General features: G+C 31.4%; 2 protein-coding genes and 1 long non-coding RNA gene across 4 annotated transcripts; all 3 read right to left on the bottom strand.

Moving 5' to 3' along the window:
- Positions 1-6,732: 6,732 nt before the first annotated feature.
- smid (nuclear valosin-containing protein-like smid) lies at positions 6,733-62,590 on the bottom strand. 2 transcript variants are annotated; one of them, XM_076457991.1, is made up of 20 exons: positions 62,350-62,590; positions 57,089-57,212; positions 45,030-45,145; positions 42,194-42,403; positions 38,216-38,300; positions 36,993-37,057; positions 35,079-35,213; positions 32,255-32,474; positions 31,687-31,831; positions 28,283-28,420; positions 24,695-24,891; positions 22,943-23,022; positions 21,015-21,137; positions 18,805-18,909; positions 13,765-13,827; positions 13,033-13,155; positions 11,671-11,877; positions 8,827-8,903; positions 7,278-7,452; positions 6,733-7,063 (listed from the first exon to the last, which is right to left on the bottom strand). In XM_076457991.1, the coding sequence occupies exons 1-20, from the start codon at positions 62,494-62,496 to the stop codon at positions 6,851-6,853; spliced, it is 2,748 nt and encodes a 915-aa protein (XP_076314106.1). In that variant the 5' UTR covers positions 62,497-62,590; the 3' UTR covers positions 6,733-6,850. The 2 variants fall into 2 exon arrangements, with proteins under 2 accessions (XP_076314106.1, XP_076314096.1); XM_076457981.1 differs by having other exon boundaries at positions 38,216-38,303; positions 62,350-62,589.
- Positions 62,591-69,251: 6,661 nt separating this feature from the next.
- On the bottom strand, positions 69,252-88,697 carry LOC143226679 (RNA transcription, translation and transport factor protein). The gene is made up of 8 exons (XM_076457969.1): positions 88,539-88,697; positions 85,382-85,506; positions 80,664-80,763; positions 80,253-80,348; positions 73,945-74,033; positions 72,344-72,409; positions 72,015-72,063; positions 69,252-69,545 (listed from the first exon to the last, which is right to left on the bottom strand). Exons 1-8 carry the CDS (start codon positions 88,597-88,599, stop codon positions 69,391-69,393), a joined length of 741 nt encoding a protein of 246 aa, XP_076314084.1. The 5' UTR covers positions 88,600-88,697; the 3' UTR covers positions 69,252-69,390.
- Positions 88,698-96,948: 8,251 nt separating this feature from the next.
- On the bottom strand, positions 96,949-101,281 carry LOC143226674 (uncharacterized). The gene is made up of 3 exons (XR_013014706.1): positions 101,032-101,281; positions 97,702-97,724; positions 96,949-97,307 (listed from the first exon to the last, which is right to left on the bottom strand). It is a non-coding gene; the product is annotated as an uncharacterized LOC143226674 (long non-coding RNA).
- Between the last annotated feature and the right edge of the window lie 4,252 nt (positions 101,282-105,533).

Genomic DNA, 105,533 nt, shown 5'->3' with positions numbered 1-105,533 from the left:
CACAATTCAAGACCGACGCAGATGTCAGCGTTAACCTGAAAGAGGGCCCTTGTCAGGGCCGGCAATAACAGTTATGGCTGCCACCGTTGAAGAGTTTTCTTCTGTCAAAAAGGGGCGTTATTGTCGAGATATATCAAAAACAGAGCTTCAATATTCTCTTTCTGCAATAAAAATAAAGAACACGGCAATAATAAAATCATGAACAAAAGTTAGATTAATTGAGTTGTTTTATGTACTAACACTAACCAAAATATTAAAAATTCACATCACGTAATGTAGATACATGACATATATAATACTTGCTAAACCTTTGATCCTAACTTAATCAATGTGATCTCCAATCTATAGATTTCGTAGTAATGAACAATATTTTTTAATAACTCGCTATAAGCTCTTCATAGGTTTTTGAAGGAACTAAGATCAGAGGACTATGAAGACTAGGGTAAATGTTGAAAGTCTGTTTTACGTTCACGCAGTCAGCTAATTATGAAAGGTTATAGCTGTTTTGCTGGTGGCTTTATTTTACGGAAGTGGTCATCTTGGCTTGAATATTGCGGTTGCATCTTGTCAAGTAGAGACGTCAAATATTCAAAGGCAGAGAAATAGTCATTTAAGAGAAAAAGAGAAGTTATCCTGTGCCATATAAATGGGTACCACAATACCGCTTCCTTTACAAAAGTGTGTATACGACTTCTTTAGGTTGTCTTCACATTCTAACCCTACTATCACTATAGAATAATGTGAAAAGTGATTAATTTGACAATTTTACATATTTCTCTCCAGTCTTTGAGATATTTGTTGTTCCTAACAGAAATCAGAAATTAACATAAGGAAGAATACTAACCAATGTTAATTCCGTATATCTCCCTACGTATTGTTATGAAGAAAATGAATATTCCTCGGCTGTCATTAAAATTCTTCACCAATTCAGTCACAACTAAACATCTGTTAGCCAAAAAATCATCAATATGTATTTTCCAAGTTTGTAGCTCTTTCTTCTGACCACACTTTCCGTTACTAGGTGAACTTTGCTGATCTGACAATCATGCAATGTCTTTTGATTTTCATATAAGTTCGACTGTTTTTTACAATGGAAGCACTTGCAGTTGAGCTCCAACAATAACACCTGGTGCAAAGCTTGATAAATATTTCGCCTTTCTCATTACAGCAACAACTAATGCTTATACAATATATCACATGTATTTCCAGACCCTGGCGGTGGGTGGTGATGACTAGCTGCCTTCCCTCTAGTCTTACACTGCTAAATTAGGGACGGCTAGCACAGATAGCCCTCAAGTAGCTTTGTGCGAAATTCCAAAACAAACAAACAAACAAATTTCCAGACCCACGATGTTTTTATTTTTCTAACATGTATGCATCTACATGGTATAAACAAGAAATGAAGCCCAGTTATTTTGTAAGTATAAGTTTTTAATATTTCAGCCAGTAAATGTGGTGAGCATAACAGAGATAGTGCGCCTTTTTGGTTCATTACATAAAAGCAAAATAATAATGAATTGATCTCCACAAATAAAATCTAATGCACTTTCTCAGTTATATCACAATTAATATGCATTTCTGCTTAACAGTAACTTAAGGGAGATAATCCACATTTAGCATACTTTATACACTAATCTTTATAGAAACTTAAACTACGTCAGTAGAAAGTAGAGTGTTTATAATAACTATCAGTCTTAATTGTTAATTATCATTTCACGTTTACTTTCTAAAGACAGCTCAATCTTTGATTCATTTCCCATTTTTAAAGGTTACAGTGCGTTGAAAATTTAAAATAATGGAGGATATTAAGATTGTTCGTTTTTAATTTCGTACAAAGCTATTCGAGGGCTATCTGCGCTAGCTGTCCCTAATTTAGCAGTGTAAGACAAGAGGGAAGGCAGCTAGTCATCACCACCTACCGCCAACTCTTGAGCTACTATTTTACCAACAAATAGTCAGATTGATCGTTACATTATAACACCCCCACGGCTGAAAGGGCGAGCATGTTTGGTGCAATCGGGATTCGAACCCGCGACCCTCAGCTTACGAATTGAACGTCTTAACCCACCTGGCCATGGCAAAAAACATGGCAAAGGCTAAAAAGTTGATAGAGTTTGAATGTGGTAGAAGTGTCGAGCTGCAAAAGCAAGGTCTCTCTCAACGTGCCATCGCTGGTGAGATTGGGCGTAATAAAACTGCTGTTGCAAATTCCTTAAAAGACCCTGAGGGATACGGAACGAGAATTTCAAGTAGTCAGCCTAAGAAAATTTCGTCGACGTTGAGCAGGAGGATTCGATGGGTTGCCCAGCAAGACACCAGCCGATCGTCGAACCAGATTAAGGCCCTTACGGACGCAGAATGCAGCTCAAAAACAATAAGACGGCATCCATGAGAGAAAGGCTTTAAAATCCGTAAATTCCTCTTACAATTTCAAACACATCAATCAGATACCTTCTAACTCTTTTTCTTAAATAGAAAAAAAAATTTAAGGATCTTAATATCTTTTTATGACAACACTCCATCCAAGGTACCATTTTAGTAACCTTCCTTCGCACCATTTTCAAAATTTAATGTCTTTCCAAGGTGAGTTGCCCAGAACTGAACACAATACTCCAAATGTGGCTTAACCAATGACCTATACAATGAAATTATAATCTCTTAAAACTTGTATTTAATATTTCTGTATATACAAGCTAAAACCTATTTGCCCTACCACTAGCAAGAGCGCCCTGTTTGGATGGCTTAAGAGACTTATCAACCATGACACCAGTATTCTTTTTTTTCATGACAATGTTTAGGTTATTCCATTCCAAATAATACTAAATTCAAATGATGATAACTCACAGCCCCAGCATGGCCATGTGGTAAAGGCACTCGACTCGTAATCCGAGGGTCGCGGGTTTGAATCCCCGTCACACCAAACATCCTCGCCCTTTCAGCCGTGGGGGTGTTATAATGTTACGGACAATTCCACTATTCCTTGGTAGAAGAGTGGCCCAAAAGTTGGCGATGAATGGTGAAGACTAGTTGCCTTCCTTCTAATTTTACACTGCTAAATTAGGGACGGCTAGCACAGATACCCCTCGAGTAACTTTGCACGAAATTCAAAACAAAGAAAACCATGATAACTCGCATGCAATTTCTCGCAATTATCATAGATAAAAGCCATCAGCCATTTATTTTCACCACTCACTTCATGATCTAAATCCTTTTGTAAAACAGCAACATCTTCACAGCCAGCAACATTTAAGACCTTAATGTCATCAGTAAATTTAAGTAATTTATTGAACATTCCTTCATTTATTTCGTTAATGTAAATCAAAATATAAATGGTCCCAAGACTGATACCTGAAGTACACCACTTACAACATTAATCCAGTTTGACTGACGTTTATAACAACACTCTGCTTTCTTCCATCAAGCCACTTTTCTTTCCAGTTAGTTAACTTATCCTGACACTGGTTGAGACAAGTTTATTTACAAGCCTTTTATGTGTCACCTTGTCAAATGCTTACTGAAAATTCAGGTACACCAAACTTAACATCATTAAGATATACAGCAACATTTTCAAGTCATGTCAAAAAATTTGTAAGGCATAGTTTTAATGTTGATAATCCGATAAAACTATAAACTTTTTAAAATGACTTCGCAAAGTATTCTTTATCAGAATTTCCAATACTTTTCTCACAACTGATGTAAGACTAATAGGTGTATAGTTACTGTGACATCTTCTATTATCTCTCTTGAGAAGAGGACTGGCATTATTTAATTTCCAATCTGTCAGTACTCGTCCACTATTAAAGGACTTACAAATAAAATTGTAGCAAATGGCTCAAATGTCCAGTCCTTGACCTCCTTTAAACCACCCAGGGAAATGTCATCCGACCCAGAAGCCTTATCATTCTTTAAATTTCCCAGTTGTAAAATATTTTAACAAACTTGAAACTTGTGCAATGTTATTATCAGTATCACCAGGTTACAGAATAAAATATGACAGATATGCTTGCCACTTTCAGCTATTGGGGTATTGGAATGTCGTGATCAATCCCACTATTCGTTGGTAAAATATAGCTTAAAAATTGGCGGTGTGTGGTGTTGATTAACAGCATTACCTCTATCTATTACGAAGTTCAAAAACAAACAACAAACATGATAGGTAAACTACAATGAATAAGAGCACAGACATGTTTATTTTTTATACAATTATACTAAATTTGTGAAAATATTTTAATACCTTTAAAGATCTTTTATATTGTGTTTACTCATATGTACGGTCCGGCACGGTCAAGTGTGTTTAGGCGTTCGACTTATACTCCGAGGGTCGCAGGTTCGAATCCCGGTCGCACCAAAACACGCTCGCCCTCCAACCGTGGAGGCGTTATAATGTTACTGTCAATCCAACTATTTGTTGGTAAAAAGAGTATCCCAAGAGTTGGCGGTGGGTGGTGATGACTAGTTGCCTTCTCTCTAGTCTTACACCACTAAATTAGGGACGGCTAGGGCAGATAGCCCTCGAGTAGCTTTGCGCGAAATTTAAAAACAATAAAAAAGCAATCCTCATATTTAACTAAGTACACTATTTCCGAAGATGAAAATAGCTTATTTCTATTCATATTTCCGCATAGTGAACCTTTCTATGATGTTTTATTTCGAATTTTGTTTTCATAATTCGTATTTTCTACTTTGATAATCTATATATTCTATTTTTTATACTTTTATGCAATGTATAAAAATGTGAATTTCATTTAAGAATGGTATAAAACAATGTAAAGAGCCATGTTCAAGGTATAGAAAAAAGCAGTTTGATAAAATACTAAAATTTGATGTATTATGCGCAGAGAAAATCTTGTACTACGTCAATGTCTTCAACATCAGTAACTTCAATGTCAGAGCCCCTTATAACCAGGTAGTTATTGGTGCTCCTCTCACAACCTGAAGGTTGCAAGCTCGAATCGCTTTCTCACCAAATATACCCGCTCCTTCAGATATGGGGGTGTTATAATGTGAAGTAAATCCAACTAAAATGAGTAGCCCAAGAGTTGGTGTTGGGTGATGATGACTAGTTGCCTTCCCTCTACTATTTCGCTGCTAAATTATGGGCGTTAGAGTAGGTACGTCTTCTGTAGCTTTGTGCGAAATTGAAAATAAACCAAACCCCTAATTTCAAAACATTCTACGGAAGTACATACAGTCAGAACTTTTAATGTCACAGCACTCTTTGGCAATACCTTTAATCATTTTACCAAATAAAATAAAATTCATTTCGGAATTTATTTTTCACTAGCAATCAACAAATGTTTCCAAAGAGGACGTCTTTACTCTCGTACATTGTGAATCATACATGGATATTTATATATGTGAGCGGTTAAAACCACCAGAAACTTATCCTACATTTAGAAATCAAATGAGAAACATATACAATTAACAAAATTTATCACTTAGAATTTCCATGGCTAATGTAGGTAGAGAATTATGTGGCAGTGTCTGTGAGACCTACTATTTTTTTCGCTAAATGTTTCAACAGTGATTCAAAAACAGATATGATGGTTTATAGGTTTCAGAATTATGGTACTTGGGTAGATAAAATTCGAGAATGCTATTTTCGTAAGATTTTAAATTTTGTTCTTGTTGGCTCTAAAATCCAAATATGTGTATGTAATAATGCCATCTCGTCAATATTTTTAGCCTCATATGAATGACCATTATATAAATTTATAACCATCCAATAACCTTTCTCGATCACAAGTCAAATCAATGTGAACATTCCCCATTAACAACGTGCCATCAGAAAATCAGACACTGAGAAAAGCAACACCAAATGTCTGACAAAAAACAAGAAAAAACTACATAATACACTAACATGACCCATTAGAAAATGTGAAAATAAGAATTGATCGCATTTCACTTTCTATAATAAGCAGAAAATACCATAATTATTGCAATTAATAAATATAATTACTGTTGAACTCCCATATATAATTTTCTTGGGAAATCGTCACCTATTTTTTGTCTGTTTTTCACTATGAGTAATTTAATATTGAAAGACATAAAATTAGTCTATACGTTATAATGAATGTCCCATGAGTTACTTCTAGAAGGCTAATCAATGTAATAAGATACACGCTATTGCATGACAAAAGCAATTGTTTCTAGAATTCTAAACATTTAATAGCAACCTCTGTTATGCCTACTACGTTCAGTTTTTGATTAAATAAATTAACAAACGTGTTAGAGAAAACATTAAACGTAAAGAGAATAAGTTCTTCATGTGTATTCATTTATTGACAGATATGATAAACTATAAGAAATAGTTTTAAATATGGTAAAACTTATCAGTAAATAGATGTTAACAAAACAAATTCATGAAAAGAGTGATATCCTCATTGAGCTTCGAAAAGAATCATAATCTGTAAGAACAAGGTAAAAAAATAATATACACTCACAATTATCATTCATTTTAAATGTTTGTAAAACCCTATAAGGATGATGGAGAAAAAATACTCATCACAAGAAAGATAGAGTATTCTTGGCTCAATTTTATCTATATTGACCGAGATGTTCATATGAACTTCACAATTATATCCATATTGACCGAGATGTTCATACGAACTTCACAATTAACAATAATAAAAAAAGAATAACAAAAGAACTTGTGAGGCAACCAGCGTGGTCTTATTAAATGTTTGTGTATGTGAAAAATATGCGACTTGAAATAAAACACAAACAAAAACATTAGGAATCAAAATGATTTAATAATACACAAAAAAATTCTCAACAAGGAATTAGAACTTTGTAAAAATAATAATAATCTTTATTATTTGCTTTACATCAGAAGCATAACTACAGCATATTAATTAACTAATAAAGATGGTGTAGGTGTCTTTTCTTCATCACTCTTAAGAGAAAATGAACCTTCTAAACTTGGCACATTGTCGACTTTAGCTGTTTTCAAGTTTTCTGTTGGTGGCTGACTAATTGAGGCTGATTTCTCTCCTTGGGAAACATCTTGTGAAGTTACTTTCATTAAAGTTGTTTGTCTGATCTTATCATATACTCTCTGATCCTAATCACAGAAATGTTTTAACAAATTACTTTTTTTTCTCAAAATGTAGAACTACAGTAATATTAATTAATTATAATATACTGTTAAGAAGAAAACTAATGAGATTCTCTTTAATTGATGTAGACCTTATAACACCAAATTTTATTTTTTCTTCTCAGGAACAGAACTTATTTAGTGGAACAGTAACAATAACAATGTATCTCATGTGGCTCACCTTCAAAGACACTGAAGCTTTTACTTTCAGAAACCCAGTTTGAAAATGTTTGTTAAAAACCTTTATTTCTTCTTGGCCCTTCTCGGCTTCTTCATTCTTTAATGAGAAACTTGACAATGATTCTTTTAAAGCAGCTACTGATGCTTCCCTTACTAAAGCTGCTAGATCTGCACCTCTGTATAAATTATATAAAGGCTTTATTCTTATCTTAATTATTTACAAACAGAATAAAAATATTCTGCAAAAGATTTATTACAATTGTTAGTGATTAACCAAAAAGAATCTCAGAAAAATAATTAGTATATTTTATAACCAAACACTTCATAAATTAGTTTTTGCTTCAGTGCACAACTGTACAATGGGCTATCTGCATTCATTTTTATAAATGCACAAATACTTGATGACAAGAAATCCACTTGAAATATAAATATATCTCAGAATGGCTGGTATTGGTATTAACACTTTTATTGATAAGGAGAGAATAACGTTTTGGCTTTCCTAGGTCACATTCTATTATGTTTAACCTGAAGATGACTTATGAAGGCCGAAACGTTGTTCCCTCCTTATCAATAAAAGTGTTAATACCCATACCTGCTGTTCTAAGATACAAATGCACAAATACTTTCTCATTAAAAACAGAAAATATTGAATGTGAATATATGATAGCTAAACTGTATCATTTTCTAAATTAAGATTCTAACAAATGGACTGGTCATCAATGAATTTTACCACAGACAGGTAAAATTAAATTGCACACTCAATATTGAAGAAATTAATAACAATCAAATTATACATGAACAAACATAACAACTGTGAATACTGCTAATTACACAGATCTGCAATGGTTTTGTTGTATTAAAAGTTTTACATGTTGTACAGTAAATTGTACATTGTGAATCAAAAAATAATATCCATTTTTCTCCATCACATACAGATTTGTCACAAAAGATCACATACTTTTGCCTAACTGAATTATTTTCATTGATATTGTGTCACATTCTATTATGCTTAATATGTGAACAAACACTGGCTATAAATTTCTCTAGATCAATTGTGATGTGAAAGTATTTTTGATCACTCTAGAACTCATGAGAAACACACCACTAGTATATAACCAGTTAACAGGCCACATGATGTGTAATTTCTAGATAGTATCTGTTTGTGTATGCATTTTGACATTATTTTTTTGTTTTAAATATTACTTATTTGTCACTATGGAACAAGAAGTTATGTGAATAATCCAAACATACTGTGTTATATTTGTGGAAAACAAAATAATAATTTGATCTAAGTTTTTTTTTTCTTCCTGAATTATACAAAATCCTTATGTGATAGAAAAAAGGAATATTATTTTCAAAATATGTGTAACTAAATTATGGAAAATCATTATAAAACAAAACACCTTTTATGAAGTTTAAACTCACAGGCCCATGTTATTAACATACCCAACAGTGAACTTTGCAAATTTATCCTGAAAAATGACTTGATACGTATATTTCATGACTAAAATATTTTCATTTATGTTTAGGGTAAAAAAAAAAGAGCTTACGTGAATCCTTCACACCGAGAATCATTTCCAATAGCTTTCAAATCAACATCGCTAGAAAGGCAAGGTTTTCTACCATTCTGTAACATGTAGAAATAAACTCTATAATCATATGAATAAAACTCTACATGTAACTATAAAAGTATAATTACACATTCATAGATGTAAACAAAGATGAATTAGTTTCTGTGCTACTGACATAAATGCATCTGCATGTTCATCATTACACATGCTTACTTTATGCCTAAGTAATATTACGTATAATATATTTGTACCTGCTTTGTGTTTTCACATAAAATAGCAGTGTTAATGTTAATAATAATTTGCTGTTACACCTGTAATTATAAGTTCATTTCAATCCTGTTTGTAACAGGGACCATCAAGATATACATTTGTAACAAAATAACCATAAGTGTAAAAAAAAACATGCAACTGGAACTTTTCCATTGAATGATCTCAAAGTTATTTAATTCTTAAATGCCTAGATGTGTCTAATGGATACATAACCATCAGATTGTTTCATTGAACTACAACAAAAACTACAAGAAAAAATAGTTTGAAACTTCAGAAAAACTTTCTACAGATAATATTCCTTAAGAAAATAAAATATTTTTTTCATGTAATACTTTTATTAATTCATAGCTTTGAAAATTTAAAAATATTTCATTGTAATATCTTTTATTTAAAAAAAAGCTTTTCTACATTTTTCTAAAACTGTTTATGAAGGTTTTATTTTTTAAAACTAAACTTCATCTTGTTTTGATAAGAAAACATGAAATTTCACTTTATTTATCATCACTTTCATACAACGGGTGTGACATTTATTCCATATCAAAATCTTTTTATGTTAATCAGAAAATTTCACTTAATATAAGTAATAAATTTTAAGCATGTTTTATATTCATTTATAAATCCAATCAACTTGAAAATTTTATTTATTACATTTTCTGTATAAAATGAAACAAATAAAACTTATTTATTAAGTAAATTTCATCCCTGAAGTATTTCTTTGTTTTAAATGTCTGGTAAAACAATACAAGTTTATTTTCTATGGTTTTCTAATTAACTGGTATAATTTTACACTTGTGATGTAATGCACCAATCTCGAGCATGACAACATATAATGTATGTATGTGTGTGTATGTATTTTTTTGTTTTTTGAGGGTAAAGAATAGACTTTTTATACTCTCATTAGTTGTTTGTATATAATTTTTCACTTACAGTGTGTAGAAAAGCTTAGTATAAGCTATAGTTTTATTTAAGCCTAAAGTTGCATGCATATGATATTAGAGTTTGCAGGAAATATTTATGCCTGGTTTGGTGGTCTGGTCTAAGATTATATTACTTGGAAAAAACAGCACAGTTTTACAGTGAATCTGATAAACTAACCAAAACAGATGATCTACTGTAAATGGTCAAGTGGACATTCAAAAGTATAAAACCTTAAAATCAAAGTATTACTGTACAAAGCTAAAGTTTTATACATTAGTTGATGATAAATTTCATAAATGTAAAGCCATAATTTCTCTTAGTTAATTTAAACTGCATAACCTATGTACAAGGTAAAAAAGCAAATGGCTTTGCTCGGTGGTTCTGTAACACAAATAAGTAAAAAAATTAAACACTAAACATATCAATCAAACTGCATTACAGGAATATAAACAAATATTTCATTATAATGCTCTCAGTTATACAAAACCATTGTTTTCAAAAACAGCAGTACAAGTATCTTTCAGAAATTGTTTAATAAAATTTTTTTTTCAATCATTTGGAATAATGTTGAAAGATCTTAACTACAAAAATTGTTATTACTAATTACAAAGATTTCATTTTACACTATTCTTCAATTACCTAATAAGTGTTTAATTTTAATTCATTTATAAGTCCCACATGATAATTTTTAAATTTAACTTTCCATTCCAAATTTATTCCAAAAATACAGATGCCATATTTCTGACAGCCACAAATGGAGAGACGATCAATGACAACCCCTTACTCTACCACCTGCTGACATAGTGCAGCATGACATGACTATAGAGATATACTGGCATCTACACAAAAACTATTACACAATATTACAAACTTTTTTAAACTGTCATTGTTTTCATTCATACAAAGTATACAAAACATGCAGCCTGAATATTTAAGCTTTCTAACAGTAGAGTAAACAATTAACTACATTTGAGAAACAAATTAGTTGAAATTACGTGTGTTTTATTAATGTTAATATTTTTTCTTCTCTATTAAATTTAAGCTCAAATCCAGGAGAATTCAGCAGAAATTTTGAACCTAGACAGGAGTTGAATATTGAAGTTGAAATCCAGGAGATTTCCAGAAGATACGACAACACAATAAAAAAAAATTAGTAGTACAAACTAAAGTTAAAAAAGACAGAACAATGAATTCCTCTTTTATGTGAATATAGAATAAAAGATTGCAAATATATTATTTGAATATTTATATAAATACATTTAATCATTAATTTTGAATGCAAATGGAAGGGTATGTTTGAAGTAAAGTTTAATATATATTTGAGACAGTTAATAGACATTTTGAATGCAAGCAAAAATGCATCTGAGGTATGAAAAAATATCATCTGAAAATGGGTTGCTGTGAAAAAAGGAAGAGATCAATAATATAATATTTTTAACCATTTTGTAGTTCACTGCTTTTACACACACACATTAGTAAAATGAAGTTCAAACAATGAAAATCTGTTTAAGTCCTTTACTAAACTCTATTTTTTCAGGGTTTTGAAAACTCCAATATTCAAAGTATCAGCAGGAAGCAAACACAGTTTGTCTCTAACATAAAACTGTATATTGTTATTGAAAAATATGGGTACACCTTTGTTATAGTCCTTAAAATGTCCACACGATCTTCAGGTGTTGGCAGTCCCACAAATAATAACTTATCCAAACGTCCAGGACGTAGCATTGCACGATCAATAATATCTGGCCTATTAGTTGCTCCCATAACAAAAACTTGTTTTCTGGCCTCCAGCCCATCCATCTCTGTTAACAGCTGGTTTACTACCCGAGCACTAGATCCACTCTGAAAGATATACAAATCACATTAAAAAATTAAATGATTGACTTTATATGTAATTACTTTCATTACTTTTATTCCAAAATACTAAGAAAGTTAATTGGCTATTCATTAAATTTTAGGAAATTATTATTTTTTTTACTTTATTCATTTTTGGAGCTCAAAAGCCAAAATATCTACTTTCATGTTTGATACCAATAATAACAATTGCTTTACTTTAAAACTACCATGAAATAAGCATAAAACTTATTTTAAAACTTTTCTTGTGAATTGTCAATAAAAAAGTGGAAAAAGTACAGCCTGGAATGTTGTAGTAAATGTCGACTGGTTATAACATCAAGGGATTTGGACTCTGTAAAAGCACCTAAAGTGTCACAAAGTTTGATTTATCTTTTCTCTGTAATAATGATTACAGTTGGATATGAATAGAAAATATCATTCTATTAAACCATCTGAGATAGGATCCTCTCAGTCATAAAGACAGTTTAAGTATGTGCCTGATAGTGGAACATTTTTTCTTTGAGAATCTTGAGATTAACAGTAAATGCAACTGGCCATGACAAATGAAATGTTCTGCTTTAGGATGAAACCTTCCAATCTAGCCCTGTCAGTGAGTAATTAACTTCTAGGTGTGTTCTCAAAATTTGTCAATCATTCACTAAAAATGAAATTTAAAATTTGACTATTTTTAGTACTTTTCCAACATCAAAATCTACTAACTGCACTTTTGATCAGTGATGTATGCAAGTGCTGTACTAAGGCAGGAAGTTTAAGATCATGTAAGTATTCTGATTGTCACACCAAATGGCTACAAGTATCAAGTTGGATAAATCAGATGATAGTTAACAAAGTGTTAGAGTAATGAAAGGTTAACTGAGTGTAACTGACATACAGTAGGGTAAAATTGTTCTCTAGTTAAAGAATAATATTTCAATGTAATTAATGTCAAATGAATAACTTTTTAGAGCAACTATGCTGTTGGTTAGAGATGTTTCATAATTGAGAGAGGGAAATTCTCAACTACAGTATTACTCTGTTAATCAGTTGTTTTAGGATTGGTTCAACCAGTGCAAGAAACAATGTCAGGATACAGAATCTCACAAACATAAAACACATAGGCAGCTTAGATGACAGAACAGCACACATTTATTAATACAATACCTCTGCTGAGTCTGTACGCCTTGGACACAATGCATCGAGTTCATCAAAAAATATCACACAAGGAACAGAATTTCGAGCTCGCTGAAAACACTGTCGAACTGCTCGTTCACTTTCCCCTACATACTGAATATTAACAAAGCATAGAGTCAGTCAAGCTGCTCATTTTGTGCAAATTTTAAATATTTTTTAAACAAATACATCTGAACACACTTAATATTTAACCTTTTCTTTAATTTGATAATAAAGAAAGAGAACAAAATAATTACTATAAATAAAAACTAATACTAGTAACGTAGATCACTGTCCATTGTTCTTCACTAATGATTACTCTTTATTCAAATTCAAATTGTTTCCTTCAAAACAAAACTCATATTTCTGTAAATCAGAATAAAATACTATCCCATTATTCAATTGACCTAATTTCAGAACAAAGCCATAAAATATTCTTGATGTGCAAAGACAGCTCAGTGCATAACTTTGTGCTTAACAACAAACAAACCAAAAATGTTATAAAAGAAGAAATTTCAACAGAAATTTTTTATTCATTTAACTGTCATTAATAAAACTTTTATAAAATTAAAATCATATTCTGAATAATAATTTTGTATTACTTGATCATTAACGTTTCAAATATGCATTTTACATACAAATATTTTGTTTTTACGAACATATTTTATTAAATTCCAGCTATGTAAACTAATGTCTTACCTGTTCTTTTAAATAAACACATACCATGTTAAGTAGTTCAGGTCCTTTCACTGAGATGAAATTTATCCCTGATTCGTTTGCAATAGCCTATGTGCATACAAAATAAATATCAATTCCAAATCCTACTCAACAGAATACATACTTTCTTCAATTAACCATTTGTTAGTTAATTGTTGTTATTTTGTTACCTTGTAAGGTATGATCAAGTGAAAATACCTGTTATAAAATAAACATATGTTATAATAAATTTTACAGTGAAATAAAACTTGAGAGAATATACAACAAAAGCATGCTAAAATCACAATTGTTTATATTATTAATAAACTGTAGAAATTCATAATTATACACCCAGATAAATTCTAAACAATTTTGCAAAATGAAAATTATGATTTATTATAACTTATGACTCTGTTAGTATATTTTTACAGGCAGTTCCTATTAAACCTGTAATGTCATCTTTGTTACAGGAGTCATAGCAAACAATGTCATTTTCTCTTTGTTAACCCATTGACTGCTTATTTGTTGTATGGAGCATGGTCCACCTCCATGTAAAGCAGCCACAACAAGAGGGTTAACACTACTTGAAATATACTTAAAACAGACATATTACATACATTAATAGCAAATAATCACAAATAAATTACATCTTTAGTCTGTTAATTAAAAAAAAACTTTACAACTATATGTTCTCTGACTGAGGATATATTTTATGATAAATAATAAGAAAAGTGTTCCTGTAATTCTAAATAATAGGAGAGTATTAACCCTTTCACAATGGGTCATTTCAGTTGTTGACTTGCATTCAAAATTTTACTGAACTAATATTTTATGAATTTATGTCAGTAAGTTTGAAATCAAACTATAGATTAAAATTGAAATAGTATGTATAAGTTAATTTCTTAATTTAAAGGTAAATATTAAAAGAACACACCTAAATACAGTTTTTAGTGAGTCGTGGTATGTTAAATGCAGCACTGTTTGAAATTAAATGCTTGTGATATCAAAATACTAAGTCTATAGTTTCATACAAATTAGTAATATTATCAAGCTAGAATATAAAAAAAGAACCTCGTATCTTTTCATTTGGCTGAGATATGGCTTATGTGCTAAACCAAACATAGTGGCCCTGTCCCATTCACGCTTTTCCATTTTTGAAAATGGACCCTTATATACATTTCAGTATATGACATGTGAATAACCAATCAACAGCTTAGAATTTCCCCCTTGTGGTTTTCTCAGACATTTTAATCTGTGAAAAGACTACCATATTCTTTCAAATTAAGTTTTAAAGAAGGTAGGTTGTGTCTTTAGTCTGCTTAAGGTTTCATATTTTAAAAATCTAAATACATTTGGAGTTCTATGGTAGCAGTGTAGTTATTTATGATTTTCTGGTTATTGAAATGTATATATAAAAATCTAAAAATAATTTTGTTTAACAACCTCCATGTGCAAAATTTTAAAAGGCTATGCAACTTATGGCCAGTAGCAACTGAGTTCAAAGGTTGTAGCTAGAAGAGATGTACATTTGCTTGACTACTTGATTTATTGTTCTAACATTTTAAGAAATCTAAGTTTAACAATTTATTTCTAAATAGTAATAATCTATATACATATATAACATATGACAATTGAAATGTGACTATATATTACAAAATGCTAGTCCTTTAAAACACAGTCAAGATAGGGAAGACTGAAGATCAGTTTTATTTTACTGGATACATAACATGAGTGCACATGCATCAAGTCAATGCAAGTTTGGTAATGTTAGGCATGACTGGAAGGTCAAAATAATAAAACATATATAAATATATAGCATTATGAGACTTAAGCTACTTAGACTGAACATTTGAATTTTATTGTTATGATATGTAATCATTTTAGCACAAGAAAGCATAATTTATATTTACTTACTAATTTTTTTCATGATAGTTACAAGATTGATCAAGTGACAGACCCCATATAGTTGTAATACAGAAAATAACAAAATATACAATATTACAGAAAACAAACATTTGAAATTTGTTTAGGAGGTTTTAAAGATTAAGCAAGTAATATCAAATGTCTTTGGGACGAAGAATAGCTTTTAATCATAAAATGAAATCACTTTGTACTCAGACTAGTAACAAAATAGACTATTTTCACAAAGAAATATTAAGTAAAACATTTAATTCAAAAAATCTTATTTTTTGTGTACAAAGTACTTGTAATATTCACTAAAAGTCTACCAAATGTTGTGAAGATACACATGTTATATCAAAACTTAAAATGCAAATACTTAATATGTGAAAATATGTAGATGAACCCATGTATATTATACTGAGCACACTCTGAAAGGGTTAAGTTAGTTTGCTATGAAAATCTGACTATATATTTTTCACACTGGCAACAAACAAATAAATCTATTTTTTAAGTTTTCTTTTTTTTTCAGATAATTACTTAATTGTTCTCGTTAAAAAAACCTTTTCATAAACATTATGGCATAAAATTCTTAGAACAAAGAAAGAAAATATTATATAAATAACTATTAAAAATAATAATAAACTACTATTAAGTAAAAGACTTGAAACTTAATAATTCTATGAAACAAAAACAGATATTTTAAAACTAAAGTAACTTTTATTCATGACAAGAAACCCACTTGAACTAAAAATGTATCTCAGAATGGCTAGTATGGGTATTAACACTATTGATAAGGAGAGAACAACGTTTTGACCTTCCTAGTTCATTTTTAGGTTAAGAAAGAGAGAGTTTGCAACTGACCGTTGCTGGACACATGTCTAAGGGACAAGAGTATAAACAGGTACTGGATTGTAGGAGGCATTATAGTTAGATGTTAGGTTATTAATTAGTATATCAATAAAGGTGTTCCTTTATATTAGTTTAATTTTGGTTTTAGTTGTTATATAAGTAGGGCTTCTTTGATTTTGCATTTGTTCATACTTGTTTCTCTACTTAGTATCTTGTAATCTTCTATGGTTATATTGTGTTTATTTGATTTGCAGTGTTCAAAAATGTGTGGTGTTTTTTTGTGTTCTTTGAATCTAGCTTCCATTTTTCTGCTTGTTTCTCCAATATAGAAATCATAGCAGTGTTGCATTGTATTTTATAAATTATGTTGGTGTTGTGTTTGTCAGTGTAGTTTTTATGCAGTATGGACTTTAGTTTTGTACCTGGTTTTTGAATAAATTTGGTGTTTACTGGAATGTTGTGTTTTGTTACAAGATTTTTCCAAATGTTGGTTATTTTTTTGCTGATGTCGGGAACATATGATATGCAGCAGTATAAGGATTTGGTAGTTTGTTGTATGTTGGGATTTACTGATGTTGGTCTCGGTGTGTGCAGATTATTTTATCCATAGTTTGTTTTGAGGAAATTTGTTGATGTTGATGACGTGTTGCTTTCATTGGGTGAACATAGTTTTGTGGCTGTGTTTATTTGATTTCTTAATATTTTGAGTTTGTTTTGTTTCATGTGCTGAGACCCAGGGAATGTATAATCCAGTATGGGTGATTTTTCTGTGAATTTCTGTTTTGAATTGTGTATTAGTTCTAGCAATCTTGAGGTTAAGAAATGCTGTTGGGTTAGTTTTTTTTTTCACAGGTGAACTTAATGTTGGGGTGTATCTCGTTAACGTGAATGAAAAAAACTAAGTGTGTGTTCTGTAGATGTGAATCCAGCAATTGTATCAACAACATATCTGTACCAGGGTGTAAGGTTGAACTGATCACTTGAAATTCAATCTGTGTCATAAAAATGTTGGCTAGAACTGGTGGTATGGGATTCCCCATACTTAAGCATTTATTTGAAGGTAATTATAGTTATTGAAAATAAAGTTAGTTTTGGTGGTAGTGAATTCTATAAGGGTTGCTAATTGGTTGCTGTGGATGTATGTATCAATGGGTAGGGGTCTTGGATATAAAGTTCTAAAGCCATCTTGCAGGCTTCAGTTGTTGGGACTTCTGTGATAGGGAGATTACATCAAAACTGACCATTAAGGCTTTATGATTTAATTCATTAAGAATATATTTAAAGTTAAATGAGTATTTGAAAAGAAGCCGGCTGATGTTACATATTTAGAAAATGCCCACGTTATGTATTTACTTACGTTGTAGTTTAATGATTCATTGGTCGACATTATTGGTTGTAGTGGATAATAGAATTTATGAGGCTTGGGTGTGCCATATAGTTGTGGTGTGTGTGTGTCAGTTTTTTGTAGGTAGGAATAAATGTTTTCTGAGATATGTTGGCTTTTTTCACTTGTAGTAGTATTTTGTTTAATTGATTTTCATGCATTTATTAGTTTAAATTTGCTTGTATCTGATAAGATGTTCACTTTTTTAGTGCATTTGTGTTCATTATAACTATAGCATTGCCTTTATCTGCATTTAGAATTTTTATGTTGTTGTCTTATTTTCAGTGGTTTATAGAATTAATATCTTTTGTATGAGGTTGTTTTTTGTTTTATTTTCTGTGAAGCTATGTTGATAGTTTTGTGTGAAAATTCTTTGAAATGGTTGTCTAAGACACTGTTTTGAGGTGTTTGAGTAAAAATAAATGTTTTCAGTTCTACCTGGAAAGATAGATTATTGGTTGTTGGTAGAACTGTTGTCAAAGTTGTCTTCTTTCTGGTGGTTGTTTCCTGTTGTTTTGTTGGTGTTTTAATAGTTTGTATGCTAGTGTTATTTCCTTTTAACAAAGTTTGTATTAATGTTATTTTATTTTAATGAAGTTTGTGTGTTAGTGTTAATTTCTTTTAATAAACTACATGTGTTAATCCCTTTAATAATGTTTGTGTATTGGTGTTAATTCCTTTAATAAAGTTAGTGTATACCCAAAAAACAAAGTATATAAATTTGGGATTTTTAAGTCAAACAGTCTTACTCCAACTGCTTAAATATTCAGATGAATCCCTCTTCATAGCTTTATTTCTTCAAAATAAATAAATCCATCATAATGTTGCTATAGCATTTACTAAACCTATTTAATCCATGAGAACGTACAACACATTTAAGCCTGTTCTAAATACAGCTTACACAAAAATCAAGACTAAAACTATAAGCAAACCTTTGCCAGTAATGTCTTTCCACATCCAGGTGGTCCACAGAGCAGTATTCCTGTTGAGTTTGTTAGTCCTAATGATTCAAATTTTTCTCTGTGTCTAATTGGAGCCTAAAATATGCATAAAACTGCATTAGTAAAAAAAAAAGACAAAACGTTCTAATTAATATACAAGTGAATATCTTTTAATAAGAGAACCTGACATTTTTAGTTGTCATCATGTATCTCAGTAAATTAAATATTTGTTGAAATTCTACTTGATTAATGTTTTCTTCTAATATTTTATTCAAGTTTACTTGAATAATCAATTCTTCAGTATGTCTTTTTTATTAAAAAACCTTTTTAAGTATTTACTATGAATAATGAAATACATTTACAGTTAAAAATTAAATGTTTTCTAGTTATTATTTCTTGTGAAAGTCCCTTTGGACTAAGACCCAAGACAGTACTGTACAATTTACTGTTACATAAAGAGTGCTAAATATATTATAGTTTAAAGTTTCGTCATTCTGAAACTTATCAAAGTTTAAACTGTTTAATCAAGAAATAAATATTGTCTGCATTAATTATTTTTACATATAAGCCTTAAAAACTATAAATAAATAACATTGGATTTCTAAAGATATGCACTGTATTTTAGACACTACAATATTTTGATTACTTCAGACTATATACAAACAAAAATCTGACATAATAAACATTTTTGTTTGAGCACAAAGCTAAATAATGAACTATATACATAATATGTCCACTGCAGGGTATTGATCCCACAATTTTAGTCCTATATCTATATTTACCATGGAGCCATTAAGGGGCTATATGATAAACATAATAATGAACTCTAATCAAATCTAGTTTTCTTGAAATCTAGCTACATTTTCCATATTTATATATGTATTTGAACATTTCCAGAGGAATCTTAATATGTAAGGTAAATAAATATTTTCTCACAATAAAAGGTTATGTACCCCTTGATAAAAAGATTTTTCAAATCATAAAATTATAGATGAGAGATGATTATCCAGATATATGTTTAAGATTTAAAATATTTTCTATGATATTTTACAAATTTAAATCTTTCTTTTAATATTACTTCATTTTATTGAGGTTTAAAAAGCTAGCATAGAAAGGTTAAAATGATTTGGCATTTTGGTGAAGAGTTATTCTGTACAAGTTTTGAGATTTTCTATTCTAAACAAACAAACAAAACAAAATTAGAATACTAAATTTCTTATTACCTTAACCACAAAAGATAGTGCATGACCAAAGGAAAGACTACTACTAAATTATAAAATGAATGAAACTAATAAAATACATCAAGTTTTAGAATTGGCATGACAAGAGTTTTTTGTTTTTTTGCATGCACTTTTTGTCTCACAAATAATTTTGTAATTATAAAGTTAAGGTACCAATATCAGCAACTTTCCTGTTAAAATGGATCTAATGAAATGTAGTGAAACAAGTTTATCCTATGTAAGTGAAAACAGCTCAAAAACCTTTTTATAACCCCAGGAGAGTGATGTATAGAGATGATGTTAGCCAGGGAAATTACCCATCATGGATCCCTTCTCGTACAACACACTCCCTGGTTCTTAAAACTGTGGTACCACTTCTTGATTAAATTCTTCACTGGCATATATTTTCCATATGTTCTTTTATATAGTATTTGCAATAAAATAGAAGATTTCATCTCTGCTGGTCACAGAATGTCTATATAATGTGTTTATATCTACTATGGCAGAAAAACAGCATGCATGTGCCTTCACTCACTCTACGCCACAAGTCTACAGCTCTTATTGTTTTGTGGTTTCAGTTTGTAATACATCACATAACTTTAGACATCCTTTATACAGAGGCAGCACCAACCTTACCCTGGTGAAAGATCTGCATAGAAAATAAAAAATGAGGGGGCTGCATTCTATATCTTTTGGGTGGACATACTTTAGTATTTGGGAATAGAAACAACCTTTTTGCTGATTGTCAGAGCTTCAAGAGATGCTAAGACACATTTACTTTGTATAATTTCAGCCTAAAATCCCTTTATTAATTAAATGAAGAAACAAACAGTATAATGAAGTTGTATACAATGAATAGCAATGCTCAATATGCCATAAAAGTTTGTTTTGAGTTCATTTTACATCCACTAACTCAATAAATATGTGAACATCTGTCTTATTTAAAGGTAAAACCTTAAAAGTTTTTGTTGTTAAACTTACTAATATTGCCAACTGTAATTCCTCTCTCACATCTTGAAGGGCTCCAATGTCATCCCACGTAACATCTGGTACAGTAGCAAATCCTTCTCGCTTTGCCGACGGTTGAACTACTGTTACAGCTTCCTAAGTATAAGTGTGTATAAATTATTACTATGAAACTCTGGATTTGTTAAGTTAATTTATATATGTAATGAAGTTTAGATTTAGCAAAAACAAATATTTCTCTTTTTTGTGACTTTTGTTTGTAGGTGTTAGTTATACTACGAATAAATGTTCATCAGACATAATTTAAACAAAATGAAACCTCATAATAAATCAAAGTGTAAACTTCTTTTTTTTTTTTTCATATAATTATAATAGAGCAAAAACAATGTTTCTTTACACAAAAACAACAACGGATACCAAGCTGTTGTTGTTTTGTGTTCATGGATAACAAATAATTATTTTAGTGATTTTTAAGCTTGGGGGAAAATTAAAAAGAATACTTACTGTATAGGCATTCTATACTTTCCATTACTACAATTTACCCAGTTCAAAACTAAGCGTCTTGTGTATACATATATAAACCCTCCGTATATTTTTACCATAAATAATTGATAAATATGACTCAATTTTATATGCAAAAACGGCTCGTTTGGGTTGAGAAAATATTTTACATAGAAGAGCGAACAACGTTTCGACCTTCTTCGGTCATCTTCAGGTTCACAAATATGACTCAAGCTAGTATAGAGGTTAGAGCATCACATCTTATAATAAAAGTACTTTAAATGAAACTAACTATTTCAGATATATCTCATCTTATACTAACAACTGACAAAGAATCAGTTATAATAATACAATATAAAATGTTATCAGTATATATGACAACAGTAAGTTTCTTTAGTTTTCAGTGCTAAGTAAAAATAAGAATTAGATACAGTGCAAAAAGATTGCCATTAATGGTTTTGTTTTACAGGAACAATTGGATTAATGTTGAAATTAAATACAGGCTCATTCTGCTATTGCTGTTAACACTTAGCTCAGGCATAGAGTTACTTAGACTTGGCTGACAATGTGGAAACATTTCCAACATAAAAAAGGCACTTTTAATGAAAAACATGTTAGTTTATATTTATACATGTATATATAAATTGAAGGTTAAGACTGATAGATGGTGTACTCCCACTACAATGTGGGTCCAACTTCTTCAGTCACCTCCAAAACCTAGGATACATTTTGCAATCCCACATTGCAGCTTGTACCTTAGGATCCCTTTTTTAAAAAATGTGCAGCATATTTTAAAAAATGATTTTTTAATTAAAAGATTTCATGTCATCTCCAAAACCTAGGATACATTTTATTATCCCACATTGTAGCTTGTACCCTAGTATCCATTTTTTTAAAATGTGCAGCATATTTTAAAAAATCATTATTTTTAATTAAAAAAATTCATGTTAATGTATTTTGGTTTATGGCTTGAATATTTTATGATTACAACAGATATATATATATTTAACCTTATGTGCTCTTGTATCAAGTGACAAAACAATTTTACACACTTACCTGTAATCTGCAATACTAATTTCTTATATTATCAAATTACTTGTCAATTAGTACTAATTTGTGTTTTAGAAAAATTACTTCCCAGGTTATTACCATAAGGCTAGGATCTAACATGCAAGCAAACATATATTTGCTGAAGGCAATTATAAAGGTTCTAACTGTGAAAATCCAATTATCATATGTAGCTCTTCTTATAAAAACATATTTGAAAACTGCCTAGTTGACACTATATACCTTTATTATCATTGTGGTACTAGTTTCTTAAGATGAAAATACACTTTTTTAATAATATAATTTTTCTATCTAGTAAAAAATAATATATCCTAGAAATATTTGTGGCTGTTTTATGAAAAAGTTAACTAAATTAACATAAAAATACAAATTACCTGAAAATCAATCATCTCTATATAAAGTTCCTGAAGTTGCTCTGTTGATAATGGAGGCTGATCTTGAAGCCATTTCAATGCTTAAACAGAAAATGTTAGGATTAATTTATAGACAAAGTAGCTATCATAACTAAAGATACAATTTGTATTTATGCTTAGGAAAACATTCTAAACTGTATAATACATCCTTAATATACTATTATAGTTAAGTACAAGAATTCAACATAATAAAGAAACTGTCTACATTCAGTGTCTAAAAGCTGAGCTGAATATCCTTTATTTCAGAACTCAAATCCTTTATGGGCAAATATTTAGTTAGTTTAATTATATTAACTTTGTAAATTAAATATAAATATATGCATAATGTTTTCTGATTGACAGACTAAAATATTTAAACTAAATGTGATTTCAAAGACCAAATATTCATTCTCAGTTGTGGTTACAAAATGCTGGTAATGCATGACCTTTTACAGCAAATCAGATAAAAAAAAGCAATGTATATGAAACATTAGTAATTTATTTTAAAAAATAAACATTAATTTTTCCCACATTTGTTTTTGATTTTTGAGAAAAACACAAGTCTTTATACTTGTTTAAGTACAAGAGCATAATTATGATACAAATATACGTACAAGAATATATGCTTGTGAGTTATGGCAATCATCTAGACATACATCTTGTGAGTTATTACAAACATCTAGACAGGCATTTTGTGAATTATGACAATAATCTATACAGACATCCTATGAGTTATAACAATCATCTAGACAAGCATCTAGTGAGTTATGACAATCATCTATACAGGCATCTTGCAATTTATAACAATCATCCAGACAGGCATCTTATGAGTTATAACAATCATCTATACAAACATCTTGTGAGTTATAACAATCATCTAGACAGGCATCTTGTGAATTATTACAAATATCTGAACAGGTATATTGTGAGTTATTACAAACATCTAGACAGACATCTTGCGAGTTATGACACATCTTTACAAATGTGCATGTACATTCATGACACTCATCTATACATGCACATTCTGAATAAGATACATACACACAAACATACTTGTGTCTTATGACACTCATCTATAAGGGCATATTCTGAGTTAAGATACGTCTATACAAACATACTTGTGTGCTATGACACTCACCTATGAAGGCATATTCTGAGTTAAGATACATCTATACAAACATACTTGTGTGCTATGACACTCACCTATGAAGGCATATTTTGAGTTATGACAATCATCTATACAGGGATATTCTGAGTTATGAGACTTATCTATTCAGATATGTTTGTGAGTTATGAAACATTTATATAGCCATACTAACATTATAACATACTTTTATAAAATAATAAATTACTATACAGATTAATACAAGCATACTTGTATGATATTATATACATGCCCTATAATAAATATTAAGTTACAGATAATGTAACTTATCATCTTTACTTACAAGTAAAAAGACATGTCTCTAAGACATGTGGCCAGTAATGGTTAGATGCAAACTCTCTTTGTTAACCTAAGATGGTTAAAACATTGTTCTCTACTTTATTTTAGTAAAAGTTTTAATACCCATACCAGCCACCTTTAGAATACAGATGTATGTAAACATTATCAAGTAAGCAACTGAGTATATGCAGTTGCTGGCCAGCTACATTTTTGCTTGTTATGGAATAAAACTCTTCAGTAATACCATCAACGTCTTTAGAAGGAAGTGATTACAAATAAAATACATATACCTTCTTCAAGCTTTCTTCTGGAAAAACAATTTGGTGGAGAGATATCTAACTTTGGGCTGAGTTGTTTATCCAAAATGGTCTGTACCATGGTTTTTTCATTAGAAAGATGTTCTTCAGACAACATAGCCTCAAGTTCCTGAACACTGGATTTAGTTTTCATCCCCAACTGAGCAGGTTTTTGTAAGGCACTGAATACTCTGTAAAGAATCAAAAAGTTTGAATATCAACATAAAAAGCCCACAAGGATACCCAGATAATGATCTAATATAGAGTGGTAATAGAGGTTTACCTGTCACTCATAATTAAGACCAATTAATTATAATCTATTGTAATTCTTGATGAAGGTTTTTAGAAACTCTTTTGGTAAATTCTCCCACACCGTTTCAGAATGGAAAAACAACAAAACCAAAACAATTCCATTCAATTTCAGGAAAACTATGCTTCATTCAATTATTTTAATTGGTAATCAAGATACTAATTAGTGTACAATTCCACTTTGGTAAACTAGTATTTCATAAGAAAGCTTTATCTCCTGTGTGAGAGACTTAATTAAAAGCCAAGCATTCACAAAATATCAGCATACATTTGAAATATTTTATTTCCAAAATAAATTTTATCATACATGATTCAATTTCACAGGTTATAAATTCCTTATACATATTGATATTTTGTTATTTATTCATACAGACTGACTTATTTCTCTTGTTATTCATTAGTTACATATTTACAGATTTTGCAAGGTGACAGAAATATTCGAGTTAAATAATTACTTGATCATAAACATTTTCATTTTTTGTCTAATACATTGAAAATCTATCCTCTATTTTTTAATAAAACATAAAACCTTATGCACAAAACAACCACTCAACAATAGTTATCAGATTAGATTCATAAAGAAGTTGTAAAGAGTTATACAGCAATTTTGACACCATTTTATACTTGATTATCCATACTTTTTTTCTTTTTCTCAGATGTTCTCAAAATAATTGTGTCATTACAATTCTAGACTTTAAATTACATGTTTTAGAGAAACTGTTGCTCAAAAATTTATCTCGGTTACAAAAGTTCAGGTGTTCCATAATACCTGGGGTTCAAATCCTAGGTTGACTAGTTTAAGCCTAGCCTTGCTTCTTTTACTTTAGCTGTTAAAACAGAATTACAATCTATTTGTAATCTGATTAACTGTATTTGATTAGTGATTAGAACCATAACATATATAAAAACACATAAAATACACATTAAGATTTCTTAAACATTTCAATCAACTTCAGTTGTCATTTCTTTTTTTGTAGTGAACAGAGGGAGTCTTTTAACTACATATGAATGTTGAGGTTGTGTTGGGGTGTAGCCCAGTTATGCACTGGTAACCAAATAAGACATGGCTTTTATGATTATGACTGTGACGACTTTTATAATTTTTCATAATAACGTGTTTAAACAACTGTAAAAAGATTTTAAATTATAACAAGGAATTTAAATATACTGAAAATTTTATTTCAATTAAACAATGGATTAATTTGTGTGATACACTAATATGTCTCAAATATCCACTGTTACTGTTATCCAAAAATACAGTTTACAAAAACATTCATTCATTGCTTATTATTAAGATATGAACTTACTAATGGTAAGTGCTGTTGCAGGTAAATTTATTTTGGAAACATTTTTGAAAATACTGTCATAAAAGTATACACATAAACAATATGGTGTGTTACATGCTGATTTACTGATTTTGATTCCACAACAGACTTAGAAGGTTTCATATATAGTTCACACAATTTCAGTATAGTGATGTAAAAAATGCTTTTTTGGTTCACTTCCCAAAGATTTTTGGGCATTCCCAAAATTTCAGACCTTTATTCAAAGTCATAAACATACAATGTCAAGGTAACCATTGAGTAATAAGGTCAACAGGAGAATAACTGATATACGAAAAACATTGTGTAACTCTTCAAAACAAAAATTACTGATAAATTATTTTTAAATAATTATTATAGTTATTTTCATTATTAATTTCATAAATGTAAGCATAGTTACAAATTGAAAACTCACTAAAACTGAATATTTGTTCTGCTTTTCAACTGCCATGTTTTACTTCAAACAGTTCGTTTTCATTTTGACATATTTCAAGTAAACCAATATCATAATACACCAAGTTCCTTCTATAACAACTAAGCTAAGGACTGTTTCAATAATGCACTTATCTTTGTAAGATCAAAATAAGTTATTTAATGGAACCAGCCTATCTCTAAATAGTAATTTGTTAAGAACTTCTAGTCTCAGTCTGCAGTAAAATGATCTTTCATGACTAAATTTCAGAAAGTCAAAACTAAGCCTTATTTAGTGCTTATATTCGATTTAGGCAGAGATCTGTATATTGTTTAAGTTATATTTTAGTATAACAGTTACCTTCATAATTCCTGACAAGCAACAGTAAAGAAACAGATTGATACACACATAAACACAACAATGTTTATACATAAAATGCACACACTAACAAGCTATATATATGCCAAAATTAACCTGTGTGAGATTTTTTGGTGCTGATGAAAATGATTTTTTTTGTCACCTGTGTCCTATAAACATTATTGAATCATATTAAATTCATTGACTTTTCCTGGGCTGGGTATTCAAAGTATAAATTTCCCTGGCTTTTCCTGGTTTCTTTAACCTTTTGACCAATGACAACAATGAAACTACTTCTTTGTTACTATTATAGCAACACTATGAGCTCATATTATTTTCTATTTTACTAAACCTATTAATAATTCTAATTTCCCAAAATTAATTTCTCTGCTACTTCTTTTCCAATATAATTGTCTTTAATAACTCTTTAAACCCAAGTGGGCATTGCCAGAGTCTGGACGAATATCTGGATTTATCTGTGAGAAAGTGATAACATCTGATAACATTTACATCTCTTTCATTAAAATCTAATCCAAACTATGCTATTATCTACATTTTTTAAACAGACAAGACATTTTTTTAAGGTATGGTGATAACCATCAGGGCATCATGAAAATAATTATGGCAAGAGATGCAAACAGTTACATGTTTAAAGAGTTAAAACTATTGGATCAATAAGCTTTGATTTAAATTCATTATCCATATGGTACAGATATATAAAATAATTTTTTCAATAACACATATCTAAGACAGATATTTTAAAACAAGTATCTATACAATAATGGTCAGCTTACAATTTAAAATTACATTATAACTGTGCATATACATTGTCTCCAATTCTTTTTACAATCAAATCAGCAATTTATTTATACAGAATAAAATAAAACAAACAACAAATTCAAATACATAAACTTGTGAAACCAGTAAACATAAGGGAAGAAAACATTTGCCTCACTATTACAATAGCATTTATTTGTGTGTGTGAATATTTAATTGAGTTTAGTCTATCCTATTTTTGTCTGTTTACATTCCACTACAATGTGTACTTGTGTCACTATACAGGGATGATACAAGTACCATCCCTGCCAATTCTTTTTTCGAAAAGTTTTTCCTTACATATATATACTATATCAGAACAGGTTTCTTATTGAATAGTTAATGATGGAGAGGTAACTAAATTACCTGTTAATGGCACAAATTGCTGCTTCTCGTGTCAAAGCCATCAAGTCAGCTCCAACACATCCTGGTGTCATTTTAGCCAACAAGTTGAAATCAACAGAAGAATGAAGTTTCAAGTTTCTGCATAAGACTTTAAGTATTCTGAAAGTAAAAAGTTACCATGACATCTAAATTAAAAAGTTCATACATAAAATATGTGTATGGATAAAAGAAAAATTAAATATAAAAAGTGCAGATTTCCTAATTAGAGCACTGTCTATACAGTTTAAGATTTTGTGAACAAAAGTCATTATTTTCCTATACTGAAAATAGATTTCTGATAGGTACCTACCCCTCTCATGTGTAACTCTTTTCGTTCAGTGTTTCCCGCTATATGCAAAAATATTTTAGCATAGCACAAGCACTCAACTCTTATGTACACCTCATGATCAACGTGATTCAACTGTGTTTCACATGTTAACCATCATGCAACAACCTCCATCATTGGGTATGTGGGAGTTCAAGACTTGAAGCATGTGAAAAACATTTTGCATATAGAGTGTAGCACTGAACGAGAACAGCTATACATATGTTATTATTTTGAAGTTAAGCACAAATCTACACAATGGACTATCTGTATCCTGCCCAGGACAGGTATCAAAACCTGAATTCTAGCTTTATAAATCTGCAGACATACAGCTGTGACACTGGGGGGAAATGCACCATCTTGGAAAACAGTTTCTTTTCAAGAATAAAAAAAGAGAGAGAGACTAAGAGAGATGGATGAAATTATTTCTAACTAAATATTAAAATCTACTAAATACAGTTTGTTTGAGTCAATCATAACATGTATTAAATTTGTTAAATTAAAACTCAGAACCCTTTAATGGACGAATAATGACAATTACCAGAAAAACGATCCCACTTCAAAATTTCTACCACATGAGGATATAATATATTTGCATTAGTTGAGTGAACAATTCATCTACAATTCTTAAAGAAAATTACAATATATTATTTTATATGTACAAGTGAGATTGTGGGTGGGCACTGTGAAATATGAGTAAACATATTTTAATCTCAAAAGTTAATAAGAGTTGGATTTTTGTTGAGTAATTAACCAAGTGTTAAGTATTTTATTACATATTTAAATATGGTTTCCTTTTCAGTGTACTTTTAAAATTTCAGAATCATTTATTAACCAAGAAGGTCACTACTATTGGATACAATTATCCTCTTAGTTAAGGAGGTACTTTGAGAAATTAGTATATAAAGGTTAAATGCTGGAGAGGGTGAAGATCAGCTGAATAAGATTTACATAATAGATTTAGGCACTCCGATAGTATTCTATGTTCTGGTGAAGCTTCTTTACAAAAAAAGAAACAAGAAACACATATACTAATATTCTTTACCACTTCTTTAGTTCTTCAGGGAACACTTGTATGTATTTTCATAAATAAGATAATGAATGTGAAAAAAAGTAAAGACTTAAATAACATAAACTCATAGTTTATAGAAAGTTAATATTCGGTCATCAAGAAATTAATGTCATGTTTTGGAACAATTTCATCAACTAGCTCCAAAACAATTTACATCACTTATAATAGTTAAATGAACTGCTTAAACATCACGTTAGTGTAGCTTCTGTAGTGCTTAAAGTTTAGTACACTCTTATCCCTTATAGTGATGGCACATGATAAGACATACATTCAGTATGTAGTTCTGTGTGAATACAAGGGAAACAATGCCTCTGTAGCCACAACGAATATCAAAGAAGTTTATGGAAATGTTTTGAACATTTGTAAGTGTCTATGATGGTTCAGCAAATTTTGTTTTGAAAATGTGTATCTCTCATGAAATGATATGTAAACATCTAAGAAATATGGGAAAACATCAAAAGACAGTGTTTGGGTGCCTCATGAACTCTCCGGTGATCACTATTTCCAATGCACAAATGTTGCTTTGACTCTACTGGCATACAATGAGTGTGAACAACATTTTGAACAAAACTGTCACCGTGATGAAAAATGGATTTTCTATGTCTCAGTAACAGCTCAGTCCGAGACAAAAACAATTTCCGACCCCAAAACGTGGACTACATCTGCAGAAAGTGATGCATTGCATTTGGTGGGACATCAAAGGAGTAATTTACTTTGAATTCCTCAATCCACAGCAAACTGTCAATGTCAAGATCTACAGTCAGCAACTAAAACATTTAAATAATTTCATCATAAATGTGCTTCACTCATCAATCGGAAGGGTGTTCTTCTCCACAACAATGCTCATTCACACTTGGTATGTTCAATGCAACAAAAGATTATGGAGTTGAGTTAAGAAGCTCTCCCCCACCCACCAGATATGGCACCATCAGATTACCATCTTTTTTGTTTCCTGCAATACCATCTTAATGGAAAAACATATACAAAATGTGGAAAGTGTTAAAGAGAACATCGATGTGTTTTTGCTTCAAAGCTAAGTGATTTCTTTAATCAGGTCATTAACAACCAAATTGTAAGACAGAAAAGCATCATTGATAAGAATGGAGACTATTTCATTTAATAAACGTTTTGTTTTAATATACAAGTTATTCAGTTTTTTCATCTAAAAAGCAACATTTTCTTGATGATCTAACATTCAAATAAAGCTACTTTTTTAGTTATTCAATTAAATCTATCTTACAATCATGCATCCAAAATATTAAAGCATCTTTAAACTTATTACTAAACTGATTATAACACTAAAGCTCTCTCAGCTTGGATACTGTGTATTATGATATTCTCTCAAAATAAATTACTATTTATAACCAGAAATTCATATTAGTTCAGAATATGTTGATGGTTATTAAAAAGCTATAAATCTGAATTAGCCTTCTAGCTGGTACCTTTTCCTGGATATTATTATTTTAAGATAAATTACCATAAAAGACATTTTTCAGCATAAAGTCAACAGAGGTGCTCCATTTTCTGTATTGTGATGAATCTTGTCAAAATGTTAACGTGTAAATTTTTGGAATGCAATAAAACATTAGATGCAGGATGGTTATGATAACCAACAAAAACTTACTTGTTTTTATATCTGTATATTTTTCTTAACCAATAAATAACTACTAGTAATTTAAAGCTGTTTAATTCAAAACAATGTTTTTATCTTATGCAAAAAATGTGAATATGAAATTTTGTATGTCGTTTTTAATTTGCTTCGCTTTATTAGTATTGCAATAACTTTGTAGTAGAAATTTACTTATCCAAAAGAGTAACAGAATTTATAATTGCTAATTTTGGCTTAACTTTCAGGAAACAGAAAAAAAAAATCAAACCAATGTAAGAAACTGTAATTATGGAGTTTGAACAAGTAACGATGATTTCAAGTATCAATTATACAATATAGGAAACTTCAAATAAGGAAAACTGTAAAAAGGACCTAACTACCTGCTTCTTGCAGCCTCATCAGGAATACCCATACAAATTTCTCGATCAAATCTCCCAGCACGACGTAATGCAGGATCAAGGGAATCAGGACGGTTTGTAGCACCAATTACCAAAACTTGTATTGTGGTATCTTTCTGGTTAAGCTCTTTAGTATACAAATAAATATATATCCTGATTATACTGTAATACTACAAACATTTTAGTAGCAAAAGTACAAATATCAGAAAAAACAGTTTACCACAACTCAGGCATGTGGTTTTCAAGACTGTTAACGATTCTTTGACTTCAAGTAATATGAAAATATCTTAACATTTGTAATATCATAAACAAACAAATTACAAATTGAAACAAAATACATATAACACTGTGAACAATTGAAGAATAAAGTGCAAAAAACTAAAATTAACACTAAAAACAATTCAGTAACCTACCAAATATTACAAAACTAAATATAACGCACAAATATTTACCATAGTAGAGTAAAATCAATATCAAAAATCTTTTTTTTAATATGTGACTTCAACCTAGCAACTTCATAACAACATAAGTACACTTAAAGTATGTTTACCATCCATGCATGTCAGAAGTTGTGCTACTATCCTCTTTTCCATCTCTTTCTGGGCATTTTCCCTCTTTGGAGTGACAGAATCAATTTCATCAATGAAAAGAATACAAGGAGCACAGTTTACTGCTTTTTCAAACAGATCTCGAATTGTTTCCTCTGATTCACCTGAAACCCCTGACACTATCTCTGTTGCAGCTATCTTTATGAAAGGAAGACCCAGCTCCTGAAAAATTAATGTTATTTTAGAAACTGTAAAAACAAACCAAAACATCTATCCAGACAAAAGAAGGTATTTGTATATATAATTAATCCAGTCAACAGCATCTACCCTTTCATGGACGATGGGTATTGAATGCACACCTGCATATCAAATTTTAAAATCTATGTAAAATATTAAAGTAAGTGTATTTTAACAATTTTTACCACAATTATTTTATAATTGATATTTTTGTCATCTCATAACATTTAGTATGACTTGCAAGGCATAATGAAAAATCTTCAAACCCTGATTTCTGCAAAGAACAGAAGAGCCTCAACTATGAGGTCATCCCTTAAGTAATTTCCGATTTTAGGTTCAGAAAAAGAGAAATGATTTCAAATGCTTTTAATGTTATAATAATGTGTGTTCCATTATTATTAATTACTTCCTGCCAATGATTCACAAGTTTCTAAATGCCATTTCTATTAAATTATTGGGGTTTGAAGGAAAAGAATGTAGATAAGGCAGTTTTGGCACCTTCTTGTGTTCTAAGCTCTTTTCCCATCGAGATAGTTATGAAACTTCAGAATAGATGATAATCAGATGGGGCAAGGCCTGGAAACTAAGGAGTATGTGGAATATTTCCCAGTCTAGCTCTTCAGTCTTTGCAGATGTGATCCTTGCTGTATGGGGCCATGTATTATCCTGGTGTAACATTGCACCTTTATGATTAATCAAAGCAGGCCTCTTTTCTTTCAGTGCAATATTCAAGTGCTTTAACTGTTCAAAACAGAAGTTTTATGCAATCATTACATTGAGTGGCAGCAACTCAAAGTGTATCACACCAACAATATTCCACCAAATGCTTAACAATACTTTCCTAGGGTGGAGGTCCATTTTGGGCTGTACTTTAGCCAGTCTACCTGTACTAAGCCATTGTTTTTGGCACTTAACATTTTTATAAAATATCCATTTTTATCTTCAATCACTAACCTTTCCAAAAAAGGTAAATTACGTTCACAAGAGTGCAGAGAAGTGCAAATGTCCACTCTTGCTCTAAGGTTGGCTTCTATTAAATCATGGGGGACCCATTTTCCAAGTTTTGACACCTTTCGAAGCTGTTGCAGATGATGGTGAACTGTTGAATGGGTTGAATTAAGCTTCTGTGCTAGTTCTTCAACTGTAACAGCACAACCATTATCAAGTGCAACAAGCAGCAAGTCATCATTAAACTCAACAGGACAACCTGAATGTGGCACATTACTTAAGCTGTAGTCACTTGATCTGAACTCCTGAAACCACCTTCGACATTTTCTTTCATTGAGAGACTCTACACCATAAACACCTAAATGTTTTATGTAGTTTCTGCTACACTATTGCCTTTTTTAAACTCACAAAGCATCATATGCCTAATGTGCTTCTCAGACACATCCATCTTCATAAGGGTTTATTTGATTACAGTTGGATTAGTTTCTTTTATTTGTCTGAACATTTTTATACAAGTCCCACTACATATTTTAGTCATTAAAGCCTTCTACAATGACAGAAATAATGATGCACTTTCTGTATTAAATTTTCACACATTACTTATGGGAAGACCTGATATAAACGATATACTTATCAATGTTTTTAGTTTTTCTGCATATCTCAAAAGATAGAATTGCATTTTTTAATAAACAGTCATCCCTTGAGAATAAAATTTAAGGTTTTTTGCTTCTCACATGATATTTTCTTCTCTTTCTCTAATTTCATTAGAACAGCCTCTAGTTTCAAAGCTTTTATGACCTCAGATAGTATGATGTGAACAAGTTTAAAAATACCCACTTGCAAAGTTGAAATACCATTAGATAGATCAAAATATAAACACAAAAATACAGTTTAAAAAAGTGATAGAAAAGTAATTAGATGTAGTTCCTACAAAGAATAACAAAGGAATCTGGTCACAAGTCTAGAAGACATAGGACAAACTAAATATCTGAGAATTTGTTTACAGTTTTTTTTTAATGTTCTTTTTATTATTGAAAATGTTTTGGTGTTAAAATGTTTTGCTCATAACCTGTGGAAATTTTCTTCTGTGGCACAGCGTTATTCAGTTTAGAGAATGTATAACAAAACATCCTGAACATTTAAATTCATTCTTACTGAATATTATTGTTAAGGTTCTTGTATTTAAACAATGTATATTAATAAACAAACTTATAATTTATTGAAAAGAAAATATATTTATGATGTATAGATTTATTTCAGCAACAAATATTATTGGCAAAAATATTGTTATTTAGTATGACCTGACTATACTTTGAGAGGTCAAGTCTTAGGTCACCAATAAAACTGTTAGTGTCTACACTTAATAGGAAGAAAGTCAAGGAATGTCAATAACCCACACACTTTAGAAAGGGTTAAAATAAAAATAATTTAAAAATAAGTTATAACCTAGAAGTATACTGAATGTAACATTATCAGAATAGATTTACTGGCTACAATATATCATAAACAACAATTGATATTCTATTAAATAATTTTAAATATTATCATATATCTTAAAGCAACTTATAGTAATTACATGAATGAAAGAAATTACAAACTGAAACTTTGGCAGTGGAACAACCAAGAGTTTTCAATACCTACCCCTGCAATGGCATGGCCTAGCAGGGTTTTCCCACATCCTGGAGGTCCATGAAGAAGAAACCCTCTTGGAGGAATAACACCTAATTGCTCATACACCTCTGGATGTTTCATGTGTACTAGAAGTTGACAGATGTCCTATGCCATATTGAATTTAAAAAGGTTAACTTATATAAACAAACAGAGTTTAGTTAAATAATAACAAATAAAACTGGCTGTCTAGAACCATACGAAATTACAATGCTCCACATTAGTTGTGAAATAATGATTATGTTATGTAATATAGTGCTATCCATGATATTATTCAAGAAATTTGGAAAGGGTAGAGTCATAACAAGTATGAAGTTATTTCATTAATTTAAACCAATACTTAAGTCTGTGTTTACAAATTAGAACCTTTATCATAATGTATAATTGCAACAGATTGTATTTTTTTAAATGAATACTATAACATATAAAGAAAAGTATCATAACTTTTAGAATACAAAGGGGAAAAGAGAGTACACATTATCATAGTTCACAAAGATATCCATAAAATTGTTTAACATACCTGAACTGTGATATAAAATTTAAAATGTATCAAAATAAAATAAGTGTAATTGATAAAGTAGTGCTCAAAAATGATTGAGATTGTAAGTGGTAAATTTTAACAGGGAAAAAAATCTAACTGAAAACAAAAGATATTTAAATTTTCTACATTTGATTTAACCTGAACTTTAAGAACAAGTTGATTATCTTTCTAAAAAGTAAATAAATTAAGAAATGAACATGAAGTTAGAGTAGATGTTTTCTAAAGTAGCAGTTACACTCTTAAATTAAATGTTAAAATACTGAGTATTATACACATTTTGAGCATTCAAGTGAAGAAACTACCAGTGAAAAGTATTTTAATTCTAAAGATTTCTCTACAGCTTCATATTGATCACTGTTGCCATGACTTGAAATAATTTTAAAAAACTTACTCAACCCTTTATAATTTAATTTACTAGCAAGTCATTTTACTTGAGAAAAGTAACAGGAGACTTCAGAAAAGTTAACTTAACACTGTATTTACTTTTATTGTTCAGTTTTGTGGCACAATGCTAAACAAAAAAATACATACAGGATAAGCTTTCATACCCTAGTCAGTCAGGGGAAATCCACATGGTTTCTTCTAAATAGGATATCCTACTATACTACATTCATCAAGACACAATATACTAAAATATGAAAAATACACCTGATGCATTTTGGCTTAATTTTCAAGTTAGCTTTCACAAAAGCAGTTATTATTATAATTTTTACACAATATTGGAAAGGAATATAACAATAGCATTATCAGAGTGCCTTGGGTTTATTACATATATTACTGTCAGTATTTTCAAAAGCTCACAGCTGATAGAGCATTTTGAAGAAATTAGCAGATTTCCTGAAACAAAAACACTGAAATTACATATACAATGTTTTTATTTATATTTTACTAACCACAATGAACCCATATTTATATCTGAAAAATATGTAATACTGATGCTATTAACATATTCTTGTAAATTATTGTTTAAAAACTAAAAATAAATAAATATGAAGCCCAATCTGCCATCAAATATTTATTTTTAGTATCTACAGCACTGAATTATTGATAAACTACATAAGAATCCATGATAAGGAAAAAATCCACTTGTAGAGAAAATTGTACAATTTTCAAAACGCTCCTCACCCTAGTGCTTTCTCTACCCATACCAGCCGTTTTTAAATATATAAACTACATAAGTTTTCTAACCAGCATGATCTTAAATCTCTCTGAATTCCTTTTATATAGATGCTTTCTAACATACAATATTAAAATAAGTACATAGAGAGATTTTTACTTAAATTACAATTTTTACCAACTTCATTAAGCCCTATTCACTGTTGTCCAAAAAAAGAAATTCTCCTTACATGCAGTGTTTTCTCTGCACCACCTATATCTGCAAATTTAACAGATGACTCTAAAAAGGGGATGTCTGAAAATAGATAAAAAATATCAATGTAAAAATTACAAGTAAATAAATATTTTCAAATATATATGGGAAACTGTTGAAAAGTTATACAATTCTACATTCTACATCATTAAATCAAAAGTCAGAAGTTCTCTCATTTCCAATCAGAAAAGCAAAGTAAGTGCATAGGATTAATTTTTGTGATTACATTCTTAACTATCAAACAATTTTGTTTTCTGTAATATGGTATCTATTAAAAATATGTTTTTACACAAACAAATATCATTGAATTAACTTTAATGACTGTGTAATTTTTTATTTTATGTTTTATTGACAAAGCTCATTTATTGGAATGGTATTCAGTTTTAAAAGTATTACTTTGTACTTCAAATGCTTCTAAATTAAAATTAGATCTTGATATGTTAAACTTCTAAACTTATGTATTATTTTGGATAATAAATACTGCTGTTAATATCACTATATAAGAATAAAATACTTACAATACTACATATAAAACAAAATAAATCATTTGATTGTATTTCTTAACGAGTTTGTGAAATTTCAAAATAATAGTTTTATCATCTTGTATTTCAGTTATGTTTTATGTTTGCATTAACGTAAAACACAAATACACATTCATTTTCTCAAAATGTTTTATTTTTTGTGAAAAAATTTCATTCCTAAGTAAAGTTAGTATATCACCAACTAAAGATTACATTACACTAATAAAATTAAGATTTAACACTGCAAACAACCATAGACACCTCACAAAGAATGTGACTAAAATATAATTGGCCAAAACAAATAGCTAGCATAAATAAATCCTAACAGTATATTTATTTGCTATATCAATAAAAGATGCAAACCTTTTAAAAGGGTTTATCTTAGTCATTAAGTAATAGCATTTGAAAAAATGCCAAATACTAAATTAAAATCTTCAATGAGAAATCATAGGTATAAAAATAGCTGTTGTACATTAATGTTATTTAAAAATTTGTAAGAAATTACTTATGACTAAGCATTATGTAAAAATTATCATCTTTCTGCTACATAACAGCAAAAACACATAATTTTTAGAACGTATTTATCATTTAGGAAGCCACAAATATCTTCAAAAAATTATTCCCTAATTTGTGTCACATTTCTTTTCCCTTATGACTGTACTTTCAAAACATTTTTTACCTTTTTTCTTGCCATCTTTTCTCTTCTCTGATGAAGTTTTCATGATAGATAAGTTATTTTCAGTCTTCAGTTTAGTTTGATTAGATTGCTTGAAAAAATATGTAATACTCTCTTGTTAAAATTTAAAAGGGTTGACAGTGAATCACAATCACTATAATGTATCAGAAAAAAAACAAACTAAAATGCTTATCAATCAGTAATGTTACTTTTGTACCAGCAGAGACTTGCAAAACACTTGCAGTCAAATCAATATCTTTATGGCAACAGCAGTTCTTTAAGTACAGGATTTCTAGAAAATACAAAATAAATCCAATTGCAGATACCAAAATCTAGAGGTCCATTTGTCTTAACCCTTGCATTAGTTAAACCCTTAAATACAGCCTACTTTCAATATAAGAGAAAAATTAACACTGTAACTTGTACATGTTTTTTGGGTTCAGTTTAGTTTGAACTAAATTTTACTGTACTTCATACTATCAATAAATAAACCTATAATGCTATCAAAAAATGTTAGACCTTTTTAAAACTTTGACAAGCTATTAATATGTTGTTGTAAATGATATCTACCAGAGTATATTTACATCTGGTCTTTTGTTTATTTCCATTGAAACAAAATGCACATGTAGATAGTAAGTTGCACATGCTTTTCTAAAAACAGACAAAACTCAGTATTGTTATAATAGATGACAGGAATACAGACTGATGAGAAAGAATTATATATGACTATATTTAGATAAGAGTTTTGAGTCTTCTGGCAAGTATTTAACTTGTCTGAAGAGTAAAGGTTAACTTAAAAACTGTGATAATAAGTCTAGAAAAAACACTAAGAGTATTTTATACAGAAATTTCATATTTATAAAACATTTTTACTATCTAATTTAAGACTTACTTTCAAATATTAAATTTAACTCTTTGCTCTTTGTGGTACAGAAGCATTGACACTGATGTATTGGAAATGTAAAAGAATCATTAAAATGGTTTTCAGATGCTTTCTCAAATTCTGAGTTTCTGGCTAATGTAGAAAGCTAAGGATTGTAGTATTCAGATTTTTGAGCATTACATATGTTTGAAACATAACTCCTATTCATTTTCAAACAAAATTTATATACCCTTTCTTATCCTTTTTTTAATTATTACAAAATGAAATGATCTACCATTAACTTGGATTTGTTTTTGAAATATCACTAGATGATTTAACTGAAAAAAGAAAAGTTTACTTAAAATAATATTGATAAAAATAGATGTATAAATGATTTACTGGTGGTTCAAAAAGACAAAATGTCTTTCAGTCAGCTAGCCAGTATTCAAACTTGTCTTTTTTATCAAAATTCTGAATGCCATGGAATTTGTAGTTGTAATAAACTGAGTGAAAAGTGTGAACTGGAGTCTAAAAAATGCTGACTAACACATTGAGAGCAATATTTGCAACTTTACACATCTTCACTGATTTCTTTTTGCCACTTAAATTAACTGTATATAACTGCATATGAAGTTCACAGACATGATGAGACTTAACAATACAACAATATAAAAAACCAATGAAAAATGAAAAAAGGGTCAAGATCTGAAAATTTTGTGCTTGGTTTTCCTTTCTTTTTATGCTTACCATTGTATTTATCTGATGTGTCCATTATGGATTAACATAATGTATAGGGACAACAAGGAGTCCATTGGTCCATCTTGGTTGTTACATTCTCTAAGCTAAACATATTATTTGCAACAAGATTATTATGATATATTTGTTTTAATATTGATGTTTGTATATTTATAAATACATCCTCAGAAATGCATGTAACATACTTTTAAATATGTATTATGAAATTCTTGCCTATTCACTTAATTTGTATAAAATTCTCAAATGTGAGAATCAAAAATATGTTTTAAGAAAATACCAGCAGTATTGTTGCCTTAGCTGAAATTTCTAGACACTCTCAAGCTTATAAAAGGAAACCAACGCAATGAGAAGAGATAGTTTTATATCTGAGAGCTATAACTGTGATAAACATTACTAATTTGAAAAGTACAGATAATTGACCAGGAATGTTCATAGATTTCAAACATTACAAACTGTATAATTTCAGCAGAAAAACCTCATGTGTGAAGAGATAGCTAGCTATCCATTTCATGTACTTGAAAGTACTTCATTCATCATGAACCATTAATAAAATATTTGGTTCCAGTCCAGATAGAAAATTCAGTATTGTTAATAAGTTTGCAAAACTTCTGTATATAAATCATTATCTGTAATAACCATTATCATATATTGCATTGTTATTTGTATTTTAAAATATATTTATGTTTAGAAAGAGAGCTGTGTGTATCTTGTTCAAAAATATCATACATCTGATACATAAACATTAATTCAGTTCTTCTGAAATCCAAATTCAAACTTCAGACTATTTGAAATATTTGTAAACATTAAATATATTGTTAACATGTAAATAGTAACAATGTGTTATAATGAACTTTTATTTTAATAAAAGTTTTTGTAAATATATTGTAAATGTCACACATTTAAGTACAACATTTATTTTAGGTGGACTGAAACATCTGATAGTTTTCCAATACTGCATGTAATAATCTATCCTGAGTAATAAAATAATAATTTAAACTTGATGTAAATAACTATGTTTGCTGATTTTTAAGTTTCTGTAAAACTAAGTAAAGTATGGTATATATATATATATGTAGAGGTCCACTATAAAATATGTAATATATGAATAGATAAAGATTATAATTACAGAATAACTGAATACATCTAGTGATCTGTAAAAGTGAATATTATGTAGAGTTCCTTATTGAATTTATAATGATTATAGTAATAGATGTTTAATATGTATAATAATATAAAACATATACTGAATGGATTAATTCTTCACCAAAAACTTAATAATCAGTTTCAGGTTATTTGAAATCATAATATATAACATAATAAATTGGAGACTCATCTGAAATAAATTATAATATGTATTATAATACATAAATTTTTAAAACGTTTTTAAAGCTAGCCCTTATCATTCATATACACTGAAGTTATAACCACATAAGACTTGTTTTCAATATTTCTATAAGTATAACCTAAATTCTTATTTGCCTTACCACTAGCAATTGCACACTGCTTGGACGGCTTACAAGACTCATCAACCATTATATCAAGATTATTTTCTTTCATGACACTGTTAAAGTTATTCCCATACAAATTAGTTTACCTTTTAATTTTTTGTTTAGATTTCTGATGAACCTTCTTCACATTTTTAAATTCCATACACAATTGAATGCAAGTATTTTTTTATTATTTATTTTAGTTTTTGGTTCATATATTGAAATAACTTTTTTTTGATAAATTGGGGAACACTTAGCTGCTAACTAAAGGTGGTGAACATGGCAGTTAAAAAATTTAATATATAGCTAATATCAATTATAAAAATTCATGATTACACCAACATTTAAATTACATAAATTTAACAAGATAAGATACTTCAGTGTCAGTAATGGTATGTATGATTACATTACAATTTGAAAAATGCAGTACTACACAAAATATTTTTTTTAATTAGAAAAAATGTTTGACTACAGTAAATATTTTTGATAGCTTGTGCAAGTTAATTAAACAATCTATAATGTAATAATACATAATGATTTAATATTCAAAACAGCATCTTTAATGATTTTCAACTATATTAATAAATTATAATAAGTAACTCAAACAAATTAAAGAAAACTGACTCTTCACACAATTTATTTTGTATAATACAAAAAGTAATGAAAACTAATATATATATATATCAGTTCCACAAAATAATGTGTTATTTTAAAATATATTATGACAAATGACAAGTCTTCATAGCTTTCTATATTTTTCTTTCACAGATACCTGTATGAAAAATTAAAATATTCCTTTTTACTTGACAAAATGAATAATTTTCCCACTGGAATATTCTTTGAACTCAAAGAATACAAAACATTTTTTTTTCTTACCTCTTTAACTGATGATACAACTCTGTTATTCCTACCATTATTGGTATTTCTAATTGGGCTGATGCACTTAGATGCAGGTGCAGAAGTTACAATAGCTTCTTTCACAGTTCTGGATACCTCAACAAAACTCTCAGATTTTAAATTTTCTATTTGTTTAGCACCAGATTTTTTATATAAGTCTTGCATTGAAGTGTTTACCATATTAGTGTCCTGTAAAATAAAAACACTTTTTATCTTAAAAGAAAAAACTAAACTGAAATCACGATGATTACTGCTTGGTAATAAAAAAAAATTCACAAAATAAAAAGAGTACCCATGAAAAACAAAGTGTTATGTTTAAATTAAATTCTATTCTATGTTTTGAACTGTATAATTTGCTCTTCCAGTGATTTAAACCAATATAATTTAGCCAAACTTCCTTTTCTACAAACACTACTAAAAATTACTCGCACATTAATATCATTTAAAAATAATAAGAAATAACTAATACAGAAAATAAATCAATAATTTTGGTTTAATTAAGTTCCTAAACCAACATATTATTGTAAATAATTAATCATTTTCAAAACAAAATAAATGCATATTTATCTCTAAATATACATTTTCTTCCTCCTTAAGTTTAGTTCATTTTAAAACAGTGTAACTTGAATACGAATTTCTGCTACCTACTTATTTCAATACTTTACATAATATCTATCAGTTCACACTATCATTGCTTTATACCAACAATGCTGCAGGTATTTAAACATGGATTTAAAATCTGTTGTTAAGGTCATAATATTTATTTTGACACATAACCCTTTGCACTTTATCCTCCTAATACTATTAGTAGGGTTATATAGGAAAATATCTAGCAAAATAACCTGTATAACATTTTACTGATACTATATTTGGCTTTCTGCATATATTTGTATTTGTATTATTAGCACATAAGTATGCCCAATACATATATATGTAACATCATGTCCAAAAACCACTGAAATAAATTTTGTTTGTGAACACGTCAAAACTCTGAAGACAAGTTGAAATTGAAAGTTAATCAATTTTTTCTCTTCAAAATATACTGCTGAATTCAAACAACTAATTCTAACACAGAGAGACAACTGTTCAAAAGATAATACAATTTTTAAAAAACACATTATTTATTTGAAAATAATAAGCCTAAATTCTAATTTCTAAATGTACAAAGGCAGTCTTCCCAAGGTTTGACAAGAAAACATTCATAAACATTATTGTTGTTTAGTTTGTTGTTTTATTCAAACTGATTAGAATAATTATAGATACCAAACCATTTCATAGAAATTACATTTATTTTCATGCTACATCATTTTCATTACCTGCGTGCAGCAAGAAAAGGCAAATAATTTGGGGTCAATCAATATTTTCATAGATTTTTACTTTTCTTCACTGAAGTTAAATTTTGTAGTAAGAAGGGAAAATTTACAATTGATTTATAATATTTTGCATTATGTTGAAACGTAACATGCCTCAAATTTATGTGTGCAAACCATATACAGTTATTTTCTGTGTAATAAAAACCAAGACATGCTTTCTTAAGCTTAATATTCAACTACTTTAAACTAGTAATAGTATATATATTCAAATCTATACACACACATATACATATATATGTATGTGTGCAGAGAGCCCCCCTGCAGAGCTGAACCCCTGATGATGAACAGGGTCCAATATCTTCAAGTCTGAGGTCCTGGCAGAGCTAAAGACCAGAGACCCATAGTCCAATTTTGATCGAATGAGGAAAAGATAGATATTTAGCATAGAACATTGATCTGCTCCCCAAGAGGTGGAAGAGAAAACACAGAGAATGTTTTGAGTGATGAAATGGTGAAGTATGTTGGTTAGAAACTCTAAGAGGTTAAGGCATAATAACGTCTGAACTTCAGTGTGATAATAACTGTTGTATATGAACCTCAATGTCAGTTAAAATTGGAAACACCAGACAGTTCGAGTTAGGGGTCTCACACCAAACAGAAAAAGCAGCATCACAGAAAACAGGAGAAACATTCAAAACATGGCCAACCTGTAGAAATAATTGGAGGAAAGGACTAGATAGTCAAACCTCCTCCAAAGATACAGAATATTGCTATACAGCAAAATAAAAAGCAGAAAAAGGGTGTTTAAGTTCTCCTCATTCTGAATAGTCTCATCAGCCTTAAGAAGCACTAGTTGTCTTGTTAAAGGCCCAGGCCCCTAAAAGAGGCAAACACCTGGCAAAACAAGGCTTGCAACTCTTCAACAGTCAATTTTGATCCCAAGATCTGGGTAACAGGAACTTGTGTGTTCCCAGTAACTTCAGGATCTGTGGTAGCAGTTAAGGTAAATCATGAATCACAAATAATTTCTGTGAAAATGGTTATTAAAATCAGGAACAGACAAGGATGCAAAAATAAGCAAGGGAAACTTGTTAAGAGAAAATAGAACAAATATAAACAAAGTCCAACAAATTGGGAAAAAAAATTATTGAAAAGTAAAAGTAAGTGAGAAACACATCCTACTTTTATTGTGCCAATCAAGAAAATGAGGTTTGTGTAAAGAGAGTCAGCTGCTCTAGAAGAGTGTGTCATGCTCCTGTTGATGTGGTGGTGTAACATGCTCTATGACTACTATATGAGAAGCTGGAACTTATGAGGTATGATGGCTAGCATTTCAAGCAAGAAAATTTCTTTAACACATTAGAAGGCAGTGGAAGATCAAGAGAAGTTATTGTGTGACCAGAACTACATACTAATGTCAAATAATTACCATAATAAAATAAATAATAATGAATACAGAATAAAACAGTTGGAGGAGAGTAAGATGATTTTTTATGACTTACTTCGTATGGTAAATAGTTTTCACTGTCATCAGAAAAATCATGATTTTCTTCCTGACCTCCACTTCCATCCTTTTCATCATCCATGACTCCTGACAATTTCTGTATATTTTTAAGAGCTACATAGCAAAAAAATGTGTTTAAGAGTATGAAATGACACCAATGTAAAACTTAGAATTAGACACTGGAAGTAAAAACAAAAACTGTATACACATATTTTAATAAAACTAGTAATATTTTTACATTTATTAGGATTGATGACTTATTTACTCATTCAATAATTTTACTTTTTAGGAACCACTATCAGTGAAAGAATAAAAGTAATAGTTTGTTCAGAGAAGAAGCAACTATTTTATTACTATGTTGATTGAGAACTCTTTTTACGATAATATAATAAACACTTCACATATGTACACTGAATGTTAGTCATAAGAAATATTCTCACCAAGTGCTTGGTACAGGCACAAGTGATGATAGAGTAAATGTCTAACATACAATTCTGTATCACACTGTAATTTCATATTGATGTTTTTTCCCATTCATAAACTGCTCTTCAAATGTTTTCCTTTTCCAATTCACAACAAATCATGAGTTACACAAAACTACAAGGACTAAATTCTGTTTGGTCCATGAGACATTCTCCACATTTAACTGACTCAAGTTTATTTCAGTTTTATTTAACCAACTTTAGTTGAATATATTAATAATGTAAATAACAGATTAACATCAGTCTAATAAAAGTAAACATAGTACAGTTAATAAAACAATGTGCTGAAGTTAGTAAAATTTCAGATAAATACTTACCATTCTGCACAACCTCTGCACATCTTTAGATTTCATTGTCAAGATTAAGCCTATGATAATGTGATAGCTTACAGAGATTACTGAGCATGGAGTTTGTGTTGCCCTCCTATTGGTGGAAGGCTACAGCATTATGAAGAGATTATGTCACAGGTTGAATCAATATATGTAGACATATGCATGGGTGATAGATTGTTAAAGGCTTTGACACGTGCAGGAAATTCCAAGGAAGTTGTGCATGAGGTAATAGTTCCCAACAAAGCAGGGTGGTAAATATCATTACTGAATTCCCTAGTCCAAAATATGTATGCAAACTGAAATAGGAATATAATGAATACAAGGTGAAAAAAAAGAAAAGGGTAATAGTGAAAGTAAATGGAAAGACAAGGTAAAGAACCTTCCTAATTCAAAGAACTCATAAATCCATAAATTATTCAAAATGACCCTGCAGCAGCCCCCATGAAGAGTATGTCCAGAACTAAAGTTATTAAGCAATATGAGTATAATTACCTTACTTGTTTTTATACTTGGTACTTTAGTTATGGTGAAAGGAACAAATAAAGTAGTGGAAATAGAAGACTGAGATGTAGAAAAACAAAGCAAGACAGGAAGATGATAACAATCATAAAAACAGGACAGGTTAGCTCCTACTGGTATGTTTCTCCTGGACATGAAACTTAGGTGAAATTACTATAAAAACAAAGTTATGCAAATACTGGTATGTTTCTCCTGGACATGAAACTTAGGTGAAATTACTATAAAAACAAAGTTATGCAAACAATAAGCCTTTTCAAGGTCTGTTAAAGGTGGGGAGGGATCTTGTAAAATAGCACAACAGGTTTACAAGCCATGTGGTACAAATACTAAATAAATGAGAGTTGCAGAAGGTAAATAATGTAAAATAGAAAATTAAGCTTGATTAAAAATTTAACTTAATGAGAGTAGCTGACAGCCATTACTTACACTGAAGAAGAATCTCAGTATGAGACAAATCACAAATCAGAGCATATAAGAACAAAGAACTGACTAGAAAGCATCAAAGAAGATCCCTCCTAAACAAACTGGGGTTCCAGAACTTGTGAAGATAAATGCTCTGGAGATGACAACCCTGTTAAATGCATGGAATATGAAAAATGTTATCAAGTAAATAACCTGAATATCAAAACATGCAATCCCAAAGTTAACATGAGTTGGTTCAATAATCAAATAATATATGTATGAGAAAAAGTGAAATACTTTGGATGGTTGTTTGACGTTTATTGATGCAAAGCAACTAGGTTACCTTCACCAAACAACCACTGAAAAAGTAAAAATAAAATTACTAAAATACATCAAAAGGAATCATGTTAAAACAAAACAAAGTCTGATCATCTAATTAAAAAACTTAAATTGAGTTAAAAAGGTGAATGGCCCTTAAAAATTCAAAAACACAACCCAAGGTGGGATGCTGTAGTAAGAACCAAAGTTTTGAAGGATACAGTAAAGACAGTTGCAAATGGATGAGGTGTAGAGGAGATTCACGAGACTCAGCGTGCAAACTCTGGACTGGAGAAGTGCAGAAGGCCCCTGTGCAGAGCCAAAGGCCATGATGGTGAACAAAGTCCAACATCTTCAAGGCTGAGATCCTGGCAGAGCCACAGACCATAGGTCCATAGTCCAATTTCAATCAAATGGGGGCATGATAAAGTTTTAGCATAGAACATTAATGTGCTCCCCAAGAGCTGGAAGAGAGGACATGGAGGATATTCAGTGTCCTCGTACACTTGACATGAAGCTACATGACATGTGGAATAAAGGTCATCTTATGGTCAAAGACAAGTTCCAAGAACTTTGCCTCAGAGTCCATGGGAAGCACAACTCTGATATGGAGTTCAAGATCAGGGTAAATATCCCATTGGCAGTAGAAGTACATACAAACAGTTTCAGAATGAGAAAAGGTAAAACCACTAGCTGTGGTCCACTTCAGTAAGTGACTAAAGGCAGACTGTAGCTGATGTTTAATAAATTTCGTGCTTGATGACTGACACAAGACATGGAAATTCTCAACACAGAGACTGTATGCAACTGTAGAGAGGAGTTGTCCACTTATGTCATTAATATTTATATGAAAAGTGTGACACTCAAGACACAGCCCTTAGAGACCACAAATTCCTGTGGAAAAGAACAAGAAAGTGTCAAACCCACATGGACTTAGAATTGTTGGTCCATTAAAAAATGTTTAATAAAAATGTGCAAATGGCCACACAACCTATATAGATGGAGGTGTCACAGGATGTTGCAACTTCCTGTAGTGTCATAAGTGTTCTTAAAGTGAAAATATACAGAAACATGATGTCACTTGAGAAACAATTCCCTATTTGATGTTTCAAGTCAAATCAGGTGGTCCACAGTGAAGTGCTATTGTCAGAACTCACACTGAGTGGGCAAAAGGAGGTTGTTTGATTCAAGGAACTAAACAAGATGAACATTAACCATCTTCTCTAAGATCTTACAGAGACAGTTCATCAAATCAAATGGATGGTAGTTTGAAGGAACCTTGGGATCCTTTCCAGGCTTAGGAAAAGGGAAGACAATAGCATGGTCCCAAGCATCAGGAAAAACAGTCTCCTGCCAGATCTGATTAAAACAATCAGAATAATAGCAAGAGAAGCAGAAGAGAGATGCCACAGCATCTTGTATTAAATATCATCAGTTCCAACCAATGTACTGCCAGACTGATAAAGAGCATCACCACTATGAAGGAATGATTACAGTCAGAAAGACAATCACCCAAAAGGAAAAAGATGATCACTCTACCCGTGTCTTGATGGCTAAGAAGATGGAGGATGAAGCAGAAGTGCTAAACATCCAGCAAAAGCCTTCACCAAGAGTACCGGTGATGCTCTGGGCATCAGCTACTTCCTGGCCATCAGAGGGGAAGATCAAAAGGAGAACAAAAAAATTATATTGCACACTGACCTTCCAAATCTTGTACCATATGACTTTGAAACTGATGGTAGAAAAGATGCTGGTTGTGAATTTAATCCAGGATTCCTTCTGGCTTTTATGCCTGCTCTCCAAACATGTGCATGGGCCCACTGAAAAGCAATGTGGTTTAAAAGTGTTGAGTGCCTACAAAAGATATTCCAGACCTGTTTGTGAGCCTTCCATGCTATGTGGCAGGCAGAATTCCACCATGAACAAAAATACCATGGAAAATATGTCAAGGTTTTAGGAACAAACTGAGCAGCTGCTTGGACAATACAGTTAATCATTACTACCATGCAGTTACCTATCAATAGCTTACAAACAATGGCAGGATCAAGTTTCAAGGCAGCAGTGATAGAGAGCCAGTTGGACTGGTCCAACTTCCATCAAGGTACACAGGTCTAGTGACAAGAACCACAGACAGTCTCTTTCAAAATGATAGGAAAATGATCCCTGCCCCATGTGTTATGATCAATCTTCCAAGAAAAGTATGAAAAAAGTGAATGGGAGCAGATAGAGAGATCAATAGCAGTAAAAGACTGACTAGGTGAATGAAAATAAGTACAAAAACCAATAATAAAGAAAGAAAGGTTGTGATTGGAGAGCATATGCTCTATGAAACAACCCCCCTATCAATATCAATACCACCCCAGAGAGGATTATGTCCAATTAAAATTCCCTAGGATTAAAAAAGGGTGATGGTAACTGCTCAATGAGGGCATCAAAGTCTGTCTGGTCATAAGTCTCTCTAGAAGTCAGGTAGAGAGAACAAACAGTAATGGTACAACACAAGGAAACACAGACAGATTCAGCCTCCAATGGTGTTTTGAGTGGCAAAGACATGGTGGGCACAAGCTAACTGACTAGCAGAGCCACCCCTTCATGCCCTCATCCATTACAGAACCTGTCATTTCTGTACAAGGAAACCTGCCAAAGGGTGACTGCATCGGCAAGTTTCAGAAATGTTTCCTGTAAGAAGACACATACAGGACAGTGATAATCCTTTAAATCCTTAATGTCATCCATATTTGAATGAAAACCCCAATAGTCCCACTGTATCAATGTGGCAATTTTATGTGGAGGAGAATGGGGCAAGGAGCCCTTCTGTTTTCAACCACTTTTTTTTCTTTATTAAGCAGATGTCTATCGACCTCCATAGATCCTGCTCTGGGTCAAGTAGGCAGGTCTCTGTCTGTGGACAAAGATTCCAGTGACTGAGGGCATGATGAAATAACTGTTTTGCATCTTGGGGCTGCCAAAGAGGATGGACCTGAGGAAACACCTGAACATGAAACCAAAGGAAGTGAACTTGAGCAGTCACTGGAAGGAGTAGTGGGGACAGATATGGAAGTAGACAAAAATTTGTCAACTCTTTTAACCACGGAGAGCAGAAAACCCTTCATATATTTTACAAATGACTCTGCTGGAGGCACAGAGAGATCTGTCTGCACTCTCACTGTGGCAGTAGAACAAAGTGCAGCAGAATATGTCTGAGATAGAGTGGGGACAAAAACTTCGAAACCTCTGGGTAGGAGATATTGTTTATAGTTTTCAGGTGTTGCACCTCTTTCTCCTCTGCCCACTTAGTGCAAGAAAAAGAGTAAGAGGGGTGTGAACCATTACAGTTAATACACTGTGGTTCCAGTTCACACTTGTAGACATCATGGTCTTTGCCACCACAACAAGCACATCTTAAAGAACAATGGCATGATGTCTTTGAGTGACTGAGCTGCTGACAATGGAAACATCTGAGTTGGGAACGTATGGCCATACCTCCCAGTGCAGATAACCTGCTTTGACTGAGGCAGGAAAACATGTTGATGTAAACGTTAATACCAAAACATTAGTAGATATCTTAATTCTGTCTTGGCAAGTGGATATTCAGCATACCACAGAAATACCTTGCCTGGAGTTACCAGCAAGGATCTCTGACTCATGAATGTGCCTTGAATTCTACTCAATTATAACTCCTCTGGAAGATATAAGTTTCATGAGGAGTAACCTTAATGGGTGTACCCCCAATGGACTTTTATTTCAAGAAGAGATTAATATGTTGTGGTAAAGCTGTTTCCACCAAAATGACTCCAGAGCATAACTTCTTTACTGACGTTGGAAAACAAGCAAGCCCCTCTAATCCTTTTTGAATAAAAAAGGGAGACATCTGCCCTAAAGATTTCTCAGATAAGGAATGTATAATTAGAAATCAAGGTATGGAATCTGACTGTGACGGTGACTGTACAACAGAGTTGCCCATGTGTGATCATTTTCTGATAATCTGTTTTTCTCCAATTTTTACATTTTTATTTATTTTTTTCATGAATGAGGGTATCCATAATAAAAGCAATAAATTTCAGCATCCACCAACCATAGAACCCAACAAGGGAATGCACTACAGTGCCAAACAAGGACACTGCAACAATGCCAGGGTTTTGTGAGTACTATACCTAAACGCCAGCATCATACACAACATCCACAACACCTGCTGAGAAAGTCCAACAATGGTACTTAGTTGACCCTAGCCAAAGTGGACCAGATGACTGACCCTGAAGGAGCCACTCCAAGGGCACCTGTCTACAGGAATTCAAGGCCAAAATGGTATGTAAGTGTTGAACCCCTCAATCACTAGGGTCCTCTCCTCCTCTTTATAGGTCACCATGGACAGCAAACATATGGGTGGATGTTTAGATCCCAGAGGAGGTAAACTAAAAGTACAGAACCTTCTCTGGAAGGTCCTCTCACCATTATGTCTAGTATACAAAACTTACTTTTAATCAATGAAAATGAACAGGCCTGAGCAAAAGATAAAGTAAAAAAAAATTGGATGTCCCACAAACTGAATATTCACATGAATGTGAAATCCTACAATGACAACATAAAACATTAATAACACCAACATCTTGGTCAACGATAGCTAATAATACATCCATAGGATCTCACTGCTCATCAGAAGATTTTGGCAAAAATATCTTAAAAGTTTTAAAATGTAGAGATTTCTATATTAATAGACATGCTAACATCAGAGGTAACAATGAATTATGAATTCTTGAGCAGAGCAAACAAAAGCATAAAGTTTACAGTATTACTATCAACAAGAAAACTCGTGTTTATGATGGGAAAGTAGAGCTTATTGTAATAAGGTTGGGGGATTTTGGGTAAAGTGATGCACCTAATGCAATGCACGAAGAATATTCAAAATTACAAGTCATGAAGTAATGACAGGTACAGTTACACAACAAGAAAATGTGTAAAATATTCTGGAATTAAGTTTTTCAGATTTTAATCTAGGGCTGAAAAAAAAGTTTTAAAAGTTAACAGTTCTTTCAAATTTAACACTTTCCCAATCTGAAAATGTGTATCTCGTAGATAATCACCTCTTCATACAGTTCAGCTACTTTCTTTGTGCATCTGCCTGCAAGAGTTGCATACTACCAGCCTTGAACTAATTCTCACCTGAATTTATGAATTTGACTGTGTTGGTGCAAAACAATGTCATCATATGACAAAAACCTTTACCAATAGGAGGGCAATACAACCTCCATGCATAGTATCTCCAACTATGCAACTGCACTTGTGATAACTTCATAATTCGGAAAGGCAAGAAAATAATTGTGCACTGGAAGTGGAGAGGACAGGTGAGAATGTGGGGTAACTACTGGAAATACATTTTCAGATTGGAAAAATGTTAACTTCTGAAATAATTACTCACACAAGAACACAGAAGTGTTAGAATACCATGCTAAAATGGAGGCAGGGCCAGTACAAAATGTTTGAACCCTAGATGAATTCCCTTCAGAAAGTGTCCAAATGGAAAGCCCAAGGAATGCAGCACTCAATGAAGGGGCTCCATTGGCACACATCTGTGGGAGTCTACATCTCATCTCTACCATGGTCTTTGCCTCATAAAAAAAGAAATGAGAGGCAAAAGAGCCAGCTGAAGTGTTGCAAGGATGGGCATAATATGATAATGTACAACTGAACACCTGCACAGAAGCACTTGGTGTGTCAATATCTGTAATGTGATTATGGCACAATCAGACTATGCAGTATGTGCTTACCTTGACTTTAATTAACAGACTTTGTTCAAAACCCATCTGATGAAGATTTTCCATGGTTCACTACCCCAACAGCTAGGAATTGGTAAATTGCAAGTGTATCATGTGTTCCATGCAAAGAAAATGACAGAATTCACATTGGGTGGATGTGAAGAAGTGACTGGATGACCATCACATTACCAGCCAGAAAAATCACTGAAAGAAGTGAAAAGGATGACCATGAATCCATACTTTTAAAAGCTGGCAAATGTGAGCCCACAAAGAGGGAAAACATTTTGCAGCTGCTGACTTTTTCATAATAGTCTATGAAATTCATACAGTCTTAGTCATACAACTGAGTAAATATACACAAAAGGGTATCTCAAGTGGTCTTGATGAACACTTATCTCACAATGGGCACTGACAGAGCCAGAGTGGATAGTCTGAGCACTTTCCATTATATTGTGTTAATGCAGAGTTTTGAAAATAAGCATACTATGGGATACAACAGCATCCACCTTGTGGGAAATAATAAAAGTAGAAGATCTGAAAAAAAATCCTGTACTTACCCTTTTCAAAGATAGTATGGAGTGGATAATAGCAACTGAAGGATCCAAAACCCTGCAGGACATCAAACAGCAAAACAAGTGCAGATATATTCTCTATTTTGTATTTCTACAAGGACATAATGTATTTTTCTTGGAAAAAATTCACATGTGAAAAACAGAGCTAGGTAGCATTCTCATCAAGTGGAGCATATCTGTGTATCAACATAAAAGTAATTTGTGCCTTGTGAACCATTGACATACTATACACAAAAGTTTTACAAATTTATATACAATGCTGTGTCTTCTATCTAGTCTGGAACTGAAAATTTTATAAACAGTTCATGGAGAGAGAATTAATCTTAATTTGTTTGAAAAAGTTTTTGCACAACTCCAAACAATAAGTTCTCTATTCAGTCTGGAACTGAATAATTTGTCAATGGTTCATTCAAATTACTTTTATGTTAATACACAGATACACTCCACTTGATGGAAAGTCTAGCTAGCTCTATTCTTCACATACAAATTTTTTCCCAACAAAAATATCTAATGTCCTTGTAGAAATACAAATGTCTGAAGTTCATCAAAGTTTGTAATGTTTTGAAATCTATGAATGTTTCTGGTCAAATATTTATATTTTTCCAGTTAACAAGCATTTGTCACAACTATAGCTTTGGAGGCTTATAGTATACTGACTGTAGTGATACAACAATAGATTTCTCTATCTTCTTGCATGTTGATTTATTATCTTTAGGCAAAGTTCTAGAAAATTCACTAGGTAATAATACTTGTAATCACTAGTATTATGTACACATCTAGTACATTGTTGATTCTTATGCTCGAGAATCTTCTACAAATGTAAAGAACAGGTGGGACTTTTGCAATACACTTAAAACTACAAGTTACATGCATTTCTAAATATATATTAAACTGTAACAAGCACAAATAATAAAATAAATATATAATAATAAATCTATTGTACCTCCCTTTCAATATTTCAGAATGATATACTTTTGAAACAATGATTTGATAAACTACAACCCAGTCCTCTAAAGCTGGCATACTTGAGTCTCCATTTTCTCATGAGTACACCATTTTTTGCAAAAGTAATCATTTGAAACTTTCCCCAGCTCATTCCTTGGGACTGCAAATTTAAATAGTAAAGAAAACTGAGGATTCTTTTCTTGCTCAGTAATCAATTTACATCTAAAAAACGGAATATCACCAGTAAAACAGATTCTTGTGTTCATCATTGCCATTCACCAATGAATTGTCAGTAGGATAATTATTCACAAGATCCCTGTCAGATCCAAAAAATGTCTGAGACAAATCAATAATGTCTTCCTCTGAACATGTGTCTATCATTTGTTAATGGCTTTATTTCTTTGCCTGAACTCAAGTCACAGCACATAAGGGAAACACATCTAGATTCTAATAAAATACAACATCATAATTAGATGGAATAGTAATCAGCTCACTGACCATTTTAGGTTCAGCAACAACTTTTCCTCCAATCCAAATCATTTCTCAACAATAATGATACACCCTTAATTGGCAAAGTAGGTCTTACTCCAACAATAACTGGTCCTGAAACTAGGTCTGGTGCTAAATAAATTTTATGAAAAGGAACATTAAGAAAGCCACACTCAATGCCCTGAGCAATAACAGACTCATCAGTGGCATAACTTGAAACAACAATGACTGAGTCATCCTAGTATCATGTAGAATATGTTCTGATATGAGATTAGCAGTGTCGTTTGTCAAAGACACAGAACCAATAGACACAACTACATCAGCCTTTTTATCAGTGGCCAAATCAACAACAGATGGCCTGGTGAAACTATGTCCATATGTGGACATGCACACACTGGGTTTTACCTTCTTTTCTACTTTCTTTCTTAAAAGCCAACAATCAGATATAAACATGACCAGATTTTTCACAAAAATGGCAGACAGGCTTTGATGATTTTGAAAAAACTTTATCCTGTCTATAACAAGATTTTGAAATAGAGAGATGGAATTTTTAGAAGAATCCTCAACTTGTTGGATTGAACAGGTAAAGATTTTAGCTGAAATAGCAGAAACTTTTTTTTTATGAAAAGTAGTTTTGTTAGTTAAAGTGTAATAATTGAAAAGAGCACCTACTTCTTGTAGTGTTTCAACTTTCTTTTCACTTTTGAGGTAGTCACTTGTACAGTGTTTAAATTCCTCAGTTAGACATAACTGTCTTAGTTTGTTGAAACTGTTGCAAATATGCACAGAATCACACCATAAAGCAAAATAAAACTCTTTTTTTCATGGGCAAATTCTGTATAAGTTTGATTATTTTGCTTGTAGTAACTTTGACAACAGCTGCTTTAACCTTGTCATAATCCATACAATCTTCTGGAAAGAGAGCAACTTAAACTTCTTGTGCTTTACCAGTTAAAACACCTTGTAATAATAATCATCATTTTTCAGCGAGCCATTTTGGTTTTGGGCAACTTTATCAAAATGTAGGAGATATTTATTAACTTCATTTTCATTAAATAGTGGTACTTTAATATATCAATTGAGTTCAAAGTTATCATTTTGCTTTGGTTAATTGGTATTGAATCTAATTTCTATTTCTTTCAGCCTCTTTCTTGGCTTTGATACAGGCTTGTTCAGCCTCAAGATGTTTACTTTCTCTTTCCTCTTCAGTACAGGCTTGCTCTTTCTCAGTTTCAATGAAGAATTGTTTTCAGTTCCACACAACACTCCTCAATCCATTCAACATTCGTATTTGAACCACAGTTCCTTTCTTCTGGTCTCCCATTCCTCATTATAATTCCTCAGCAGTTACTGATCTCTGTTAAAACTCAAACAAATTGAGCTTGAACATGCCAGATGAAATTCTATCTTCAATATGATCTCTCCATTTTGAGAACCCCCAACATATGCCCATTAAAAAGGTTTTCTTATTAGGAAGGAACCCAAACAGCATGTTCAGACCTCAGGAACAAAGAGTCTTGCAATAGATACTATCCTGAAAACACTGCATAGAGTGAACAACATACCCAATCAAGAAAAAAGGTTTAAGTAAGTTGATGTAAAGTGAATGCCCCTTGAGGGTTTACATGCATGAAGCCATGTAGTCAATTAGAGATGCACCTCACTCTGACAGAAATGTATGGTTGGATGAGTACCCACCATATATTGGTAGAGTTTGATTTTTTTAATACAGATGTATTATAATGTTTACTAACAGTTTGAAAAATTTCATGAAGATAAAAAAAAAGTTTAAAGTTATTAACAGTTATAGTACAGAAACTGATGGCCACTTTGGAGTCCTGTGGTCACTATAAGACACCAAGACAATAGGAAAAGAGTTAAACCCGAACAAAATTCAAGTGTTGGAAACTATTGCAAATATGACATAATTGAATAATAAATATAAAATATATCCAGTTTAGGCAATGATGAGGAAAAGAATGCAATTATCATGAGTACATGTGCAGAGGGGAATTTACTGTGGCATAGAAGTTGTGCTGCCCTCCTACTGGCAAAGGTCATTTGTTGAATGATGCCACTATGAATTCAGATAAGAGTTAGTTCAAGGCTAGTAGCATGCAAGTATCATAGCCAAATGCCTGAGGAAGATAGCATTCATGTGGGAAAGGTCAGGTATCATTTTGGAAATCAAACTGTTTATCATCATCATCGTTAAAGAACATTAAAATGATTACAAATATAATACCTTTTGACACTTCCATTCTAAATACATTTCTTTTTTTTCTCCTATACTCTGGATAAACTTGTTGAAGTTCATCTGCAACAAATTCAACATCAGCTGATGTTTTACGTCCTTTATTTTCAAGAAACTAGAAAAAAAAAAAGAAATTTCAGTCTCTTTGAAAGTATCAAATACATCATTCAAACCATAAAGTTTTATTCGTATATTTTTAACATTAGTGTTGATACAGGTTATCAGTCACAAAATAACACAATTAACACTGATTAAGAAATATTTTTAATAAAAGTTATTATCCAAAATAGAGGTCTTTATACAGTTATTAAGTTTTTTTGATGTATATAAAATTGTATTTCACTGGCAAATATTATAGTGACATTTAAAATGCATAATCAAATTTTATTTATTTCCAAATACTGTGAATTATCACCAAATAACCTTTCATCTCTATTTAACAAAGAATTATTTATTTTATAGAACAAAGTTTAATGTTTTTAATTTTCTCAACCAATTCAGAAGAACATTTGAGAGTACATTTATTCTTACTGTTCAAACATAGAAGCTATTGAACAACATCATGAGACAAGATGACCATATTGGATACAATAAGTCAAAAACTATTGTTCACCTTATGAACCTTAAGTGCAAAAAGAAGTTGAATAAAAATTGAATCAGTAGTTCTTTTTAATTGTTCAAAGTGTTTTTCATCAAGTTATGAAATTATTTTGTTGTATCTCTTCTAAGGGAAATGTGCAAACCATCATCTAGCAACTAATCTACATTAGAAATGTAATCTCATTTGTTCATCACCACTATACTCCCTCCTTTGTTATCTTGTGTAACAACAATATTATTGTTATTTTCTAATGACTGCAAAGCTTTTTCTTCTTATTTTCTCAATTTACTATTCATTTTAATATTTTGTTTCAACATTGTATCTTGGCATTGATATCCACTAATAGTTTTAATTTTACTATCTTTGATTTGTTCAATATTAGATTCAATACATTTACCACATTTTTAATACGTATAATTTGTGAAGTTACAACAAAATTTGTCTAAACTCAATATATTAACTTGCATTCTGTTAGGCTGACATCAGACTTACTAGTAACATTTGGGTTTCATACTAGTAGTACTTCTGAAGTTCCCTTTTTCTTATGTATACATAAAGATTTGACTTAATATCCAACTGTTTACTATACTGTTGACTTCTCTTTTCAATTTTGTTCCTGCATCAACAGTAATTATCAAACCAAAGACTGCTAGAATATTCGGGATCTTCTCAAATGCACTGGAAATGATAGGTAGAAAGTAGCTTCTAGTTTGGAGATTTAACTTCTTTTCTCTTGTATCTTGATCTTTAATAATTTTAATCTAGTTTTCCCAGGTGATATATTGTACACCTTCCTTTTAATTGCACACGATATTGAAGAATTTTGGTATTACCAAATTGTTTATGTAGATAACTAAAGTTTTAGTTGCATTACTTTACATTGTAACTTTTTCTGCTGTTATATACATCACCAAACACCTCATTATTAGGATTTATGAAGATTCAGTTACAGCACTTTGTGAGCACATTGCCATAACCAAATCTTCAAATATTAATGCATTTTGGTTAACATTTCTAATATACTAATACAAGTTGTACATTGTAAATAAATACAAATAATACTTAAGGTTGAATCAGTAAAGATCAAAAATACAAGTAACTATAAAATAGTTAGTTTCTTAAAACCTTACACAATCAACTTCTTTGTTAGATTTGTGTTAGAACCAGTCATGTGATTCAACTGTTCTGTCAAGATGTTTGTAAATGATTAAATCAAAATATAATTATTAAATAATAAAAATCAGTGTTTCTAATTATTCCAACAAACAACTGATAACAATTCTAATCATCATTGGTTTTGATTACTCCAACTATTCAAGCAGTTGAATTACTGCTATTACATTCTTTTTTATTAAGCACAAAGTTAGTGATGTCGAGAAAACCCACTTGTAGAAAAAATATATATGTAAAAACGGCTCATTCTGGTTGAGAAAATTTTTTACGTAGAGGAGTGAACAATGTTTCGACCTTCTTTGGTCATCATCAGGTTCACAAAGAAAGAAAGAGGTAACTGACTAGAAACTGATCACATGTTTGAAAGGGGTTGTGTAACTGAGTGTCGGAATGTAGAGGGCATGCTTAGAAGGAACACCTTTATACCTATATTAAAAAATAATATAATAAATAATAATAATAAAATAAATAATATAAAATTATATATTCAAACATCTAAGCACTCCCCCTACATTCCGACACTCAGTTACACAACCCCTTTCAAACCTGTGGTCAGCTTCCGGTCAGTTACCTCTTTCTTTCTTTGTGAACCTGATGATGACCAAAGAAGGTTGAAATGTTGTTCACTCCTCTATATAAAAAATTTTCTCAACCCAAACGAGCTGTTTTACATATATAAGCACAAAGTTACATTACAAGTTATCTTTGCTGTGCACAATTTTAGCATTATGAGTTTCATTTTTTTCACTTTAAATTTGTTCAGCTTTGGTTATGTGTGGGGCTCATGATTCAAGAGTCTCACTGCCACTGAAATTTTTAAAAACATAAACTAAAATATTCTTCCTGCTGACCATATAAAAATTGATTCTTTACATTTTTTTCTCTGATGAAAATACAAAAAAATAGCCATTTCCAATTTTATTTCAACTGTATCTCCTAATCCCATTAATTAATATGAGTTAAATTTATAGCATATGTCCTACTTGTGAGTAACATGAATTGTGCAACTCCAGTAACCTACTTCTAGTTTTTAACATGAAAAAATAATTTAGTTTTAATTAATCCTGTCTCCAGAACCTATAGATGGACATATCTAAAACAAATATGGAATATGAGTTGGCATTTACATGACTACTTAATAATCCATATAAATATTACTTCTCTGTTATGGCATTAAATGACAACACTTAAAAATTTATGTTATTTTCTACAATCACTTTCTACTGTTGTACTTCAACAAACCACTAGTTTTATCTCATATTAAGTTTCTGATATCATATACGTTAAAATATGATACTGCATAAAATAATGATAACAATGAACATATATATAAACCTGAATGAATGCTAAAAAAACATGCTAAACATCAATTACTATTACCACTGAATTACAATTGTATTTTACTTTTTCTTTTCAGGAACATGAGAATGAAAAGTATGCTGTAAATGAACAAAATGTTCTGTTTAATTATCTAATAGTTTTGCAACCACAGATAGTTCTAAGACATATGACTGCTAAAAACAAACTGAACTTCTCTGATCAAAAAATAAAATCACCCAAGGGACAGAAGGAAGTAAAAAGACATATATCAAGAACTATGCAATTAAGTTGTACATCATTGAGTGTCACTGAAGAAAAAATCATACAAGACATATTTTTATAAACTAAGGTCAGCCTTGTGTTTTTTCTTCACAATTCCAACTTTTGAATTCCAATAATTCTCTAATAGTTAAGATGTATAAATTTGAAAATGATGCTAAATAGATGGTTACAAGTAAAGAAAAAAAATCCTTTAACTCATTATTTGCATGCTTTGAACACGTTTTTCTCAAGGATGTTGAATAAAAAATTAAATCTCATACTGGATAAATATATGGCTATAATTTTCAGTAATTCAAAGAACACCATGGGATCATAGAAGGTATAGACCTTAAGTGACAGATCATGTACATTAATGGTTCTTTAGTTTATGCTTTGAACCTATTTAATAAGGTCATCTACAAACACAAGTTGTTGAGCACACTTAAAAAAACCATCATGCAGATTATAATATTCTGCTGGAAGACACATAGTCCACATATAAGGGCTCAAGCATACTAAGTTAAGAAACGGAAACATGATATTTCTCCTCTTCACCCAAAGGACGCTTGATGGGGATCACTTACCAAGTGTCTTGGAAATGCAATTAAAACCAAGAAGCATTTGCAAGTAACCACAGTACACTAAGATGTGGAATTATCATCTCCATCAATATCTGTAAAAACATGCTTAATGAAATCTTATGGGTGTAAGTGACTGGAATGTAGGGCCTTTGCAATCAGTCTCTTAAATTATCACAAACCTTAAAGGCAAAGTCATAAACTAAAACTGATGTGATCTTTATTTTCAAGAAAATGAGAGCAAATGAAGAACATTTCTAGCTTCCAAATCTTTTACTTCTATCCTTTCCAACTACTACTCTATGTGTTGGACTCCAAGTGTAGTCATAAAATAGGAAAATGACTGGATTGAAATCACAGAAAGGATCATGAAGATAGCACCCAGTGCTTGTTATGTGCTGTTTGAATAAATATAGAGCTGGTCACTAAATACAGAGCAGAGCAGTTATGGGAATGACAGTTTACACTAATGCATCTTCAAGATGAAGTATTTTATATCATCAGTAATTATCTAAAGTTAAACACATATGTAAAAGCCTCTGGTTTGGGTTGAGCAAACAATGTTTCAACCTTCTACCAGCCATTTTTACATATATATATTTTTCTCTACAAGTGGGTTTTCTCGTCATCACTGATTATCTAAAGTTACTTTGTAAATGTTTAGCTTTACACCTACTATATCTGCTTGTGAATACAACTAAAATAATAATAATAAAAAAAAAGATGCACTTTCATGACGGTCAGAAATATATATTCAAAGCATGAAGAAATAGTAAAATCTGTGATGTGCAATTTTTAGCACTGGCAAAGCCAGAAGAAGTGAATATAATGTAAACAATGTACTTGTCTATTTACTTTAGTCAAAAGAAAATAGTACATCATGATTCAACTGATTTGTGGATAGTGGCAATCGATTGTTAAACCATTTTTACAATTGTTCAGATGTGTTAAAAATTGCAATAAAAACTCTTGAATAATAAAACAAATAAAAAACTCAATAAAAATGTTACAGTTGTCTAATACTTATGAATGACCTCATTCAGCTGATATCAGAACCTTTAATTTGTAAACTGGAGCAATATTTTAGTATACTAAGTATTAAATATCCAATAAAAATCTACATTTTAAATACAAAAGAAAAATCGCAGATCGTTTCTCTTCTGTTGTAAAATATTATTAAAGAAAATTAACATCTCAACTAACGTTAGTAGTTTAACTAATACTAGTAGTAGTACACTAAGCCTACGGCTTCTAAAGTTCTATACAATTAGTATTACCAACTAGGAACGCACTAATGTAATAAGTAATACTAATATCACCTGTTTAACACGAGGAATTAATCGTGGATCACAAACAAAATTCAATCGCTGAGACCTTGTTTTCTTTTTCCGCTTGCGTGATTCATTTGTATTTTCTTCTAATAATTTTCTCTTATAATTTTTCTTGGTTAAAGGAATGAACTCCATAACAAATTAAAATAATTTATTGGATGTTTCCTTAGTTACGTGAAACTCTGGCACATTTCAGACCACAATAGTACCTCAGTGACATCTACACTTGCAACTTTCATAAATCTCGAAGTTTTAAATGTAGAACATTTTAAATGCCTATTCCTAAAAGTTAAACATATAAAAGACAGCCTCTACGTCTTTCACAGCAACTGATAACACATTGAAAAATATAAATGGCTTTAAAACAACTATTTATCCCCCGCTAATACAGCGATAAGTCTACAGATTTACAACGCTAAAATCAGGGATTCGATTCTCCTTGGTGGACTCAGCAGATAGCCCAATGTGGCTTTGCTATAAAAAAAAACACAAAAACAATTATTTAGGCTAGCGAGTTTTTCCGAGTTGCAGAATAATTGTTTGCAATAAATAATACTCAAAGTAAATACACAAGCAAACTTTAAAATCCAATATAATGTATGCAAATTTATCGAATTTACTAATAGGCACTGAAAATATTATCATCTTTATATATTACTAGATAAAACATAAATGTTGAGTTTGTAAGGTCGGTTTTTAAGAGCAGGAGTGCAAAATTATCTGTACTGACTAACCAAGTGAGGTCTGTTAGATGAACAAACTCGTCGAGTTACATAATTTCTTAGAAAACTAACCAATAAGCTTAATAAACTACAAAAATTTAATCTGGGAGATCATTCACAAACTTCCCTGAATCCTTATCTTACCGGAATAGACGTAGCATGTATATCAGTATCTAAGTATGTAATAAAAATCCTGTGCCATCTATACAAACAAAATACCCTAAAAATTTCATACTTTGAGTCTTCAAAATTCAGACAGTTTATCTGTTGCATTTGTTTTATTCTAACCACCTATGGTATCTTCAACATCCATTTTTTTTCTAATAGAACATAATTCTAAATAAAAGTATTATTCTCATAACAAGAACACGACTGGGACTGTACATGAAGGTTTGCTTATATATTTATTGGTGTAATTTTTAAATGTACTACTGAGGGGTTAGAGTTTATAAACTTATTTTTTCAACAAAAGGAAACAGTTTTAATATATAAAAAGATTATAGTTTATATCAATAAAAGTTATTAAAGTTTTGGGCTCTGTACATTGAATCATTTTCATGCAATGATTTGCGTATGACTAAAGAGCACAATCCGAACATTCTTCCCGAACAAAACATACAATTCGATTCCCCTCGGTAGATTCAGCAGATAGCCCGATGTGGTTTTGCTATAAAAAACAAAAAAAAACATACAAAAAATCTTAATTTTTAATACTGCGATTAATAATTACTAGTATCAACACCCTCCCGTAAGTCGGCGTTTCTGTTAGTAATTATAATTAATAAACCAACCTAGATGTTTCAATTTATTACATCTAACATCACAGCTGTAGGAACCTTCATAATACCTAACTGGACAAACATTGGTAAAATCCCTTAACAGTTGTAAAATTAAGATATTTCATAAATATCAGAAGGAATCACATTTCAAGCTTTGTCTCTTACAAAACTCGGATTTGTTTTGTTTTTATTATAGTTTTGTTATATTCTATGCCATAAAATATATATATATGAAAAACTATTTTCTAAACAAGTTTTTAATTTTTTGTTGTCACGTGCTCGCAAAAAAGAGATCCTTATCGGTCAATTATAGTACAAGGCAAAAGGAGCGCTCATGTTTTTGAAGAACTTGTTTTTATGACAAAACTAATTTGAATTGATGACCAGAGAGAAGGCAACTAATTAGCAGCATCCCCTCACCTACCGTCCACGATAAGGATTTGTTTTCTTATTGTCAACCTGAAGATGACCTAGGAAGGTTGAAAGTTGTTCTCTACTTATCAATAAAAGTATTAATACCTACACCAGTTGTTCTGAGATACATTACACTTTCACTTTTATAACGAACCCACAGAGCTTAGTGCGAGAGAATATTTACTGTATCACAGAACTAAACTATTAAACTGATATTGTATTTAAAGTATGGTATTGAATAGAAAGATAATAAATATGTAAAGTTAGAATTATATGTATTATAAAAATATGTGTAGAATATTAAGATTTCTCTCCTGAATCTCGTGAGTCTCGTAATAAACAGCTATAAATGTCGTTTATATGATTTTGAAAGTTATACAAGTATAGGAAGTTTGAAGACTTACGCTTTTTGCGTTTAAAACATTTTGTGCTGGTAGAAAACATCACTAATGCCTATTTTCACAGCTTTGAAACAATGAGAATAACTTCTCGTAATGGATTTGTTTGTTTGCTTGATACACTATAGGCTATCTGTGTCATGCCCACCACAGGTATCGAAAACCGATTTTCAGTGTTTTTAGCTTACAAGCTTACAGCTGAGTCACGAGGAAGTTTCTTTGTTTTTGTTTTTGAATTTTGCACAAAGCTACTCGAGGGTTATCTGTGCTAGCCGTCCCTAATTTAGCAGTGTAAGACTAAAAGGAAGGCATCTAGTCATCACCCCCCCCCACCGCCAACTCTTGGGCTACTCTTTTACCAACGAATAGTGGGATTGATAGTAACATTATAACGCCCCCACGGCTGAAAGGGCGATCATGTTTGGCGCGACGGGAATGCGAACTCGCGACCCTCAGATTACGAGTCGCACGCCTTAACATGCTTGGCCATGCCGGGCCAGGAGGTTTCTATAATGAAATCAAACAACATTAGAAGGCTAAATTTAATTTGAATTAGCTTCAAAATCCCCAAAACAAAGCAACGCATTAAGAATAGACGTGTAACAAATGAAACTTGATAAGTTTAGGTTGATGTTTGAAGTAATAGTCCAGTTTGATGCAATATATAGTTGTTAGTGAAAGCGACAAGAAAGATTTAAATATCAACTGTAGGAAAACAGAATGCCTGGTAATTACAAAAAAGATAATTTCTATATGGAGTGTCAAAGCAAATCGATAAATTCAATTATTTGGGAAGTTGGATTACATCAGAAGGTAACTGTGACCATAAAATAAAACGGAGAGTAGGTATAACAAAAATATATTTCTGAAAATGATACTAATAAATAGTTTCTTTGTTTTTAGAATTTAGCAGTGAGAAGGCAGCTATCCATCACCAACTTTTGGACTATTCTTTTACCAACGAATAGTGGGATTGATCGTAATATTATAATATCCCCCCGGCTGAAAAGCGACAATGTTTGGTGTGACGGGGATACGAACCCACGACCCTCAGAGTGCGAGTAGAACGCCCCAACCATTTGGCCATGCCGAGCCCGAAAAAGAAAGGAGAGGCCGTGTATGATAGAGGTTGACTTCTATCTAAGTGGATTAATGAATTGATATGAGAAATTATCTGTGTCTCAAAGAAAAGAAATCTATAGAAGAACATGGTCAAGAATGTCCTGCTTTACGCTCAACAACAAATTAGAAACATTTGACAGTGGTACGTGTATTAGCGGTAATGTATTATTTGCTTATTAGGAATGCCATAGCACTGTAGTATTCACGTTTTCCTATGTCCAGCAGAAATGTTTTAATGTATCCACAAAACACAAATTCTGGAGGTTTGAACTCGGATAGCAAATAGTAGTTTGATTTGTTGAATTTTGGGTCAAACTGCTCGAGAGATATCTGCGCTGTCTCTATTTTGTTCGGTGGGTTCAGCATATAGCCTCATGTGGCTTTGCTATAAGAAAACAAACACTCTAATTTTGTAGTGATGGATTAGGAGAAAACGACAAGTCAACACTACTCACCCCAACTGTTTTGCTATTCTAATCGTATAGTAGGATTTAAACGTCACTCTAATAATGCACCTACAGTCCTAAAGTATGAAGCGATTTTTTTTTGGATGAGATAGTAACTGGATTGAATATTTACACACGCTTGTTAATTTACCGCTGAGGTTCAAATAAAACTATGAAAATGACTTATACCAGAAACCACTGCTGCACACGTGATAAATCAACAATTACAAATAACATTCATGGAGATGAAAATTCCTGATTCGTATAATTTTGTACAAATACCTGAAACACCCTTTGAAATGGGCCAACCCATCCTCAAGGTAAAATGAAACGAATTTTTAGCCGTTGGAGTATGTAACTTTATCCGGGCGAAATAATTGGTATATATTTACACTCTTTCGTCACCCATTTATCAAAAAGTGTGATTAACTACACGAAGAGACTCCATGGGAATGTAGAACAATTACATGAATATACTGAACAGATATTCTAAACTAGTTGGATAAGGGTGAGATTCGTGACAAAATACTGCAACATTTTAAATCAACATTTCTCACCAAAAGTATTGGTCAGGTAGTTAAGGTACTGGAATTGTAATCTGGCGATCGCGGGTTCGAAACCCTGTCGCATCAAACATACTCGTCCTTTCAGCCGTAGGACCGTTATAACGTTACAATCAATCTCACTATTTGTTGGTAAAAGATTAGCCCAAGAATTAGCGGTGGGTGGTGATGAATAGCTGCCTTCCCTCTAGTCGCGCGAAACAAATCGAAGACCACCTGCGATAGCCATCCCTGATTTTGCAGTGATAGGCTAGGATGGATAATAGGCTGGACATGTTCGTTTTTTTTCATAACTTAGAGGCGTTAATGTTACAATCAATTCTACTTTTCGTTAGTAAAAAACGTGGCAATAGGTGGTGTAGACTAGCTACCCTAAATCGCTATTAAGACAACATGATAAAATCCTCAAGTAACGAACAGATCGTGCAACTGTTAAACCTTTATGTACATAATGATGAAAAGGTTGAGGATAATTTTAATGCAGACATTTAAGTTTTTTAGTTGTTAAATATATCAGATGTAACAATCGTTAGAGAATATCCATTGTACAGTACGCTTAAAACGGCTTTCTTGGAATTTAATAAATAATAGTATTATTATTAGGTACAAGGATAACTTAGTTCTGTCAAGAAACGTTCACTCCACCTTACTTATCCGAGGCTGTTGAATATATGCTTTTAGGCGTGCGTTGTCAGACTTTTAAGCTAATATTTACATAAAAAAAAAAACTACTGATACCCCAGTTCTCTAAACAAAGCTGATAAAAACTTGATAAGTTCTGAGAGAAATCCATGAGAATATTAGTGACCAAGCTGAAGAAGTTATTCAAATTAATTTTTAATTTAACTAAGTCGGTAGTGTTCATACAAACAACGTTATTTACCAGTTAATTAAGACGTACAAAATTTCATTTCAGTAAGATGACATCTTGGATAGATCTGGAACAACCCAAAAATGTTTTATATATTTTAATTTGGGCAGCTTTCAGTTATACTTAATTTTACCTATTCTTCTTGTGAAAGTTAGCTAACTTTTGAAAAAATAATTTTAAAACAATTGTCATGATGTCAGTGAATAGTTTTTACGTTATACCCTTATTTGTTTTATTTTGCTCTCCCTAACAAGTTTCGTTCTCCACGATTTATTTAGATCGTATATTAATAATTTATATTGTTCTAAAACACTTATGTTACCAATATTAAGTTTCTTTGGTATACTAGACCTATTGAATTTGTTTGGGGATTTTGTTTTTGTAATAGGCTTACTTAATCATTGTTACAACTAGAAATGGATACAATGTGCGTATCATTCATTTTTTTTCGGTAATGTAATATATGTTTGTTAGGACTGAGAAATGTTTAATATTATGGTGGTGAATGAAGCTCTTAAACGTGGAAAAGAATAATCCTGTAATTGGCTGGTACAGTTTGCTTGTTAGATGAAAGATTCAAGTTTTAAGAAATAATTTTTAAAGTTGATTAAGGAAAAAGCATATTGAATGAATTGATGGAAATAAAACAGTATTACCAGTATTTGAAGATTGATGTAATTCTCATTAGGATATAAGAAGGAACTGAAAGATTCATTAAGGTTGGCAAATATAAGATTTAGACATAGAACATGAAATAGGAGTAAATCCTAAGCTAATAACAAACAAGCACAAAGTGAGTACTTGTGAAATTGTACATGTGGTGACAAGTTTTACTTCTGACACTTTGATGCTCAAGATGCAACTAAGAAAATTTGGTAGACACATGCTAAGAACTGAGGAGCAAACACAGTGGATAAAATGTTAATATACCAACTACAAAACAAGAAGATACATATCTTTTGTATGTTTAGATTTAATGTTTGTAACAGAATATTCGATGGAATTCTCAATAAATACAGAGAACCATTTTCAAAGATAAAGAAAAAAACATCAGTTTGACTTGTTAGTTTTCCCGAGAAATTGGAGGGCTAATTTTATTGAGGATTACTGGGGTTAAATGAATGATTAGCTATTATTTTCCTATTACTTGTACACAGGTAGCGTTTGTAATCCAAATTTATTGCTACAGAACAACATATTCCAGAAGTGGGCTACAAACAATCAGATAAGGATGTAGATTATTTTGGGTAACTATATACAACTCCATGTAAAAAAACTGATTACTTAAGGTACAAGATTCTATATGGCCAAACATCTTCTAAAAAAGCCAAAAAATGACTGTCCTTTTTTCAATACAGTTAGTGTAAAAATGTTTTAACACAAAGTTTTCCCCAATTCAATTACCACATCTTTACCTATGTTGTTTCTGTGACTAGAATTAAATTCACATCCAAGAAATAATGCAAAGTATATTTTAATTTGAGATATCTGAAATTGTCAGTTTAGAAGTGTAAAAAAGAAATTTGAGATTTAAAGGTGGTAAACTTTTACCAAACAACAACAAAAGTTTATATATATATTACCAATAACAAAGTTTATTAATATGCACTGAGATTGCTTTGAAGAAAATAACAGAGGATTTTCTCTTCTGATCTTTACTGAGAAATTAACATGTAAACAATAACACAGGTATTTAGGTTTACACTCTCTAACTTTATCTTCCTACACGGCCAAGTTTGGTGTCAGTTTTAGGGTTTGCTGTAATTGTTTGAACTGCTACAATGGCTTCATTGATTCGGGTCTGAAGATCTCTAAGGTCATGAATATACAGCAAACGAAGCACTTTGGCAGCCTGGTTCATCACGTAATCTGAAAGGTCACAACCAATATTTAATTTTTTTTTATTATTATTATAATAGAGACTTTTCATTTCATCTAAAAACACAACAACAAAACTGATTATTAATATACTAATCTTAAACTCAGTAAATATTAACATTTTACTAACACTGAGAGTAAAAGCTAAAATTATATTTACTAATGATTTCACTACATTAAAAAATAGGAAACTACACACTGCATACACAGCGTCCACAAACGAACGTATACATTTTAAGACGTAGTAACAGATAATTGAAGAAAGACTCAAAGACAAGGTAAAGTATATTACAAACTTCTGCATTAAAGTAAAGTGTCAACTAATGTCAAACTACATCTCCATTAAAACATTCTTGACTTCAGTTTATTCAGTGGGTACCTTTGTTATATGTCAAAAACATAACAAGTAAACATTTTGGAACAGTCTTATTTCCGTGGTATAGTTTTTAAGGTTAGCATACATAGCTGGATGTGGGATGCATGCTGGAAACTTGATGTATTCTAAAAGCTAAATGTCCAGTGACATTAGGTACGGAGATAGATGAAGATTACTATCAGAAATGCTCCAAGTGTTAAAGAAACAAAGCAACTTTCTTCTAATTTTAACTTTTAGACATAAAATATTGAATTTTGACATTTATTTTTTCATACAGAATGGCAACCTATATATGCATACATGTTACACTTTATGCCTTTGATGTTTGCTTTTCCTTAATCATGTCATAAACCTGTCACTAAGCAAATATACCTTAAAATTCTCCAACTTTCCAAATCCCTGGCTCAATGACACCTCAGTAATGTATGCCTTTTCAAGTCTTGCAGTTATGCAACTGCTTGTGTCTTTTGCAAAGTACAGATGTCCTTTTCACCAACTTCTGACTTTCATGCTTAGTGAATAGCATGAATAATTTATTGCCTGTATTATAGATCTTTAAAAATGTAAATAAGTCATAAAATATAACTAAATCTGCTGAGGAATGACACAGAACATATTACAATAGGCCTATACTCTGTTATTTCAATTTTTTCCTGTAGGGCAGTGTGACTCACTATATTTTGGACTTGTACTAGGATGGTTGCATGTTCAAGTTAGGTGCATGCCAGACTTTATCCCATTTATTCCAATCTACCCAGCTGTACAATATGTATCAAAATTTAGCTGTTTTGGGTTAGCCTGTGAGACAACGAGGGAGATGGATGAAAGTATAGGTCAAGACTTACTGAAACAGTTTTCAGAACCCATGGGTCTATCACCAAGACAAGAACTTCCAAACATAGGTAAAGTGAAGGAACCTTGCCCTCACCAATCCTGACCTGAGAGGGGTTGTCAGAGTGAGACACGTACAGGAAAAGGTAACTGAATTATTGTGGTCCAATCCCCACTAAGGAAAAAGTGACTCCAAATAAGAGAATCTGAAACAATTATTAGTATGTTCTATTTCTTGCATGAGACTAGCCAACTCGTAATGGCCTAGAGTCGTCACTTCACAAGTTGAAATTTGTGGTTTTTACCTACTGGATGTGGTTAGTGATTTCATTGCAGCAGTTGTAGTCATGACCATCTGACACTACAAGTGCATAACTCATTACATTGAAAGACAAGACAAAATAATTTGCAACCCTTCACAAAACAGAACAAAAACAGTAATGAACAATGTAATTACAGTAAACAAATTAAAAACTTGTTGATAAATTAATCACACTGTGAGCAGAAACCTCTATTCAATAAGACTGCCAATTGAAAAGTGGTTAACAGCTGCAAGATTAGAGAGGATGCTAGTTACAATAGGAACAGTGTCACTTCCCAGTTGGTGGAGGGTTGCTGCATAATCATTTGCATATTAGTATATAGAAATATGTGAATCAAGATTAGTGGTCAGTGAAAACTAGCACATAGAGGCAGTATAAGTTAAGTAGCACGTTGTATTGGAAGTTTTTCTGACAATCTGAACTGAAAGTGTATATGTTCAGTGGCACATCACCTTGAACCTTTTGATCAGCAGCCCAACATGCTAACCATTAAAGCACAATTAGACTCTCAATAAAACTCAGTTTATCCACATCTACAAGGACCAGTGCAAGAAAACAGCACATCTGTATTACTGTAAATATGAGATACACCAAAATTTGTTTTGCATAGTATATTCTAAATCAGTTTACAAATGCTCGATCATGTCTTATTTCTACAACTCAATAAGAATAATTTTATCTTCTCATCAAAAACACATGCAAACTTTCAGTGTTACTTACTTTGTGTTTAGTGTTCTACATCCAGTAGAATACACCATACACACTCTTCGTAAGTACATCACCAAAAATATTCAAAACATTAATTTGTTAGTTTAAAGAATTCAAGTAGCTTATTCAGTAGCCTTACAAATTTACTATATAATAGGAGTTTGAAAACAACAAACAAAATACACCAATAAGGTTTTATATTAATGAAAAATAATAACTCACCTCCTGTGTCAAATGTCAGAGAACTTTTTTGTAGAGGAAATGGTTTGCCCTAAGAAAAACAACATCAAAAACAAATAATGTTCCAGGTAAATCTAATTAATCAAAAATATTACTTAAATTTTCACAATCAAAAAACATTAGTGAACCTGGATAATAAAACATATGGCATAACAGACACCAGCCATTCACACTAGTAAAATACATCACAAAATATTTAAAGTTAGAGCAACATTAATTCTTTTAAGGGATCATAACAAAGGAACAAATTACATTTTTTTGCACTGACAAGAAATTCTTCAAAGCTGTTTAAAGTTCACATGTAAAAATACCTGTGGTTTTTCTTTCTTTGAAACAGCTTCAACTGACAGCCGATTCTTCACAAGAGTACATATTGCCTGAAGACAAAGAGAATGTTATTTTTAAAGTCCTATTTATTTTTTTTTCTAAAAGTTTGTGAAGACTCATACTCAATGAAGACTACCAAAATAAAAATGACAGTGTTAAAGTTGTCATATTAATTTCACTTTATAAAAATGACTTGTACATGTTGGCAGAGTAGTATGTTAATACAAGAAAAGGTATCAAGTGAAATATTTAGCATCTATACACTTAGTTCACACTGAATTCCTAACTATCCAAAAATGCTGCACCATCACTGATAGATTTATGGATTGACAATTACTGCATAGTACTTTAGAAAGAAAAATGTTTGCATTATAAAACAGCAATGATGTGAGAAACATATGAATGAGGTGAAAAAACAACAAAATAAACAAACATCCCACTACACACAGAACTACTTCTATCACAGTAAAAGTTTATGAAATGGTCTCCTAAGAAACTTTCCAACCCAGAAAGAAGCTTTTAACAAGTTGCATGTACCATAATAAACTGTGAATGAGATCTTGTCCTTGTAGAATAGTATAACCTTCACTACACAAATTATTCCCCATATACTTGTAAAAAACATCACATTGTAAACAAATTACACAAAATGATTTGTAAATGAAGGAATGAATATTGGATGAGATTGAATGTACTTAGGTATGGTGATACAAAAACAGTTTATCTGTTGATAATGGCAAGTTGATACAGAGATACAGTTGATACATTTGTTTTTTGTTTGGTTTCTGTAGGTTTTTCATACAACTGGAGATTTAAACTTCATTAAATGCTTTGCAAAAGTGAACTCTGATTACAATTAATAGAATATATTGAAATACATAGATAATAACAATAAAGTTTATGATAAAGATAAAATTCTTACACTGTATTACCAGAACATCAGTATAAAGCATCAAGTCACAAATCAAAATAGCTAGAACGTCAAGAAGGTATGACTGCATCAAAATAAAACATCAAGTAACAAATATATGTTCACAGAAGAATTTCTAAAAATAATGTAAAATGAAAATTATATTCATGCTATCTTGACAGATAAATCTTTGATTTAACCTGACTGTGCACTCAAGAAGTTATTGCATTTGATTAGCTTAAATGTGGCTTTAAAAGCCAATGTTCGTGTCCAGCAAAGTCGGTTTCTTAGGCCAATAAATCAAGAAGTTTTTACAATGATACTGCAGTGTCAGATAATAGTGTCTAATTGCAGTAATTAATTTCAACACGATTAATCATGGAAAAGGGAGTTCCAAAGGCAGTATGGGATCTGGAACACTGTTCTTATACAGCAAATAACCATCTGCACATACTATTTAACAAAGCTAATCTTTAAAGTAATGATGCAATATTATTGTTTGGTAACGTTGACAAGTTTTAAAGAAAGAACAACTCTTCTTTTCATGTGGCTGTATGGTTATACACATTATTAGACTTAATTTTTATAGTGGTATATGTGCATGGAAGCATTTCTAACAATAGAAAATGAAACTTATGTTCATGCTATCTTACATATATATACATAAAGCCCTACCTTTAAGGTAACTAAGTGATCTGGATGTTCTGTTATATTTAAGAGTCTTGCTAAAGTTGAAACTCCAGCTTTGAAGTCTTTATCCTCAACTGTATAATTAAAGAAACACATTTCAAAACATAGTTGCAGTTACTTATAACACCAGAACACTTAAAAATTATTTTCTATATTCCTTCACCATGACTCTATTTCATGTATTTACTTAAGGGCATTAACAGACCCTGTCACTTTCAAATCTTTATTCTGTAAAACTTGATTGTAAACATTCATCTTTCTCATTAATGAACAATATGTTACAAAAGTTTATCACTTAAAAAATTACTGACACAAAATTCATATTTTATATCAAAAAGTTATGATTCTGACTTACGGTTAAAATTATTTACAAAAACTTAAAAAAACCTGCAAAGTTTAAATGTTTTAATTTCAAGTTACTCAAATTGCATCAAGTGCATTTCTTCACAAATTATGGTGTCATGTATTAAATGACAATACAAACACATATCATGCCTATACTGGATACTCAGTTGTTATCCTGGTATGGTGAGTATCCAAAGTGTGTTAACTGGATACTCAGTTGTTATCCTGGTATGGTGAGTATCCAAAGTGTGTTAACTGGATACTCAGTTGTTATCCTGGTATGGTGAGTATCCAAAGTGTGTTAACTGGATACTCAGTTGTTATCCTGGTATGGTGAGTATCCAAAGTGTGTTAACTGGATACCCAGTTTTTATCCTGGTATGGTGAGTATCCAAAGTGTGTTAACTGGATACTCAGTTGTTATCCTGGTATGGTGAGTATCCAAAGTGTGTTAACTGGATACTCAGTTGTTATCCTGGTATGGTGAGTATCCAAAGTGTGTTAACTGGATACCCAGTTTTTATCCTGGTATGGTGAGTATCCAAAGTGTGTTAACTGGATACTCAGTTTTATCCTGGTCCTGGTATGGTGAGTATCCAAAGTGTGTTAACTGGATACTCAGTTTTATCCTGGTATGTGAGTATCCAAAGTTAACTGGATACCAGTTTTATCCTGGTATGGTGAGTATCCAAAGTGTGTTAACTGGATACTCAGTTGTTATCCTGGTATGGTGAGTATCCAAAGTGTGTTAACTGGATACTCAGTTGTTATCCTGGTATGGTGAGTATCCAAAGTGTGTTAACTGGATACTCAGTTGTTATCCTGGTATGGTGAGTATCCAAAGTGTGTTAACTGGATACTCAGTTTTTATCCTGGTATGGTGAGTATCCAAAGTGTGTTAACTGGATACCCAGTTTTTATCCTGGTATGGTGAGTATCCAAAGTGTGTTAATCTTTTGCAGATAGTAAAAAATAACTATGTAGTTTGTATCAAATTTCAGATACACATGTGAATAAGCAAGGAAGTGGATGCTGCTGGCTGGTTGCCTTCTTCTGCTTGGTGGTTCTGAAGTAGGGGTGGTGATACTATATGTGAATTGTATAGTGATGAAGTGCTGTGACAGAACTCCATTACTGGATGATGAAGAGCCTGCAATTTGGCCACTGCTGAATTCCTCTGGTGTGTAAATTGTGAATCATTTAACTCAACCTTAGTAATGGTTTACAAGTTGTTGTGAAGGGTTGCTTTTCCTTCTTTTAATTGTATTAGTAGATACTTATTGAATGATAAGGTACTTCTAAGTTATAAGTAAAATGTGCCATTTTTTTTAGTTTAAGTACATTTCAGCATTACAAACTACACACACTTAGCATAAGTTAAGATATTTAGTTTCAAGAAAGAAGTTGTTTTTAATTTTTCTTTCTCACACTCACAACTCACCCGTCTTTTTGGACCAAATACAATTAGGACCACACAAGTGTTGAACAGTGAATGGTCTGCACAAGCAATGAAATGTTAAAAAATAGTGCAGAGACCTATAGAAAGATGTCAATCTTTTGGGAACACTTTTATCCTGAAGCATCTTTAAACTATCAAGCAAAGTCAAATCAGGAACTCCTGCATAAAAAAAATTTCCATGTTGGTGGAATAGTAATACTAATAAAGGCTGGAAAGCACACAACCAAGTCCAGGTTCGGCTTATGTGGATAAGGCATAATCCAGATTGGGCAGAAAAGGAAAAGACTGCACAGAAAAGAGTCTGTTCTCTATAGGCAATCAGTTTCCAAAACATGTAAAATGAAACAGAATGAATAATGCAGTGAGGCCAATCTCACAAGCACTTCATTTTGGCATTTCCAAAAACTTATGTCTAGATAGGATCCAAAAACATGAAAGTGTCAATCACTTATGACAATGATACCAGTACTCCAATCTATACTTATGAAGACCAATGTGAGGCTTTTGTGTGTAATTACTTTAATCAATCTTATCATGGTGACATGCAAAGGCAAGCTCAAGCCACACCAATTTCTTTCTGAACTGATGCAAGGCCTTAATGTGAAGATAGACTAACCATTGTGACTTTGGTGATATACAGAGGGAGGCTAAACACATACTAGTTCCTCTCCGAACTACAACTTAAAGTGGATATGGAAGTCATCTTTAGCTTGGATAATATACACAGAGCCATAAATACATCATAAATGGAGCTCCAAGACCAGACATTTAGAATTTCCACCTTTACAAAGCTTACAGAAGACATCCTGTTGAAAGTAATGCTGAAGTGTCAAGGAAGCTTGGTACTAGGTACCACCCCTGTGAAATATGGACTGATTCATTTATCAAATCTTAATCAAAATTCAGAAGAATCAATCTTGACTTAAAGGCCATCAAATCAGTGTACTATAAAACATCATTGACAAAATTCAAGGAAAGAAAGCAGTTAAAAGTTTGCTAATTAATTTAAGCTCCTACTATTGTCACATCATTTGATGGTTATTGAAGTAACAGAGAAACTTGGATCAACACTGCTGAATTCATAGCTGGTATGTGGGAAGATTTTTAAGCTGGTCATAACACATTAGCATACAGCTGCCCATTCTTGCTAACAAATAGTCAAAAGAGACATCAATGTAACACATGTAAGGTAATACACAACTGCACTAACTACCAGAACACACATAATGAAATGCAAAAGCTGATAGTCAGGCTAGGTCACAATCAATTCTGCCATGTCTCATTCTCACCAGTTCTTTTCAACATCTACAATACTGATTTATCTTACTTTGACAAGCCAACCAAATACCATGTGCTAACCTTTACTGATGATATTTTGAAGTAAAAGAAAGGTTCTAGCAAACGATCATCAAACCCGCCAAAACTAAAGACATGCTCAGCAGCTTCTTCAACAGCTGACAAACCATATTAATCATCTTAATACCTCAATAGTCAGAACTACTGAAAACATCAATGCACATAAAGCAGGAGATTGTCTAAAAGACATCTCAGGTGACAGTCAGAAGTGAACAATAATTTGTCCTCCTCAGATTTCAATTTCCTAATGAGGAATAAACCTTTGGTACTACTGGAATCTGTGGAAATCAACTTACACAAAAAAATATAGACTAAACAGATTGTGGAAAAGAAAATGCCTATAAGCACTTACAACCACAATGGATTGTCTGTCATCACAAACACCAGAAATAGCAACAGCTGGTTGAGCATTTGTTGTCTCTTGGAGCAACAGTGTATTCTGCATAAAGCTAACAGATTATCCAAACTTCCCCAACTGGCAATACATAGAGGAAGCTGTACTGTGGATTGCTGAAATCAGTGAATTGCAGACATACAGTGTCACCCTAACAACATTTGTGACTGTTTCCCACATGGATGGCATAAAGCAAAGCAACTACACAGAAAGGCCAATATTATATGAATGTACTAGGCCTTGCTGGAATATATCTATCTTCTCTGCATTAGTAAGGTGAAAAAGCAACCATGTAAAGTCTTCATCTACATTCAGAGAGGATAAGACTCTTGGAAAAAAGTGTTCTATGACATCATTAGGGAAAGCAAAATATGGGAAATCAACAGGATAGTATATAGTCAGAAAACCACTGACAGCATCAGTAAAGTAAACTCTATTCTACTTTTGCACGGCAACCAGTCTCCATGAGGGTCAGAGCTTCCTAACCCAATTCCTTGGGATTGGTACCTAAATATAGTATTAGCTTCAGTAACACAAGTACTGAAAAAAACTATTTAACAAAGTTTCAAATATTTTATAAGGTTTGTAATTATGTTAAATACAGAGTTCAGCAATTAAAAGAAAAAAAGAATCTAGTTATAAATACATTTACTGATAAAATGTTTCAATAAATTGTACACCCTAATATTTCATGTTTTTAGAGACACTACAAGGATTTATAGCATTACAAAGCTTATACATATTACAATATACCTCAAAAGAATAATTGGTAGGTATGTATTCAATGTTTATCGGCACAAAGCTACAAGGCTATCTGTGCTAGACAAGATGTGGTACAGTGTAGGTATAGGGCAATTAAGGTAAAAAGTAAATATAAAATTGGGAACTGCCAGGAAGACTGAAGCAAGAAGTACACCCCTGCTGTCAGTCACCTCTATTTGGCCATTCCAGTCCTGGGTTCATTAAAAAAAACACACTAAAATGTGTAAAATTTAGACTTGCCAGGAAGACTGAAGCTTCAAGATAGAATAATTGGAATCTGAAACATTACATCAATGACAAGAAAAAGCCACTGTGATAAAATAATTCCTGACACTCCTTAAGTTCACTCTTCTGCCACCCAGGGGTCTAATGATCAACCTTATGATCAAAGGGTATATAACTGTACTTTATGTAATGATTTCACATACACACACTTGCCTCACTTATTACTTTGAAGTGCTCTAACTTATTCAGAAAATAGTCTACACCTAAGAAAATATGAGGATACTTAAGTTATTTCAAGCCACAGAACAATAGAAGCCAGCCAATTACATTAGGATGTTATTAATTGAGTACAAATGCTTTAAAATATTATAAACAGAGTATGATACTGCTTCCAAACCAATGGAAAAGTTGATCAAACACATGGGCAAGGTAGACCACCACTTGCATCACTGAACAGACAATGAATATATTAACTCTTGCTTTCCAAGTTTGTAGCATAGATGCTCTGATACTGAATCAGATATTTGTAGCCACAACTGGATATAATGTAAGTGCACATAAGGCAAAAAATATATTTCACAAGAACAGCCTTTATGCTATATATTATGCTCAATAACGTGCATTATATTTATGATGACAAGAAACCCACATGAAGTGAAAATGTATTCTCAAAACAGTTGGTATGGATATTAAACTTTAAATTAAAATAAAGTACAGAACAACATTTTGATCTTCTTAGGCCATTTTAAGGTTAACAAAGAGAGTTTGCAAACTTTTTGTTAACCTAAAGATGACCTAAAAAGGTCGAAATGTTGTTCTGTACTTTATTTTAATTAAAGTTTTAATATCCATATCAGCCATCTTGAGAATACAATCTGCATTACATTCACAATAGGGAACAAAACAACTAACCAGCAATGGTGCAAAAATATGTACAGTGGAGCACCAACATAAGGGACAGTATTTTTAAAACAAATTGTATTCTACTAAACAGTCACAAAGCATATGTAAACTAAATCCTATTCAATTTTCAATAACATAAAAATAATACATATAACAGTGAATTGAGGGTAATACAGGCAAAAGCAAGTAAAGGGAGAACATACCAGCCTCCACATGTGAAATGATACTACTGAAACCACACACAGTTCAAAGACCTACTACCCATCACATTGTGCTATGCAGGTGTAACAGATCCTGACTCTGCTAAACGTGTCAATATATATTTAAAAAAAAGGATAAGACAAACTGTGTATATTTGCATGTTCAGATAATTTCAATATTATTGAGTATATACAAAATACTGTTGAGGCTAATGATATTACAGAAACAACACTTTTAGAGTGGATAAGGACATCCCAGTGTCTCACCAACACTTTAAAGATGTACTGTTAGTTTCAGAGTGCCCTTAGAATTTTTGTTAATGTAAGTTACAATGAAATGTCTTAAACTGTACAAGTACAAAGTCAATTTTACAAAATATTCATTTGTGATTACAGGCTTGATGACCTGTCATTTATATAAATACTAACTAACTGAGGAGGAACTTGATATTGTCTTATTACTAGTTGTACTATCTCATAATCAAAGTATATATTAAATTATTTTATAACCTATTTTGTGCAGTTTAGTATGCCTAGAATTAATAAAAATATTGATAAAGGCTATATTCACATTATTTTCAACTTACAAAAAAAAAGATTAACAAAACAAATTGTCACAAGTAAAGAAAATAAACTTAGCTTCACTTACAGTCAAGATTATCTAATGGGTTTTCTTGGATTACTTGGGGTGCATTTACCAAATTTTTCTCTGCATTCTCTGCTGTGGCATCTTTATATTTTTCCACTGTAATAATTAAGACACAACTGATGAAAAGTAAATATTTTCAATAAATGGTTTTGATCTAAGGCTAAAGAATTTTAGTACCTTTATCAAACATTAAATATGTGGCTAATTAGATTCATTAAGTACAATTAAGTTGTTTTTTTCTACAAGATAAAAGTATTTGATTTCTTCCACTTTTGGAAATAAATCTATGCTCCAAAAATTGATCTCTCTTTGGATAAATACTCATTGTGGTATAAATTATTCTTACACCTTCATATAACTAGAAGTATCACAATTTAGAAAGCTTCAGTATGTTAAAAAATGATGTCATACCACTATCTCCATATTCAAGTCTTACAGAAAAACTCAGTAGCCAATCTATAACAGCATTCCTGTCTGGTAAGTCAAATGGGCACTCCACATGCTTCAGGTACTATGGCAGTAGAAATAATCATTTATTAAATGTCTACACAACATCAGAATACATAAAAAATGAATGATCAAAGAAAACATACATTGTACCTTAAGTAAACATTTTATTATCTGGCAGATATGTGATAAGAAAATACTTGATGCTACCATTGATGTAATGTTATTTACAACTAGCTGAAAGCTAATGAACAGCACTGAAAACAAGTGAAATTCACTTTTAATTCTTTTAACTTATACAGTTATTCAACAAAGATTTAAAGAAATTAAAAGCACCAACAGATTTAACTGTAACAAATACTTGTTTAGTAGAAATCTACACAAAGGGCTAATTGCATTCTGTTCACCCTAAACAAATTTAAAATGAAGTCAGGATATAAGAATTTAACATTTCCCTACAAAAAATCAAGTTTGTATTTCAAGATACTTTGTTCTGTCACAAATTGAGCTGCATGGGAATGTACAGTAACATGCTGGTAGTTTACATTTATTTACGATTTTATCAGATTGATATATGAAGTTGAAAACATGTAAAAATCTCAAACATACAGTTAATGTTGATATTTTGGTGTTCCTTCACTTAACTACTGAGTGTTAAGAGTTACAATTAGTTTAACTGATATTTTGTTGGCTTAGGAAAGGTTATCTTAATCAGCCAAATGGCCTTGTATTTTTATCATTCTAACTTGTATTTTTCTGACATGTCAGAAATAGTACAAGGTCTTAAAAAATGTCTTAAAGACAGGCTCAGAAAATTAAATTTGTTTTTACTGGTTTTGAGTTTTAAAATGTTAAAATTCTCAATAAATTTACATAAGATAAATTCATATAAAAAAAAGACTCTGTACCACAATTTTTTTTTTTAAACTAACATTTCATACAGTACCAAACTGGAATGGTACTCAGTAGAGTGCATTCATCTTATTTGGTTTTCAAAAAATATGAAACTGTGTAATATGTTTATCATTATCAACAGGTATGGACTACTTTTGGCAAGACATGAGGAATAATAAATTAAATATGTTTATGAAAATACAATGAGTTTTTACTGAGTTCCTGAGCAAAAATAGTGGAAAAAATTGACCCACATTAAAAGACAGGATTTTTTTTTTCATGACCTTGCCATGACCTTTAAATTCCAAACATAATTACTTTTACGTTTGGTCATAGTCCAAACATATACCAACTTTTGCCCAAATCCATTCAGCCGTGTTTACGAAATCTTGTTGACAAACACAAAAAGAAACATACAGAGAAGAAAACCTGTCTACCTTTGGTCAAGGGAACTGGGAGTTAATGAAAACTCCAAGAGTTTCTAGATTTTAAGCATTTTTGTACAACCAAATATAAATATTTTTAAGTCATTAAAGATAAGTGTTCTACTTCTCTAACATTTATTAATATTTTCTTTGATTGTGTTTTTAAAAACAATTATGTAAATATTTGTTTAAATGACCAAACAAACAGTTAACTTTAAATAAATTGACTAAAATGCACTGTGTAATCTTTTTCACTGGTAAACAAGGACTTAAATATTTGTCAAAACAACAAATTAATTTAACTTAACAAATAACTGTATTCACAAAAAAAAAAATGCTATTACAATCAATAAATTTAAGCTGTGACACTTATTCAGATCAAATTACCTTTCTTCTTTGGAAATAATAAAAAAAAACAACATATGCTGAAAGTATGTTCAATTACAGATTTTAATAAACAGTGTTGTAACAGATGATATAATCACCCAGAGAATTATGGACTGTCTTTTATTGTAAGGAAAATTAAAACAGTAGCAAATCTAGTATTTGAAAATGGTTCATAACAGATTTATTTCAAGAACTTATAAGCAGTATACTAAAATTTAAGAGTAATAATGAACAGAAATAGACCAATGGTTTAAAACAGCATGCTCACACCAGATACCTTACTTTCATCATGTATCCAGGGTTGGCATGTCAGTCACCTGCCCAATTAAATAATCTAAATACTGTATTAAACACAATAAATACCTACATATTAGCCTAGTTTGTTCTTAATAGTTAGACACAGACACCCCCCTTAGATAAAAGACAAATTTTGGTATTACATCCATACCAACACACTTAAAAATGACTGTGTTCAATTTAATGAATAACAAAAACACAATAAATAAAAATATTTACAAAATGTGTATTCAGTATGTCTCATCAGAAACATTATAGGTAAGTGAGATAATATGCTGCATTGTAATAATCTTCAATTTTAAGCAGTTAATAGCTACAGTTTTTACACTTGCAGTACATTTCATAACAATGGCATATTATTAAAAAAAAGTTAATGACATGTAATATTATTCACTTATGATGTAAAATATCAGAACGATAGCACTGTAGGCAGCAAAGACTTTGTTGGAAGTCTGGAGAGAAGTAAACTTTTATTTTCATATAATTTACATTAAATAAAATTCAAGATATGCAGTTAAGATAAAAAACAAATTACCTTGCCAGTCAGTTAACCAATTTTATTTTTAAAGGACAAGTGTCCAAACTTGAAGGTGTCAATCCCTTGTTTCATTTAATGACTACATACTCTAGTATAATGATATGATTAACTTTTTCACTATGAGGTCAGTCCTAGGGATCGACCTCCTTTGTACTTTGTATCGAACTACTTTGTACTTATAACAGTTTTCATACCATAACTTTTAATACTGTATGCTGCACAACATTTTGCAGATTGTTATTAAACATTACAAGGCTTTTGTAACAAAATATCAGATTTTTTAAAATTATGATTTGCTTAAACATATATTTTGTAATGTTGACTATTAAACAGAAAAATGTCAAATTTCACATGCAAAATCTTTATAACCTTCAGATAATTATTAATATTGTAAGAAAAAAATGTATGCTTTATCTATTATTTCTACTATCAAATCTCTATTTGGGTTTACTGGACTTGACAAATTTCACAACCACTATAAAAACAATTAGAAAACCTTTTTTCATTCTAGAATGACAAATTATAACAAAAACATAAATGTTTAATCTAAATAGCTTAAATCTCAAGACATTATACATTTATATTGTTTCATTATTATATTAACCTTTCAGCAGTACCTAGTTAAATTATAGAAGTTGCAATGATGGGGTGCATGTGTAGTCAGGTTACCATATTCAATAACACAAAACTGGCCTTTCAATCTGACCTGTTTTGGCTGTGTTTTAGTAAAATAGTTTTTTGCAAAATACAGTCACATTTCAGTAATAATGTATCATATATGTACACACATCATTACTATTAATAAATATGTTCTTAAACTTCTTTTATTGAAAACACAATAGTAAATAAAGAAGTATACCTTCTAGTTATGAACTTTTGTATATGTTTGCTGCTTGGTTTAGGGTGCTAAGCCTAATCAAAATTTGTACATGTTGAATTTGAAACAAGATTTTTTAACCCAAGATAATAAATTAATATATTAATACCATAAAATTCAACTATAATTTATCAAAGTTAGTAAGCAAGCTATATTTGGGTCTAAAAAAATATGAAATTTCACATTTTCACTTTCCTGAATCTAAGCTTTAAAAGAACAAGTTTGGTGTCTGAATGATTCCATTACCTGAGAAAACCACTAAGAAGATATTTTATGCTTTCAATTTGTTATTCATGCATCATAGACTGAAGTAAGGCTTTTCAATATATTGAAAGAAAATGTAGCAATATCTAAGCATATTCATAACACAGGAGGTTCTTATTTGATATTCTAAACTTGTCAATATTGATATTTTGAGTTTCTAATTGGTAAGAAACAATTGAAATTTGTGTTTAAGACATCACAAACATGCTACATTCAACATACAAAAATTGATATTTAGGGTTTTTTAATACTTTCTTTTAAATTAAGAAATTAAATAATGTACAATACTAACATTTGAATTACAACCTGGCTGCTAGTTATTGAATCTGAGTGAACACATTGTACTGAAACCCAAATATGTTTGCCAACAATGCAATAAATCTGTTTTCTTAAAAAACAAAAACAGTGCAATTTTTCTAAACAAAATAACACATGTAATGACAAAATATGGTCTTAAATGGCCTACTAGATAATCATATTGCAAGTATGCTCCAGTCCAAAGGATTGGGTTGACTGTACATTTTTTCATCACTATTTTTTAGAAAATCTTACAACTGAATTGTTTGAATGGGCATCTGGATGTACTGAATAATTTTATATTTTTGCTTGTTACAACCATTAATACAAGGAACTTAAAAAAGAAACTGAGTGGCATTATTAATGTAATATACACAAAAAACCTACAGTAAAAAGGGTAATAACTGCATAACTGACAGTGTTTCTGTTTTAAAGCTTTATGAAATTTTGTAGCCAACAAATTCATGATGCAAAAATAGCTTAAAAAGGATATTTATAAAACAGAAGGTGATCTATGAATAATTTTAGGGTTTTTTATCAAGAATTTAACTTGATAAATTCATTTATCCCACAACCTTCAACAAAAAAATATGTATCTCTGAAGTACTATCTCAAAATTACTTTCTAAAAACAAACAAGATTAGTTCCTAAAACTAAAAATACAAGTATTCTTCAATTAAAACACATACAAACATGTACTCACTTGTTTAAACACACTTTCCCAGTTTGAATGATTAATATTTCTTAAGTCTTCTCTGTCCTCAATCTTATAAAACCTTATTTTTTGATCTTCCAGCCATACCACAACATTTCGAAATTCATTCTCGTCTGTGAAATATGTATTTGAAAATATCAACACATTAGTTAATCCAATCCAGAAGACAAACAAAATCAATTTATCTTGAGAAAGACCAATTGAACTATTATTCAAAAACTTTGCCAAAAGTAATTTACTACTGTGTAATTAAATCAAATCTATTTCAAAGCTGATATAATAAAAAGTATATAACTTTACAGCTACATAAAAGTGTAATTCAGTGAAACACATCAATCAATCTTAAGTATAAAAACCTGAGTTTCAAAAGCAATATAGCCTTTTGACTTGCATTTGAATTACTATCAGTTGTACTAAGTCTACAGTTAAAAAACAACAAATTTATAGATGTTGAAATGAAACATATCTTAATGCAACAAACAGAAATACAATAACTACATTGCAGAAATGTTTAACTTGTACTTCTTTCCACATAAAATAAATATTTAAGAAAATTTACTGCCTAACATAAAATTATCTTATAACAATAATCAGTTTTACCTGTTTTGCAAACATGTGTGAACTTCATTTCAAAAAATGCAAACAAAAGACAAATGTAAATATATTTAAGTAAACATTTTGTGCAAAAACATTAAAAGCTTATCAAAATTGTAAAAAAGGTCTAACATTAAGTCATAGAATAACATAGTAAGTTTATTTATTTATTGTTTAAAGTATGGTAAAGTTCAGCTCTACCTAAATTAAACTAAAGATTATGTCTGAATTACTGTGGTAATTTATTCCTTTATTGCATATAGGCTATATACAAAACAAATTCTTAATTAATGTTGGACCAAAGACAAGTAGACTTAGATTTTGGCATTTGTAATAAGAATTGTTTTGTATTATTCTAGCATTTAAAAAAGTACTGTTCAATAGATGTTAATTTGATTGCAAATGTTTTGTGGGTCTCTTTTAGCTGAATTGATATAAGCCAGTTTCCCAGTCATATTTTATAAGTAACATTCTTTTATATTTACTTTTGTTTGCAGAAGAACTACAAATTTGATTATTCTTTCTGATTTCAAACATGCTTGAAAACATTTTTTTTTGTTGGGAATTGTAAAGCTGTTTGATATTTTTGTGCTCACAAGGGACAATGCAACTCAATATGGATTTTAAATAAATTTCTAAATTTACTAAGTAATGGATCTGTATGTTCATTTTGATCTGTGTTACATGTGGAAATTGTGCTTCTATTTTTTATTCCTAACATAATAAGCATTAAACATGAAATAAAAATACATAAAAGTACCAATACTGAAAAAAAAAAAACTGTTTTCAAGAATTTTATCAATATGAAATTAAATGGGGAAGTCCAACCCTCCTCACGACATTCCTTATTTTATCCTTTACCATTGTCCACTTTAGTGTTGACAGATCACAAAATGTAGAAAAGTATAAGGAACAGATACACACACACACTGATGTTTATAAACAGAGAAGATGAAGGTGTATCCACCACCAACACTTGGGCTACTCTTCTACCAATGAACAGTGGGATTGATTATCACATTATAATGCTCCCATGACTGAAAGGGCAAGGTGTAATGAGGATTTGAACCTGTAGCTTTAAGATTACGGGTCAAGCACCCTAACCATCTGGCTATGCTGGGCTAGTTTTCAGTGGAGTCAGAAACTTACAAGATTGGTAGATGAATTTGATAATTATAAGTTAAATTCAATGAAGAAATTAAATAAAAGGTTATTTTATAACCTTGTCTGAAGTGTAGCTTCTAACCTGAAAAAATTGAACTAAAAAATTAACACATTATATAGCAGGATAATATTAATTGACAGTAATAGGTTAAAATTATAATACATGAAAACTAGTGACTAAAAATAATGACAAAAAAAAAAGCAAGTTGAGAATAAAAAAAGTTTAAGATCCTTATCATTTTGTAATATTCACAAGTTGAGAATAAAAAAAGTTTAAGATCCTTATCATTTTGTAATATTCTTTAACTTGCATGTCTCCAATTCCCTGTTCTTGTAAGAGTTTTTCTTGTTAGTGCTTTCCAGAAATGTATTTTAAATACATTAACATATATCAGAGGATTTCTTTACACAAACACAAAAAAATACTTTCTTGATTGAAATTTGTAAAACTTTAAAAAAAATATTTTCACCAGTAATCCACACAATGTAAATAGCATGTAATAAACATTTGCATTTTGAATGGAAATATCAGAAAAACAAGTGGGAAAATGCACTGTTTTTCATATTTCTTATAGATTTTGTTTTAATTTCTTGTCTGCCTTTTTTGATAAAGTATAAATGTTGGCCAAGTAGAAGTCATCTTCTGATAATTGTATTTTTTTAATGAGATAGTTGGCCTTTGGAATGGGTTGACTTTGGATGTTGTGGAAGCAGTAAATTTAAAGAAGTTTAACAAAAAGCTTAGTAAATACATGATATATGAATGATAAGGGAGATTTCAGAGTTAAAAAAATTTATTTATTAATATTTATAGGATGCAAAAGCCAAGATGGACCAATAGGTCCCACATTGTCCCAAAACATTACATATTTTGTCTAGCGCTTCAGATTGCAATGCAATTCCAGAAGACTTAATGTGTTCTTATGCAACAGTAAAACTTTTGATAACATAGCTACTAATTTAGCTGTATTGTTACCATTACATGCTTCACAATGGTACTGAGTGAGAGTGAGACCATACAATAGGGAAGAATAGGTAATTAGGAAGACATTTTAACTACAAAGTTCTATCCTAGTACCAAACTTCGTTTTTGATTTGTTGATCCTCTTTTGAATCTATTTTGGATAATCCGTTCATTTGATAACACACGTCTTTACATTGAAATTTATGAGTTAACTGCCGATGTTGTGTCTGTTTCTGTATGCAACATAATTCGAGCGACAAACGTTTAGCAAAAATCTAAATTTCTAAGAGTAAAAGTAGCCTAGTCCTAATTTAAATTGAGTTCGCTACATTATTCGGCATACTACATATTTGTCTATTGCAAGTAAAAATTCTAAATGACTAAGAACGTTAAGTAACCATAAAAGAAAATATTTAAACTCACCATTCACATTAAAGTTTTCTGGATTATGATAACCCAAAGCTGTAAGTTTTCTTTTGAACATCTTTACTGTTCGACATCAACCAGTTAGTTATGGCCTGCAAAAGATCTCCACGCCACATAGTGGTTAGGTTTTGTATATTGTTATATTTACATATTTATTAATTATAAATAAGCATTAACTATAGGTTATGAAAAATAAAGTAACTTTTCATTGTGTAGTTTGTTGGTAAGCATAAAAAAACACGACAGAGTATCTGCATTCTGCCTACCACGAGTATCAAAATTTGATTTTCAAAGTTATAAGCCCCAGACTTGCCACTTAACCAATAATTTTTGAATGTCGATTGTGTATTGATATCTAGTAATGTGCAATAAGCACATTATTTTGGTAAGAATTTTTTTTTTAATTTCACGCACAGCTACACGAGGGATATCTGCACCAGCCATCTATAATTTAGCAGTGTAAGACTAGAGGGAAGGCAGCTAGTCATCACCACCCACCGCCAACCCTTGGGCTACTTTTTTACCAACGAGTAGTGGGATTGTTTCAGTCTACTTATTAGTGTTTCCTATACAGGTCAACTTAAAATTAAACAAAAATGTGTTGAAATTATACACATCCACATTTATTTGTAAGATAAATGATAGATTAACTAAATTACGTAAATGAAAAGAAATTATTGACTGGTACTAAGGGACTTATTCTCAGCAGACAAAAAATATTATTTAAAGCCGTGCGCTAAATAAGCCCTACCTTAAAGTGTACAATGAAAATTGTTAAACTAGGAAAAGCTTTTATTAAAAATTTAGTATAACGTTCAGACTAAAAAGACAACTACTTTTGTCACATGTCTGGTTTTTGTTTTCAATAAAAACGTTTTAATATACTTTAGTCTTTTTATTTTATATTTTAATTATTTTAATAGTTGGACATTTCCCAGGATTTTAGTTTCTAGCTTGTAGAAAAAAAAAAGAAATTAAGAGATGTTTGTTTGTTTGTTTTTTTTTTTAATTTCGCGCAAAGCTTCTCAAGGGCTATTTGCACTAGCCGTCCCTAATTTAGCAGTGTAAGACTAGAGAGAAGGCAGTTAGTCATCACCACCCACTGCCAACTCTTTACCAACGAATAGTGGGATTGACCGTACACCATAACGCCCTCACGGCTGAAAAGGCGAGCATGTTTGGTGTGACAGGAATTTGAACCAGCAACTATCGAATTACGAGTAGAGTGCCGTAACCACCTAGCCATGCTGGGCCAGGAAAGAAAAGAGCTTACTAAAGGTTACTAAGATATATTAGAGCCATATTTGTGATTTCAGAAAAGTACTAACAAACAAATCAAATGTATTTGAAAAAAAAAAGTATTTTAAGTAACAACGAAACTGAACGAAAGACAAGTTGGTTTTGAAACGCTGTAATTTTATTTATGTTCAGTTTTATAAATTATTGTGGAAAGTGAGTAAAACACAAAATGTAAATGACTATTTTCCCACAAATGTGTGGAAATGACCCACATCAGAGCACAGTAATGTGTTGATAGTTTACACTGTGGTTGAATGTTACCTCACAATCATAAGTTGAAGTAAGGGTGGCCTAGCTATTCCCAGAAGTAATGTATTGTAAATACATAATGCTCATATGCTTGAGTTTTGAAAACTACCCCATACGAAAGTTTAAAGCAAATTTTCTTTTTCAGTAAGAGTTGTATGGAAACTTCCAAGAAAGTAAGTAAAACTGATACTGTTAAAAACATAATAGGTCAAGATAAAAAGTCCAAACTCTTCAAAAGTGATGTTAAGTAACTTCAGATATACTCTTTGCGTGATTCACGACAATCCAGTTGAAATATTGCTAATGACTCTCTCTCTCTCTTGTAGTTTGGGTATGATACGTACGTTCCCTGGAGGTTCAGATGTTCTATGACCTCTTCCTTTACTTGTGTGGTCATGCAGTGTTTGATGGTGTTAATTATTGTTTTTTTGGGTCAGAGTGAGCTGAATTACTCCGACTCTTTTCAGAGCAATGTCCATGTATTGACATACATGCATAGATATTGTTTTGCTCTACCAGTAAAATGTCTAGCTTGTTAGTGGCACTTTTTATTACTTTTTTATTTATATTTTTATTATTTTATATACATTTTTCATTTATTTATTTTTTATGTTTAAAATATACATTGATCAGGGAGAGGTGTTTAGAACTAACTTCATCATATATGAAGTACCTGGCTAGTTTGCATAGTAATTCGTTTTTCATTCAATTTTTATCAAAGTACGTTATTGTACTATGTAGGAGTCTATCTGGTATGGTTAGTATACTAATGACTCACCTGTGCGGTTTGGTTTATTTTGAATTTCGCGCATTGCTACCGAGGGCTATCTGTGGTAGTCGTCCCTAATTTAACAGTGTAAGACTACCGCCAACTCTTGGGTTACTTTTTTACCACCGAATAGTGGGATTGACCGTGACATTATAATGTCACCGCAGCTGAGAAGGCAAGTATGTTTGGTTTGACGAGGATTCGAACCCGCGACCCTCGAATTACGAGTATATCTGTTGCTAGTAAAATTCCTATTGTTACTACTACACTGTAATACCCATAGAAAAAGATATTTTTTTCTTCAGAACATTAAATCATATTTTACATCACAAAAGTCATTCAATGCTTCAAAAAGCAAATGGTTGGAACGTTCTATCAATCACATGGCTGTCCTAACTATTGATAACTGAGTGACAGGTTTACAACGTAGTACATACATTGCATCTAAACATTATTAAGTAGTTTGGAAATCAACTCTCGAAACTTTCAAAAATCGAATATCAGTTATGAAATGTACCTCATACATTTCACCGAACTTTACTACCTAATAGCCCATAAAACAAGGAACTCTATTTCCTTTCAGTTATTAATTGCACATATTAATGACTTCTTAGCTTTGAAAACAGGCAGTAACTTCATAATGTAGAACATACGGCATTCTTCCATTCTTACTTGATGACTCGGAGAGCAAGAGGTCAATAATTTTTCAATCACCTCACCATTTTAGCTTTAATGGTTGACTAATAATCTCAAAATGTAGTTTATATATTCTGCCAGTCCAAACTACTTGATGAATCAAAGAGCAAGGTAAGGCAATTCCTTTCTATAATAAGGTTTTCAACTTAATGATCATTCTAACTTTCGATAATCAATCACATACATAATGATCAGGAGTCCGACAATGGCATTTTATTCGCTGGTTGGATCTGGTAGTTGTTCGTTTTCCGTCAGTTCATAATCTGATTCGTCGATACCTAATGTAGCTCACATATTAGAGGACTTTATTGTCAATTTATCAAATATGGAACAATCCAGCTGAATCTAGGTTGTTTTTGTGCAGCTGGCACATACCTAAACCACATTTTGTTTCCACACTGAAACATCCTTTCTTTCACTATTTGACCATAACACTTCTGTTTTTGAGTTACCCTACCGAGTTATTGTTTGGTGAATTTCTGTACTTTGTCTATCGTTGATTTTATATACTTTTGGTGACACTGAGAGGACCTTACATTAAGTCCTCAGAGAGTATGAGCTATCATATAAACATGGTCTGGTTCAAAGAAAAGCCTGTTGATCTTTATTCTATTGCCTTTTACGCCATTAACGGATTTACTGTTGTACATTTATTTTAGTGCCAACGCTTGTTTCTGTATAGTTTTATTTTTTGTTTGTGACGTATATTTTTGACTATGTATTGCGAAAGTCTTCCCTGTTCTCGAAATTTATAGAAGGTTCTTCAGAGTAAAAATCAACAATATTTGTAAACGAAAACGCGGTAAAATATTGTTGAAAGTTTTACAGTATCGTGTGATGTGTATAAAAAGCAGCTAAGAGAGACAAAAGAAATGTATTATTTGGTCAGCTACAGTCAGTGTGCTAAAGGCCTAGAAAGCTATAATTGTAATTAATCCCTATTAATCTGGAAACTACATAATCTGACCAGGAACGTTTAGAGACTTGGAACATTACAAACCGTTTAACTTCAGCTAATTACTTCAGATTCGGACTTTAGAATTTCCATATCATTGTTGGGAAAAGTCAGATTGTACTCGGTGCGAGGCAATCCAAGAAAAGACATCGTTAGCTTAAGCGAGGTGTGTGATAATATCAACTTAGAATTAATTTGCTCGTAGTGGACCTGATCATCGATAAAATATTGAGTTCTAGACCGCATATAAAACTCAGTTTTGTCTGTAAGTTTGTAAAACTGTTGTATATAAATCATTATTTGCAATAACTATTAGTAATAACCGTTATAGTAAATTGACTTAATTTTTGTTTGTATATTAAAATATATTTGTGTTAAAAAATAAAATACTGTGTATTAATCTTGTTGGTAAATACTATAAATTTGATGGCTCGGCATGGCCGAGCGCGTTAAGGCATGCGACTCGTAATCTGAGGGTCGCGGGTTCGCATCCGCGTCACGCCAAACATGCTCGCCCTCCCAGCCGTGGAGGCGTTATAATGTGACGGTCAATCCCACTATTCGTTGGTAAAAGAGTAGCCCAAGAGTTGGCGGTAGGTGGTGATGACTAGCTGCCTTCCCTCTTGTCTTACACTACCAAATTAGGGACGGTTAGGTGCAGTGGGCTAACAACCTACTCACTTAAAATCCTGTTACAGAAACCGCAGTGATTGCGGCCCTATGTTCCTTAAGGAATTGAGTGGCAGATGATGATGATGATGATAAATTTGATACATATTAACAGTTAATTAATTCATATTCAAATTTCTGGTTATTGGAAATAGTAATACGTAATGTACATAACTTAATAAATCAGACTTGTCCGAAATAAAAAATTATATGATACAGCCATTATCACTTATTACAAGTGTTTATTCCAGCCAATTCTTTAGGGATTAACAAACTTTATAGATTACCAAACAGGTGTCTATATGAGAGCTTCCATTACACCAAACACTTTATTTAACTTATCAAACAGTTGTCTGTTGAAGTTAGTTCCTTTCTGTGTGTGCATTTCTTCAGATGTTCTGAATTGTGTATCTAGTTTTTAACTAACACATCCATAAAAGCAAGTGCTTGTATATTTATCAATGGATAGGCTTTGACACACTCTATGAAACAAACGATGAGTATGTTGTACCGACTTTTTGTTCACTCCAAGGGTGGGCTAATAAAATGTAAAATTTTCAAGAAAAAAAACAACAGAATTCAAAGTACATATGAAGAACAGCCAGAAAAGGATCATAAAAATGACTGAACTTCTAAAACAAGTCAGTATCTTTAAGTTATTGGATCAGGATATGACATGGTCGCCAATGATATCTGGTACCACAAATCCTGTATGAATGTTTTCAAAGCAACCCGTATTTCATCTACTGATGTGCCTGAACCTACGCCTTATGACATCGCTTTCACTGCACTGAAAAAGCAACTAGAAGTGAGTTTGTTACAGGATCAGTAAGGTTTTATTATGTACAGACAGATTCTATTTGATCTAAAAGTGGCCAATACAGAGAGCTATCACTGGAGCACATTGAAATCGAAACTTGCCCAACACTTCAGCTCTCATGTTGCCATTTTAGAGCAAACTTTTGGACCAAAGTTTGTCTGTTCATCTACAATTTTTCTTTGTGATTTCTTTGAAAACTTTGACAACTATAAATAATAAAAACTTCTTAATAAACAATTAGAAACACTTCAAAAGACAGTTAAAATACTCCAAGCTAATGCCAAACTGTGCTAAAAGGACACACAAACTATCAACTCTATCAACATGTCACTTGATGCAGTTTTGAAATTAGTTCTACAATATATCAGCCACTTCTATTCTTGTATGGGCTTAAAGGACAAGACACTACAAACTATATATATTTTACCAGTAAGTAAAAAAATTAAGATTGATGCACTCAAAACTTTTGCAAAAGGCAGTTCATCTTCCATTTGTGATAAGTTAGTTATCTCAAACAAGAGTCTTGCTCATCACTGTCTACAATAACAATGTGAAAATATCTGAATCTGAATTATCAGAAATTAGAGCAAAAATGTTCCTCACAAATAAAACATCACTTCTAAAGTTTTTCTCCCAAGAGAGAATGATTTTATGTAACACCTCAAAAGAGCTGCTCTTGTTATGTTAACCAACAAAGGTGTTAATTTTAACAAACTATCAATTTCTCTTCTTAATTATCATGGATGGACAATAAAATGTGACCAGTTACCTCCCATCATGGACAGTACATCTTTCTGACCACAGGATATAAACCAATCAGTTTTATGTGGCTGTAAATAGGGTTGCAACCAAAACTATTCTTATGCAATTGTAGCTTAATCTTGTATATTCATTATTTAATATCCAACTTCTTATTTGTCTTCAAAATTGTTATTTGTTTGAAGTTATATACACACCTCAGTTCATTTTAAGGCCTCAAATGGATAATACAGTAATGTATCATATGCATGTTCGTATGTTTTGGAAGAAGATACCCCACCAACAGGTCACATATCAATAAAAAAAATATTTCCAGTAGATTCATGTCATAAACACCACATAGTGACACGGTAGTTGTTTGATAATATGCATAGCATATGCTTGGGAATAGCATAACTTCATAAAACTGCCATTACGTTCTATCCATGTAGTCAGAATGTAACCTGCAGATATGTAAGTGCTATTATATATCAATAATGTGAGAATATTACATTGCCTATGAAAAGCAAAAGTGTACATTACCCAGCAGTGTAACTCATAGGCTATTGGTATTCCCCATGTAGTATTTTTTTTAATATTTAAATATTAGTTTTGTACATTGAATATCACATTGAAATATTATAAATCATGTGTGTTTTCTTATAGCAAAGCCACATTAGGCTATCTGCTAAGCCCATCGAGGGGAATTAAACCGCTCATTTTAGCATTATAAATCCGTAGTCTTACCGCTGCACTAGCATGGTGCATTATAAATCGTGTAAAGTATCATTTTCCATTTAAAAATAACAAATGAAGATTAGTTCCAATTTATTTGCTAATATTTCTAATAATTTGATATACGTGTTATAATGTGGGTAAGTCATAAACTTCATGAATGACATGAATAGCTTCATTATACCTAATCTTAATAAGAAGATATCAGCTATCCAGCATTCTTGAATTAGCAACTTTAAATTTTCAAAATACTACGGTATATAATGATAAATTATGCTTCCCACATCCATATGGAGTTTGTATAGAAAGTTTAAAACCACAAAATATAAAAGAATAGTTTGAAAGTGAGTGTCAGATGGAATAAGTAGATTTTACAGTTAGCAATGGTGTTTACATGAATGCTTAATATTGATGTTGATTTCTTTGAGAGATTTATTTTTTATTCTTTAATTTTTCATAACTTGGGTGATATAACAACAAAATATAAAGATGTTATTAGAAATATTTTGCGTACAGTTGGGATGCCTTGAGAAATACCAATGAAACTATTCGTAACTTTTATACTTCTGTTTATTTGTAGATATTTATGTGCTGTTACCAGAAACATTTATCATAAAACCACCAGTAAAAGGTTATTATAAAAAATTGAAAAAAACAAACTCACTACTCATTAGCAGTCCTACATGAGTTTTTCTGTAATTTCTTGAAGAAATCCCAACATTATAGTAATATCTAAATGTAAGTAAAAAATTGTCAATGTAAAAATATTTACATAAAAGATGGTGAGGGATGTAAGACTTATACCATTTTTTCAGCAGTAAAATGTGATATTGCATGGGAATGATGGATATTACAAAATAAAAAAAAATAAATTATGAAGTGATGTTTTAAGTTGATGTATTCAAACTGTAAGATGAACAGCCAAGAACAACAATGAATTTTTTGACTTAATAATATTGCTTTTTGATGTGTATCATTAGGATAACAGGTTCAAAGCAAAACAAAATAACATGTGAAGTAACAATAATTCATACCATACCTTTCAAAGTTGAGATGCTGTGTATCATTTCTTTTACATCTACTTCCAAACATTTGCCCAAGACATCTTGGAAGACCTAAGACATATTACCTTTTTTTTATAATATTAGGCTTCTCATTTGTGGTGATAAGGTCAAATATTTGGAAAAGGAATGGGACTTCATGACTATAAGTATATCTATATGTGTGACTAATGGGCAAAGCCTTGTTTTGTCTTTTTTTATTAGAGCTATTCCTGTAGTTGCTGGAAGACATTTTGACCAAATCATACAATTGTGTTTTCAAGTGAAAAAATATAACTTTTAAAAAGTTGGGTATTGTGAAACAATTATAATTTTTATAAGTTATATTATTACAGAAACATTTGCCTTTAACTAAAGCAAGCATTAATTTACCCAAATTCTTAAAAGATCATGAAATTGATTACAAAATACTTTAATTTTATCTAGAAGAAAACTCTCTTAGATTTATTAAATCATAATTTTCTACTATCATCCAATAAAGTATTTACATACAAAAAGGGAAAAAAGAGAAGACATTCAAATAAGGAGAAAGTTGAAATTCAATCTACTCTTTTTTTCATGGCTGTATGAACTGGTTGGCAACACTTACGATGAGATAACCTTCATTAAAATAAGGAGGTTCACCATCAATCTATGATTTCAAATGACCAGATGTCAACTTCAGGTCCATATTATTTCTTTTTCATTATTTCTGGAGCCATCCAGTAAAGAGTGCCAGCCATTGCTGCACGTTTACTTTGTTCTGGTGTTGTTACAGCACATAATCCAAAGTCAGCTACATGATGGAAAGAACCAAGAATAAAATTTTCATTTGAGTGAAAATGAAGACAGAAATGACTTGAAAATAATTTCAAGTTAGCCTTAAATAATGATCCTAAGACATATTAATAATTGTTACAGTTTTGTAGTCAGTTTGTTAGGATCAACGTAGGTAGTAAAAGTTTAAAATTCTTAAAACTACTTTAGCTTTATCCAGCCAGTTGTATAATATCCTTTTTTGAGAGTACATGAGAACATTAAGTTAACATTCTTTTTGCTCATTCTTCTCCTGTCAAATCAATGTAACAAAACTATCTTTTCAATAATCAGACTTATAATTTATAATAAAATAAAATTCTATTATAATTTGTTATAAATTTATTAATAACAGAAATATTCAAATACTTAACTCTAATTCTGACTTGTGCTGCTTCTATTCCAAATTTTGGAAGAAAAAGAGAAATAATTAATCATCCAAATGCACAGATAAAATATGATTTTTATATAATCAGATAAACTAACGTTATCATGTAAGGTTTCAACATCTTCATAATATATATGTTTTTGTTCACTTAAGAATGAAAATAATGACTCTCATAACAAAAATAATTGCATAAACACTGGCAAAATATTGAAAACCAACTAGTTTAAAAATTGTTGTAAAAATAACCTAAGTGCACGTATTGTGTTGTGTTTTGTTTACATTATTCTTAGTTTGTCCATTGGGGCTCAAAACTATCTTTTGTCTTCTGCAGGTCAGGGCCAAAAAAGATTTTATTCAATATCACAACTCATTAGTTCAGCTGGATGGTGAGAGAGAAAAGTTTCTATGAAACTATCTATACGTGTAGTATAAAACGTATTAAATATTACAACCTAAATGCTATAAATTCTCAAAATTATTGTAAAACAAATTAACTACAGATGTATTTCCTCTTACATATTCATCCTAATCATTTCTGAATTAAGGTATTTTCTGTTATATCACCAACAATAAAAACCTTCTTTAATCAGTGTAGACTCTAACTTGAAACAAAATCAAAAAAGTTTCCAATTTTGTTATTTACATGTTTCATTTTATATTTTTAATACACAGACTAACAGCAATATCAAAATATACTTCCGTAGCTAAGTAACATGACATTCCATGTCATTAAATAAATGAAACTATTCAGATGTACTCAGGTTATTAAGTTTTTATACTCCAAGTGACAGATGTAGACTAACCATGTGTCATGGGACATAGCCCCTTCTTGTTAGAAATGCACTGGTCATACATGACTGTCATTGCTAGTGGCATGATATGATAACCAACTCATAATGAAATGGCATGGCCCTCAAAAAGGGCTTAGTTTATCCACTGCTACTGTACAACTATGTTAAGGTGAAAATTCTGAAACCATTTTAGCATAAAAGTATAATCCTTGCCTTGACTTTTCTTTGTATTAAAAGTTATTATATAGGAAAAACTTCTTTTCAATGTAGTTTTTTGCTAGTTTCCTTCTTTGAAAAAATGAACATGTGCACCTGCTCACATGTGTGTGTCTGTCAGTGATTTCTATTTGTAATACAAGGAACCACCCATATTCTTAGTGATTTTTGTTATTTTGCCTCCTCAAATAGATGCACATGCATGTGGATAAATAATACTCAGGTGCACACCCTCAGAGGCATCTTGGTACAGTTGTAAAGTTTTTGGTTTCTAGGTTCTTTCTTCTTGAAGCTATGGCTGTCACATACATGCACAGACACATGCTTTTATTATTATTATTATATATAAGCAATATTATTAATATAATAATGCTTGCATGACAGACAATGTAGATATTTTATGTTTCTATTTAATCTTGAAAGACTAAACCTCACCTTCAGTAGTTTTTGAATGATTATTCTTCATACCATTAACTAAAATAACTTCTAAGATTGTAAAATTTTAGCTTATTTCAAGGCTCAACTGTTTGTTAAGTTTTATCATTTGGTATTTCATTTGAACTGTTATCCCTTTCTTAATGTTATTCTTTTTAAATTAATAACTTTTGTGATAGAAGGTTAAAAATATGCCATACATTTAACATTGAAAGCATAAGTTTTAACTAATATTTAGTACAGTTAAATCTTGCCAAAAGTATATTAACAAGAAATTATGTAAACTTGTTGATGATGTGCCTCTATATAAGGCATTGGGAGTGAAGAAAGAGTCACACAGAATTTACAACCATGATAACCTCATCAATCTTAGATGGAACTTCACTATTGTTGGTTGAAATGTTATTTTATTTTTTTTGTCACTCTAGATATTAAAGTTATAGAAGTGAGTGTTCATTTTCGCTATTAAGATCATAGGGTTTTGAAAAGGAACTGCAGTAATTATTGAGTAGAATTTTAAATAAATAAATTGTAATCATCAAACATCTGTTAAAAAACAAAATAATATAAAACCTCTCTGCATAACAGTCAATATAACATACTTCTTTATAAACTGTTGATATTTCATTTTTGGACAAACAGGTTTGGGTGAGAACATTATTCAAAGAGCCAACTACCAAATATTCCTCTATTACCCAAACAAACAAAACTTCACTTACATTTTATTCTTTAGTAAAATCTCACATAAACAACGCGACATTATTTTTTTCGTGACTTAAGATTATGTCAGTAATCATATATCTAGTACAAATACTCATACCAAAATAATTGTTCATGAGGTAAAAACTAAAGTAACTATGTTTCTTTATCATTCTTTAAGAGTTAGATTTTTATTATCTAGAACATTGTTTCCCAAAGTGTGATACGTGTGGTGGTACAGAAAATAATTTTAGGTGGTACTGTGTACAGGAATGATAAAGCAAAATCCACGGAAGCCTCGTTTATAGTGTCACGTGTAATTCCAAAGGTTGGAGCTGCTGAAGTAATTGGCGAGACACTTGTCAAACTTGTTGCCACAGAAGTTTGATAAAATACCTTTGCCAAAGAACACAGTTCACCACAGAATTGTAGAAACTACTGTAAACATAAAGCAATTAGTATCTCGAGTACGCAAAGTTGATACCATGTACTTCAAGCTGATGAATCCACTGATATTTTGAACACAGCTAATCTATTAGTGTTTATCAGATATAATTTGAATAAAGAAGTCCATGAAGATATTTTGCCTGCCAATTTTTGCTAACTCTTACAACAGGGGAATAGATTTTTAAACTTATTGACGACTTTTTGGCAAACAGTAACATAGACTGGAAGCAATGCACAGATAATCATGGATAGTGCGAAAGTCATGGTTTATCCAAACACAGGACTTGTTTCACACATTCAAGTCGTTTCATCGGAAGCAAGACTAGTCATTGTTCTATACGCAGGGAAGTCCTCGCCACATGAAATATGCATGAAGATTGATGAGAACTTCATGAAGTTGTTAAAACTGTAAATCATATTTATGGTAGGTCATTGAATTCTCAACATTTTCTCAGCTTTGTGAAGGGATGGGCAGCGACTACAACTACTGTTTAATACTGAAATACATTGGGAAAATATCCCCAATCTTTCTATTTGAGTTTCGAAGAGAACGTTAATTCTTTCTGGACGAAATATTCAATTTACGAGATCTTATGCTGTCTTTATAAATTAGTATATCTTACAGATATATTTGCTCATATGAACAATCTGAATTTATCATTACAAGGCAAGCTTATATCAGTATTCCATATGAAGACAAAGTAACTACAAAATAATTATCTACGTACCACTAAGTTTTGATGTTTCCACTTGGCGCAGTACTAACAGTTCATTAATTAAATCTTCTTTAGCTAGTTGCTGGGATAAATAAATCTTCTTAACAGCAACTTCCAATCCGGTTTCTCTATCTGTGGCTTTATATACAGCTGCTTAACCATTGAAACAATAAAAGAAATATCATTAGAATCTGTAATGTACTGATATGTAAATACATTACCGGATTCTAGTGATAAAATTATTATGCTTTGATAAAACAAAAGCAATGGATTATCATACGTTTCTAATCTTTGTAAAGTTGTAAATATGAATGATTATTTTATTATACAAGAATTAGAATATCATGCAATGGTATATTTTTGTTATTATATGAAGAATACTATAAAGTATGGATAAAAAATAAATAGTAGGTTATATTCACACAAGTAAGCGCCACTCCTTCAAATAACATTAATAAGTTTTTGGTTTTTTTTTTGTTTGTTTGTTTGGGAATTTCGCACAAAGCAACTCGAGGGCTATCTGTGCTAGCCGTCCCTAATTTAGCAGTGTAAGACTAGAGGGAAGGCAGCTAGTCATCACCACCCACCGCCAACTCTTGAGCTACTCTAATGGGATTGACCGTCACATTATACACCCCCACGGCTGGGAGGGCGAGCATGTTTAGCGCGACGCGGGCGCGAACCCGCGACCCTCGGATTACGAGTCGCACGCCTTACGCGCTAGGCCATGCCGGGCCGAGTTTTTGGAAATGTGTTCTGCTGTTACAATCGAGATGTACTCGTAGTGTGATGAGTTTTGAATATTTTTAACTAAGCCAACATGCATGAATTAATCCATTGAAGTAAATGTATTTTTTTAAGCATAAGAATATTAACGACACTACAGATTATTTTGCTTTATAAATCTCGTGAACTTGTGTTTGTTTGTTTATGAATTTTGCGCAAAGCTACACGAGGGTTATCTGCACTAGCCGTCCCTAATTTAGTAGTTTAAAACCAGAGGGAAAGCAGCTAATCATTACTACTCATCGCCAACTTTTGGGCTACTCTTTCACCAAATAAGAGTATAACTGATCGTCACATTGTTATTTCGCCCTCACAGCTGAAAGGGCGAGCGTCTTTGGTGCGACGGGAATTCGAATCCGCGACCCCAGATTCCGAGTCGAGCGCCTTAACCACCTGACTATGGTGAGCCTGTTTGTGAGTGATCAAACATACTTTAAAATTTCACATGACAATGATGTCTTTCTATACTGTTATTTTATTCTTCATAATTTGCCAAATACTCTATTTATATCAAAATATACAGTTGTTTAGTTTCAAATTTGTAACACTTTCTGAACTATGCAACTATTTTTGCTGGGACCAAAACAGTTATTTTTAAACACAAACTTTTGTTGATGTAAAATGGAATAGCCGTATTTGGGTGAGATAAATCAAACTGCTCACTTGTAGGTCTGTATTTTTTTCAATCAGAAAATTGCAAGGTATTTCTGTATTTTGTAATGTAAACCATGTTTTTAATACATCAGGAATATCATTCTAGAGACTGGTTAACCAGCATATACGTTTTCCATCTACATTACATAGAGTGCTAAAATCAGGGTTCGATTCTTCTCGGTGGACTCAGCAGATAGTCCAGTATGGCATTGTTATAAGAAAGAAACAAACACATAAAGTGTAATAAGTTATAACTTTCTCTCCTGGAAATGCATTTCCATGCTGTATTTTCCTCATTTCATATAAATGGCTATTTTCATTCATTGTTGTCCTTTATCTGCAAAACATTATTTTCACACGTCTCAAGCCTTCTATTTTCCCTCCATTAGAAATGACCCGTTCTAATGTGTGTCTCCTGCACATTATCATGCGACAACTCTCAAACAATGAGACTGCCACATATTCTGGTTACCAATGCAGTTTTCTCTATTCAATTCTACGAGACTATCACTTCGAGTTTTGAAAGAAATTGGAAGCATCGGTTTTTAACGAGAAGGAAAGGTGGGATGTGTGAAAGGAGGTAAGTACCTATTGGAAACACATTTTTAGTATTAGAAAATTATAAAATTATACCTGTGTTCACATAAATATCTAGAATCCCATATTCAGTAGGTGAAGGGTCCAGTGGGAGGGAAATAAAAGAAGTATCCTTTCAAAATATGCAAAGAACATACCTGAAGATTAGAGAATAAGATTCGAAGAACTGATGAAGGAAACCGTACCACTTCTGAACAAGTTATAATATTCATCCATCAGAGAAAGGTGTGATACATATCGACGGAAAACAGAGGTGTATGAGAAAACAATGGAATTCCCTGCAGGAGTAGAGTGGATATTGCACGACATACTACATTCAGCAAGCCAATTGCGTCCAAAAACCATGCTACTAAGAACTAATATCCACTCAGAGATAAGATGAAAAGTACAGTGTTTTCACCTCGAACTTAAAAGGTGTAATAACATAAAAGGAGAGCAGAGGAGAAGGAATTATAACAACTCCAAATATTTCCACCGTGACCCATGATAAAGATGGAGAATAACTGAGAGAACAAGGCAAACATCCATAATATATGGCCCTCCACTAGTACAGCGGTATGTCTACGAATTTACAACGTTAAAATCAGGGGTTCGATTTCTCTCGGTGGGCTCAGCAGATAGCGCGATGTGGCTTTGCTGTAAAAAATACACACACCCATAATGTATGTGTGAGGACTTATGTTAATAAGTTACACTCTAAGTCTCTACGTCTCAATCCTTTTCTTTCTGTGTGCATTACTGTGAAGGATGCCATCTACACCAATAGAACACTACCACTCTACTCTGCACGGAATGATAATTTTTCTTTGTATTTTTATGTCATTAAACTATTAATGAAGATACTTTTACAGTCCACCACCTCAACAGCTTGAAACTAGAAAGACGTAAGAGTTTTCAAACTCCACTAGAACAAAACGGAGGGGATAAAACGTGAATGGGAGTCTAGAGGAATGACAACGCCTGAGACAGTACAATGGGTAAACAAAAAAACCTTATTGTTAAACGCAGACTAAACTGATTTGTTCAAAACAAGGCATTATAGAAATGGGCAGCTCTTTGTTTCTTCTTTACCCATGTAGTTCATGTGTGGTATAGTCCAGGAGAAGCATATTTGTGAAAAATTTCATTTTGAGAAATGAAAACTTTCAAGTGACATCGTAAAATGCCCTTTCACGTCAGTTTGCACTATGTAGCTATAGAATATAACAAGCAAGTCAAGATGGCTGAACAGTGTGGATTTTACAGGTGAAATAATACCTAGTCAGACATAATTTGCCACCAAGCGGAATCCAAACGATGAATAATTACCATCAAAAGGGAAATAAAACCCCTGGAAAATTAAAGACAAAAAACTTACCAAGTCAAAGCCATATGGAAATTTGCATAATTGCTACACATGGAAGATGATAGCCTCAAGAGGATGCAACAGTGATACTATCCAAATCGTGAGAAGTGAATGTATTAAAAGTGTCCATATGCGCAGTCGAAGAAGTTCCTCCAGTGGATGACAAAGATGATACACGAGAGGAAAGGCAAGGTGTCAAATATAATTAGAATGCATCTGGAAAAAAGTAGGGGAGGGTAATGAAAGAGTGTGTGTTTGTGTTTTTCTGATAGCAAAGCCACATCGGGCTATATGCTCAGCCCACCGAGGGGAATCGAACTCCTGACTTTAGCGTTGTAAATCCGGATACATACCGCTGTACTAGCGGGGGGGGGCAAGTAATGAAAGAGAGGAACACACCAATTGAATCACTAGCTCAATTTCAGTCGGTGAGAATCAAAAAAGAAATATTACGTACAAAGGATGGTTGGCAAGGGAAAAAGAGAGACGAACAAACACCACATATGGACCAGATAGAAACCAAGCATGAAGATTGAATAAAAGAATAGTGATATGATTAATATTGCCAACGAAGGGAAGGAAACAAAAGTAGCTAGATAATTAAAATAAACACAGATGAACAAGGCAGTAAGGAGCAATCAGAAGAACTAGACCTTGAATGGTATGGACGAAATGAAATCATCCAAAGAAGAAGTTGAATGAGAGAATCAACACATAGATATTTATTGACCCAATCCTGACTAAAATTGTTGATATCCAGGGGAAAAGGATGAGGGACTAGAGACCAAAACAGAATTAGTCTGTGGTCGAAGAATGTATTAAAGAAATGGTTGTAAAGAGTACCCTACTGAAGTCAAAGCCATTGGAAGACAAAAGGATTGAAAGATAACATCATTGGATAAATTTTATTTGGATGGGAAAGATAATGTCTGGCCAGATAAAGGAATTGATCCAAAGACTGACATACAGCTAAAAACTCAAGAGTTTTGATATCATAAGACTCTTAAGCTGTAAACTAACACTTCAAAGCCTCCTGTTGATCAACTCATGCCCTCCATTTATTGAGATGAGATGTCAATCCAGACTAAACAAAAAAGTGGACACCTGCTGATTGTGGGTTCTGATCAACCAC

Source organism: Tachypleus tridentatus, chromosome 1, assembly GCF_004210375.1.
Source record: "Tachypleus tridentatus isolate NWPU-2018 chromosome 1, ASM421037v1, whole genome shotgun sequence".
Taxonomy (NCBI): domain Eukaryota; kingdom Metazoa; phylum Arthropoda; class Merostomata; order Xiphosura; family Limulidae; genus Tachypleus; species Tachypleus tridentatus.
The sequence above is the reverse complement of the archived record's forward strand: the minus strand, read 5'-3'. Positions and strand labels throughout refer to the sequence as shown.

Coding starts and splice junctions, on each gene's coding strand:
- LOC143226679 (XM_076457969.1), bottom strand. CDS start 88,599: ATGTTCAAAAGAAAACTTACAGCTTTGGGTTATCATAATCCAGAAAAC. Junction 72,064..72,343: donor CAAAGAAAGAAAAACCACAG/GTATTTTTACAT, acceptor TGTTTTTCTTAG/GGCAAACCATTTCCTCTACA. Junction 69,546..72,014: donor TCTGACATTTGACACAGGAG/GTGAGTTATTAT, acceptor GTGACCTTTCAG/ATTACGTGATGAACCAGGCT.
- smid (XM_076457981.1), bottom strand. CDS start 62,496: ATGGAGTTCATTCCTTTAACCAAGAAAAATTATAAGAGAAAATTATTA. Junction 32,475..35,078: donor TAGGCCATGCCATTGCAGGG/GTAGGTATTGAA, acceptor TTAATTTTTCAG/GAGCTGGGTCTTCCTTTCAT. Junction 7,064..7,277: donor AAGCTTCAGTGTCTTTGAAG/GTGAGCCACATG, acceptor TTCTGTGATTAG/GATCAGAGAGTATATGATAA.